The sequence below is a fragment of the Protomyctophum parallelum genome (genome assembly GCF_964188405.1).
Source record: "Protomyctophum parallelum genome assembly, chromosome: 15".
NCBI classification, from domain to species: Eukaryota; Metazoa; Chordata; class Actinopteri; order Myctophiformes; family Myctophidae; genus Protomyctophum; species Protomyctophum parallelum.
Window position 1 is genome coordinate 45,811,749 of NC_139710.1, and position 123,873 is coordinate 45,935,621.

Consider the following 123,873-nt stretch of genomic DNA (forward strand, 5'->3'; position numbering starts at 1 on the left):
AAGTGTGGAGAAAGTTTTACCTCGAAATAACATTCTGAATTCTGAAAGCATAAGTTTTCTCTTTTAATGTAACATTTTTGTCGTTTGTCGCTAGAGGTCACACACCACCTGGTTTGTGCGTTTATTTTTCGTAGTAATTGGTGACCTATCAAATTCTGTTCCTCCAGGGGTCGCTTTTTTCAATATGGTAAAATTCGTACAGTAATGCGTTTTACATTTGTCCCTCGGTTCATTTTGGAAGAAATAATGTATCTAAGGCAGTGGCAGTCATATATATTGTAATCAAAGGGGAATTAAAATTCCTGTTAAAACCTGAAACACGTCAGTGTCAAGTCACAATGTTATATTTCCAAAAAGCGAACTGGACACCAATCTGAGTGTAACGCAACAAGTTGTGAAGCGCGTGCTCGTGAAGTACACATGCACACCACAGCACGGTCGCGAGTAGGAGGACTCACTGACTGGACTACTCCTGAGCAACTTGCAGGAGGACAGCAGTAGCAGTTTCTGAAGTTTAGTTTAGATAAATCCCGGACATTGAAACCGGCCAAATAGATAACGAAAACATATTTGCACAACTTCAAAAAGGCGAACCATGGACGATTTAGGTAAGTTGGCTCCGAAATCCTTTTACGTGTTATTCCACAGTTCCACTGTATTAGCGGAAAGCTGGCTAGGTGGAGAAGTAACTGGGCTTGCTACGAGGCTAATGGATAAAACAATAATTTGATTTCAATCAGTTACTTTTCTCTGGAATGGATAGCCATAATACTTATTACAGACTACCGTGGCTGGCTGCGTATAATTGTCAGATAAATGTAATGTTACTTCCATCTTTTTTTTCCTTCTATTTAAAAAAATATTTTTTTCACTATGTAACGTTACTCGCCTTTACTTTACTACCCCCTTTAAAGGTGACAACTGATTCTGAATTTCTGTCTAGATTCTAGAATGTGTTTTTCGATTTTATCATACACGCGTGGTGTCGTACCAGCTCCAGAGTCCACTCCAAACCGTACCTGTTCTATCTAGACTGAAGACATTTTGCTGACATTTTGTCCTCAAGTTTTCCTTTCCCAACTTTTTTGCCCTAAGGCGAAAATTCATTCCAACTTTGAAGTGCGAGATTCACGGGCCTATAACTATTAGAGCAGAGTGCTTCTCAGACATTTCCATGTCAAGGGCCCCGTATTGATAATGTATTTAGCCGGGGGGCCGTGGGGTCGCATGTGAAAGATTTGTGCCAGGGGCAGGGACCCCATTCCTCAGATAAGCATACGTCTAAGTGTCCTCATTTGTCAACATTTTTAGAAAATACCAGATCTAAAAAGGTGTATTTTCAGTTTATCTACAAGCTACGTGAACTTTAGCTGAAAAATAAAAGAACCCCTGATTAGAGCACAGTGTGGGCCTAACCCTGGCTTTAGTTTCCATTCTCCTATGTCCTGTCATATGTTCAGCCAGATGCAGTCTGAGACTCTGAGCCCACGCAGCCAATGCCATTGGTTCTGCTAACCTTAGCCTCAAATTAAATGGTACGCTTTGACTCTGAGGGGGATGTTGATTAGGGAAGCTTGACAAAATAAACACTGTAAAAATCCTTTAACCGAGTGTACAAAATCTACAAATGTCACATTTACTCTTTAGAGTTACAAATGGATAAATTAACACTAGGAACCTTTTTTTTGACAGTGCAGGCAACTAGTGTAAGATATGACATAACTCATTTCAAGAAATGAGTTGTGTGTCCAAATAAGCAGAGGTTTGAGGAAATACCATAACGTTTACCTGGCTGGTCTTGATGTGAAATAAGCCTGTAGTTCTTTCTTGGTTACCTGTTGTGTGTTGTGTGACCGGCTTCAAGCCATGTTTCAAGCCATATGCTTCAAGCCATGTTCTAGTAAGAATACTTCAATACAGTCCTGCAGCTGTGACTGTCTTCACACAAAAGGCAGATTTTTCCATTCCATATGATACATGTCAAATATTTCTTTGATTGGTTGACCACATGGAGGACGGGATATGAACCCCTTTTTGCTATCACATGTGAATGGCTTTTGATTGATTGATTGATTTATTAACAGAACTACAGTACATTTCAAGTACAACTCAATACAAAAACTGTTAACTGTGAGTGGACGACACCATAAAGCATTACACCTGTTTACAATAGGGCCCACCATTTTCAATTCATCAAAAAGATACTATTCAAAGATACCTCAAGGAGTGATTATTTTCTTGACATGATGAAATTGAAGTCGGTTGAAATATCCTAGTCATAATAGACAAATTGAATTGTTACAAACACTTGGCAACCAACATCCATTCAATAGCTCTGAGACTATTTGTTTGTGGTGATAGGCTGAATAACTGAACCATGTTTTCCAGTGGTAAAATGTAACATCCCATTAAATTAAGAAAACAAAGGTATCATCTTGATATCCTATGGCAATATTGCTATAGCATCAGCAGGAGCTCTGTTCTGTTGTTCGCTGTATCCGTTTAGCCCTCAGTCTATTTTTTGAGCACCGTTGACCAGTGAGTCTTCAATCCACTAACCTTTGGCCTTTTGGCACTGAACTCTGAATTCCTGCTTTTATTACCATTTTCATCAGGTGGCCTAATCTGTCTGCTACTCCTGTATAACCCAAGGCTGCTTGTGAACAAATTCATTAAATAAATTAATTTGCTTCTCTATCCACAGGAATACTGTTATTACAGAAGTCTGAGAATAGAAAGGCAGTGAAATTAGTTTCTCAATTGTTTAAGTGGAGAGACGAGGAGCCACATTTTGAGCATGGCCCCGTGCTGAGAATACCTCCAGCCTCCAGGGCACATTAGATGCTAAAGCTGCCGTGGGCCAGTGAAAGGGCTGATTGTTAGTGGAGAGGGAGCCTGCAGTCTTAAGCAGGGGGAACAGTAGGCTGAGCGAGGGTGCAAGGCTGCTATGGAATGTCTAACATCACTGTTTGTCAGGGTCCAAGGCCAAATACTAACCGAGGTCATGACTTACCTCCTACTACAACGCATGGCTCCATGCAGCCGTGCCCCTGTAGAGATGACTGTTGGGTTACCCTCACATCTGACTCAGATAGGAGTTGCAAACTGAGCTTCTGTTGTACCTTGTCTTGAGTGCAAGAGTGTTGGGTGTTGTTTTACTGCATTGGCTCAGCGGAAACGAAGCTCAACATGCTAATAAGAACAAAATGATGTAATTGGGACTGTGGAGCAAACAAACAAAAACACACTTTGGCTTGCCAATGTTCATTTGGCAGTTTTTTAATTATCAAAACATCACCGCGGCGCAGATGCACCAATGCGAACATCTTGTGTGATTGATTGGTCATTGGTCAGAAACTCAATACGCTCAGGATTTATATTGTTTGATTTCCGCAACCTGCCAGTAAAATAAAAATAGTTAGAATACCATGGACAGTTTTGAAGATGGCTGAGGAGTTTAGGAAAAAAACAAAAGTATCAAATACAATGTAGAAACTGTTACTCCGTTTTACTCTGTGAAAGTCAGGATATCTCCGGAATTCTACATTTACTTGTATATGAATATAGGGCTGAAGTGAAATGTGTGTTTTGTAATAACGATCATAATCTAAAAAAAATAATATTCCAAATATTGTAGTGAAGTAAAAGTATAATATTTGCCGAGATGTAGTGGAGTAGAAGTAAAAGTACAGAAACTTGGAAATACTCCAGTAAAGTACAGTACTTGAGTAAATGAACTTGCTTACTTTACACCCCTGTCCCAGAGGGACTACAAACGAAACCAGATGGCAATTAATGAATGGAGATAGCACACTACTTGTGCACCTGTTTCTGTAGCTACTAGCTAGATCATAGATGTAAAAAAAGTGAGAATATCCAGGTGTCAGAATCACAATTCCAGCCTTGTGTACATACAGTGGGCACTGGGCAGGGTCTTAACATTCAGAAGTCTGCATGGAGTAACAAATGACAAGCCCAAAAAAGGTATTGCACTTGGTGTAAGAAAGAACCTATAGTCAAACTCTACTCATCTGGCCCACACACGTACCCTAAAAGAAGAGCCATGAAAAGCATTATTTTAGTACAGTTAGCCCAGGTCTGCTTTCTTTTAATTAAGCTCCTATAACAGCCCCCGTTCATTGGCCCTACCCTGATCACGGCGTCTACTCAATGCTGTTTAGAAACCTGATCAGACCAGCCTCCCATGACTGATAGTAGCCTCTCCTCTTCGGCTCTGTGTATATTGATCCTCAGAAAGAGCACTTCCCAAAGGGCACTATATAAACTAGTAGATTAGACGGTGCATTCTGGGAGTCATTTCTTTCCTTTGCGGTTCTGTCTGATCAGTCTCTCACAGTTGGGACCAGGTGGCGTCCAGCAGGCCTGGCTTCCAGTGGTGTAAAGCAGAGGTTCCCAACCACTGGTACAAGTACCACTGGTGGTGCTTGAGCCCCCCTCTGGTGGTACACACAATGATAGAGGAGTCGCCTATAAAAGGAGAAAAAAGACGAAAGTGGAATGAAATATAAATATTACTACAGATGGTTCTTCTGACCAAGCAATTGGTTGAAATGGGCTATCCAGCTGTGCTGAAATGAGCATGACGGCACACCTAGCCGTTAATACTAGAAGATTTGAGAACGGATTAATCACATTAGAAATATCATCAGTTGTGCTGATTAGTGATTAGACAGAGTTTTGTCAGAGCAGCAGCATTATTGGCTTGGAACAGAAAGGGCAGGTACACGCTCCTGTATTTTAACCATCAATTATGGTGGTGCTATTTTCTGAGGTGGTACTTCAGTATAAAAAGGTTGGGAACCAATGGTGTAAAGTAGACAAGTACATTTACTAAGTACTGTACTTGAGTACAAATTTGAAGTATTTGTACTTTACTTGAGTATTTCCAGTTTCCAATACTTTTACTTCTACTCCATTACTATACATCTCAGATCCAAATGTTGTCGTGGAGTAACTCCACTACATTTATTTGCAAACTTTAGTTACTAGTTTCTTTGTAGATTTTGATTATTATTACAAAACATACCGGTACACTTTTGTTTGTACTTTAAGTACATTTAGATGCCAATACCTTTTTACTTTTACTCAAGTACATTTTGAATTCTGGGCTTTTACTTGTAACAGATACGTACAAAAATGTAGTACCTTTTCTACCACTGCTGGCTTCAGCATTGTTTGTGATGTGGCGCTTGGCCCGGGGGGCTGTTTCTGTGTCTTTCTCCCCCAGATGTGGTTCATATAACCACATGATGTGTGACATAGTGTCAGGCCTGTGCTGGCAGCTTGTTTGATGTTCGTTAGGGTGCGAAGCCGCTGCTCTCCGCTCAGTGTAAATTCCTCAGCATCCTGTGAGGTTTCGACTGACTCACTGGTGGCTGATTGACCCCAGTGGGCAGTGCAGAGTCTGGTCCATGTCTGCAGAGTTATGCGGAAGAAGATGGATGATAGACATGCATAGGGCTTTGACATGGAGTTGACAAGGGAGAAAAACATACCAACAGGGTATACATGTACTTAGTTAGTAAGTTACCATTCCAAACCATAATTCCTTCCCAGATCCAACGTCTGGCTTTTGTGTGAGACGTCATGTGGCAGCCAAGTTATTCCTGCCTCCCTGTAAAGTCATGTGGCAGCCAAGTCTATTTACTTTTTATGTTTGTTTTATTCATGCCCCCTGTAACATGTGGCAGCCAAGTCTATGGACTTTGCATGCCCCAAAAGGCACCGTCACTTGAGGCACCCTCCTATATACGGCTTTTTGTCCTTAACTCGTGTCACATTTGCCATTGACAATGAATGGAGAATTTACGCCATATATGGACGAGCCAATCGGCTTTTCTAAACACAGTGCAACTGTTAATTCTATATCACATAAATTCAGTTGTCATCTTACATGATCATGGTGAAAAGATGAGTTTTTTAAACATTGTATCATAATGGTTAAAAGATAATAACATAAGTTGACAAATTAATTAATGAAGAAGTATATTCATTTTTTTATTGGATGATGTACGATGACAAGAGCGCCCCTCACTTCACACAGATTTTTTAATAATCAGTTACCACCAGAACATTTATGATTACTGAATCATTTACTATTGTCTTTGCTATAGAGAGAAAATGGTCACATTTTCTAGTTCAAGTTGTATCGTCCTCTCTGGACGATGTGTGTGGGTGAGGGTGGGTACTGGGATAGTTACTGTATGTGGGCTGCTCATTGAAAGAACTGAAAGGGAAAGCACCGTTGGTTGCCAGATGTTTCACACACTCAGAGATTTGATTGCATTAGTTGATTACCTTGCAGTTCTATTCCCCAGGCAGGATGAGGTCCTGGAATTGGCTGAGGTATACTGTAGAAGTGGGGTGGTCTCAAATGTTTACAGCGTTTGCACAGCATACCAAAAGATCTTAGAAGGTCTTTAGTGACTTCTGTGTTTCAGTATGTCGGGCAGTGCAGAGTTAGTGTTACCACCAGACTAGCTATCATCACCCCTCAAGAGTAACAGGGTTAGCCCCTTAACCCAGCGCTGTCAGATTGGGCTTGCCTGTTAGGCTGAAGGGAGGTCCTGGCTGTAAATCAGCCTTGTTCCTGGGCTCCACAGTCCACACCCATCCGGTTCTGGGGTCTGGGGAAGGGAGCTGCATGGCTGACCTCATCGCTTAGGCAACAGACCCTGCCCCCCCATATCCTGAGGAAACAGAGGGGAAAACAATGGGCTGAACCAGGTTTGGAGGCCAGTGAACATGGGGGTGGGGTGGAGGGCCGGGGAGGGGGGGGGGGTGTTAGGATGGTGTTTTCTCTCCTAAAACCAGTGTCACACAATTCAATTCAATTCAAAGGGCTTTATTGGCATGAGAAAACATACGTTTACATTGCCAAAGCAGAAAGAACAGTACAACAATACAGCAATACAATCAAAACAAAAACAAAAATTATGTACTTTGTCAGATTCTTCAATAGATCAACTTCTATGTTCAAGATCACTCGATGCAGGTATAGTGCAGGCATATACACAATGATTAGTCTTTACGGTGGTTGTGTTCCATTTGATATCCTTCTCCTATCACAGCAACTCACAAATCTTGCTGCTGTGTTTGCACATTGTTGTACTTCGCCCAGCAGATATGGGAGTTTTTTGTCATTGGTCATGTTTTCAAAATCTCCGTGTGTGGTTGTAATCTGTGGGAAGTATGTGTCTCTGATGTCTTGGTACACACAGTTGCTTCACTGGCAGCAGTGTCTCTTCAGTCTCTTCCTCTTTCCATGCTGTGTCCTCTCCTTCCTTGATCTCTGGCCTTGTTGCACAGAGCACAGAGAATAGTGCTGTTATTTTCCCTGACGGGTCAGAGTAAGGGAACAAGAATTTCTGAGTCTGTGCTGGATTCTTCCCATATTACTCAATCTGGGACTCCCCAGGGCTTGTTCAAAGAGCTCAGTGTTGATGCCAGTTAGCTCTCTACAGGGCAGGAAACATAACTCTGTTTAGCCTCAGTTGTTGAGTGACCTCTGGAATTTTTCAGCTACTTAATGTTTTACCAGCTATCTGATTATTACTGTCCATATAATTGCCTTTTACCTGTCACTGTGGCTGGAAGACAACACATTAAAATGGAATATGTTTAAATCCTAACCCTTTCCATGATTGGTGGATGTTATGAAAATTCTGGACGGTTTTCAAGTTTGCAACTTTGTTTGCGCCACACCACAGAACACACCCCATCCAATTACACTCACTTGTGTCACAATAGGCTGCTGCTCACTGACATGACCTCTTAACAAAGTTAACACATATGATATGCATGAGTGTGTCCTCAGTGACTGTGTGTCTGAATCTTTAGACTTTCCCCTGTCATCTGATGACTGGTCTGTGGGGAAGTGCTTTTATTTTGGTCCAGAGTTCTCTCCAGGGGAGTGTCGTCTTTCGGATATGGGGCTGTTCTGAAGGGTATTTATAGGTATGTTTATTTTGAAGTCATTGCCCCTTAGATACGCCAGTCTCTTGATACTATGCTACCAACCCATTAAGTCTCAATCTGCATGTGCAGTGCAGGTCTGTCTTTTTTGCAGCAGTATAGATGGCATATGGCTTACAACAATCTCATTGACACACACACACTCACTCACTCACTCACTCACTCACTCACTCACTCACTCACTCACTCACTCACTCACTCACTCACTCACTCACTCTGTCTCTCTCACTCTGTCTCTCTCTCACTCACTTGGGTCTTCACCCAACCTGTTGGTTTCACTGGCATCTCTCTCTCCACCCCTTCACCCCCCCCCCCCCCCCCCCCTGCTGCTGGCCCCTGTCTCTCTTGTTTGATATAAATATCATGCCATGGTTGGCTAGATGGGGTAGGGTTTCGGCGTGGGTCTGTGGCCAGCTCTGCACTATGCTCTCTGGCTATAAACAGGTGAGCTGTGGACCATCTCTAGTCACCACATGTTAATAGAAAAGATTAGCTGTCCCTGCTCGTATATGTCTGCCTAGACTGACTACACTGCGGCTGCGCCACCTTGCCTTCTCTGTGGGAAACAAGGCAATAAAAACATTGACATCTCCCTTATCCTGGAATTCAAAGCACGTTGTAGTTTGTGGAATCGGTCCTGTAATTGTCCGCACATTATTTTCATTTTCTGAACTGACAGCTGGCGGTTTGTGTTGAAGCACATTCCTCCCTGCCCCTCTACCTAGAAGCCTGTGGAGTATGTTGTGCTTGAGTAAAATTTTATTTCAAATCATCATTAAGATTAAGAATGTTCTTTGTTGGTTTGCCAGGTTCATGTCTGGTTTGATTGTTAATGATGAATTGCACTCTGTGCAGCTCAGCCATATGCTGCCCTACAAAGGCAATCATTCCCTTTTTTCTTTTTTGCTACATAGCTCCACTGGTTGAGTAATGTTTAGATTTAATTTCAACAGAAAATATATCTTTTCTAATGGGTGATAAGCTATCTACGGTCTTTATCCATATTTGGTATAGTAGGAGTTAGAATGTTATGTTACTGCTGATTGGCGTTATAGGACGGGTTACACCACCCACCTTCTGTGTTGTCCCTGGCTTGGTTTGCTTTCTTTCTGAGTTGGACAGAGGAATGTCAGGAATTCACCATGTTACCTTCCCGCCCATCAGATAAAGCCTGCAGGACTACAGCATAGCCCAGAGGCGGAGGTGGGGGGGGACTAGTGGTGGTGGGTGGGGGCTACGCCAACAAGAATGTACATGTACCCACTGCCCAAAGAATGTGTACAGTATTCACTCACAACTTTCATTGTTGTTTATTGAATAACACAAATGTTAAATATGCTACTGCTTTCACTCAAAGCGTGGGCCTACCACTGAATCAGATAACAACAAACTGTTTAGCTGTAAACGGGAGTGGCTGAAGTCCTGATGAATTTTGCATGAGCGTATACACTGTATACTATACAGTATACAGTATAGGCTCAGTCACATCCCATTTGACAGGACAGTCAATATTCCTCAATATATCGCGGAATCTGGGTTCAGGATGTCCAGAGCATAGACTGTAAAAAATATGGTCAAAGCGTTCCCCGGGTCTAACATGAACGTAAAATGAAGCCTGTAATAATATGCTAATTCCTGATTCCTGATTCGCCATCTTTGGTACCAGCTGGCCATTGGCTGGCTCCGTTTTGTATACCAGCTGGTCATTGGCTGCCCAGACAACGAGGCGGGACTTCCCCCCTTCTTCTCCGTTGGTTTTTATTTTGACTCGAGTGGGAGGGGAATCCCGATCATAGACTGTAATGGTAGCCACGCCCCTCAGAACATACGCGATGTTTTTTTTTCTTTATGGTCATTTTTTTAATTAATGGGACCATAATTTTCCCAAAAGAATATTATGACATTAGAAATGAGACTTTAAACTAGTGACTGGAAGAAGAAAGTATTCATGACCATGTTTATTAAGGTAATACAGTCTAGGTGAAGTTGGGCCAAAATACATGGGCCTCTATGGAGCTATGGGGCTTTTTGGGTCCGGTCCAGCGCCACAACAGGCCATTATATGAACTACCGATTTCAAATGAGGCTTCACGAAATATCTGGCTGACTGCCCCCCTGGTCCAGAGCTGGACTGACTGTTGTAGGACACCCCCCCCCCCCCCCCCCCCATCACTGGAATGGAAAAGATTAGTCTCATTCTTGGCCTACAGGGCATGTTTGCATTCTAATGCTTTTCATTCCCCATGGACCAAACTTGTCTCGCAGACCACGGCCCCTTGTCCACTCATAAGAGACGCAGCACTGCCCTCCTCAGGCAAACAAACTGGGCAGGAAAAAGTTGAGTTGCTTCCTCGACTATGAAAGTGATATTCAAAATTTTCAGACAGAAAAACAAAACACGCTCTATAGTCATGTGATCAAGACGGATCTGTCGGATTATTTTTATCACAGTGATAAAGCTTGACTTCTGTCACGGCAGAAGAGAAAACGAATGACGCTCATGCGCGTGTACGTGGCTTTATACCCGGGGAACCCGGGGCACGTACTACGTCATGACGCACAAGACCCATTTCTCCTGTCAAAGTCGAAATGTGAGTGTATGAAATATACTTCTGTTCAGCGTCCAAGATTGAATGCCTCCCAATATGCGAATTGCGAAGCGCAATATACGCAAGGGAGATCAAGAAGTGTGATGTGTGATCCAATTCCAAATGGCTAATTTTGCAGACCCTGGGTAGGCAACCCAACCAAAATTAGGCCAGATACTGATTTTAGCTTGTGTGACACTGTTGTCATTGTTTCAGCATGCCTTAATTTCAATATGAAGGAGTGAATATAGCCTTATTGCATTACCAATTACAGGTTTGATTGAAATACTTAATCTGATATTGATGGAAATCCCCTTCAGTCATCTTATCCTGTGACATGAGTCACAGATGTAGTATAAGCAGGGGGTGTAATGGAGTGGAGAGATCTCATTCTGAGAAATCTGGCTCTGTCTATGAGACTTCTGGAAGGCCTCAAGCGATATGGCTGGCACTGTTGGTAGTGAGGCCAAGAACTGCTTTCCAGGAATACATCATAATTTATTTGATTGCATTGTGATGACTAATTCTTAAGGCCAAAAAAGTTCAATAGTTCAGTATATGATATGATTCAAATCCCACAGCAAATTATGGTGTTTTTCTTTCCTGGGGCTTTGTTTTATGAGCGAACAAGTCAACTTTAGTAAGGCCTTGTTTAGCATGCCGACACCAGGTGCAGATTATTTTGAGCCGGTAGTGATATTTCAGCACATTTGCGCAGACTTGGGCTACTTGCTGAGCTTACAGCTTAAAATAGGCTTCTGCTCCCATGCGGTTTATGCCGAACTCGCATTGGCTTAAACATTTAGCTGCTGGACTGGGTCTCCCTGTGGTGTGAAAGAATATCTTTTAGATCACTGGTTCCCAAACAGTGGGTCGGGAAACGGTTTGTTGGCTGCGGACACATTTTTATGGGTCCCTTTATTAATTTTTTCCTACATTTTGTTTTTAGTTATTTCAATTAATTCATATTAAAAATTAAAAAGAAAAAAAAAAAAAATCAATGATTTTCATTTCTTCAGTAATTTCATGAAGATGAAAAAATAAATCCATAAATTAGAAAACAAATGTTTAAGAAGTAGTGAAAATAGCCGATCTACAAGCTCACAACGTGTCGCATTTGAGCTTTTGGTCGCAGGCTAATTGGTTTGAGAACCACTGCTTTACATAGAACATGAACTGTGAAACATGTGGCACTAAGCAACATTTTGGTCTGTAAAGATCTAAGACAGAACACATGCAACCTTGTCTGTTTGAGTTGTACTTTCTTGATCTTCAATCACTTGTACATTAAACATTTTGTCAGTATTGCCAATTCAGCCATCCACGAGTCATTAACAATTAGCATTATTAGATTATGAATGTCAAGGGAGTCAAGGGACTGAGGGTGAATTCTAGTACCCTCAAATAATCTATGACACTATATTGACTGAGGTATTACTATTATTATTAAAATTAGTATGAGAAATTATGGTATTTAAAAAGGTTGTTATGCTGTAAATCATGTCTTGCTCTGTAACCACACCTCCCAGCAGACTGGCAGCATGTTATCCCTCCATGTCCCTCAGACTAGACCTTGTTCATCCTACTGTATGCTTTACTCTCACTCACATCTACAGGGTTACTAGTAACTGCTACAACAGCTGGAATAATGTGAGTAAGATGATGTGTAGTCACTGTAGTGATTGTTTTGAGTGCTGAACATGTTCGATGGCTGGTTTAGTAGCAAGTGTTAAAACGACAACTTGTGTACACTGTATGTTAAAGCAGTTGCTGTTACTGTTAGGCCTTCACACAGGCACAGACGTAGAAGTAAGCTGTCGTGGTCTAAAATAAATGTTGACCTGTCTTTGTGTGTGTCTTTAGGTTTTTAAGATAATTGAAGGGTTTATTTAAGCATCGCCTATCATTCTCAGTAAGGAATAAGCTGGTGAAGCGTAGTCTAGTCTATGCTACCAAGACAACTTTTAAAGGTCCTAGTTCTCAAGGAAGTGTTGACTACAAATATGTTGGCTGTAATCACAATTGCATGTTTATCTTTGACTTTGTTAATCTGATTTTCTATTACAAGTGATGTACTGTAACTTGTAGCATTGTTTGAACAAAGTAACAGTTGATAATTGGAAGGAGTAGAGAGCAGTTCAGTCAGCCAGATAATTGTGAAAGCTATTATGTCATACTAAACGTTCTACTGTTGTTTACAATGACAGTTCTCGCTATGGCTACAGTGTTTATAAGAAGCACTGTCCATCTGTATTATGGTCATTTATTTAAAGCATCTATTCACAGTTTTCACAGTTGCCAGGATGATCCTACTAATTAATGGTTGCTGGTGGATTCCAACTTTTAAGAGCCATTTGTAGTGTCTCACCAGACAAATATCTTTTTAGGCTTCAAAAGGCACCGGCAGGTTGCCCAGCAAAGCAACTGAGAAACAGAGTAGCTAACCTTACCAGCCAAACCAAATTATAGCAGCTCTTGGCAGGTGGCTGGTGTTAATTAAGCACCCTCCTCCAGGGTTTAGAAGTAAAGTGATGTAGTTCCCTGAAAAAGCCTGTGACAGTTCTTCTGCTTCTGCTACACTATAACAGTATGCAGCCAATCTATCCAGTCTATTCTTGACTGGCTGTGGATGGACGGACGGATGGATGGATTGTGTGATGTAAGAGCCTATTTTGTTCTGACGTTCCAGTGGCCACTCAGCTGGGTAACACTGTACCCCCCCCCCCCATTCCTGGACGGAGGTCAGACATGCTCTCTCTGCCTCTTTGTACTTGTCGGTCTGACCCGTTATGTTCAAACACAGGGACCATAGGCAAAACAAAGAATACTTTTCTGAGTTGTATGACAGCTAGAATGACAGATGGGGCTCCGATAGACAGGTAACCACTTACTGACAGCAGTGCTTGTATTTATAGAGCACGATTGCTGTCAAAGGAAAGTCAGGGGGGATTTCAGAGAGATATAAACCAGAGACCTAATGGCTTTGGCTATGATGACATCTAGGCTTTAGTATGCCATGCTGGGCCATTCCCCGCCATACAACAACGCCATACTGTGATGATGACAGAGGCTAACCTTGGCTACTGGTGTAGAACTGTTGCTGTGTGGAAGTGGTGGTGGTGAAGGGGCAGGCCATTTTTGGTGTCGGGAAGAGTGACGGCTTGGAATGAGAGGCTGACTCACACACGGCCATTGTCAGTTTTACACACACTGACCCCTGTTCCGTAGTCACTACAGAGTACCCAATAACCCTGGCAAAGTATTAATAGGTCCAGCAGACTAAATGTGTTTGCTGGTCGCCATTAAAAGCCTGTTGCAAAAATGCAGTGAAGGCATTTCTGTGTGACTTATCTGTTCAGTTGTTAAATTTAAGCAAAGTGATAAAATGAAACATGCAACGTAGGGAATCTGACAGATACTGATGGTTTTATATTATATCTTTTATAAAAAATTGTGTGACTTATGAACACTCATGAAATGTAAGCGACCAATTCGAGACCTAGTCATACTGATCTGATTGGCTCTCTGGCCAATGGGACACCAAGCAACGGCAAAGCTGCCCTCTGACTAATGGGAAGGGGAGAGGCAAATATCCCTGGCAACCACACAGGGCATAGGCACACTGTCGCGCGTGGACGCGTCAGAAGAACCTGAAGCCCTTCTTCTTCGTGGGGTTTTTAGACAGCTGGTGGATGGAAAAGAAGCTCCACCTCCGCGCCCGACTGACACGGAGGAGAGCGCGTCCGGGAAGCTGTCCGTCGCGTCAGTCGGGCGTGGAGGTGGAGCTTCTTTTCCATCCACCAGCTGTCTAAAAACTGTGCGCAGCCGAAAACGTGCGAACCACGCCTCCAATGACAGGCTGCAGAAAGAGAGCAACGCAGCAGAGAAGCATGCTCACACTCACAGGGTGACGGGGGAGGGACTATGAGCTCACCCCAACACGGGGTGAATGAAACTAAATGAAATGGGGAGAGAGATGGTGGGAATACATGCGGCAAAGGCCGTCGGGATCGGGAGTCGAACCCGCAGCACGCCATCAGGCTGGCTCAGCAGCCTAGGTGCCCGAGATTTTTGAGTGGTACAACCACTCCAAGGAACAGCAATGTCCGTGTGTCTGTGTTCACCCACCTATGTGACGTTAATGAGGGGGGGGGGGGGGGGGGGGGGGATTATATATTATATTTTATATATTTTGGATTATATGTAAGTTTGTAACCAATAATCACACATCTTTTTTCCCCTAGATGCGTTACTAGCCGACCTGGAATCAACGACTTCTCACATCTCAAAGCGTCCGGTTTTCCTCCCTGACGAGACGCCCTACTCCATTCCTACAGGAGGAAACTCCTACCAGGATGTGTCGGTTCCGCCCCCAGTCCCTCCCCCTCCGTCAGCTGAGGCTCTGAATGGTTCTCTGATCGACACCCCAGACTCCCACCACTCGTCACTGCAAGTAAGTGGCTCACACTGGGTCCCTGTGGAGCCAAAGCAAAGTCAATACTTTATTGTTGCAAATTGAATATAAAAGGTACATAGAAGACATGCAACCCTGTAAGGGCGCTTTCACACCGGGACTGTTTGGTTCGTTTAAAACTTAGAACTCTGGTGCGGATCAAAGAAACTAACCATGGTTAAAAAATGCTGAACTCGGTTCGCTTCCAAACGAGTGCGGTTCGTTACTGGTGTGAACGCATTCAGACTTTATAGAGGACCAGAGAAAGAGCCAATGGTGACAACTTAAGACAGTTGAGATTCAGGAATATATAAGAGAGACAACGAATGTCAAGAGTGGCCTACATGCAAGCCATTTAAAATGTTAAATAAGCTACACAGGTGGTCCCAAATGATTAATTGATTACATCACGCAACAGACGTGAAACTGGGTCAACTCAATTAGCTGCAGCGGATCTGTTCTGACTTGAAGCTCAATACTAACTGACCAGCACGGCTACAAGTTTAAACCATAATATGACATATGTAATTGCCTGCCGATTTGATGCGCAGAAATAACACATCAGATTCTAATCGGGTTAAGGTGCACACATGGAAGAAATGTCCTTTTTATCGGTGATACCTTGTAGGTAGGCTACGTCTCCGGTGAATTACATGCAGCAATAAGCACATTATTGTTCAAACACCTGCTCCTCTGTTCATCTGTTGCTCTTATTTGGAATTGAGAATTAATTGCTGTCGTTCCATGTTGCTGTTCTCTTCTCTCTCTGTGTGTGACTGAAGGTGTGATTTCCCCTCATGTTCTTTTTCCCTCGTAAAATGTCATTTTATTTAATTCTTCACCATTTGATTCGCTTAACATGTCCACGTGTCATTTGTTTACATATTTGCTTTACAAAGTCCTGTGTGAACACTAAACGGACCAAAATCAAAATGCAACAATCTGACCTTCCCTGACCTTCTAAGCGAACTTTGGGTATGAAAGCGCCCTAAGTGTAAGGTATTGAAGAATGTTAAGTGTATACTCACCTTTTTCAGGCAGACTTACTGCAGCCTGGGCTGAGTTCAGAGGATTGAAACAAGAGAAAGCCATTTCATAAGATTAATATGATATGATGGCAAACTTGAAACTTGATGAACATCTGTTTTCTGCAGTCCTTAGGTTCAGGCCAGAAGAGCTCATGGTCCAGGGATAGCAGTAGCCCTCCATCGTCTCACATCGAAGAGGACCACGTATATAGGTAAGCTGCCAGGAATCTGGGATACTGCTGGCCACTGTGGGAATGTAACACTTTTATCACCTGGAAAATATTGATTATGGGTTTGGCTGAAATATCGGTATACTCGTCTTCAGCAGCAACCACTTTTACTAGAGACTGCGCCGTCATCTTGTGAATAATATGTTTAATAAATCATACGTGGTTGTTATTTGCTGTGTATATTTATAGTATACAGAACTGTTCACCATCTGTCATTGTTTGTTTTTCCTATAATGGCTATTGACCTCTGTCTCTCTCTCTCTCCCCTCACACCCTCTTTTCCAATTCCCTCCCCCATCTCCTCGCTCTATTTCAGTTTTCCAAATAAACAGAAGTCGTCGGACTCGTCTGCGTTGGCCATGACCTCTGCCCTCGGCAGTAACCTGTCAGAGCTGGACCGGCTGTTGCTAGAACTCAACGCCGTGCAACAGAACTCGCCCTCCTACGCCACCACAGGTAAACGCATGATAGCTCATTGTCCTGCCATGAATCTTTAGTGCTTTAGTCCATGTTATGTTTCATTACTGTAGTGTTTGACTCAAACGTATACACTCCATTAGTGTCTAAATCTTACGGATGGATGCCTGGTAATTTGGTAAATGGAGGAATAGATGGATTGATAGACAGGCAGACATGTACTGTACATAGTTTGTTTCATTCATCCATTCTCAAAGGGAAATGTGTTGTTCACATGTATGCCTGTATTAATTCTACTGTGTACATAGATGACCAGACAATAGTCCAACTCCATATAAAGATGCCCTATGTCATCACATGCCTATTGTCTCTCTTCATTACATTAATTAGCTATTGACATTTTTATTAGAGTGCCTTTATTGTCCCATAGAGGAAACGGCCCCACCCTTACCATCTTGCAGCATCACCCACTACGAGAATGGTAGTGGCCCTGAAATCATGGTGAGCCCTCCCCCTCAGGAGAAGCCCAAGAGGAATGGAACACGAATGGACGAGGGCCGACCCACAGTGGAAAGTCTACTGGATGAACTGGAAGGCTCAGTACCTTCACCCAAGTAAGGTTCATTTGGTTCATTCAACCCCACCACCAGCAGCTGAGCTTTCATAGACTAAGCATTTATGATTAGTAGAAATATGACCATTTGTTCCAAGCGGATGAACACTATGCCACTGTTCTTATGTTGGGAACCGACAGAAGTATCAACTCATAGGTTTTAGGCTTATGGAACCTATGGTTTAATTGTGATATATAATACAGTATATTGTAAATTTGACAGCCCCAGCCCCTGCGCTCTCAACAGTGAGTTGGACACACCTTCTCAGCAACAAGCAAGGATTTCAGCGTCCTGTGCCACACGAGAGCTTGATGAGCTCATGGCCTCCCTGTCCGACTTCAAGGTATTAAATCTGAATATCATATCTCTAACTCTTATTCTCTAATTCTGTCTCCATCTCCTTTTCAAAATTCTGTCATATTCTGTTTTGGCTGGTCTCTCTTACTGTCATCTTTTTCTGCTGTCCTCTAGCCCAGTAATGTGGCTATGCTAGATCAGGAGAGAATGTCTTCCAGCTCTCCTCATCCTCCAGTCTCTCCTTCTCTACCTCCTGTGGCCTCACCTTTCCTTCGCTTGTCCCAGCCGTCTGCCAGGGACTCCTCTCTCTTCTCTAGTCCTGCTGGTCTGGAGCTGCACATAGATGAGGATGGAGGGGACAATGGTGCATCCATGCCCCTCCCTTCCCAAAGCCCCATCTCCTCCCTCTCAGCAGCCAGTGACCAGGACTTGGATTTGATCATAGATGTTAATGCAAACATGCTGTCGTCCGATCTCAAGTCTCTGCTGGTCCTCACTCACGCTGCCAGCAATAACTCTACCGTGCCTAGAAATAGCCCAAGTCCACCCTACACCACCACCCCCTCACTGACCTCAGTTAACACTGTCCTGGACCACAAATCCTCCAAGTCTCCTAGTCCCCAGACACTTTCATCCTCTTCTACTGCCTATCATTTCTCCACTCCACCTTCTTTCAGAAACTTCGCCCCTGCTTCATCTGCCCCCAAGACTCCTTCACCTCTCCCTGCTGCTCTCTCTGTGCCTTCCTCTCCCACTCTCACTACCTCTAAAACATCCTCACCATCTCCAGTCTCTTCGGTGAGGGTGTCCTCTCCGCCAGCTCTCCCTGTCCCCAAAATACCCAGCATGGAGCTACCAGGGATATCCCAGGCACACCAGAATGCTACCCCCCTGATCAGTCACCATTCGCCTATGATGCAACGGTCTCTAGATGAGGAGCTAGACAAGCTTCTCGCTATGAGTTTTGCACAGAATCACACGACGGCACCTCAGCTGAAAATGGATGGCCTGTGTCTGAGTAGAGAGGCACAGGAAGTTCACGAGGAGCTTATCCTGCCTATGGACAGATGTGGCATGCAACCTGACACTTTCACCTCGAGCACCACCACCGCCGAAGGCTCTGTGGACGGGGGCATGGACGGCCACGGGGACCTGCTCGACTGGGCCGATGAGGAGCTGACCATGTCCTTCAATGACATGGATGGCACCATGACACCTTACACCGAGAGACCTTACACAGACGGCAGCATGACCCCGTTGACTGAGGCCAGCTGGATGGACGAGTCCATGACCCCGTCTACATGCCCTGGGACCCCCGATGTTGCCCTAGACCTTCCCCTTCTGCAGCCTGCCACAATGGACAGAGTGTCGGCATCCGGACATGTATGCATCCTCCTCTCCCCTTGGCCTGCTTAAAATGGAACGCTGTTTTGACAGCATTTTGCCTTTGCACGCTAAATCTGGCTATTTATCAAGAGTGGGTTCTGATTTGCTAGTGCTTTCATGCACCTCAGTTTGGAAATAGCCATGTTTGATTGGCAGTATTCCTTTAGCATATTACTGCAGTAACAAATGGCTTGTTGATTGGTTCTATAAGCAATCTGCATGGCTTGTTGTTGAAATGTGATTCCATACCTCACTATTCCACCCCCACCACCCTACAACTTGCTATCTCCTGTTGCACTACGCTTGTATGATGCCTGTAAAGCATCTTGAGAGTGATCCATGTCTGTGTTGTGGATGTGGTTGACTGTTGCGTTTGGGTTGATGGAGTTTGACGGCATCTGAACTGAGCATGTGAGACGTGCATGGAGTGTGACGCTGAGCCCAACTGACTTTCCACAGGACATGCCATAGCCTTTCACGACATCTGGCTGTGAATGAAAGGGAATGACAGTTCACTTGCTTGGACCCCTGCCCTCAGAGTCAGAACTCAGCTGCTGCTTGTGCTTGGATTGGCTCACAGATAAGAATGTTCCTATGATTGAGTGCTTACCCTCCCTTTAGCTAAAGTCGGTGATCAGGCGCACTAAGGAGACTCCCAACGTGCACCCCATGTTGCGCGATGGTCACCCACGCAGGAAAGTGGGCCCCATCATCGTGAACAAGAGCAGTTCCCAGGACCGCCTCATAGAGGAGCTGCAGGGCAAGCTGGGGATCGGACGTGCGGAGCGTCTGCGCAAGCAGCCCGACGACTGGCTCACCGAAGGGGTCATCGTCATGTCCACACCGCAGCGCCTCCGTCCCGAGAGGTTCGAAGTGCACAAGGTTGGATTGAGAGTGCATACAAGAACAGAATCATCCCAAATAACATAGCTATTTATTTCAGCTAAAATAATCATTCTCCGTTAACTTGCCTACAGTGCTTGCTATACATTTTCCTTTTCTTTTTCCTCTACTTCTTTCTCTTGGTTCATTTTTCTTCAGATCATAATTCCCCCTGAGTCACCGGTTCCTCAGAGGAAAGTCCTTCCCCCTCCCTCTCCACCCCCTCCTCGCCGGCCCCCCATAGTAGAAGAACCCAGGAGGCCATCGTTTATGAAGCATTCCCCTGTTCACATACCAATACCCCCACCTCCTCCCCCTCCTCTACCGCCTCCCTCTCCCCCTCCCCCCCCCTCCCCCCCCTCGTATGCCGGAGCCCATTCATGCCCCCCCGCAATACTGTGTAAGAGTACCTCCTCCACCAGCCCCAGTGCAACCACCACCTCCACCTGTCCATAAACCAGAGCCCCCTCCCCCTATCCTCAAAGCTCCAAGTCATCCACCCCCACCTGCGGAGCCCACGCCACCACCAGTCCCCCCCAAAGTCCTGGTGTCAGTTGGTTGTCAAACAGAATATGATCCCATCTTCCCACCAATGCAGGCATGGACCTTTTGTCTTTATACTTATTTTTCTGAACTGTTGTCTTCTTTCTCTGTTAACATCAGAGTTGGATAGTCTTAAATGTCTACTGTATAGTTATTTTATAGTTGATTTCCAAATACCTTTGTTGGAAGATAATGCACCTTCATCTCTTTACCTTTCAACATTTTACAGATTATGGCCCAGGGGAAAGGTGGAGTTCCTGGAGGTGGCCCAACACAGGTCAACAAGCTGGATAACATGTTAGGCAGCCTGCAGTCTGACCTCAACAAACTGGGTGTACAGACTGTAGCCAAAGGAGTGTGTGGTGCTTGCTGTAAGCCAATTGTGGGGCAGGTGAGGGATAAGACCCATTTATTACCCCGTTGTTTTCAAACGGGCAAAAATATGGAGACACTAGTGGCCTAATGGTTATCATATCATATCATATCATATCATATATCATATCATCATACTATAATTAACTCAATGTCTGTCTGTCTGAATGAGTGTGTCAGAAACACTTTCGTAGCTATTTCACTTTCCCTGGATTCCTTGGGTCATGCAGCATCTCCCCATATAGGCCACGGCCATTTGCGTCAGGATAGATTTTCCGCCATTTTGACTTTTCTTCAAAACACACTTTTTGCTCTTCCACCTACAGCTTAGAATTTTCATAGTCCGGATCGTTCAGCTGTAATCGGCGTCCAAAGTTAGTGGGAGGGGCCTGTTTCATACAAAATGACACAAATCACGAACGGAATGTCCAATCCACCCCAAATTTCATTCACATGGTTTAATCAATGGCAACGTTTATTGCAAAAACATGCTTTTTGGGGGATAAATCTGCTATGTTTTTCGAGAGCGTAGCCTACGTGTGCTATAGCGAGACCGGACAATTCCTCCCAATCAGTAATGTGATCTAATACATCGCATCACCCACGTGTGTGTGTGTGTGTGTGTGTGTGTGTGTGTGTGTGTGTGTGATATCTTGGTATGCATCTGGAGAAGGCTGTGGTCATACCATAGCCGCATAGCGTTATATATAAACTAGAGGGTGGACTTCCCCGTCCCCAGCTATTCATTTCAATGGAAGTTGCTGTACTGGCGTTTGAAGCATCCTTCTCTCATGCAGTTTGTATGAAAAAGAAGTAGAATGTGTTCTTAAGCCACCTTTTGTTTAAAATATAAAATCTCATGCAGATAATTTGCCTGATAGATTAAATGTGTATAATACCCTCTTCCTGTAGGTGGTGACTGCCATGGGACGCACGTGGCATCCTGAGCATTTTGTGTGCACACACTGTCAAGAAGAGATAGGCTCCAGGAACTTCTTTGAGCGTGATGGACAGCCCTACTGTGAGAGAGACTACCATAACCTGTTCTCCCCACGATGCTACTACTGCAACGGGCCTATACTGGATGTTAGTGATGCTTTCATGTGCTTTCTTTTGTACAATACAATCATTTATTGCTTGCCTTGCACCCAGTTGATGCTACCTTTTCCTTATATCTCCTGTACAGAAAGTTGTGACGGCATTGGATCGGACATGGCATCCGGAACACTTTTTCTGCGCTCAGTGTGGATCCTTCTTTGGCCCTGAGGGTGTGTGTTCTCTAATTTTGAATTATTATAATAGATTGTATACCAGGGTTGTCCCTTTTTATGGTTTTATTATGTTTGGCATCCCGGTGACATAGAGGTTAAAAACTCATCTAGGTTTGCTAGCCTGACATGACCATACTAATATCACAGGATTTAGAAGGCGCTTTTTAAATCAGCCTCAGTCCAAAATGGGTGCCTGACAACTTAGGGGGGCAACAAAATCGCAACTGTACAGGGGCCAGGCAGCTCGGTCCCAAAAACACAATTGGCCGCTGCACTAGTGACACCTACTGTTTGGTCAGGGTGCTGCACTAGTGACACCTACTGTTTGGTCAGGATGCCTGTTCAGCAGGGAGGAGAAGTGAGCCTGAGGGCTGTATTTTGCGTGTCTTAAGTACCAGGTCTTATTACTTAACTTGAGTAAACTAAAGACCTGGAGACGTGATCAATGCCATTTGGCTATTCTGAGTGGCCAAAGAGCATTGATCACGCCTCCAGGTCTTTATATTAGTTTACTCAAGTTAAAGGTTTTATGACATTCATTTTCATTTATTTTTCTTTTTTCTTTTAGGTTTCATGACCTCAATTACACCCAAAAAACCTGAACTTTGAACATTCAGTGGATTTTCTGTGGTCTGAAGTTTTCTTTGGGGTTTGGAAGCCTTTTGAGCTACAATGAAAACAGGCAAACAGTGACATCTGTTGGCAAATCCCATTGACATATATTGGATTTGCAGGATCTTACATCACAAACTGCCGGCAAATCAGAGCACCTGTTTGAGCCAGAAAACCCCAGATCACAGAAAATCTACTGAATGTTAAAAGTTCATGTTTTTTGGGTGCAATTGAGATTAGAAAACCTAAAAAAACAATTCCAAAACCTTTTTTTTTATGTCACAATCCCTTTAAGTAATACGACCTGGTACTTAAGACACGCAAAATACAGCCCTGAGCCTCTGTGTGCAGAAGCTCACACTATGGTGACTCTGACTCATAGACTGTAAAAAATATGGACAAAGCGTTCCCCGGGTCTAACATGAACGTAAAATGAAGCCTGTCAGTCCTTGAATTGTACATCGCCATCTTTCTAGATCCATTTGGGCCCTAGCCTGGTTAATAAACCAGACTAATATCGCACGGATCCGCGGGATATTAGTCTGGGGAGGCTCAGCTTGGATTTCATTTTCAGGGAAACATTTTCTCTTTGACGCAATTGGTCAGAGCTACTGTCAGTCAAAGGTCTCAAGCATTGAACGTCACTGTACCAAAGCCCGCCCATATTGCATACCGTGTCCCTATTGGAGGCCACATTCTCTGGAGTAGGAAATGGGCGTAAAATTGAGCCTCTCCAGACCGAGATCCGCCGGTAGGCAATTTTTTTTTGCCAACGGCTGATTCGGTCTGGTTTATTAACCAGGCTATTTGGGCCCAGCTGGCCCATTGGCTGGCCCAGACAACGAGGCGGGACTTCCCCCCTTCTTCTTAGTTGGTTTTTATTTTGACTCGAGTGGGTGGGGAATCCCGATCATAGACTGTAACGGTAGCCACGCCCCTCAGAACATACGCGACTTTATGGTCATTTTTTTAATAAATGGGACCATAATTTTCCAAAAAGAATATTATGACATTAGAAATGAGACTTTAAACTAGTGACTGGAAGCAGAAAGTATTCATGACCATGTTTATTAAGGTAATACAGTCTAGGTGAAGTTGGGCCCAAATACATGGACTTCTATGGGGCTATGGGTATTTATGACAGCGCCACAACAGGCCATTATATGAACTTTCAGGAAACCCCGATTTCCTTGTGGCTTCACAAAATATCTGTCTGACTGCCCCCCTGCTCTGACTACATTTGTATCAGAGGAGGGCAACCAGAAGAGGTTGTTGTCTACTGTCTACCCATGGCAAGGGGTTGGTAGCAACATGGACCACAGTCCACATAGGGGAGAATTGTCAATGTATAAATTAGGGAGAAATTAAAAACGACAATGTGAAGAAAAAATAAAAAAGACAAGACAAAGAAGGAACTAAAAAGTTTGTAATATGTTTATTAGCAATTATTATTAATATTAAATTATCTTCCAATCAGTTATCATCAAGTGTGCTATCTTGTCTCTTGAAGGTTTCCATGAGAAGGACGGGAAGGCGTATTGCAGGAAGGATTACTTTGACATGTTTGCACCTAAATGTGGTGGCTGTGCTCGAGCCATTCTGGAGAACTACATATCTGCGCTGAACTGCCTCTGGCACCCCGAGTGTTTTGTCTGCAGGGTACGTGCATTTTGTTTTTACAGTATTCTCCTGCCACTGAATCCTCAAAACCCTGTGATGCCTAATTTAGTGCAAGTGTCGCGTCCTGAAAATAGTAGATCTACAAGCTCACAACAATGCATTGTGAGCTTGTAGATCTGCTATTTTCGGGACGCTGCACTGGTGTACAACTATGTATGAATCAGGCTTCAGACTCTGTAAATGTAGACATAACTGCATCCTAGAGTAGTTCCCATCCAGCCTTAAAGAATTACATGACAATTTGCTTTAATAAAGAATTAATGTCTACGCATCTCTCTCTCTCTCTCTCTGTACTGTCTTTTGCATCTACAGGAGTGCTTCACCCCGTTTGTGAATGGAAGCTTTTTCGAACATGACGGACAGCCCTACTGTGAAGTGCACTACCACGAGCGTCGTGGTTCCCTCTGCTCGGGCTGTCAGAAACCAATCACTGGCCGTTGCATCACCGCCATGGCCAAGAAATTCCACCCGGAGCACTTTGTCTGTGCCTTCTGCCTCAAGCAGCTCAACAAAGGTACCTTCAAGGAGCAGAACGACAAGCCCTACTGCCAGGGCTGCTTCGTGAAGCTGTTCAGTTAGGAAGTTCACATGGAGCAGGGCTTGGAGAAAGAGGTAGTGTGAATTAGGAGGATTATTGTGACTGTTGGAAGCGTGTATGGTGTAAGTATGTGCATGTAGTTGAGGCAGTATACTGCTGCTGTCAGGTTAATACCTTGTAACTTCAAATAATGTTATGTGGGTCTTAGGGGAAATTAAACTCGCAGAGGAGAGAGTTACCTACGTATCCACTTCGTGCCTTGTGGCACATAATGCAGAGGAGCGAGTAAACCTTCAATTCAAGTAAGAACAGGAAGATTATTTGAGAAATTAGAATTCCAAGGTTTCTCCCCCCTTCCCTTGTCAGCAGAGATATGCAGGAGATAACATCATTCTCCTAATCCCTTGGCATGTACTGGACATTTTTACAGGCCTGGGCCTGTCTTAACATTTCTGTGATTCTCGGAATTGTGTGTTTTTAAAAATGTATTATATCTCTACTTTATAGACGGGGTAAAAGCTTTCGGAACACTGTAGGAACACATGGAATACTATGCGTGTTTGAGGTTGTTGCTCACTGGTTGAGTGTCTTTTGGAAATATTTTAGCAGGGAGCAGTTGACCTGTTGTGTGTGTGTGTGTTTTTTTTTTAAATCATATGACATGGTCTTTCTCCAACCGGTGAAAGGGAAGGGCTTGTGATAACCTTTTTCCCCCAGACAGTGTTTGTAAATGAGAACAAAGCAGATGGATAAACTCATGATGTCATTGTAGCATTGACTGGAAGCGAGCTGAGTCATCATTCAGATTTATTTTTGTACTGAAGTTCATGGTAGCGTCTTCAGACATTTACAGACTTAGTCCCAATTGCTGCCTTGACACCTTCCAAATAAGGATTGAGTACTTAAACATTAAGGCTGACACGTCAGAAGGAAAATAAAGTTGCTTCTATTAATAAGCAGAACAGATGGCAGGAATTTGCCAACTTAACACAGTCAGTCAGACTATGATCTCTGAGAGAAAAGTATTCCACTGGAGTGTTTTTTTTTGTAACCATCACCAAATATAGTGATATTATTTATGGTCAGAAGCCTAACCTCAATGATTGACGTAGCCATCTTAGAAGTCCCCCTGCGCGCATCTGTGATTCACTAGAACTCCAGCAGTTGTCTACCTATTAGTACCTTCAGCACAGAGTTATCTCTCCGAAATGTTAAACAAATATCTCATATTGCGAATGATTTCGCTGCCAGAGCATTCCTCACATCTTTGAATTCCTTCTGGGTGTGGAACAACAGTGTAGCAGTGATCCACTGCTCATAAACGGTGCATATTCTATAGTGAGACTTCTTGGATGCATCTGTAAAAGATCATTAAAAACCTAACGATAAAAAACACTAGCTCTGTTTCAAAGATGACCGACAACATCCTGAACCCTTTTTATGTAAATATTTCATGTAACTACATTGTACCAACATTGTACGCAAAACGTGCTGGTCAGTTCACGTCCATGCCTCACATCTACATCTGTTGAATAACCACTCATTTAGAAGGGGAGCGGTCCTCTGTCAAGGTGTCTGTCTGTATCATACTTTGGTATTCAATCTGTGTGATTACTGTATTGAGAAGCTGATGAATTTTCACTACTTAAAAACAGGAAGACATCAAGACAATGCACACAGCAAAATCATCATAATCTATTGTATGTGATATCCTAATAGTACTATGCAATCATACATTTTTGAAAGTTGTCATCTTCTATTTTCCAAGTAACCACTGTATCAATGCAATGGGTTTTTTTTAACACTGGCAAAACCAGCAAGATACTGATATCCAATTGCTTGTCCAGGATTGTGTCTTCAGATTTTTACTTTAATACTTGGCTGAAAACTGTAGGCTGTTTAAATAAAAGCCTTGTAGCCTCTGAGTTTAAATACAAGGACTAAAGGTGACTCATTTCCCTCAGCATCTGAGTTGTATCTACTGTATGACTGCTGGCGTTAGGGCTGAAGGCTTATTACATTGTTAATCATGTAATGCAATAAATATTGTGCCTTCGTCTTGTTCAGGGAATTCCAGAGCCTTAAAACGTTTCTTGTGCTATTTAAGAAATCATGTAACTCTTGTCTGTTCAAATCATTGTTTCAATCATTTAAGTAGATTTTGATGTAACCAAAGCCATACTTTCTTGAAATTGTCCTTGTGATGTCTCTTTCTCTCTTTAGTTAGGAGTGAGCTTACTCACTTCCAGCCTGATTTACTCAAATAAATTCAGTTTTGCTACCTGTGTCATGGGTGGACTTTATTTGTGACGTGTCATTACTTTCCATTTCTTTATGGGTGTTTAGATATTGGTTGCTCTGTGAATTAGGCAAAAGACCAGTCTGTTCTGGTTTGGTTATTTTGTGTTCCTTTTATAGCCAAAATGTAATATGGAAAATGCATAAAGAGTGTTATAACTTTAATGTCAATATCAGAAGTACCTATGGGCTGTGGGTCGGGGCCCACACTTGGGGCCACAATACTTATTTCAAACCTTATGCATCAGATTCAGATCTTTTTTTTATTATCATGAACCCAAGGCTCAGGTCGTTTGGGACTAGTCTACTATTAAACTCTTCCAACTTCCTTCGGCCTGGTGGAGACAACAGGAAATCATCATAAAGGAGGTAAAGAAAAGGGGGAAAAAACATATAGGCCTACAGTGAGGGGAAAAGGGGTGGGTGGGGGATTCAGATTTTACGGGGGCCAGTTGGTGCCTATGGTATCTTGGTGGTGTATTGAACTTGTGGACCAGACCCATTGCAAGATGCTGTACTCTGTCGTCAACCCTAAGCCATTCCAGCCTGTCAAAGTGGGCAGGGGTGAGGGTGGGTTCGGGGGGTGAGGCCCAATAGTAGCCTGACCAGTTTGTTTTGGGAAGTCTGGAGCCTTGTTGCAAACGCAATGAGCACTAACTGCGATCCTGAGTGGTAAACTAATGCCTGGCCGCATACACCATCATCTGTCTTGTTGAAACGTGACCAAATGTTTGGAGAACTATTTCTGCAACCAGGGCAGGCATATTTGTTATATGACCTTCAGCTGTAGGTTTAACTGAGTGAGGAACTAATTGTTTTTAGAAGATGTACAAGTAGCTTCTTAATGTACAAATAGGGGTCCAAATTTACCTCATTGTTAACATTGGTCTCCTATTAACTTCTCAGGGTGAGTAGTGATTAATTACCGTAGGTATAAATAGGGTCCAAGTGTCACTAAGGTGTGTCATCAGGTGTGTTTGGTTTGGTTCAGGTGGGGTGGAACTCGGCTCTACACACTGCAGCAGGTAACTAAACATTAACCTTGAACATTTAACTTTGTTTAAAATAATTCAGTTTGGGGATCTGGTCTCTGAATTAAGGACACTGAAATGTGTAATTGTGTTTCATAACTGAGTAAAGGAACACCATGCAAAAGCTGTTGTTCGCCAAATGCAATATTTCTTTTCACATTTATGCAGTATTCTTTGTACGTACGGTAGACATGCTGTTCAGAAACTGTACTGTTTAGAAACTTGGAACAGATAGTGATTTAATGATACCACTATCTGTTAAGATTGACATCTTAACAGATATCATGAAAGATACAAGTAAGACGCGCAAACGCGGGAAGCGAACGCAGCTCGTGTGTGTGTGTGTGTGTGTGTGTGTGTGTGTGTGTGCTACAGCTGCGCCCTGTGTGTGTGTGTGTGTGTGTGTGTGTGTGTGTGTGTGTGTGTGTGTGTGTGCTACAGCTGCGCCCTCTGGTGGTGGGCGGGTGGTGTAACAGCGGGACAGACACACACACACACACACACACACACATACACACACACACACGGCTCCGTCTTTTGAGCTAATTTAGAACTTCCTGTCTGAGAGCTAGCTAATTTAAGACATCCGGTTGCCTTCAGAATAAAATAAGGTTATTTAATTAATAATTATTACATTACATTATTAGTATTATTATTACATTACAGTTATTGTAAAGACACACATTATGTTTCTGTGTAAAAATAAGTAATTAAATAACATCAAAAAGTTATCTAAATGGATAAATGCTATTCACTGGAGTGAATATTCTATTATATTCTAAAAACGACTTATAAATCCTAAAGCCTTGTTTATACTTCACTGTGCAACGGTCCTATGCTGGACAATAGCAGATATGCAAACTCACAGCACATCTCATTCAAGACACTGAACTTGCAGATCTGCCATTTTTGAACACACTATAAAGTTAACCATTTATCATGCTGCTCTACGTGGCACTGCATTCTGTGACATTAAACCAAATGGCATTTTCCACTCTATGACACTACTGTTCTACATTTTTGTCTAATAAAATAGGCTATTAATTTAATCAATCAAACTGCATTAACTAACAGAGATACTACTAACCAAGCTATCCATGTCAACATGCTCTATAGGAGTCTCAATAACAGGTATAAGTAACGTTTAATGTTTAGTAATGTTTAATGTAGCAGAAGAGGCCATTCATTGAACAATTTTAACATCCCAGATCGATTGAAATATGAATCTACTGTGCTGTGCTACACCATGATATATTAAGAGTACAATAACATTCCATTGTGAATAAAAACCTATTAACCACAGTGTAATGCTAAAGGTTTCATCACAGGGCTGTCTGCTTCATGTAATATCATTAAAAGTGTTGTTGGTGACAGTTATATGAGTTGGAAGCATTAAGACCCATTTTAACCCTCAATGGCTTCCTTTCTGACAAATAACGTTATTGTAAAAAAAAAGAAAGATTCACGCGTTCATATGTAGCTATTTTGCATTAGAAGCGGATGGGACCAAGGGACCCGGATGTAACGTAAGAGGACTACAATAGATTCGCGGTTAAATCTCGCGGGCGTGGCCTCACACCGGAAGGAAGTGCCGCCGCCCTCAAATACGGAAGAGACGCGTGGAGGTAGGTTTGGTCAGTGTTTGTTTGGAACGTGCCACGTCACCATCGCGGGTCCGTCTTCGGAGCAAGTAAGTGATTAAATGTTATTTAATACTTAACGCTGTTGTTGTTTGTGTGTTCAAACATCTATCACTTGAAGTGTAAAACAGTGTTTCAGTAGCCAAATGGTTAGTGTCGAAGGTTTATAAACAACTATGCCCGGCCTCAATGTTTACTAACCGTCGACAGTACCCACTCGACTACCGAAACACGGCTTTAAAGAGTAGTATTTACATATCTAAACACAACAAGTAACTTCAAAAGTGATAACATGTTTGAGCCACGGACCACCATTTCACATTAATAGACTCTCACAATGGTGGTCAGTGGCTCAAATGGGTCTGAGAGACAAGATGGCCTCAAATGGTGGTCCGTGGCTCAAACGCTGAATAAATAATCGACTAGAGGTGAAAATAGTATTGTTTGGTAGGTAAAAGGACAAACGTTCTGTGAAAATTGGCACGAAGCAACAAACATTCTTTGAAATTGGTGGGAAACGATCCCGGGCACTCATGTTAACAAAGCTCAGTCACTAACCACTATGCTACAATCAGCATTATATAATCAAAGGATCAAAAGTAGCAATCTTCTACATTCTCTAATTGTGTAGTTTTTTTGGAAATTAAGCAGATGCTTAACAACAATTGAACTATTGAGAGTGTAAAGATCTACTATTGGGGTCAATTTGGTTACCTAAATTAAATTGCTCTGTATTGTGACAGTAATCATTGCTATAGTGTGTGTTCAGTAACAGTGTTAAATAGCTCTATAGTGTGACAGTAATCATTGCTATAGTGTGTGTTCAGTAACAGTGTTAAATAGCTCTATATTGTGACAGTAATCATTGCTATAGTGTGTGTTCAGTAACAGTGTTAAATAGCTCTATATTGTGACAGTAATCATTGCTATAGTGTGTGTGTTCAGTAACAGTGTTAAATAGCTCTATATTGTGACAGTAATCATTGCTATAGTGTGTGTTCAGTAACAGTGTTAAATAGCTCTATAGTGTGACAGTAATCATTGCTATAGTGTGTGTTCAGTAACTTGCAACACAGCAGCCAAGTATATGCAGAACACATATACACGCATTTGACATAACACAAACAACAAGACAATTTACATACATAGACATGAAGAAAAGAGCAATATCCACCGCTTAGATTATCCTGTGGCTACTACAACTCCTGATTAAACCCTTTTCTATTTATTAAAGAGCTGGAGAGACAGGAATATTCCTGTTACTGAACACACACTATAGCAATTATTACTGTCACAATAACTTTGTACTTTTGCTACTGATGTTTGTGTGCAACATTTGAGCTGGTGTCAAGTCACCTTAATTCAAGTGATAGATTATATACAGGGGCATGCCATATGGTCTACCTGCACAGCCTTTGTGATTACTGGTAGATCACGATGTACCTTTTGGGCACCCCTGCAATACAGGATTCCTGTCCAGAATTGTTTTTTATTAAATATAGAGGGTTTAAGTGTAGGGTTTGTCATGTTGGTGTTCTCTATAACTTTTCGTCCTGGGCATGACGTTAAACTGTCCAGTGTAACTCCAAGTTACATGGGGTGGGTATGGTTTGAGAGTTTGTGATGCTCAGTTCTTTTTTTGCGTCTCGGTTCCTCAGGTGGAAGCTGCATAGTTGGGTTTTTGATGGGTTGGGTTTCAAGTGGCTGGTCGTTTGTTTAGATATTGAAAAGGAGGGGGGCGAGCGCGCTACCTTGTGGGAGGCCGTTCTTTTCGGCTTTCCATTTACTCCTCTGGTCATTTAACTGAACATAGAAGCGCCTGTTGTTGAGGAGGCTTTTCCTGACCATTGTGCGGTGTTGGACAGTGTCGTAGGCAGCAGAGAGATCTATGAATGCTGCTCCAGTTATTTGTTTCCCCTCAAACCCATCCTCAATGTGTTGGGTGAGGTTGAGCTCTGTCCAGCACAGGAGCGGCTGGGACGGAAACCAGCTTGGTCTTTAGTCAGCTTGGTATCTATGAGTGGCAACAAGGCGTTGGAGTAGCAGCTTCTCATATAGCCTTGTAGGTGATGCAGAGGGAAATGGGTCGGTAGCTCTTTGTGGATAATGGGTCTATGCCAGGTTTAGGGATTGCAACCACGTTGGCCTTTTCCCAGACAGAAGGGATGGTTTTCTGTGCTATGCATGTGTTCAGCATCCCCACAAGCCAGGTCTTTGCGTTGGGTCCCAGGTGCTGTAACATTTCTGCCAGTAGGTCATCAATCCCTGCTGCTTTTCCGGGTTTCAACTTTCCCATTGCAGTTTCAAGTTCTTCTAGGTCGAAGGGTTTGGTTTGAGGGCTGGCTGATTGTGGTTGGTCTGATACCACTGTGCGATGGTATTCTCCTGTGGGTCGGTGGCGGTCTTGGTCACAACTGGTGGCCAACAGTTGTAACCAACACCGCCACCGACCCACATAGAATACCATCGCACAGTGGTATCAGACCAACCACAATCAGCCAGCCCTCAAACCAAACCCTTCGACTTAGAAGAACGTGAAACTGCAATGGGAAAGTTGAAACCCGGAAAAGCAGCAGGGATTGATGGCATACTGGCAGAAATGATACAGCACCTGGGACCTATCGCAAGGACCTGGCTTGTGGGGATGCTGAACACATGCATAGCACAGAAAACCATCCCTTCTGTTTGGAAAAAGGCTGGAGTAGTTGCAATCCCTAAACCTGGCAAAGACCCATTATCCCCGAAGAGCTACCGACCCATTTCCCTCCTCTGCATCACCTACAAGCTCTATGAGAGGCACTACAATTTCTGAACAGACTATATTTACATCAATATGTCTGGGTCCCCACCTACTCACTCAGGGTTGACGTGTCACACCTGCAGTGATGGGAGGGGCACCAAAATGTGGTATTTTGATTGTTTAATGGGGGCACTCCCTTAGTATAAAAGTGTATGTTTTGTGTACACATGACCTGATGAAGATCAAATGGATCGAAACGCTGTCAGTATTTCAACAAAGAACGTCTTTCTTATACCTGTGGTGTGCGGGCTCCATCCAATACCTACACCAGTTGTGATGCAACAGAGTTTGCTGTGACCGTTGTGAATTATGGGTGGTGTGGTTTTTGCCAAGACGGTGGATTGTGGCCCATGCCTTCCTGCTGTTATTTGACATGTTGGTGTTCTCTATATCTTTTCGTCCTGGGCATGACGTTAAACTGTTCCTTTCGAGAGGACCAGCGACCCTCGAATGTAAACGGCCACGAAAGGAAATTATGTGTGTGTGTGAGGTGTTCTCTATAGGTTGGGTTTCAGGTGGTTGTATTGTAGTAGCTTGACATTTCTTGGAGGGCACTTTCAAGGACAGACTCAATCTTCTGGAAGTCTGCTTGTTGGGTCGTAATGCAGAGGTTGTCGGCGTAGATGAAACGCTGGCATTAGGCATTGGGTAGTGGCTGGTCGTTTGTGTAGATATTGAAAAGGAGGGGGGCGAGCACGCTACCTTGTTGGAGGCCATTCTTTTGGGCTTTCCATTTACTCCTCTGGTCATTTAACTGGACATAGAAGCGCCTGTTGTTGAGGAGGCTTTTCCTGACCATTGTGCGGTGTTGGACAGTGTCGTAGGCAGCAGAGAGATCTCTGAATGCTGCTCCAGTTATTTGTTTCCCCTCAAACCCATCCTCAATGTGTTGGGTGAGGTTGAGCTCTGTCCAGCACAGGAGCGGCTGGGACGGAAACCAGCTTGGTCTTTAGTCAGCTTGGTATCTATGAGTGGCAACAAGGCGTTGGAGTAGCAGCTTCTCATATAGCCTTGTAGGTGATGCAGAGGGAAATGGGTCGGTAGCTCTTTGTGGATAATGGGTCTTTGCCAGGTTTAGGGATTGCAACCACTTTGGCCTTTTCCCAGACAGAAGGGATGGTTTTCTGTGCTATGCATGTGTTCAGCATCCCCACAAGCCAGGTCTTTGCGTTGGGTCCCAGGTGCTGTAACATTTCTGCCAGTAGGTCATCAATCCCTGCTGCTTTTCCGGGTTTCAACTTTCCCATTGCAGTTTCAAGTTCTTCTAGGTCGAAGGGTTTGGTTTGAGGGCTGGCTGATTGTGGTTGGTCTGATACCACTGTGCGATGGTATTCTCCTGTGGGTCGGTGGCGGTCTTGGTCACAACTGGTGGCCAACAGTTGTAACCAACACCGCCACCGACCCACATAGAATACCATCGCACAGTGGTATCAGACCAACCACAATCAGCCAGCCCTCAAACCAAACCCTTCGACTTAGAAGAACGTGAAACTGCAATGGGAAAGTTGAAACCCGGAAAAGCAGCAGGGATTGATGGCATACTGGCAGAAATGATACAGCACCTGGGACCTATCGCAAGGACCTGGCTTGTGGGGATGCTGAACACATGCATAGCACAGAAAACCATCCCTTCTGTTTGGAAAAAGGCTGGAGTAGTTGCAATCCCTAAACCTGGCAAAGACCCATTATCCCCGAAGAGCTACCGACCCATTTCCCTCCTCTGCATCACCTACAAGCTCTATGAGAGGCACTACAATTTCTGAACAGACTATATTTACATCAATATGTCTGGGTCCCCACCTACTCACTCAGGGTTGACGTGTCACACCTGCAGTGATGGGAGGGGCACCAAAATGTGGTATTTTGATTGTTTAATGGGGGCACTCCCTTAGTATAAAAGTGTATGTTTTGTGTACACATGACCTGATGAAGATCAAATGGATCGAAACGCTGTCAGTATTTCAACAAAGAACGTCTTTCTTATACCTGTGGTGTGCGGGCTCCATCCAATACCTACACCAGTTGTGATGCAACAGAGTTTGCTGTGACCGTTGTGAATTATGGGTGGTGTGGTTTTTGCCAAGACGGTGGATTGTGGCCCATGCCTTCCTGCTGTTATTTGACATGTTGGTGTTCTCTACATCTTTTCGTCCTGGGCATGACGTTAAACTGTTCCGTTCAAGAGGACCAGCGACCCTCGAATGTAAACGGCCACGAAAGGAAATTATGTGTGTGTGTGAGGTGTTCTCTATAGGTTGGGTTTCAGGTGGTTGTATTGTAGTAGCTTGACATTTCTTGGAGGGCACTTTCAAGGACAGACTCAATCTTCTGGAAGTCTGCTTGTTGGGTCGTAATGCAGAGGTTGTCGGCGTAGATGAAACGCTGGCATTAGGCATTGGGTAGTGGCTGGTCGTTTGTGTAGATATTGAAAAGGAGGGGGGCGAGCACGCTACCTTGTTGGAGGCCGTTCTTTTGGGCTTTCCATTTACTCCTCTGGTCATTTAACTGGACATAGAAGCGCCTGTTGTTGAGGAGGCTTTTCCTGACCATTGTGCGGTGTTGGACAGTGTCGTAGGCAGCAGAGAGATCTCTGAATGCTGCTCCAGTTATTTGTTTCCCCTCAAACCCATCCTCAATGTGTTGGGTGAGGTTGAGCTCTGTCCAGCACAGGAGCGGCTGGGACGGAAACTAGCTTGGTCTTTAGTCAGCTTGGTATCTATGAGTGGCAACAAGGCGTTGGAGTAGCAGCTTCTCATATAGCCTTGTAGGTGATGCAGAGGGAAATGGGTCGGTAGCTCTTTGTGGATAATGGGTCTTTGCCAGGTTTAGGGATTGCAACCACTTTGGCCTTTTCCCAGACAGAAGGGATGGTTTTCTGTGCTATGCATGTGTTCAGCATCCCCACAAGCCAGGTCTTTGCGTTGGGTCCCAGGTGCTGTAACATTTCTGCCAGTAGGTCATCAATCCCTGCTGCTTTTCCGGGTTTCAACTTTCCCATTGCAGTTTCAAGTTCTTCTAGGTCGAAGGGTTTGGTTTGAGGGCTGGCTGATTGTGGTTGGTCTGATACCACTGTGCGATGGTATTCTCCTGTGGGTCGGTGGCGGTCTTGGTCACAACTGGTGGCCAACAGTTGTAACCAACACCGCCACCGACCCACATAGAATACCATCGCACAGTGGTATCAGACCAACCACAATCAGCCAGCCCTCAAACCAAACCCTTCGACTTAGAAGAACGTGAAACTGCAATGGGAAAGTTGAAACCCGGAAAAGCAGCAGGGATTGATGGCATACTGGCAGAAATGATACAGCACCTGGGACCTATCGCAAGGACCTGGCTTGTGGGGATGCTGAACACATGCATAGCACAGAAAACCATCCCTTCTGTTTGGAAAAAGGCTGGAGTAGTTGCAATCCCTAAACCTGGCAAAGACCCATTATCCCCGAAGAGCTACCGACCCATTTCCCTCCTCTGCATCACCTACAAGCTCTATGAGAGGCACTACAATTTCTGAACAGACTATATTTACATCAATATGTCTGGGTCCCCACCTACTCACTCAGGGTTGACGTGTCACACCTGCAGTGATGGGAGGGGCACCAAAATGTGGTATTTTGATTGTTTAATGGGGGCACTCCCTTAGTATAAAAGTGTATGTTTTGTGTACACATGACCTGATGAAGATCAAATGGATCGAAACGCTGTCAGTATTTCAACAAAGAACGTCTTTCTTATACCTGTGGTGTGCGGGCTCCATCCAATACCTACACCAGTTGTGATGCAACAGAGTTTGCTGTGACCGTTGTGAATTATGGGTGGTGTGGTTTTTGCCAAGACGGTGGATTGTGGCCCATGCCTTCCTGCTGTTATTTGACATGTTGGTGTTCTCTATATCTTTTCGTCCTGGGCATGACGTTAAACTGTTCCGTTCGAGAGGACCAGCGACCCTCGAATGTAAACGGCCACGAAAGGAAATTATGTGTGTGTGAGGTGTTCTCTATAGGTTGGGTTTCAGGTGGTTGTATTGTAGTAGCTTGACATTTCTTGGAGGGCACTTTCAAGGACAGACTCAATCTTCTGGAAGTCTGCTTGTTGGGTCGTAATGCAGAGGTTGTCGGCGTAGATGAAACGCTGGCATTAGGCATTGGGTAGTGGCTGGTCGTTTGTGTAGATATTGAAAAGGAGGGGGGCGAGCACGCTACCTTGTTGGAGGCCGTTCTTTTGGGCTTTCCATTTACTCCTCTGGTCATTTAACTGGACATAGAAGCGCCTGTTGTTGAGGAGGCTTTTCCTGACCATTGTGCGGTGTTGGACAGTGTCGTAGGCAGCAGAGAGATCTCTGAATGCTGCTCCAGTTATTTGTTTCCCCTCAAACCCATCCTCAATGTGTTGGGTGAGGTTGAGCTCTGTCCAGCACAGGAGCGGCTGGGACGGAAACCAGCTTGGTCTTTAGTCAGCTTGGTATCTATGAGTGGCAACAAGGCGTTGGAGTAGCAGCTTCTCATATAGCCTTGTAGGTGATGCAGAGGGAAATGGGCCGGTAGCTCTTTGTGGATAATGGGTCTTTGCCAGGTTTAGGGATTGCAACCACTTTGGCCTTTTCCCAGACAGAAGGGATGGTTTTCTGTGCTATGCATGTGTTCAGCATGCCCACAAGCCAGGTCTTTGCGTTGGGTCCCAGGTGCTGTAACATTTCTGCCAGTAGGTCATCAATCCCTGCTGCTTTTCCGGGTTTCAACTTTCCCATTGCAGTTTCAAGTTCTTCTAGGTCGAAGGGTTTGGTTTGAGGGCTGGCTGATTGTGGTTGGTCTGATACCACTGTGCGATGGTATTCTCCTGTGGGTCGGTGGCGGTCTTGGTCACAACTGGTGGCCAACAGTTGTAACCAACACCGCCACCGACCCACATAGAATACCATCGCACAGTGGTATCAGACCAACCACAATCAGCCAGCCCTCAAACCAAACCCTTCAACTTAGAAGAACGTGAAACTGCAATGGGAAAGTTGAAACCCGGAAAAGCAGCAGGGATTGATGGCATACTTGCAGAAATGATACAGCACCTGGGACCTATCGCAAGGACCTGGCTTGTGGGGATGCTGAACACATGCATAGCACAGAAAACCATCCCTTCTGTTTGGAAAAAGGCTGGAGTAGTTGCAATCCCTAAACCTGGCAAAGACCCATTATCCCCGAAGAGCTACCGACCCATTTCCCTCCTCTGCATCACGTCTTTCTTATACCTGTGGTGTGCGGGCTCCATCCAATACCTACACCAGTTGTGATGCAACAGAGTTTGCTGTGACCGTTGTGAATTATGGGTGGTGTGGTCTTTGCCAAGACGGTGGATTGTGGCCCATGCCTTCCTGCTGTTATTTGTCATTATGGTGTTCTCTATATCTTTTCGTCCTGGGCATGACGTTAAACTGTTCCGTTCGAGAGGACCGGCGACCCTCGAATGTAAACGGCCACGAAAGGAAACTGTGTGTGTGAGGTGTTCTCTATCATTTCATTCCAGACTTCACTGTCTATCTCCTGTGTTTTCCATTCATCTTGAGCGTTACACAGTCGTCTGATGTGCGGGGGGAGGTGCCGGCTAGCGCATAAAGGCACGGACGGGACAGGTGTTGTCTTGACCCATCCCGTGATGATGCGACAGGTGTCATTTAGGGCTGTGTCGACCAATTTGGTGTGACGTGATCGGCTCCAGCTTGAGCAGGCATACTCTGCTGTAGAGAAAGACAGGGCCATGGCAGTTGCACGGATTGTTTGTGGGTCTGCGCCCCACTTGGGAGTTCACTAGTTTTCACAGGATGTTATTGTGGGTGTTGACCGTGGCTTTTGTGTTCTCCAGGTGTTTTTTTGAAGAAGAGTGTCCTGTCCAGTGTAACTCCAAGATACATGGGGTGGGTATGGTTGGAGAGTTTGTGACCATCCCAAGTGACGCTCAGTTCTTTTCTCGCGTCTCGGTTCCTCAGGTGGAAGCTGCATAGTTGGGTTTGTGTGTGTTTCTTTTTCTGTCTTTCTTTCTTAGGACGGAGATCAAGGTAGACGCCATAGGAAGGCTCAACACTAGCCGATGCCCCTAGAGATCCATCCCAAAGCTTCCCTCAGGGAGCACAGCAAGCCAGCTAGCCAGCAAGCCTGCCCAGTCAGCCAACGCAGCCAGTCAGCTCCGCCAGTCAGCCAGTGTAGAAAGTCAGGCTGCCAAGCCAGAGCATATCAGCCCTTGCAGTCAGCCATTGCAGCCATACCAGCCTTGCTCAGTCAGCTCAGCCAGGCCTCTCTTGAGGCCTGGCTCTCTGTCTGCCTGGCCCGGTCTGCCCTGCCCTGCCTTGCAGCAACAGAACCAGCCTTTCTGGAAAGCCAGCCAGCTCAGAATGCGAGCTGAGCAAGCCAGTGCAGCAGCAAGTCCAGACTAGGTTACCGCAGCCTTACTGTGCAGCCACAGCCACTCAGTCTAGACCAGCAGGAGCTGGCCAGGCTCCAACCCTTGCAGCGCAGCCTTAGGCCGGACAGTCCCCCTGCCTGCACTTTGTTGCCTTCCTGGCCTGTCTGCCTGCCTAGGCGCCTCGGTCTTCCTGTCTGTCTGCCTTGGCCTGCCAGTCTGAAACTGGTTTAGACTAACTGCGTGCTTGCCAGCTGCGCTGGCTTGCTGAGCTCGTATTCTGAGCTGGCTGGCTTGCCAGCAAGGCTGGTTCTGTTGCTGCAAGGCAGGGCGGGGCAGACCGGGCCAGGCAGACAGAGAGCCAGGCCTCGAGAGAGGCCTGGCTGAGCTGACTGAGCAAGGCTGGTATGGCTACAATGGTTGACTGCAAGGGCTGATGTGCGCTGGCTTGGCAGCCTGACTTTCTACACTGGCTGACTGGCGGAGCTGGCTGGCTGCGTTGGCTGACTGGGCGGGCTTGCTGGCTAGCTGGCTTGCTGGACTCCCTGAGGGAAGCTTTGGGATGGATCTCTAGGGGCATCGGCTTGTGTTGAGCCTTCCAACGGCGTCTACCTTGATCTTCGTCCTAAGAAAGAAAGACAGAAAAAGAAACACACACACAAACTCAACTATGCAGCTTCCACATGAGGAAGGCAGGCAGGCACGCAGGCAGGCACAAGCTGCCTGCGTGCTTGCTTCGCCCTCCAGTTGCTGCTCCAGTTATTTGTTTTCCCTCAAACCCATCCTCAATGTGTTGGGTGAGGTTGAGCTCTGTCCAGCACAGGACGGGACGGAAACCAGCTTGGTCTTTAGTCAGCTTGGTGTCTATGAGTGGTATGAGGCGTTGGAGTAGCAGCCTCTCTTGTAGGTGATGCAGAGGAGGGAAATGGGTCGGTAGCTCTTTGAGGATGATGGGTCTTTGCCAGGTTTGGGGATTGCAACCACTTTGGCTTTTCTCCAGACAGAAGGGATGGTTTTCTGTGCCATGCATGTGTTCAGCATCCCCACGAGCCAGGTCTTTGCGTTAGGTTCCAGGTGCTGTATAATTTCTGCCAGTATGTCATCAATCCCTGCTGCTTTTCCGGGTTTCAACTTTCCCATTGCAGTTTTGAGTTCTTCTAGGTCGAAGGGTTTGGTTTGAGGGCTGGCTGATTGTGGTTGGTCTGATACCACTGTGCGATGGTATTCTCCTGTGGGTCGTGGCGGTGTTGGTTACGACTGTTGGCCACCAGTTGTGATGCAACAGAGTTCGCTGTGACCGTTGTGAATTATGGGTGGCTCCCTGAGGTCCTTGATCGCCATTGGGTCCAACAGTGGTCATTGAAGCGTGCACACACATGCACACATGCACCTACACACACAGGGGCACATGCGTATGCACACCTGGACCTTTAAATGAACAACAACACAAAAACTAAGGCACTGGTGTCGGACTTCTGGTTTACCGGAACGGGGTTCAACTCCCTGCAGTGCCCTGCTCAATGTGTTGTATTTCATTCATTGGTCCATGGTCTCAGGTCATTGAGCGGCGCGCTATAGTGTGCGATTCTTCATCATTGCCCTTAGAAGGGCAAAAACTAATAAATGCGGTGAAAATCAAGGAAAAGCAAAAGGCTATAGTCCATGGTCACGGACCGCATACTGGTCAAGGTCATTTATACTGGTGAAGATCATTTACTAGTCTTCTAAAGGTCATTTATACTGGTGAAGATCATTTACTAGTCTTCTAAAGGTCATTTATACTGGTCAAGGTCAATTACTAGTCTCATGAAGGTAATTTATACTGGTCACAGTCATATACTGGTCACGGTCATTTCTACTGGTGAAGGTCATTTATACTGGTCAAGGTCATTTGTACTTGTCAAGGTCATTTATACTGGTCAAGGTCATTTACTAGTCTTATTGAAGGTAATTTATACTGCTCAAGGTCATTGATATTGGTCAAGGTCATTAAGTGGCACGCTATAGTGCGCGATTCTTCATCATTGTTGAGGATTTGAAAAAAGGTTAAATTGCAGAAAAGCGAAAGGCTAAAGTCCATGGTCACGGAGGGCATACTATAGTATGTTGTTTTTCTTTTTTTTGGTGGTGTGCGGGCTCCATCCAATAACTACACCAGTTGTGATGCAATAGAGTTTGCTGTGACCGTTGTGATGGGTGGTGTGGTCTTTGCCAAGACGGTGGATTGTGGCCCATGCCTTCCTGCTGTTATTTGTCATGTTGGTGTTCTCTATATCTTTTCGTCCTGGGCATGACGTTAAACTGTTCCGTTCGAGAGGACCGGCGACCCTCGAATGTAAACAGGTGTTGGGACAGGGTCAGGTGTTGTCTTGATGCATCCTATGATGATGCCACAGGTGTCATTTAGGGCTGTGTCGACCAATTTGGTGTGACGGGATAGGCTTGTAGGTGATGCAGAGGAGGGAAATGGGTCGGTAGCTCTTTGGGGATAATGGGTCTTTGCCAGGTTTAGGGATTGCAACCACTTTGGCCTTTTTCCAGACAGAAGGGATGGTTTTCTGTGCTATGCATGTGTTCAGCATCCCCACAAGCCAGGTCTTTCCGTTAGGTCCCAGGTGCTGTATCATTTCTGCTAGTAGGTCATCAATCCCTGCTGCTTTTCCGGGTTTCAACTTTCCCATTGCAGTTTCACGTTCTTCTAGGTCGAAGGGTTTGGTTTGAAGGCTGGCTGATTGTGGTTGGTCTGATACCACTGTGCGATGGTATTCTCCTGTGGGTTGGTGGCGGTCTTGGTCACAACTGGTGGCCAACAGTTGTAACCAACACCGCCACCGACCCACATAGAATACCATCGCACAGTGGTATCAGACCAACCATAATCAGCCATCACTCAAACCAAACCCTTCGACCTAGAAGAACTTGAAACTGCAATGGGAAAGTTGAAACCCGGAAAAGCAGCAGGGATTGATGACCTACTGGCAGAAATGATACAGCACCTGGGACCTAACTCAAGGCCCTGGCTTGTGGGGATGCTGAACACATGCACAGCACAGAAAACCACCCCTTCTGTCTGGAAAAAGGCCAAAGTGGTTGCAATCCCTAAACCTGGCAAAGACCCATTATCCCCGAAGAGCTACCGACCCATTTCCCTCCTCTGCATCACGTCTTTCTTATACCTGTGGTGTGCGGGCTCCATCCAATACCTACACTAGTTGTGATGCAACAGAATTTGCTGTGACCGTTGTGAATTATGGGTGGTGTGGTCTTTGCCAAGACGGTGGATTGTGGCCCATGCCTTCCTGCTGTTATTTGTCATTTGTCATTATGGTGTTCTCTATATCTTTTCGTCCTGGGCATGACGTTAAACTGTTCCGTTTGAGAGGACCGGCGACCCTCGAATGTAAACAGCCACGAAAGGAAACTGTGTGTGTGAGGTGTTCTCTATCATTTCATTCCAGACTTCACTGTCTATCTCCTGTGTTTTCCATTCATCTTGAGCGTTACACAGTCGTCTGATGTGCGGGGGGAGGTGCCGGCTAGCGCATAAAGGCACGGACGGGACAGGTGTTTTCTTGACCCATCCCGTGATGATGCGACAGGTGTCATTTAGGGCTGTGTCGACCGATTTGGTGTGACGTGATCGGCTCCAGCTTGAGCAGGAATACTCTGCTGTAGAGAAAGACAGGGCCATGGCAGTTGCACAGATTGTTTGTGGGTCTGCGCCCCACTTGGGAGTTCACTAGTTTTCACAGGATGTTATTGTGGGTGTTGACCGTGGCTTTTGTGTTCTCCAGGTGTTTTTTTGAAGAAGAGTGTCCTGTCCAGTGTAACTCCAAGATACATGGGGTGGGTATGGTTGGAGAGTTTGTGACCATCCCAAGTGACGCTCAGTTCTTTTCTCGCGTCTCGGTTCCTCAGGTGGAAGCTGCATAGTTGGGTTTGTGTGTCTTTCTTTTTCTGTCTTTCTTTCTTAGGACGGAGATCAAGGTAGACGCCATAGGAAGGCTCAACACTAGCCGATGCCCCTAGAGATCCATCCCAAAGCTTCCCTCAGGGAGCACAGCAAGCCAGCTAGCCAGCAAGCCTGCCCAGTCAGCCAACGCAGCCAGTCAGCTCCGCCAGTCAGCCAGTGTAGAAAGTCAGGCTGCCAAGCCAGAGCATATCAGCCCTTGCAGTCAGCCATTGCAGCCATACCAGCCTTGCTCAGTCAGCTCAGCCAGGCCTCTCTTGAGGCCTGGCTCTCTGTCTGCCTGGCCCGGTCTGCCCTGCCCTGCCTTGCAGCAACAGAACCAGCCTTTCTGGAAAGCCAGCCAGCTCAGAATGCGAGCTGAGCAAGCCAGTGCAGCAGCAAGCCCAGACTAGGTTACCGCAGCCTTACTGTGCAGCCACAGCCACTCAGTCTAGACCAGCAGGAGCTGGCCAGGCTCCAACCCTTGCAGCGCAGCCTTAGGCCGGACAGTCCCCCTGCCTGCACTTTGTTGCCTTCCTGGCCTGTCTGCCTGCCTAGGCGCCTCGGTCTTCCTGTCTGTCTGCCTTGGCCTGCCAGTCTGAAACTGGTTTAGACTAACTGCGTGCTTGCCAGCTGCGCTGGCTTGCTGAGCTCGTATTCTGAGCTGGCTGGCTTGCCAGCAAGGCTGGTTCTGTTGCTGCAAGGCAGGGCGGGGCAGACCGGGCCAGGCAGACAGAGAGCCAGGCCTCGAGAGAGGCCTGGCTGAGCTGACTGAGCAAGGCTGGTATGGCTACAATGGTTGACTGCAAGGGCTGATGTGCGCTGGCTTGGCAGCCTGACTTTCTACACTGGCTGACTGGCGGAGCTGGCTGGCTGCGTTGGCTGACTGGGCGGGCTTGCTGGCTAGCTGGCTTGCTGGACTCCCTGAGGGAAGCTTTGGGATGGATCTCTAGGGGCATCGGCTTGTGTTGAGCCTTCCAACGGCGTCTACCTTGATCTTCGTCCTAAGAAAGAAAGACAGAAAAAGAAACACACACACAAACTCAACTATGCAGCTTCCACATGAGGAAGGCAGGCAGGCACGCAGGCAGGCACAAGCTGCCTGCGTGCTTGCTTCGCCCTCCAGTTGCTGCTCCAGTTATTTGTTTTCCCTCAAACCCATCCTCAATGTGTTGGGTGAGGTTGAGCTCTGTCCAGCACAGGACGGGACGGAAACCAGCTTGGTCTTTAGTCAGCTTGGTGTCTATGAGTGGTATGAGGCGTTGGAGTAGCAGCCTCTCTTGTAGGTGATGCAGAGGAGGGAAATGGGTCGGTAGTTCTTTGGGGATGATGGGTCTTTGCCAGGTTTGGGGATTGCAACCACTTTGGCCTTTCTCCAGACAGAAGGGATGGTTTTCTGTGCCATGCATGTATTCAGCATCCCCACGAGCCAGGTCTTTGCGTTAGGTTTCAGGTGCTGTATAATTTCTGCCAGTATGTCATCAATCCCTGCTGCTTTTCCGGGTTTCAACTTTCCCATTGCAGTTTCGAGTTCTTCTAGGTCGAAGGGTTTGGTTTGAGGGCTGGCTGATTGTGGTTGGTCTGATACCACTGTGCGATGGTATTCTCCTGTGGGTCGGCGGCGGTGTTGGTTACGACTGTTGGCCACCAGTTGTGATGCAACAGAGTTCGCTGTGACCGTTGTGAATTATGGGTGGCTCCCAGAGGTCCTTGATCCCCATGGGGTCCAACAGTGGTCATTGAAGCGTGCACACACACATGCACCTACACACGCACAGGCGCACATGCGTATGCACACCTGGACCTGTAAATGAACAACAACACAAAAACTAAGGCACTGGTGTCGGACTTCTGGTTTACCGGAACGGGGTTCAACTCCCTGCAGTGCCCTGCTCAATGTGTTGTATTTACATGGTTCATTGGTCCATTACTTAGGCCATTAGTTTAATAAGGTGACGATATGATATATATGATATGGTACTTTATTGTCAGTTCACACTGAAATTTATCTTGCAACACAGCAGCCAAGTATGCAGAACACATATACACGCATTTGACATAACACAAACAACAAGACAATTGACATACATAAAGACATGAAGACAAGAGCAATATCCACCGCTTAGATTATCCTGTGGCTACTACAACTCCTGATTAAACCCTTTTCTATTTATTAAAGAGCTGGAGAGACAGGAACATTCCTGTTACTGAACACTTAACACTTTTACTGAACACACACTATAGCAATTATTACTGTCACAATAACTTTGTAATGCTACTGATGTTATGTTAGACTATATTTACATCAATATGTCTGGGTCCCCACCTACTCACTCAGGGTTGACGTGTCACACCTGCAGTGATGGGAGGGGCACCAAAATGTGGTGTTTTGATTGGTTAATGGGGGCACTCCCTTAGTATAAAAGTGTATGGTTTGTGTACACATGACCTGATGGAGATCAAATAGATCGAAATATTGTCAGTATTTCAATACAGAACGTCTTTCTTATACCTGTGGTGTGCGGGCTCCATCCAATGCCTACACCAGTTGTGATGCAACAGAGTTTGCTTTGACCGTTGTGAATTATGGGTGGTGTGGTCTTTGCCAAGACGGTGGATTGTGGCCCATGCCTTCCTGCTGTTATTTGTCATGTTGGTGTTCTCTATATCTTTTCGTCCTGGGCATGACGTTAAACTGTTCCGTTCGAGAGGACTGGCGACCCTCGAATGTCGAATGTATAGTTGGGTTTTTGATGGGTTGGGTTTCAGGTGGTTGTATTGTAGTAGCTTGACATTTCTTTGAGGGCACTTTCAAGGACAGACTCAATCTTCTGGAAGTCTGCTTGTTGGAATGCAGAGGTCGTCGGCGTAGATGAAATGCTGGCATTAGGCATTGGGTAGTGGCTGGTCGTTTGTGTAGATATTGAAAAGGAGGGTGGCGAGCACGCTACCTTGTGGGAGGCCGTTCTTTTCGGCTTTCCATTTACTCCTCTGGTCATTTAACTGGACATAGAAGCGCCTGTTTTTGAGGAGGCTTTTCCTGACCATTGTGCGGTGTTGGACAGTGTCGTAGGCAGCAGAGAGATCTCTGAATGCTGCTCCAGTTATTTGTTTTCCCTCAAACCCATCCTCAATGTGTTGGGTGAGGTTGAGCTATGTCCAGCACAGGAGCGGCCGGGACGGAAACCAGCTTGGTCTTTAGTCAGCTTGGCATCTGAGTGGCAACGAAGCGTTGGAGTAGCAGCCTCTCATAGAGCTTGTGATGCAGAGGAGGGAAATGGGTCGGTAGCTCTTTGGGGATAATGGGTCTTTGCCAGGTTTAGGGATTGCAACCACTTTGGCCTTTTTCCAGACAGAAGGGATGGTTGTCTATGCTATGCATGTGTTCAGCATCCCCACAAGCCAGGTCTTTCCGTTAGGTCCCAGGTGCTGTATACTTTCTGCCAGTATGTCATCAATCCCTGCTGCTTTCCCGGGTTTCAACTTCCCCATTGCAGTTTCAAGTTCTTCTAGGTCGAAGGGTTTGGTTTGAGGGCTGGCTGATTGTGGTTGGTCTGATACCACTGTGCGATGGTATTCTCCTGTGGGTTGGTGGCGGTGTTGGTCACAACTGGTGGCCAACAGTCGTAACCAACACCGCCACCGACCCACATAGAATACCATCGCACAGTGGTATCAGACCAACCACAATCAGCCAGCCCTCAAAACTGAAGAAGAACTCAAAACTGCAATGGGAAAGTTGAAACCCGGAAAAGCAGCAGGGATTGATGACATACTGGCAGAAATTATACAGCACCTGGGACCTAACGCAAAGACCTGGCTTGTGGGGATGCTGAACACATGCATAGCACAGAAAACCATCCCTTCTGTCTGTAAAAAGGCCAAAGTGGTTGCAATCCCTAAACCTGGCAAAGACCCATTATCCCTGAAGAGCTACCGACCCATTTCCCTCCTCTGCGTCACCTACAAGCTCTATGAGAGGCACTAACATTTCTGAACAGACTATATTTACATCAATACGTCTGGGTCCCCACCTACTCACTCAGGGTTGACGTGTCACACCTGCAGTGATGGGAGGGGCACCAAAATGTGGTGTTTTGATTGGTTAATGGGGGCACTCCCTTAGTATAAAAGTGTATGTTTTGTGTACACATGACCTGATGAAGATCAGAACGTCTTTCTTATACCTGTTGTGGTCTCAGGTCATTGAGTGGCGCGCTATAGTGCGCGATTCTTCATCATTGTTGAGGATTTTAAAAAAAGGTGAAAATCAAGGAAAAGTGAAAGGCTATAGTCCATGGTCACGGACCGCATACTGGTCAAGGTCATTTATACTGGTGAAGATCATTTACTAGTCTTATGAAGGTCATTTATACTGGTCAAGGTCATTTACTAGTCTCATGAAGGTAATTTATACTGGTCACAGTCATATACTGGTCACTGTCTTTTATACTGGTGAAGGTCATTTATACTGGTCAAGGTCATTTTGTACTTGTCAAGGTCATTTATACTGGTCAAGGTCATTTACTAGTCTTATTGAAGTTCATTTATACTGCTCAAGGTCATTGATATTGGTCAAGGTCATTAAGTGGCATGCTATAGTGCGCGATTCTTCGCACCGGGTTAATGGTGCCGGAGATTAGCTGTTAACAAACTGACGGACACACACACACAGACACACACACACACACACACACTCAGAGTGCAAAACATACTCTCTCCCCATGGCTTTGGCCTGGTGCCATACCGTTATTAATTATTGCCTACAGTGTAAATTGTGAAATTACTTTACCGTTGAAATGCAAAATTTACATTTCAACGAATGGACCTGTACAACAAAACAAAAACCAAGGCACTGGTTGTGGTACTTCTGGTTTACCGGAATGGGGTTCAACTCCCTGCAGTGCTCTGCTCAATGTGTTGTATTTACATGGTTCATTTGATTCATGGTTCATTAATGTGCTCAGTGGCGTAAAGTACATTAAAGTACACTTTTGAGGGAAATTGGACTTTTATACTGGAGGGTTTGCAATAGTTTTCACTACGTACATCTCAGAGACAAATATAGTACCTTTACTCCACGACAATTATTTGACAAATTTAGTTAGTTTACTTTGCAGATTTTTATTATTATTATTACAAAACATACATTGACCACTTCAGCCCTTCAGTAAAATATACATTTTGGCCTTTTTAAAATTGCGGACCTACAAACTCACAATGTGTCACAATGCAATGCATTGTGAGCTTGTAGATCTGCTATTTTCAAAAGATTTGTACACATTGAATACATTTGAAAACTTGTAAAATGGGACTTTCTAATCTACACAATGAGTATACTTTCTATACTTTTGGCTCCACAGATGAACTTTGTTTTCATAGTCCGTAGACATGAATTATAATACAAACACTAGCATCTCTATATACCAGGGGGGTGAACATTCAACCAATTATCCCATTCTGACCTGAGATCAGATTCATACGAGGTTTCCACTGGACACACTGGTCTGATTAACCCATTCTGACCTGAGATCCGATTCTAAAAATGTCAGTCGCTCTTCGATTTAAAAAAAATAGCAGACCTACAAGCTTGTAGTGCGCCACTCGGTGGCGCGCTATGAGCTTGTAGATCTGCTATGCAAATAGCTAAAGCATAACGTAATGCTAACACCAAAAGGGGTTCCCGCCTTGAATGGCCCTCCTTTAAAGGCCTCAGCGAGGGGTTTGTTGGGCTTCCTCCTCACGGAGGACACAGGCTGGGGCGCTGACCCATATACTGCTCCCCGGTGCCGTTTATACATTCCGGCTGTCACTGGTCTCTCCGGTGAGATAGGGTTAGTAATGGGGCCTGTCGGAACCAACGGGGTGTCAGAATAGTGGGTTGTCGGAACAATGACATGCATGGCACCCTACCTACCTGCCTGCCCCCCTCATTGCAGTCATTGATCGCTGTTTTCTCTTTCCACTGAGCGTATATAATGTGGCTTCTATATGTTTTTGTGTGACTTACATCTTATGCAATACAAACACTGCAAAATGCTGCAAAACAAATTCCCTTTCTTGTTTTTGCGGGGGCTTTGTATAGACCTTGTTGTGACCTTTGTAGATCTGATATTTATGCGGTCACACAAAAACATAGGAGCCACATTATACGCACAGTGGAAAGAGACAAGGAGTGATGACTGCAGTGAGGGGGCAGGTGTTTGTTCAGGTTCTGTTTGTTGCTCAGTGAGAGTGAGCTCTGTGCGTCAGGCGCTGATAATAGTTTGGGATGTTTGAGCTCAGTGGCCTTATGGTTAGAGTGTCCGCCCTGAGACTGGGAGGTCGGGGTTCGATCCCCGGCCGGGTCATACCAAAGACTCTAAAAATGGTGCAACCACTCCAAAGAACAGCAATGTCCGTATTGTTCACCTATGTGTCCGCCTATGTATGTGACGTTAATGAGTATGACTATTAGAACCAGTAGGGGCGCTGTTGTGCCAGAAACAGAGAGAGAGAGACATAGTGCTGCACTGTTGCCTGCTAATGAGAGAGAGAGAGAGAGAGAGAGAGAGAGAGGAGGAGTCTGGCAGTGTGCCGCGGGTTCAACTCCCGATCCCAATGATGGACCACTGCATGTCTTATTCCCCCCCAATGGGAGCGCCCCCATTCCCTGTCAGCCTACTGTACTGTCTGTCCCTCTAGAAAAATACAAAATAAAAGGTGAAAGCCACAACAAAGGTTTTGATATCATATTTCTTTTGATATTCAGTTAGTTTGAATTAGTTAGTTTTAGTTTCAGTTTTTTTTTCATACTTCAAAAAGTTCAGAGTAAGTATATAGGCCTATTGTGTAATACAAATTCAACAAAAGATACTATTTAAAATAAAGTGCCAATCGGCACAGGTCTCCACCAGGGCAGGTCAGGTTGTGGCCTCCTGGTGGCGCTATAACAGGCCGTTCTGGAAAGTTTGGGGCAGAGGTTCATCGTTGGCATCCAGGGAGTGTGTGTGCAAAATGTGGCATCGACCGGTTGTGTGTGTGTGTGTGTGTGCGAGTGCATGACGCGACTTGGCTTGTTGTAGCGCCACCATCAGGCTGTTGAAAACTGTCAAGTGGCATTTCTTCCTCAGCCTAGTGGGAATATGCGTGCACAGTTTCATCGCAATCGGACGCTGCGTTGAGGAGTTGTGGCGATTTGTACAAAGCGGGCTACTCCTGAAAAGTGTAGGAGCCAATCGTGGCCAATCAGGATGGAATATGAGAAATAAAAAAAACCTGTCTTGATCACATGACTATGGAGATCATGTGTACCGATTTGCGTGAAATTTGGATAAAATCTGAAGGAGTAATAATAGAAAATGTGTTTTACATATGTCGGCCTCCTGGTGGCGCTATAAAGAGCAGATGTGAAAAATTCCAGGCAAAGGTTTTTCCTTGGCCTCTAGGGAGTTGGCATACAAAGTTATCCACAGATCCGTGCAGTTAGAGGTAAAAACACTTTTCGGCCAGTTATAGCGCCACCTTGAGGCTGAGTTGAAATTGTTCATGTGGCATTTCGTCCTCGGCCTAGTGGGAATGTGGGTGCACAATTTCACGGAAATCACGCGATGTGTTCATGATTTGCAGCATTTTGTTTGAAACTGAGCACTCCTGTGAACTTTGGAAGGCAATGTTAACCAATCAGGATGGAGTGTGAGAAATCTGAAAGACCGGTTTCGTTGAATGGCTCTAGAGAGACTGTGTACCAATTTGCGTGATGTTTGGACAAAATCTGTAGGTGTACTGTGCAAAAACTTGTTTTGCACAAAGCGGCCTCCTGTTGGCGCTATAACAGGCCATTCTGGAAAGTTTGGGGCAGAGGTTCATCGTTGGCATCCAGGGAGTGTGTGTGCAAAATTTGGCATCGACCGGGTTAACGGTGGCCGAGATTAGCTGCTCACGGACACACGGACGGACGGACACACACACGGACGGACGGACACACGGACGGACGGAGTGCAAAACATACTCTCCCCACATGCCTTCGGCCTGGTGGAGACAATCATCATAGGAGGTAAAAAAGGAAAAAACATGCAGTGAGGGGGAAAAGTGGTGGGTGGGGGATTCGGATTTTACGGGGGCCAGTTTCGAATTGCAGCATTCCGTAGGTGCCCTTTGGCTTTGAGAGCGATTTTGAAGGAGTCAAGGCTTCTTGGTTAGTGGGTGACAATATTATCGCACAAAAAGATGAAATTACCTACCTAGTTCCATCTAGCTCTGGTCCATAGCCCTAATGCTGATTCTACCCTGCAGGGTAGAATTAGCATTAGAGCTATCATGGACTAGAGCTAGGCAAATCTTTCTGGTGATAAAATGGCCACCAACGTAATCAAAAAAGTCAACCAAAGAACAAGATTCCTATACAGGATCTCCTCATTGGTCAACAAAAACACCTTGAAGACACTAACAGGAGCCCTCGTACAAGGTTTCTTCGACTATGCATGCACCTCTTGGTACCACAGCACCTCAAAGGCCCTTAAGACAAGTAAGACGCGCAAACGCGGGAAGCGAACGCAGCTCGTAAATTGCAATAACAACAATTAGAATAAATTACGTACTTTCTTTTTCTTTTTAGTTAGTCATTTTTTTTAAGTTTTCTACTGTGTGTGTGTGTGTGTGCTACAGCTGCGCCCTCTGGTGGCGGGCGGGTGGTGTCACAGCGGGACAGACACACAGTCAGACAGACACACACACACACAGACATGATCTGCAGGGTCTCATAGTTAGTGCTCATTGCGTTTGCAACAAGGCTCCAGACTTCCCAAAACAAACTGGTCAGGCTACTATTGGGCCTCACCCCCCGAACCCACCCTCACCCCTGCCCACTTTGACAGGCTGGAATGGCTTAGTGTTGACGACAGAGTACAGCATCTTGCAATGGGTCTGGTCCACAAGTTCAATACACCACCAAGATACCATAGGCACCAACTGGCCCCCGTAAAATCTGAATCCCCCACCCACCCCTTTTCCCCTCACTGTAGGCCTATATGTTTTTCCCCCTTTTTTTACCTCCTTTATGATGATTTCCTGTTGTTGTCTCCACCAGGCCAAAGGCATGGGGGGAGAGTATGTTTTGCACTCCGTCCGTCCGGCCGTGTGTGTGTGTGTCCGTCCGTCCGTGTGTCCGTGAGCAGCTAATCTCGGCCACCGTTAACCCGGTCGATGCCAAATTTTGCACACACACTCCCTGGATGCCAACGATGAACCTCTGCCCCAAACTTTCCAGAACGGCCTGTTATAGCGCCACCAGGAGGCCGCTTTGTGCAAAACAAGTTTTTGCACAGTACACCTACAGATTTTGTCCAAACATCGCGCAAATTGGTACACAGTCTCTCTAGAGCCATTCAACGAAACGGGTCTTTCAGATTTCTCACACTCCATCCTGATTGGTTAAGATTGGCTTCCAAAGTTCACAGGAGTGCTCAGTTTCAAACAAAATGCTGCAAATCATGAACACATCGCGTGATTTCCGTGAAATTGTGCACGCACATTCCCACTAGGCCGAGGAAGAAATGCCACATGAACAATTTCAACTCAGCCTTAAGGTGGCGCTATAACTGGCCGAAAAGTGTTTTACCTCTAACTGCACGGATCTGTGGATAACTTTTATGCCAACTCCCTAGTTTACTTTTGTTGCCCTTTCATCCAACCACCAGATGAAGGCAAGCTGCAATGTCCTACATTCCTATCCTGGTGGAGACCTGTGCCCAGAAGGGCACTTTTTCTAGTTGGCTATATATTAGTATTATTTGTACCTCTAAATGTTATGATGAATTGAAAACAGTGGACCCTCTTGTAAACAAGTGTAATGCTTTAAATAGTATCGTCCACTCACAGTTAACAGTTTTTGTATCAAATAGTAATCTCAGCAAGGTTAGAGTTAGAGTAGGTGACAATATTATCACACGAAAAGATCAAATTACCTACCTAGGTTCCATCCTGGAGGCCAATCTTTCCGGTGATAAAATGGCCACCAACGTAATAAAAACACTCAATCAAAGAACAAGATTCCTTTACAGGATCTCCTCACTGGTCAACAAAAACACCTTGAAGACCTTAACAGGAGCCCTCGTACAAGGTTTCTTTGACTATGCATCCACCTCTTGGTACCACAGCACCTCAAAGGCCCTTAAAACAAGGCTCCAGACCTCCCAAAACAAACTGGTCAGGCTCCTACTTGGCCGAACCCCCCGAACCCACCTCACCCCTGCCCACTTTGACAGGCTGGGATGGCTTAGGGTCGACGACAGAGTACAGCATCTTGCAATGGGTCTGGTCCACAAGATTCGATACACCACCAAGATACCCATGTACCTGTCTAAATACTTCCTTAATGTAAACGAAGTCCACACCCACAACACCAGAGGGAGTGCAACAAACCATGTACAACCCAGATTCGGCACAAACAAGGGACTAAATTATTTTCGCTCCTATGCCACTAAAATGTGGAACGCCCTACCAACAGTCATTAAGACATGTGAATCCCTTGACTCCTTCAAAACCACTCTCAAAGGGCACCTACGGATGGCTGCAATTCGAAACTGGCCTTTGTAAAATCTGAATCCCCCAAACCGCCCCCCCCCCCCCCCCCCCATTTCCCCTCACTGTATATGTATCTTTTCCATTTTTGCTTCCTATATGATGAATTCCTGTTCTGTTCTTTAGCTACATAGAAGTGTCTATTTGTATGTCTCTAAATGTTTTGATGAATTGAACAATGTGGACCCTGTTGTAAACAAGTGTAATGACTAATTACACGACTAGATAAGACATTTAAATGCAGGAAGTTCATAAAGGTCTTTTGTATTATCAATCATTATTACTTTAGTTTTAGTGAAGATTTTAGCGTCAACCTAGCTCCTACACGCGTGTTCAAGTTACTGAACTGACACACGCACGCAAGCACAGAACCCACGTGGTGGCTGCGCTGCTGCAGATGACCCGGAGGGTAACGGTACAAGTCCTTCCTGCACCACCAGACCCGGCAAGATGGCAGCGGACACGCAGGTTTGTGCTTCTGGTGTTTTAAATTAGTGCGCTATCCGTGTACAGATTGTCAACCGGGCACCGTAAACAAAGTAGTCCATGTCGTCCCGAGCGATGTCCGGTGATTAACGTTGCTGTGCTTTCGCGTTCAACGGAGCTTTAGCTGCATTCCCACAAGAGCTAGGTTGCTAGCAGGCTCGCTAGAAACCATGATAGGGCTAACAAAGTGCTACGTAGCCACACATCTCTCCCAGTCTCCCAGCATGATGATCAGCAGCAGCAGCATTATCCTCATAAGACAAGAACACTGATCAGTTATCATTCACTTGCCATAGCCAACTAGCTACAACTTCATGCCAACTCACAGCTCACTGGATTTTATGTTGCTGATGATGACACGATAATATGATGTGCAGATCATGCGAACTTGCCCTAACATAGTAACATATGAAGTTACCTGGTGACAAGCCAAACCGGACCCTTACACAAATATAGCAAGTGCACACACACACACACACACACACACACACACCTTTTGAAAGACTTTTAGAGGCTGTAGAGTCTTAATAGCCTTGGATCAAGAGCAAAACTATCATATGTATTGTGAAAGTTAAAGTCAGAATCAACTAAATACATCTATGATATAGTCTTGATCCAAGGAATTTACTTGCATTATTGCATACTTACACATATGTTTGTCTCAGCAATTATTTTTGCTATATTTTCAATACTTACATATTAGTAATTAGTTAATGTGTATTAGTAATTTTTGTTTTCCATTAAATGTTAGGCTAATTATTGTTTTCCCGGTGCAGCAGGATCATGCAGTTCACTAGAATAATTAAATCTCGGCTCACCTGGTTTTATATTCTAACTATGATTGTTATACCAGGTTTCAGACGCACTGAAGAAATTTGCTGTGAAAGTGACTTCATCCAGTGTAAATGAACGCAAAGAGATTCTTGGAGAACTGAAGAAATGCTTAAATGGCAAAGGTGAGAAATATAAATATAAACTATCTGTATTTAATTTCTACATTTACGGTACTGTCAGTTTAGAACCAATGTTGTTACCACTGCTGATTGTTTATAAACAAAATCTCATCATATAGAACTCCCAGAGCCTGCCATCAAGGGACTGTGCAAGCTCTTCTGTCTCACCCCACACAGATATAGGTAGGTGGATGGAGTTCTGGTCATACATAAAAATAAATTTACCGTATACTAGGTCAGGCACCTGACCTACTGTAGGCTGCCAAACCAGCCTGACAGTGTCACAGTTTCGACACCTGATCTTGACAATTCGATGACCTTTGCTGCGTGTCACTTCCATTTTCACTACATTTTCCAGCTCAATTGAACGGTCCAGGATTTTTGTAGGTGCAAGGAGGAAATCTTCCTGCTTCCCTCGACAAAAGTGTATAGGAGTTTTGCATTGAGCTTTTAATTATTGCAGAAAAATAAGCTCTTTAGCAAATAAAAGTTCATGCCACATGCACATTTTGTTCAGCAAGATGATCCTCATGTTTCCCCCCCCAGGGATGCTGCATCTCGAAGAGAGATTCTGTCTGTGATTGCTCTGCTGGCTGAGAGTCAACCTGACATCCTGGCCTCCAGCCTCCTCCACTGCCTTGTAAACAGTGGGATCATCAGCAAAAATGGAGAACCCAAGTATGGCCTAGGAGGTTTCAGCTTTTTCACTTCCAAAGTCCTAAGCCTGATTTAGTGGTATAGTCACAGTGTTCTGAAAACTGCAGATTGTATTATCACAAGAACGAATGGGCTCTGTCTGTCTGTCTGTCTGTCTGTCTGTCTGTCTCCAAAATAGTTTGTAGAATGGATGGTGTATTGACTTTGATCACATATTGTTTTGTTTGCAGTAAGAGCACCGCCTCGGCAGCGTTTACTGGCATGGCTTGGACCTGCCTACTGGGCCGCACCACGTTTTCTTCTCCAGAGAAAAGAGAAGGACCGCTGTGGAAGAAAATGGTGAATAAAGAAGCATCTGTGTTCTAATTATGATAGTGTTTCTCTCTTCCATATCTTTTCAGTAGTCTTGCGTTATGTATTTTGGGGGACAGTTTGCTTAGTCTACTTCTGTAAAAGTGTCCCAGAGCATGACCTTTTACCCCCAACAGCTGCATTGTCATCAGAGCCATTTGGGCAGCTGGGAGAAGCAGTAAAAGTAATTTCTTAAGTGTAGATGTTAGAATCTAGGTTTCGGTTAGACACTTAAGCCCAGGATTAACAATTTACCACTTTTTGGAATGATATTGCATTCAGTTTGGCTGTGTGACTGCTCATTACCTGCGCAAGCATGACACAGAGGGGGGGGGGGGGCAATATGTACACCTCCTGCCTACCTGAACTATTGCTATACGCTGGATTGTTTTCAATTATTTAGCTGACTCATTGGCTGATTGATTCCAAACTTCAACTGTAGTATTTCAATGGTCGAATTACAGTAATAGAATTGCCTAATTGTGGTGCAATTGTTTCATAACTACTTTTCTTTTTATATAATTCAAATGTTTATTTATTTTCCAAAATTGTACAACTCCTCCCAAAGTTTTGGCAGCACGCACTTGAGCCATATCAGATCCAATGCTGGCTTTGACTTTTTGAATGGCAATCGAAAAATGTGAGATATGACCACAATGTCACGAAATGTCTCATTTTAAAGCTGCAAGTCTATAGTTTACACCGAAAAAAGAATTATGATTCTAGCACGTTCCTTCGTTTACTTATAAGCATTTTAGTACACCTTGGTTTCAGTGAAAAGTGAAACCGGTGCCTGTGTGTTGGTTCCCACACCACTAGTTTACTGGTCTCTGCTGAATAAACAATGAATGAAAATATCTTGTGGTCTTCTCTCGCAGGTGGAGGTCCAGAGTCTTCTTCTGGCTGAGGTGGTGGGAGGAGCTCAGGGCACGGCCCTAAAGTCAACCATCAAGAACCTCTATCACCTCTGGAAAGAAGTGAGCGACACAGCACTTTCACAATGACACTGACATATTTTCTTCTCAAAAGATTTAAGGGGGGAAATAATTCTTGCCATGAATGTCTCAGACTCTGAAATAGTCCCACATTTTTGATTAACTATTATATTGTAATTGTAATTGCATTGCACCAAAAAGTATTTTTGCGTCTAGTTGTGAATGCACATTCAGAAGCAACACCTGGGGACCAACTCCAGGCAGCACCAGTGCCATGCTCAAGGGCAGAGTATGTCCCTAACCAGGAGACCGGGAAACACATTTAAACATTTGACCTTTTGGGCCCAAACCAACAATTCATAACCACCATGGTAAATGGAGAAAAGGAAAACTATCTTTGTTCTGTTTTCACCAGAGCCCTGGACTGGTTGATCTGTACATCAGCACCTTGCTGAGCCTGGAGCAGAGCCCCACCTCTCTGGTTATGCTAGGGGTGTGTCTGGACTTCTGCACATCGCAGAGAGACATGGACACCATTGCGAAGCATAAGGTAAGTCTTTCTATAGTAGGTATCTGTTACCTCCAAACCTTTTCTTTTGGTCTCATCTTCAATCATCACTTTTGTAAGCTCTACTGCCAAATGTGTTTACTTCCCTGTAAACGGATGCTTTTCTCTGTGTGGCTACTTTACATGTCAAGTTGCACATGATTCATATTGCTAGGTAGCATGACTATTATTTTGCCAGCATTATGCTACTAAAATGGCTGTAATGTCTAGGGCGGCTGTGGCTCAGGAGGTAGAGCAGGTCGTCCAATGATCCGTGGGTCGGCAGTTCGAATCCCGGCTCCTCCTGTCCACATGTCGAAGTGTCCTTGGGCAAGACACTGAACCCTACATTGCCTCCAATGAGTCGGTTGGTGTGAGCTTGCCACCATTGGTGTGTGAATGTGGGAAGTGAGGACGCTGGCGTCGACTGTTCGCCGCTTCACCTCCCAATGTATGAATGAATGAACCATTGTAATTTGTAAAGCGCTTTGAGCAGTTGGAAAAGCACTATAAAAATGCAATTCATTATTATTATTATTATTATTGTGGTCTAACCTTTTGCCGTTTTCAGAATGCCCTGCTGGATCTGTATGTGAAGACAGTCGTCATGAGCAAGACAAGGCCACAGCAGCACATCCTGGACAACAGTGGCTCTTTACTGCGCCACGTGTCCCACTCTGAATTTAAGGAGCTATTGCTGCCTGCTCTGCAGAAGACCTTGCTCCGCAGCCCTGAGAACGCCATCCAGAGTGAGAGGCTTTCACCCCCCTAAAATCTTTCAGCATGCGTAACCCCATGAACCCTGGCTGGCATCACTGATTTGAGCATGTCATTATAAGTGAAAAGTCTCAAATATACCCTAGGGGCCTACGGTTATGCTTCATTGACATAAGCCAGTGTTGTGTGGCCAAAATAGGATATCTGCAAGCTCACAAAACGTTCCATTGCAACTGAATTTATAGATCGTCTATTTTCATTCTATGATGAAAATAGCCCATCTGTCCAGTCAATAGTGAGCATTAAATGCTGGTACATTAATCTAGCTTTAATTCCGAGATAAGCAGCATTGCAGACGACTAATCATATCGTTGGTGTAAATCTTGTCTTTTCTCAGCCATCTCCAGCTTGGTCGCCTCAGTGACTCTTGACCTCAGTCAATATGCCATGGATGTTGGAAAGGCTATCGCAAGTAAGACCAATATAGAAGTGTGTGTGTGCTTAATTTTTTTTATCTCCTGATTTGTTTTACCATAGTCGGTAGTCGGATGTCAATTTAGTATACTTTCCTCTTATTGGGAAATTAGTCGATGAAAAGAACCTCCACCCATTTTAATACCTGCAGATTAAAACACAATGGACGGTAATCCACCTGGACCTAGCCTGAGCTAACGTGTTAGGTTTCTGGTCTAGAGGGGGCGGGTCGCGGCTCAGATTTGCCCACGCCCTGATTGGATCTCATCGATCTGTCCGTCACCCCCGGCCCCTCCTCTCCCCCCTAGTGCAGCGCTACGTCACATAATTTGGAGCGACGCCCACCCGGAAGGGTTGACTCCCACTTTTAGACCAGAGCGGCCAATGCGTTCCTCCAGGCTTTCAATTCTTGCACCCACAAAAATGAAAGCCTGGTACCGAGGCTAACATGGACCTAACTAGTGTAGTTATTTCTGTATGTTAGTTCCATAATGGAAGTTCAATCAATGTATAGATTATTATTTTGACAGTAATTGTTTAGACCAGTGGTTCTCAGCTTCTGCTAAATGTCTAAATTGTTTGTTTGCATAGCAGGCGTGTAGTGAGTGTGTTTAATATTTTAGGCCAGCTGAAGGCTAATAACCCCCAGTTGATGGAGGTGGCAGTCCAGGCCATGAAGAACCTCAGCCAGCAGTGCAGCGACCCCTCCGCTGTTCAGGACATCGTCTCACACCTCTTTAAAGTCCTCGGAGGTGAATAGGAAATAATTCATATTATATATATTTTTTATATATATTTTTTTTATCCCACGATTTTGTAACCCATTTTCACCCCTGTGTCATTCATATTATTCTTAATTATTTCAGTCCGGGTGTGTGCTTAGGTCCCAGTATGGGATCACTTCACAATATTCGTGATATATACTTTTCTGCACGCTGGTGTCATGTGGCAAACGCGCCATGTTTATCGTTGCAGGGTCGGAGGGGAAGCTCACCATTGTTGCCCAGAAAATGAGCGTTTTGTCAGGTAATATAATTTAAAAGTGCCTTCTTCTTCAATGTCCATAATCTTTCACAAACATATCGTTAGCCTCATAGGATAAATGCATAAGTCATTTTTTATGATTTTCGGATAATAAGGAAAAACACATTTTCTCGCAAGTATGTAAGAGTTTTTAATGCAGATTTTTACAATGGTTTCCTGAGGGGTTAACAAAATGTTTTTTACAAAAAGATAAACATGAGAGTCATTCCATAACAAAAAAAAGTGACTTAGGCCATTTTCAAGAAAATAATCTGTGACTTAGGCATTTTTTAATACATGTCTACTAAACACCTGGGGGTCTATTAGAGTGATGTTAACTCCATACTAAACACCTGGGGGTCTATTAGAGTAATGTTAACTCCATACTAAACACCTGGGGGTCTATTAGAGTGATGTTAACTCCATACTAAACACCTGGGGGTCTATTAGAGTGATGTTAACTCCATACTAAACACCTGGGGGTCTATTAGAGTGATGTTACCATACTAAACACCTGGGGGTCTATTAGAGTAATGTTAACTCAATACTAAACACCTGGGGGTCTATTAGAGTAATGTTAACTCCATACTAAACACCTGGGGGTCTATTAGAGTGATGTTAACTCCATACTAAACACCTGGGGGTCTATTAGAGTGATGTTAACTCCATACTAAACACCTGGGGGTCTATTAGAGTGATGTTAACTCCATACTAAACACCTGGGGGTCTATTAGAGTGATGTTAACTCCATACTAAACACCTGGGGGTCTATTAGAGTGATGTTAACTCCATACTAAACACCTGGGGGTCTATTAGAGTGATGTTAACTCCATACTAAACACCTGGGGGTCTAGTAGAGTGATGTTAACTCCATACTAAACACCTGGGGGTCTATTAGAGTAATGTTAACTCCATACTAAACACCTGGGGGTCTGTTAGAGTAATGTTAACTCCATACAGAACACCTGGGGGTCTATTAGAGTGATGTTAACTCCATACTAAACACCTGGGGGTCTATTAGAGTAATGTTAACTCCATACTAAACACCTGGGGGTCTGTTAGAGTAATGTTAACTCCATACAGAACACCTGGGGGTCTATTAGAGTGATGTTAACTCCATACTAAACACCTGGGGGTCTATTAGAGTAATGTTAACTCCATACTAAACACCTGGGGGTCTATTAGAGTAATGTTAACTCCATACTAAACACCTGGGGGTCTGTTAGAGTAATGTTAACTCCATACAGAACACCTGGGGGTCTATTAGAGTGATGTTAACTCCATACTAAACACCTGGGGGTCTGTTAGAGTAATGTTAACTCCATACAGAACACCTGGGGGTATATTAGAGTGATGTTAACTCCATACTAAACACCTGGGGGTCTGTTAGAGTAATGTTAACTCCATACAGAACACCTGGGGGTCTATTAGAGTAATGTTAACTCCATACAGAACACCTGGGGGTCTATTAGAGTGATGTTAACTCCATACTAAACACCTGGGGGTCTATTAGAGTAATGTTAACTCCATACTAAACACCTGGGGGTCTGTTAGAGTAATGTTAACTCCATACAGAACACCTGGGGGTCTATTAGAGTGATGTTAACTCCATACTAAACACCTGGGGGTCTATTAGAGTAATGTTAACTCCATACTAAACACCTTGGGGTCTGTTAGAGTAATGTTAACTCCATACAGAACACCTGGGGGTCTATTAGAGTGATGTTAACTCCATACTAAACACCTGGGGGTCTGTTAGAGTAATGTTAACTCCATACTAAACACCTGGGGGTCTGTTAGAGTAATGTTAACTCCATACAGAACACCTGGGGGTCTATTAGAGTGATGTTAACTCCATACTAAACACCTGGGGGTCTATTAGAGTGATGTTAACTCCATACTAAACACCTGGGGGTCTGTTAGAGTAATGTTAACTCCATACAGAACACCTGGGGGTCTATTAGAGTAATGTTAACTCCATACTAAACACCTGGGGGTCTGTTAGAGTAATGTTAACTCCATACTAAACACCTGGGGGTCTGTTAGAGTAATGTTAACTCCATACAGAACACCTGGGGGTCTATTAGAGTGATGTTAACTCCATACTAAACACCTGGGGGTCTATTAGAGTGATGTTAACTCCATACTAAACACCTGGGGGTCTATTAGAGTAATGTTAACTCCATACTAAACACCTGGGGGTCTATTAGAGTAATGTTAACTCCATACTAAACACCTGGGGGTCTATTAGAGTGATGTTAACTCCATACTAAACACCTGGGGGTCTGTTAGAGTAATGTTAACTCCATACTAAACACCTGGGGGTCTGTTAGAGTAATGTTAACTACATACTAAACACCTGGGGGTCTATTAGAGTGATGTTAACTCCATACTAAACACCTGGGGTCTATTAGAGTAATGTTAACTCCATACAGAACACCTGGGGGTCTATTAGAATAATGTTAACTCCATACTAAACACCTGGGGGTCTATTAGAGTAATGTTAACTCCATACTAAACACCTGGGGGTCTGTTAGAGTAATGTTAACTCCATACTAAACACCTGGGGGTCTATTAGAGTAACTGTTGTTTGCTGTGTATGCAATGTAAAAATGCCCAAGTCACACAAAGTGAGTTAGGCGGCAACGTAAAAATGCTCAAATCACACAAGTGACTTAGGCAGATCATCATTTTTGAAGATTGTGAGCTTTGTGATTGGCTGAGGACATAGGCGATGATCCAGAACGATGCAGCAGCCCCAGGAGATCACCTGTATGCAGAAATCTCAATTTCGCCAAAAAATGACTTAGGCATTTATCCTATGAGGCTAACGATATTAAGAACTATATATTAAGTTGTGCTTGTATGATTTGCAGGGATTGCCAGCTGCAGCCATCACGCTGTGTCAGGAACGTCCAGTCAAACTCTTAGCGCTGATGTTGCTGTGATGTCCATCCCTTATCTGCAACAAGAAGGTATCATTGCTTGTCACACATGCTTAGCCCCTCCCCACCCTTTATGTTGCATTAGCTGCTTAACGTGAGGTGGGCAGAATATACGCTATAACAACAGGTGTTGCCTCAGATCCTGTAAATATTTAAAGTGACTTTATTACAATATACCAGTATCGAAGGGTGGCAGTGGCCGTCTGAGAATCAGAAAGGACCCTTTGCTCGCCCATCTACGTGTCAAAATGTCCTTGAGCAAGACACTTAATAATAACCTATAGTGTACTGAATTCCCAAGGGCCCTATACTTAGTTGACCAATTTCCCAAGGTCTCTATACTAAATGCTGAAAGCCAATCTACAAGCTGTGAACTTGTACATCGGCTATTTTCAGCGAATGTTCCACCCAGAATGGGGATGCTATGGTTCAAGTGGATAACGGTTTCCCACCGAGCGCTCATCTGCAGGGTGAATGATGCAGAAAAGGGATGATACAACGTACGCTCCTTTCTTTTCAGTCCATGAGGGGACCCTGGTGCATGCTGTGGAGGTTCTTTCCAAGTGGACTAATCGTCTGACTGTGGTAGTCCCCACCGCCCTGGTGGACTGGATGAAGAAGGCCTTCACCCTCAAGACTTCCACCTCCCTTGTCCGACACGCCTACCTACAGGCCATGCTGGGGGCCTTTAAAGGTAGATAGCCCCCCTTCCCTTTTCTCATGGAAATTACAAAACTGATAGAGCATGCACAAAAAACTAATTTCACCCACTGTTCCACACCTGTAAACCTGTAATGTGACTTGATTCTAATTCTCAAATTCTCGCGGCCCTGTTTTGGTCACTTTGAACATTTCAAAACTTTTTTGATTTGAATTGTGTGCGCATGTGTGAGAGTGTGAAGCAGAGTGTTGCTGAAAAAGAGCACTCCTACTCAGCCAAGCCTGGGTAAATACAGGTAAAAGGTGATGGCCTCAATACTTTCCCCCCTGGTCTCTAGGTGACACGCTTGGACAGGCATCTGACCTGATTCCCCTGCTCCTTCAAACGGTGGAGAAAGCTGCTGCCCAGAACTCCCAGCAAGCTCTGCTCTCAGAGGGTGTAGCTGCTTCTGTTCTCCTGAGTCGACTGGCTCTGCTGGACACACAGCCAGGTTTGATTGGGGGGGGTGTTGTGAACATACTGCAATTCTCTGGATACTTATGGAGACTTCCAGTCACTGGGCTTGCATTGACATGGGATCATGTTGAACTTGTATCCCTTTGCTTGTGTTGCAGAGAGTAAATTTGCTGGCTTTTGGAACTTGGTCTTGGATGAGAAGAAGCCGCTGCTCACCACAGAGAAATTCCTCTCCCAGGCCAATGAGGACAGTAAGTCAAAATTGAATCTTATGCCAACATCAGCACAAATATATCTATTAAGGGCGCCTATTAGTTCATTTTTATCAGTGCCAATCGTTCAGCTAGGGGAGTGTGGGCAATCTGACACAAGCAATTGACAGGCGTCCGTGCTCGTCTCTTGCACACACTTGGTGTGCAAGGATTGAATTGAGGTTTTTTTCTATGCGTTGTGTAGAGAATGCATCTATTGACGTGAGTGTACTGCGACCCAATCCAAGAGGGTGAATGGCGTAGTGCTGCTCCTCTTGAGTCAGTTGGGGAAAGGTTGAATGAAATGCACAGCAAGATCCTGAGTGATAGTTTAAACACTCAGATTTTAAACTCAAATATCAATTAAAATATGAATGTGTTTAAATTATGTGTTTAATCTGTGTTTATATGTTTTTAAATATGAATTTAAACAGTGTCCTGTACACACTAACACACTTAATGTCTGTGTGTTGTTTAAAAAAATATTGAACCAATGGAAAGTAGTAAAAAGTGCTTTGGACAAAACCACTTAACTCCATCGACCGACTCAGCCAACAAGGTCTCGGCACATTGTATTTGTGTTAATGAAAGCTCGTGTCAGTTCCAAGACTCCCAAGATCTGTGAGCTGAAACATGGCTGTGGATGTGGCGTTCCTGTTATGGTTGTGTCACCAACCAATGTGCAAGTTTGATTTATGGCAGCCATTTATAACAGGAAAAATAACATTACGTCCCAAACCTTGTATGTTCAAAACTGGTGTTCCAATGGATCCAGTGTAGTTCGTATTTTGTCATGAGCTCTTGTTAGTACTTCTTTGCTCACTGTTTAAATGTGTATAAAACCTACAGACAGACACTGGTTAACCTGGTGCCCCTATTATGGGCATGCTGTTATAGGTGATGCTGCTAGCCCTGTGTCTTCTGATGCACATTTTTAATAAGGGATTAAGCATTAAACCAAACACCACTGCATCCACGGGACACATACAACTGTATCCTGCTATGTTCTGAACAAATTATGTACTTATAATGCAGGACTTTTCCTACACAATGTTCCATTACTACCTTGCGCTAATAAGTCTGATCTCTCTTTAGAAGCGTTAATATTCCAATCGAGATGCAGGAGTCAGAAAATAGGTTCTGATCAAAACCACGGACAGCGCTGTAGATTCAGAGTAAATAAGGAAGATTGTTGAGGGTCTGGGGGATCAAACCGGGAACTCCACAACCACCGGACATTGATTGCTCTGCCAATAAACGTCAACATAACACAATATTTGTATGTCTCTAAATGGTTGTATGTCTTTAAATGTTTTGATGAATTGAACAATGTGGACCCTGTTGTAAACAAGTGTAATGCTTAATTGGGTCGTCCACTCACAGTTGACAGTCTTTGTATTGAGTTTGTGCTTAAAATGTACTGTAAATTCTACAAACTGTTAATAAATATTTCAATCAATCAATCAAAAACATCACGCCCTCAAAGTGCCAGATCATCAGTTGTCCTTTAAAAAGTGTTCTTATTTTAATGAGTGAACTGAAATATATCATGCTACTGTATAGGGTAATATGTTATTTGTGTGTCTCCTACCTCCAGCTCTGTGCACGTTGCTGCTGCTGTGCGAGAGACTCTTCCTAGACCATACACACCTGCTCAACACTAGCAAATCGCAGTGAGTCCATCCATATACTGTACCTGCATTAAGTGCTTTGGGATTTGTCTCAGGCAGATCTCAGCACTATATAAACTACATTTATGATTGATTTATTATTACCCTGTAAACCCTTATCTCTAAAGAGTCAATCCTAACGCAAAAAAGGTCTTCCGTCCATGCAAACACTATGCACCCAATTGTTACATTTCAACTCAACGCAACAAAAGTTTAACAGTAGTTATCACATTTCCTGTTTACTGGCAAATGAATGGACGAGTTTCAGCATGGATTGTCTTTCACTGCTGGGGTGATTTTAATGTTACAGTATTATCCTTTTGTCCCATTGCCACCTATCTGCTTGTAGACGGGGTATAATTAAAAATATATATTTGAAAATGACTGATCTGCAACCTCACAGTCAATGTGTATGAGCTCATGTTGCATTGAGCTTGTAGATCTAATATCTTAATAATTTTCAAATTGTTGGATATTTTTGGTGTTTAATAAATGACCTCATGTCCACCATGGTCGTTTTACCAGGATGTATCATCGTGCCACCGTGGGCGTGTTGCTGTCTCGTATATGGAGCGTGAGGAAGCGAGCTCAGCAGACCGTTAGAAAGCTGCTCTCATCGCTGGGGGGATCCAGCCTAGCCCATGGCCTCCTGGGAGAACTCCGCGTAGTCATCAACAAACACAAAGTAAGATATCCTGGTATAAGTAATCGATTTTCATTTTGGTCACTTTTACACATCCCTATTAGAAATGTGCAGATACCCTCTGTCTATACACTTGTATTGTATGTTTGTTTGTGTGAGAAAACAATGTTGCACATTAAGCAAATCATCTGTGGATCCCTCAAAAATTTGACTGGGTGTTTGGGGACTCCCAGTTCGGGTCCACTGCCCTATTTTATACTTTTGTCGCATGTCAGTGGTGCTCAAAAAAAGTAGCACAAAAAGCAGATCTGCAAGCTCACAACATGTGTGCATGCAGATGTTTTTTTATTCTTTAAAAATATATAATCTTTACCTGTAATGACATGCCCAAAATAGGGACACCAGTTTGGAAAGTGTCTTTTGTGTGTTTTATAAATATTTGACCAATAAAAAGTACTAACAACTAACAAGAGCTTGTGACTAAATAATATTGACATCGGATCCATTGGACTACAGGTTATTTTTTCAGCCAGACGGCGACAATACAGTCTGAGATCCACCAGCAGCTGTGGGCATTGAATGAATACATGTACTTTTGTACCATTGTTGACCTTCATCAGGTGTTGACCCAGGAGGCCCTGGTGTCAGAGTCAGGGGAACTGACAGAGGCGAGTCGTAGCTACACTCCCCCTCGAGTGCTCCTGGAGGCCCTCTATGTTCTCTGCTCGGCCACCAAACAGTGGGGCGACCCAGCAGAAGCTGAGAACATGGCCATGGAGATCCTCATTGTCACTCATCACCCCTCCATAGGTACCAAGGAGTCTTTCGTCTAAGTGATATGATATTGTCCTCTTTTTGTACTGTACTTTTATACTGTATGTCCATCTATCTTTCCTCTAGTACCTCGATATGTTGTGCTGTCGAAACCCAGACGACTCGCCCCTTCGAAAAGTGTTTATGTAGTTAACAGTTAATGTAGTATTTCCCTCCCTCCCTGAAATCTGAAATTATCGTGTATACAGATTTATTTGATTGTATAGTCTATAGTAGATCTCTAATTCTCTACTCTGTAAAATCAAGGAAGAATAACATGAGACAGAGACCGTGACTGCTTAATTAAGTTAATTTAGGACCTTTTAGCAGTTAATTTCGTTTTATTAAACATTTCTTCCATATGTAGCCCAGTGTTTGTAATGGCATCATGATGCTATTATGCCCATGGATATACAGAGTGAATTTATGTTTATTTACAGCTAGGTAGAGTAGTGGGGTGAGATGGAAAAGGGGCGACCGTACCTGTTACCGTGCTGTCTTTCAATAATTATATAGTCTGTCTCTATAAGGAGCGTTTTGAAAGTTATCTCATTTTCAATAAGTGCATTTTGAATTTCTGATCTCCCACATCACTTCACAACCCATTCCTCCCAACTTCCAAAACTGATCTCCATATACTGTAGTATCCATATCTCTGTAGTTTAATATCTCATGGGATTATTTAGTCTTTAACTAATGGTGTGGTATCAGAATGTTCCGGCCATTTCATGTGTGATCTGGCCTTATTTAGATATCTTATTTAGATATGACATCTTCCAGCAGCGTTCAAAGACATTAGGACCCTGCAACTTAGCCTACTGTTCCTGATGCAAGATATTGCATCTTGCACCGAATGTCTCTCTTACTGTACATGTTTTCTCTCTGTGTGTTTGCAGTTGCAGCTCGACTAGGCCTCTGGCCCCTTCTTTTGTCCTCCATGAATATCAAGGCAGAGGAATTCATAGAGAGAAACTTGGAGACTATTGTACCTCGTCTTCTGGAGGCCAATGCTGACAATCAGGTCCCAGAATAAAATCTTAAAGTATCTTCATGCACACCTTTTGAGGTTTAACCACTTAAGCCCCAGTTAACTTTTTGTTTTCAAAAACACTATGTACTATGTACAAGCAGCTATTAAAAAAAATCTCCTGTACTGTCATGCCCAAAATAGGGATGGCAGGGTTAAAGTGGTTAAAGTTTTTTACGCCACCTAAAACCACAGTAGTTGCTTTACAACTTGCTTGCAGTGTACTTGAAAGGAGGATAAAAATCCTCAAATTGCGGATTTCTATCCTGAATCCTATCTTATTGTGAAGAGAAAATCTGGCATTATACTTCACAGTTCATTCTGTGTCTTGAGAGCTCACTATCCAAGCTTCGGGTGCATTTTATGTAGTTTTTCCAGTGAAACGAACTCTCAAGACACAACCAATTGGGAAATTATATATCAGATTTTCACAACCCCCTCACAATTTAATGATTGAATGATGCAGGTAAACAATGGTTAAAAGTACTTTTTAACAACCGTTTGAAAACACTCTTGGAACATTTGTCCCCCCCACTAATTCTCTCATCTGAAATCATTAAATTGAGATATACTATATATACATCAAATTAGATTCCTTCAGAGAGCTTTAAACTGCTTTGTATTGACTGTGTGTGTCCGTCCGTCTAGGCTGTGAAGAATACAGTGGGTTCCCTGTCTTGTTTGTCGCCCAACAAGTTGTTGCCACTGGTGATGGAGCATGTGGTTACATTGATGTCCAGTCCAGCTCTGTGTCAGGTCACCAGGGAGGAGTTTGCCATCATGCTGAGCCCTGAGGGAGTGCTCTACGACAAGAGCATCATCCAGAGGTACAGTAGCACACTGCGTGCACGTTCTCTGAGCTAAAACACATACATGTTACTGAATGACCATGCATTCAGTAACAAGTCTTCTTTTGTCCTTTGTATCTGCTGTAGCGCCCAGCAGGAAAGCACCAAGAAAGGAGGAAACATGAAGAGAGAAAACAAGGCCTACTCCTACAAGGAACAAATCATCGAGCTGGAGCTGCAAGAGGTGAACTCACCCTAGGTCTATCACTTGGCTTTTTTCTCCTTCCAACGGTAACCCAGAACCTTCCATGAAACCCTATAAATTCTGTGATTTGAAGATGTAAACATTTTTTTTGTTTCATCTTCATTATAATCAGAACCTCCTCTTACAGGGGATTTATGTCATAAAAACTATACAGGAGTTTTTAAGAGTTAAAAAAAAAGATCCTTCCCAAACCGTTCTGGTGGAGTATGCAGCTACCGTAATATGATACACGGCGCTGCACGGTTCACATTAGTTCTTGTAGTTGAAAAGAGCCGACTGTATTTCTATCTAAGCTGTTGTGTGTGTCTGTGTGTCGGGGCAAAACATGTTGACTGTGTTGTGTTGCGTCTGTGTCTTGTCAGGAGCTCAAGAAGAAGAAAGGTATAAAGGATGAGGTGCAGCTGACCAGCAAACAGAAGGAGATGATGCAAGCCCAACTTGATAAAGAGTCCTCCATCCGCAAACGAGTTCAAGGGGTACGTCCGATGAATCGCCTCCCATGAGCGGCTTTTTCAAAACCCGGCAGCCCTATTTTGGGCGTGTTATTACAGGCAATCATTTTCAAAAAGATTTAAAAGGTTTCAATAATGTTCTACACTTGCCAGCAGATGTACAAGCTCGCATCATTGTATTTTCTTGTACGATGAAGTATAGAGCTTAACCCATTTAGGCCTGAGATCAGATTCTAAAAATGTCTTCTACATCCTGACAGTTTTCTGAAAAAGCTATGTTTCTATGTCAGTCGTTCTTTTCATTTTTCAAAAAGAATCTGCTATTTTTCAATAGCTAAAGCATAACACAATGCTAACACCAAAAGGGGTTCCCGCCCAAAATGGGTTAAGTGGTTGAATCTGGAGGACGGAAACGTAACTTTCTGACGGGCTCCGTATGCTTTTCCGACCAGTTATTGGTCCGACATGCGGAAAACGACCAGATTAAGGTTGGCGAACATACATTAAGGTTGGCCAACATGCGCTGCTCCGTGCTTGCGGTTATGGTTAGGGTTTGCAATCATTTGTTTATATTACAATCCAGACTGAGAGATCTCAAATAGTGCTTTACATACAGTGCGATTAAAAACAAAATGTGGTATTAAAGCAGACAAAGCCTGTACAAGTAGGCATTTTGGCATGGTGTTAGGTAAAAAACATCGTAAACGAGTTGGGTTCGCCTCCCTAGTGGTCTGTTTGCAATGAATCCAATATTAAATAAGTCTGTATATGGTTGAAACTTGAAACCCAAAATAATTGATAGAGATTTTTTATTGTATTCGAGTATTTCTATTATTATTATATAATCTAAGCATTATTTTCAAGATGGCATCCGTGGTGGCTTAAAATGGGAGCTGGGAGCCATCTTGGAAATTATGCCTTTCCAGAAGTTACATTTCCATATTTTTTAGTATGTTATTTTAACTTATTTAGCATTTACCAATAGTAACAGAATCCATTGAAATTGGTATTCTTTCAATTATTTGGGGTTTATACTGACTTATCTAATATTGGACCCTGCAATGGTTTTTGAAAACCTTACCTAACACCATGCCAAAAATCAAGAACACACCAAGTGCACAATCTATATGATTTTGGCCGAATTCCCTCCCAGCTAGTAATAACTGCTAACGATGCGTCATCCGATGCATCATTGTTGACCTTTTTGTGGATCCCTTGCTGGCTCCAGCTGGACATGGAGCTTCAGTGTGCGGTGGGCCTGTTGGAGGCCACTCTGCAGGAGAGACCACCACAGCTCTCCTGGCATCTCCCCGGTGTTCTCCATGTCCTGATACCCCTCCTTCAATCCCCTCTGGCTGCTCCGCGCCTCCGACAAGTGTTTTTGGACATCGGAGTGTGCCTTATGCCCAAACACCTGCGCAATCTAGGTACGTTGGGCTGTGAATAACTTCTCTCTTCACTGTTGTATTATATACCAGTTTCTTTTCACATTCATAAAATGCCCCACCTTTTTAAATAAAGCTCTACTCTGACCCCTGTAGCTATGCTTGTGGGTCAAGTGACCCTGCGGCTGCTGAAACCAGAGTGTGATCTGGATGAGCAGTGGGCACAGGAGGACCTAGAAACAGCCACCCAGCGCACAGTGGCAATGCTGCACTGCTACACTGTCCCTACCAGAGAGGGCAATACTGGTTAGCACACACACATACACGCACGCACGCGAACACACACACACAACACACACAACAAACACAACAAACACACAAACACACGCACGCATGCGCAAACAGGCACACATCAAGCACTTAATTTATAATTTGGGGATCTCATGGTCAACAGTTACTGTAAGCTTGAAGATGAAGCTGATTAATGCTTGGTGTTTGGGACTGACTGACTGATTGCTCTCCTGTCATCACCACACATTCAGACGTGTCTCCGCTGTCGGCCCCGGCCTTCTCCTTCTGCTTCCCCCTGCTGAACGCCACGCTCAGGGAGTCTTCAGGCAGCAACGAGGAGGACGAGGCCAGGATGATCAGAGCCCTGCAGATCGTCAACGTACACGCCCAGCTCAGGGCCGAGGTGGAGAGCACCGACACGCACATAGATGAGGTACGAGATGTGGCGTGTTGTTTTTTTCTTTTTTAATATATCAAGGATCCTCAGTTTGATGTACATGAATTAAGCCACATACCTCAATCTAGAAGACTGCAAACTCCTCTGTTAATTTTACTCTTTGAGAGTGTACAAATGGAACCAATTAGAGCTACAAACTGGGTCCATTTGGTTATACAATTGTTTTTATGTGAAGCGAAAATGCACAGATTAAAAATGGAATGAAACAAACGTATGCTGTGAGATGTTTGTAGTAAAAAAACAACAAGATGTTGGTATTCATAACTATAAAGTTGGCGGGGGGATTTTGCTTTAACATTTACGACCTGATGTTTTGGATGGATAGATGTATTATACTTTATTAAAAACACTGCTCCAACGCACCTACCCTTTTTCACACCGCCCCCAGGCAGGCATCTGAAACAATTCCCCACACTGAACATAATTTGCTGTTCATATATTCAGAACGGGTAAGGACTAGTCAATATAATGCAGCAACTCTATAAATTATATAAGTTAAAAATCTAAAAAAAAATCTACTAATTTACTATTACTCAGCTCCCTCTTTCGCATTGGATGGATGACATGTCTCATAGTTAACACTGTGTCCCCTTTTCCACCAAAAGGAAAAAAATATATTTTAGAACTGGTTCAGTTCTATATTCTTGGAACCTTGGTGCTTTCATGGAACCGGCGGCCATTGTTTGGTTCCAGTTCCGAACCAACTTTTAAGGGGTCTGAACCAATTCATTTTCAGTGGAAACACTCTGAACTGGTTCAATATTCGGCGGGGAAAAAAATAACTGACTCGGTTCAACCCCGGTGGAAAAAGGGCCTGTGTGTATGCAGACCGAGAGTTGAATGTCACATTGTTTCATGGCGTTTCTTCTTCTCCGTCTCAGAATGGACCAGAGCTGCTACCTCGTGTCAGCATGCTATTACTGCTGACTAGGATCATCTCCACGTCGACCCCCAGACTCCAGGTACATACAAACACTTTGTTTGGGGATGGTATGTCATGGTGCAAATTTGTGAGTGAATGGATTTCCTCATTTATTTTCTGCGGAAGCAGGCAGAATTTCTGCACAAAGGATTTGGAGATTGGTGGTGGAGCGAAGTGAATTACGCTGGGCGAGGTCTAATCAGCTACGTTTAGTCAAGAAGTGACACATGATGTCAGACCATGACACTATTTGAAATTGACAGAAACAGACTTCAATATACCACTATGAAAACTTTGATCAAGATGAATGTAGCAACTAGCAAGTCCTATTTCTCACTTAGAATGATATCAAAAACAGTTTTTTGTTGATCTAATAGTGAAATGGAAAGCATTTACAGACCAGCCTCTATGTAGAGGATTGGATTGGCAAACATTTGGTGGTGAAGGTGATTGGCTCTCCGTATGTGTGTATGTATGTGTTAGGATTTCCACATATTCAGATTTGTATGACTTGACTATGACTGTTTCTAGGTTTATATTGCTTTATATTGTGCTGCCAATCAATCACATCCCTTGACACTCTATTTTTCTAAAGCACAGGTCAGTTAAAGGGGTGTGTGTGTGTGTGTGTGTGTAGGTGTTTGCGTCGCAGTGCCTGACAGCGCTGTGTTCCAGTGCGGGAGGTGAGAAAGGCTGTGCTGTGGCTGAGCAGCCAGAGATAGACGTTCTCCTGGACGCTCTGCTGTCACCCTGCTTCTCTGTTCGAGACGCTGCTCTCAGGGTGAGCATCCACACCAACTCACAATTACTGCGGTTTCTCCTGTGTTTGTGTGACATGCAACAGCGCACCAGATCTCCAGCACAGAATATGGGGTCAATTTTAAAATGCTGCCCTTATCCCAAGCGCTTTACAGTGTGCATTACATTCACACCGATGGTGGAGGAAACCATGCACGGCATGCACCAACCTGCTCATCGGGAGCAGTTGTCTTGCTCAAGGACACTTTGACACTAACCCAGCGGTAGCCGGGGATCGAACCGGGAACCTTTCATTTGCCAAGCAGCTGCTCTACCTCCTGAGCCACCGCCGCCCTAAAAGATGTATGCCGTCCCGGACGGTTAGCTCAACCGTCTGGCCACCTAGGCTACTGAGCCAGCCTGACGGCGTGCCGCCGTTTCGACTCCCGATCCTGACAGCCTTTGCCTCTTCCCCCCCCATCTCTCTCCCCATTTCCTGTCAACCTATCAATAAAGGCAGAAAAAGCCCAAGAAATATATCATAAAAAAAAAAGATGTATGCCATGAGTGTCAAACCTGTTCTGTATTTATAATCATGGGGTCATGTGTCTGTGTCCAGGGCCTTTTGGACATGGAGTTTGCCTTGCCCACAGATACTTCTGATTCCAGTGGGCTAAGTTTGCTTCGAAGACTGTGGGTTGGGAGGTTTGATGTTGAGGAGGAGGCCAGAGCCCTGGCTTTGAAGTATGTATAACTTTTTTTTTTTCTCTTTCCATTCACTCACTGCTTTAGTTAAATCTGCAATCCATTACCGGTACTTTGTTTGTTTGTTAAAACTTTATTTTAGCCAAAAACGTTATTTAACTCATCTGTTGTGGTATATTAATACAATGAAACTGTGGTGGTTGGAAGTGATCTCCTGCTCTTCTAACGGTGCAAAAAACAAAAAAACGGCTTTGCTGTTCTGGCTCAGCAGTTGAGGTTTTTGCATACATTATTATTGGTCATACAGTATATTTTACGGATTGCAGCTTTAAGCCTGATGTACTGTGTACTCTGGTTTCTGTTCCCCATGCAGGCTGTGGGAGTCTCTGTGTCTGGAGCTGGTCCCTGAGATCTGCCCCCTTCTCATCGGTGACGTCACGCACCACGAGGAGGCGGTCCGCTCCGCTGCGGCCGAGGCTCTGTCCACTGCCGTGTCCGACTACCGAGACCAGGAGGCCGCCGTCCTCGGCCAGCTCATTGAACTCTACCACGAGAAGCTCTATGTGAGTGCTTTTCAACCTTATTCATCATGTCAGCAGTTGAGTCAAGGACCACTGATTGGATGAGATTTAGCCTCTTGGACTCAAAGCGTAGTATGTTGTCGTTGGATAAGATTTTGTCTACAATTCCATGCTGTATTGATGTATTACCAGAGGGGAGATAACAGGCTAACATTTATCAAAATAATTCTTCTACATTCTCTAATTGTGTAGACTTTATGTAATGCAGATGTTTAACAATAATTTAACTCTTGAGAGCAAATGGACCCTTACAGGTCCTTACGGGGCCATTTGGTTTCATTTTATGCTCTCAAGAGTTAAAGATCTGTAAGGGTCCATTTGGTTACCAGCTTTCCATCATTTAGCTTGGGACCACCTGGAACCCCCTCAAGGACCACTGGTTGTCCCCGGACCACTGGTTGAAAACCACTACTATGTGAGCACCTGGGCACTGCTCTCTGCAGTTTCTGAAACCTGTCCTGTCTGTCACGATTATGACATTTTACATTTCTCAACATTTAAATTAAAGGATTATGATGATTCCCTCAAATAATTGCGATTATGTAATAATTCTGACAGGCCTACCTATGGTTCAAACAAATTGATCCATTGGGCTTTGTCAAATGGTTGCCATCGTGTGTTTTTTCCAGAGACCGCCTCCAATCCTGGATGCCCTGGGCAGAGTCATCTCTGAATCTCCACCAGACCAGTGGGAGGCCAGGTAGGAGAATATGCCAGTGTTCTCAACAAGAGAACTATAAGCAATGCATTAATTGACAATAACATTTTTGATAATCATCTTTGGCTTGCTTTCCAAAATAAGTACAACAGAAATTAGGATTTCATTAGCCTTTTCCTTTTCTTTTCCTTTCCTTTTCTTTTTACAAAACATCTATCTATAAATGCACCACGTGTAGTCGGTCAGATACACTGTTGTCCAGAACCACCACAAAAGGCTCTGGTCAGGCTCTGCCAGTGGACCTAATGAGTCTGAGTCCCCTCACCTGTAGATTCCAGGGCGTCACATTGAGATTAGTCAACATACTTCCATATCACAACATACTTCATATCACACATGGAATAAAGGGACGCGGAGAGACGGATACAGAAATCTCCATATATGGGCATAAAAGGGACACAGACAGATGGGTGGAACGGGTACTCTAACACGGGTACAACGGGTATTGCCTAGCCGGGTGAGGCATGGATCTCCAACTTCCATCCTTACCGACTCGGTGCTCTACAGCCAGGCACCGGTCTAGTTATCTATAATGACAAAATAAAACCTCACACATCTCCAATGATGACTTCTGTCTAAGTTGTTTAAAATAATATAATAAACTAGTGCAGAACCTGTTATTGGAGTACTACTGTATGGTGTCAGTCATATTTGACGTGCCTACTTGGGAGAGTTCTATCTCCATATACTGTATCGGGGCAAGTGTAAACCAATCTGCAAAGCCAATTGAGGGACACACTATAGACAAAAGAAAGTTTGTCGTTGAATAAGAAAATGCTACTGATTGAGTGTTTTGACTTGTGTATGTGGGACTCTCCTTCAGGTGTGGTATTGCCCTGGCTCTGAACAAGCTGTCCCAGTACCTGGATGAGCCTCAAGTTACTCCACTCTTCCTCTTCTTTGTTCCTGATGCTCTGAACGATCGCCACCCGGAGGTGCGGCGCTGTATGGTAGACGCTGCCCTGTCAGCTCTCAACACGCATGGAAAGGTAAGGTTTTCCCTCTTTTTTTTTTTCTGTGAATGATAATAATGTAGTGTGGCACAAAATACCATAGTTTATTTCTGCATGAAATTGGCACTGAAAATGTTGATGTCAAATCCGTTCATTTGTGGCAATCATTCCCCGGCTTCCTCGTTTACGTCACTGCGTTTTTCAGTCGGGGACTTTGTCCATCCCTGCTATCCTTGCATCATTTCTCCATCCATATGTATGTACACTGAAGCTGTACAAGTTGTCAGCAAGTCTCTGCAGGAATGTCAAGAAGACAAATTAACATATTTGTAGTATTAATTACACAGATTCAAGTCGTTTGTATTCTGATCGACTGTAAAATGTTTTTGTTGTCGGTTTTCCAGGACAATGTCAGCTGCCTGCTGCCTGTGTTTGAGGAGTTTCTGAAGAATGCCCCCCAGGATGCGAGCTACGACTCTGTTCGCCAGAGTGTGGTCATCCTTATGGGCTCCCTGGCCAAACATCTGGACAAGAGTGATCCCAAGGTTAAGCCCATTGTGGCCAAGCTGATCACAGCCCTCTCCACTCCATCACAACAGGTACTGGACTGAGTGGACTCGCTCCTCCCTACTCATCCTGTGTTGTTGTAAATGATTCTTTGATGCTGTGTACAGCAGTGGTTTTCAACAGGCCAGATTACTGCTAAATTATTGATGGTAAGAACCATATGGTCCCTTAGGCTCTGTAACTCGGTGTACAAATTTGGTTCCATTTATATACACTGAGAGTTTAATTTTACACAGTGTAGATTGGGGTCCCAGAAATAAACATTTTCATCAAATGAGGGCACGGTGGCACAGTTGGTAGTGCTGTCGCCTCAGTTAGAAGGTCCTGGGTTTGATTCCCGCTCGAGGCGCTGTGGGTGCTGGCGCTGTGGGTGTTTCTTAACTCCATCAGTGCCCATACCCGAGGCAGGGTTGGCCAAAGGGCCTTTCTGTGTGGAGTTTGCATGTTCTTCCCGTGTCCCCTAGGGTAGGTACCCTCACAAAAAACATGCAGTAATCCTGGTCTCTAAACTTCCTCCCCGCCTGATGGAGGGGAAAGGAACTGGTTGGAATAACGTGTTCCTTCCACGCGCTACGTCCAACCAGGGAAACTCCCCCTGTCAGGTGTAAAGGAGCAACTTGGACACTCGAGCATGAAGGAAGCATGAGTTCAAGTCCGTTGCTCTCCCCATGTCCCCCATGTATGGGGACTAGGTTGGTGGAGGGTGTGTAGAGCCCAGGATCACATTAGATAATTGACACAGGGGTGAAAAATGGGTTACAAAATCGTGGGATAAAATGAAAACAGAAAGAAAATGAGGTTATCTGGCTTAAATGCATAACAAACTGGGGGTCCTTAAAATAAATAAATCTTGAGACTCACTGTCCTGTAACAGCATCCAAACAAGAAATTAATCGAGATCATAAATGGCGCAAAACATCTGAGCCATGAAGGCACACCTCAACGTGCTCTCTCTCGGTTCATTCGTCCATCAGGTTCAGGAGTCTGTGGCCGGTTGCTTGCCACCACTGGTCCCTGCCATTAAGGAGGATGCCGCGGGGATCGTGCGAAACTTGCTGCAGCTGCTGTTGGAGAGTGATAAGTATGCTGAGAGGAAGGGTGCGGCCTACGGGCTGGCTGGCCTGGTCAAAGGCCTAGGCATCCTGGCTCTGAAACAGCAGGAAATCATGGCCACACTGACTGACGCTATCCAGGACAAGAAAAACTTCAGACGCAGGGAAGGTGAGTGTGGTCAAGCCAGGTGTGGAAGCATCGTGAACTACTGTACTGTTAGTAAAGCCTAATGTTTTGCTGGGAGAAAAGAAGCGCATCAGAGTTCAACTTGACTCTGTCCAGTTTCAAGACACAGCATAATGGCTGACTGGTTTTTCTAAGCATTTTCCAGCTGTAGCATACTAACATTTGTTAGCTATTCTTGCTAGCTAGAACTCTGGAATTGTGAACCCATTGTTTTCCATCAGTTTAATCTCTCAGTCACTTATGTTTGCCTCTGTAGGTTCCCTGTTTGCCTTCGAGATGCTGTGTAACATGTTGGGGAAGTTGTTTGAGCCGTACGTCGTTCATGTGCTTCCCCACCTCCTGCTCTGCTTCGGGGATGGAAACCAATATGTTAGAGAGGTAGGTGGTAGTCTTCAAAAAGACTTAACAAGAGAAAGCAACAGCAGAGATGGTTATAGACATAACAGAAATATTATCTACACCCTGCTCAAATCACTCCTTCTCTGCTATGTGTTTGTCCTTCATGTCCTGTCCAGGCTGCTGATGACTGTGCCAAGGCTGTGATGAGGAACCTAAGTGCCCATGGTGTGAAGTTGGTGCTGCCCTCTCTCCTGGTGGCCCTGGAGGAGGAGTCCTGGAGAACTAAAGCAGGTTAGGCACATCTGCATGCGGTTAAAAAGTAGATGTAGTAAGTTAGTTTGTTAATAAGTTCAAGTTTTTGTGGGAGGGAGATTTCCAGTTCTAGAATTGACCTATCTATTAACATGAAACCAGATGTCCTCCTTTTTTGTCATTTTCCCCTGATTATGTTCCTGGTGATAGTTGTGACGTTTTCTCCTCCCGACTGCGTCCTTCAGGTTCTGTGGAGCTCCTGGGTGCCATGGCGTTCTGTGCTCCCAAGCAGTTGTCGTCCTGCCTCCCCAGCATTGTGCCTAAGCTGACGGAGGTGCTGACAGACTCCCATGTAAAGGTGCAGAACGCCGGCCAGCAGGCCCTCCGACAGATCGGCTCCGTCATCCGCAACCCTGAGATCCTTGGTAAGAAGCCATCTACGTTTCAGAGAGGCTGGATCAACTTCAACAAGTTTACAGATGTAAACTAGTGGGTGTAATTGTTTTCTGTACAAGCTCACACAGTCATAACAATAGAGAATAGATAGCAGGACAATATTATCAATTATACATGCATGCACCTTAAAAAAAAGCAGAATATCACAGTCTCGTGAAAGTAGGAGACATCATTGGGCATCGCCTGTCTCATGAGGATTCCAAGATCCTCATCAATTTTTTTTTATCAGGAATGTGGATAGTCCACAATTTGTTTTGAGACAGAATGAAGGCTAGATGGCTCTACAGGAGAGAACATGCTACCCAGGATTCAGTATTAAACCATAATGCGGTGCATGTGGTTCCAGAGGAACAGCACACCATTTCAGGACACAAGGGAGTAAAAGTACAGATGGTTACTTGCTCAAAATAAAGTTACACACTTATTGATTTGGATATAAACATTTTTATGGTTCATTTCTCAGCCATAACTCCCATCCTGTTGGATGCCCTCACTGACCCATCACGTAAGACCCACAACTGCCTGCAGACGCTGCTAGACACCAAGTTTGTCCACTTCATCGATGCTCCTTCCCTGGCCCTTATCATGCCCATCGTCCAGAGGGCCTTTCAGGACCGCTCCACCGACACACGCAAGATGGCTGCCCAGATCATTGGCAACATGTACTCCCTCACCGACCAGAAGGTACACAATACTGTGGAAATCATGTTTTAGTATTGTTATTGTTGTTGTTTTTGCGTGTTACTTTTTAAATACAATTCTTTATTTAAAGGTCAGATGAGTTAATTTCACAAATACAAACAAATAGCCCATGGCAATTACAGAGAGCATTACTTACAGTAGTTCAGTCAGACAACTCTTAGAATTAATTTAGAATATATATTTATTGAACATAATTGAGCATAGATATATGAAGCTTAGTTTGGTGTCAGGGCTCTGTGCCTATTCATTCCCTGTAACATTTTAGTTAGGTAACATTAACAGTAACATTTTAGTTAAGTTATAAGCCAAATAGAAATACAGGGAATTAATTAAGACCACATGGGGATCTAGAAACAGACTACAGGTGGATGCTGGTGGGATTTGCAAAACGTCATGAGCAGCAGGTTAGCAGCAAGCGAGGCAGGGAGCCAGCAGCAGCCATAGATATTAATTATTTTATTGCTGGCTAGCAGTTAGCATTTATGAAGTTCCCAATGCCACCAGTTTGCCACCCCCCCCCCCCCCCCCCCCCCCCCCACACACACACACACACACACACACACACTGTTTACCTTTCGTCAGAAGCTTTTACATGGCGGGAGCGGCGCGGTACAGAGGCACAAATTAAATCAGAAATTTGTATGGCAAAAGATCCACCAAGGACAGCTGTCCTGGATTCCGTCTTATGGACGTTTGAAAATCCTCCTTTCAACTTCTTTAAACGGTGATTATATTTTCAATGCCATAGCTGGAGCGGTGGGGCGTTGCCATAGCAACCGGACCGATGTGCGGCCGCTGTGCGGCTCAACCATTAGACACACGAGTATACGAGTATTCTGTATTTAAGTCCGACGTCATTTTGTAGTGCTACGTTACGTCCGGGTCCAAGTGGCACCAGCTCCCGTCCGTATCTCATTGTAAATAGAATATCTAAACGCGTGAATCTTTACAATGACGTTATTTTTCAGAAAGGAAGCCATTGAGGGTTAAAATGGGTCTTAATGCTTCAAACTCAAGTAGAATTATTAGTGTCCATGACAAAGAAAATATATGATGTGGAGACAATAATTATCATTATTATTATTTTTGAAGGTTAGAACAGTCCATTTGCCCAGTACAATATTTCGGGGGCATATTTAGAATGTGTGCAGGCTTGAGTATGTTGAATCTAGTTTGCAATTTATGAGGATTTAGTTGACACAATGAAATAAAATGGCGATAGTATCCAGTGTGGGGCAGACGGCCTGTCACAGCCAGCTTTGCAGATGCAGGTTTTCATAGTAAACTGCGACCTACGGTCTAGATCAAATAAATATATAACACAGTCAACTCAAAATACATGTTCACGTTTATTACACGTGCTGCGTGGGAAAGATATGGTGTGGCTCTGAAAGAGCTATCCATCTATAAAAATGAGATTGTAAGCAGAATCCCTTTGTTTAAGTGTGTGGTTACATTTACTTACAGGATTTGTCTCCATACCTGCCCAGCGTCATTCCTGGACTGAAGACCTCTTTGCTGGACCCAGTACCAGAGGTACGTAAGGTAGTACACGCAATTGAAAATGCCCTGTAAATGTGGAACCAATGCTAAGTTATGTTTATTACCTCCTCTCCAGGTGCGTACTGTCTCGGCTAAGGCGCTAGGGGCCATGGTGAAGGGGATGGGAGAGACAGCCTTTGATGACCTGCTGCCTTGGCTCATGGAAACCTTGGCCTCAGAGCAGAGCTCTGTAGACCGATCTGGAGCTGCCCAAGGTGAACACTCACTTATAGCAAACCATGCACCCCAAGCGCCTATCCCGACCCTAACTAACCTTGCGTCACCAGGCTTTCCACCTCGGAGGAACTGGTCTGGAGCGGATGGTGATTTACATCTACGTTGTAGTCTTGTTTTGTAGTCATCAGGCAGGAAACCACAAGGCGGAATTAAAAAGTACCCATTCATAGTACTGATTCCGCCTTGTGGTTTCCTGCCAGATGACTACAAATCATTGACTACAACATGACAAAAGTTACCATCCGCTCCCGACTGGATCATAAACCCGAAATGTAATGCTGCCCAGGCTAGAGGAGGATTATGGAAAGTGTCAGATGTGTCAACTTCAGCCCTGTTCTTTATGACAGTGGTTTTCAACCTTTTTTCATATCGAGGTCCATTATATATTCAGGCAATTGAGCCCCAGACCACTGGCACCATTATGAGATTTTGTCTCTCAATCCCAAAACCTACAATATTTTGTTATTGTTTGATTGTGTCCACAATTCCATGCTGTACGGATGTTGGTACCATGAAAAGAGATAACAGGCAAACGACAACGTTGATCAAGATAACAATTCTTCTACATTCTCTAATTGTGTAGACTTATTGTAAATTAAGTAGGGATGTTGGTACCATTAGGAGAGATAACAGGCAAACGTTGATCAAGATAACAATTCTTCTACATTCTCTAATTGCTAATTGTGTAGACTTCTTGTAAATTTAGTAATGCAGATGTTTAACATTAATTTAACTCCTGAGAGCGTAAAATGTAACCATTTTACACTTGAGAGTTAAATTTCTACAGTATAAGGCCAGAGTTCATTTGGTTACCAACTCCATCTAGCTGGGGACCACCTGGAACCCCCTCAAGGACCACTGGTGGTCCCTGGACCACTGGTTGAGAACCACTGCTATATGAGGATACACACAGGTACATTTGTGAGCGCAGTTTCACACATATAAAGTAAGATTGAGCACTACCTTCCTCCGTCTCCAAAGGTCTGGCTGAGGTGATGGCTGGCCTGGGAGTGGAGAAGTTGGATAAGCTGATGCCAGATGTGGTGCAGACAGCCAGCAAGGTGGACATCGCGTCTCATGTCAGAGATGGTTATATCATGATGTTCATCTACCTGCCCCTAACCTTTGGAGACAGGTTCACCCCCTACGTTGGACCCATCATCCCATGCATTCTCAAGGTAAGGACACAGGACAGTTAATTTAGCGCATTCAGATCATATTCTATTCAAGATCAAGAGTGACTTAAAATGAATGCAACCGTAGAATAATTCCTTTCATTTTGTAAACGTTGTTGAAAATAGTTATTTGACTAAATACATTCTACAACAACTACAGCTGTCTCCTGGATGTTTATACATTTATATAACAAGGTGACCTACTTTGAATGCATGTCGTTTGATGAACTTGTGCAGAAATGTCTTACCTCATGTCATGCAGAGAGTGAATCGAAGAACCCCTATCCTTGATGGTGCTCATGCCCTGCACTAACCATCAGGCCATATACAGGATCGCACTAACTTGTGTCCTCTGTTCCTATGCACCAGGCTCTGGCCGATGAGAACGAGTATGTGAGGGACACAGCCCTGCGCGCCGGCCAACGCATCATCAGCATGTATGCTGAGACAGCCATCGCCCTGCTGCTGCCCGAGCTGGAGCAGGGCCTGTTTGATGATCTGTGGAGAATCAGGTCAGACATAACTATGCTAGCTCATACACAATTAATGACCGTAATGTAGCTGTAATATTTATAGGATCAATAGTTGCTATTCATATGGCAGTTCGCTGAGCAATAGTGTAGGAATTGCTTACCAATTAACATTGGTTTATATTATGGTTTATTATGGTTCTTATTCTTTTGTATTTTGGAATGGAATGGTAAAAAAATCTCAATTCACTAATGTTGCATATAAACAAAACAGTGCACATGCTCAAGGAATTTGTGATTGAAAAATCAATCGATGTCATTTCCTAAAACCGTTCCTGGAAGGGGGACAATGACTCTTTTCATTGAAATGACTTCTATGTAAACCAAGATGTATTAGACCCCGCTCTAAATAGCCACTCAATAAAAAGGTTAACTCACGTTGCCATTTTGAGTGCGACCCATCACTTTTTTTAAGTGATATTGTGTTGGGATATCGCACCAGAGGATTCAGAGCGGGGTGCAACGGGAACAAAACATTTCTGTCTACTACTACTCTTTCCCAGAACAACAGTAGGGATTGGCAGAGGGGAAGGGGAATTGGTCAGTGGTCAACAATAACTAATATTGGGGTGAAAAATAAATACATTCATAATATTATGCTGGCCTGACTTATTTTATTAACTGAGCCTCCATGTCACTTTTGGGACACAGGTTCAGCTCCGTACAGCTGCTGGGTGATCTGTTGTTCCATATCTCTGGAGTGACAGGAAAAATGACAACTGAGACCGCCTCTGAGGATGACAACTTTGGCACTGCTCAATCCAACAAGGTGTGCATTCTGCTGTAATGTTTTGATTCATAAAGTTCATTCGACGACATTATTTATACATTTTTTAATAATTAACTTGTTTGTTTATGTAGGAGCTGGGCCTGCCGTTTAAAATAGTGATACAAATGATTATAACATCAGATTGATGGATTAATAGGTCGATAAAACTACCGAATCCAACCTCCGGCTTATCTCACATGTCTGTCCTCTTTCCGCCCCTTGGTTTCCTCTCTCTCTATGCTAACCTATCTGAAATACAGCATGAAAAATGTCAACACATAAATAGATAAATCATATTAACATTTCTGTAAAGAGATGTTGTCATTAATGACCCCCCACAGGCCATCATTGGTGCTCTTGGTCCCGAGCGGCGTAACCGTGTCCTGTCAGGGCTGTACATGGGACGCTCAGACACACAGCTGGTTGTGAGGCAGGCTTCACTCCACGTGTGGAAGATCGTGGTGACCAACACCCCACGGACCCTCCGAGAGATCCTCCCCACCCTCTTCACCCTGCTGCTGGGTTTCCTGGCCTCCACCTGCCCGGACAAGAGAACGGTACAGTACTATTGCCACTGACATCTTTGTCAAGTGGCAATAGTGTTTTTTTATGGTTTTATTTATTTGCAGGAAAAGGAGGGGAGGGCGGGTTTCAGCAGGAAACCTTGCAGTTTGTGCTGAAACATGTTGGGTTACAAAAAGGTGCCAAGGGTGGTGCTAGAGAAAAGGCCATGGGTCACCCAGAGATCAGTAGAGTTCATCTCGGGAGAATGTGGCAAATGTTATGGCCATCAAGCCTGTAGTTTTCGAGATACTGTTGTTGTGGATGAAAGTAGTGAAGGTGCAGACCAACACAGCCATCCAGAGAGCCCAGGCGCTAGTGGGGATAAAAGTGTAATAAAATGAATCAGCATTATTGATATTATTACAGCGTGACGCTGCAAGAAGCGAGCCGTCTATGAGAAGGTCTGTGTGTCTGTCTCTCTGCATAGACACTCTGCTAATCTCACAAACTGATGGGCCGATGAGCACCAAACTTTGCATGCACACTGCCAGTAGGTCAGAGAAGACGTACCTCAACAATGTCCACATTGGAGCACACCGGTCCCATGTGGATCTTGAGATCCACCTGATTCAATTTTTTCTTCTTCGTCATTTCAGATTGCTGCACGGACACTGGGTGACCTGGTGCGGAAACTGGGAGAAAAGATTCTCCCAGAGATCATTCCCATTCTGGAGGAGGGGCTCCGCTCCGACAAGAGTGACGAGAGACAGGGGGTCTGCATTGGCCTCAGTGAGATCATGAAGTCTACTAGCAGGGATGCGGTAAGTCTCTTGTCTTTTATTTCTCACAAACTCACAACGTGTCTGTAGATCAGCTATTTTCAGCGTTGACATTTAGAGGGAAAATGGGGGTGAACCAAGAAAAAGCTGTTCGAGATTCTGGTCAACAAACTATGGTATATAAGGGTTAAGGGTATAATTAAGTGGATATTGACAATATTAATATCCAATATTGCAGGATTTGTATAATGGAGGATAGGCTTGCTTGTTATACACTACTGGAATATTAATGCTGTCTATAGATATTCCACAGTAAACAAAATATCTAATCTTCTAGACTGAAAGTAATTTCTGCTTCAGATAATCATGAAGGTCAGGTTATTTTTTCCTTTAAAGGGACACTTCACCCTTTTTGCAAAAAAATATATGTTAATGACGTTTAGAAGCTTTAGAACACTTTCCTGGGGGTCTTTATGTGTGTAATATGTGGTTTTAGATATTTTAGATTGTAGCAGTGAGCCTGTTGTCTCTGATGTCATGGACACTGGGCTCACTTCCTTCCTGGACTACATGTTGTCTCAGTAAGACAGCTCTCCCCCTATCCGCAAGGAGGAGCAGTGCACCAAAGAATTATGGGAATTGTAGTCCAGGAAGGTAGTGAGACCAGTGTCCATGACATCAGAGACAACAGGCTCACTGCTACAATCTAAAATAACTAAAACCACATATTACACACATAAATACCCCCAAGAAAGTGATCTAAAGCTTCTAAACGTCGTTAACATATATTTTTTTGCAAAAAGGGTGAAGTGTCCTTAAACCTTCAGATAAAATGGCATCATGGCTAAGAATGGGCTGAAGATTAATGGCTCAAGAACAGTGTTAATTTTGTTGACTAAGACTAAATGACTAAGGTTTTTGATATTTAGTCGACTAGACTTAAGACTAAAGAATTTCAGATGACTAAATAGGACTAAAACTAAATCAGAATTTGCTGTCAAAATTAACACTGCTTTTGAGAATTTGGAATGGAATGGAATGGAATTTTCAGTGCCATTTGCGGAATAATATATAAATCTTGAGCTTGCTATGGAAGAGTATTAGCCCAACGTGTTGTGTCATTGATGTCCAGGTGCTGGTGTTCTCAGAGTCCCTGCTCCCCACCGTGAGGAAGGCACTGTGCGACCCCCTGGAGGAGGTACGGGAGGCTGCAGCCAAAACCTTCGAGCAGCTCCACGCTACCATCGGCCACCAGGCTCTGGATGACATCCTGCCCGCCCTGCTCCGGCAGCTGGTGAGTTGGAACAGATGGCAAACTGCACTTTAGAATGAGTTTGAAGCCCATTGAAAAGGATAGACCTAATTGACCCAATTTTCCCAGTAAAGTTTATAAAGATCATGAATGATCAAGATCAACCAATTAGTCTTAAAGCTGTTAACCGAAACTTATTTTTAATGAATAAAACTGTATTTTGACCAAGTAACAAGTAAACCTGAAGCTCATAAGACTATATCTCTCCTGGATAAGCAGGGACCTGGGTTCGAAACCTGTTGCCATATTTTATTTATTACGATAAGCCTTCTGTTTCAAACTCTTATGTTGTATTTAATTATTTCTTCTAGCAGTTGAGTTTATTACAATAGAAGAAAATGTCAAACCCAAACTTTTGGGTTGTTGTGAGCTGCTTCTCATATATTTATCACTGAATTGAATTGTGTGTTAAACAGTAGAGTTCAGAGACCCATGAATTTCTGATTAACTTATTTGGTGCTTACTACAGTACAACAGAACACATGAAATGTGTGAAATTATGTACAGTATTATACATAATGATTTAATAAATGACATTTTTATTGAAAGGATGACGAGAAGACGGCTGAGTTTGCCTTGGATGGACTGAAACAAGTGATGGCAGTGAAGAGTCGGTCTGTGCTGCCTTACTTGGTTCCAAAGGTAAGCCATGCTACCTTGTACACTGCAGGGTTTCCTGCACAATGTTGTTGGCATGGCGCTGCGCCATGCTTGAAATAAATCGCGCCATGCCAAGCTGCAAAAATATATATATATTTTTTCTTTTTTTTAGGGGGCTAGTGAATCATGGTGTGTGATATGAAATGTCCAGTACCTCCCCAGTGCCTCCCCAAGTGCCACCCCAGTGTCTGCCCTGCAGTGTCTGCCCAGTGCCTCCCCAGTGTCCGCCAAGTGCCTCCCCAGTGTCTGCCCAGTGGCTCCCCAGTGTCTGCCCAGTGGCTCCCCAGTACCTCCCCAGTGTCCCCCGAGTACCTCCCCAGTGTCCCCCTGAGTGCCTCCCCAGTGCCTCCCCAATGTCTCCCCAGTGGCTGCAGTTTCTCCCCAGTGCCTCCCCAGTGTCTCCCCAGTGTCTCCCCAGTGCCTCCCAGTGTCCCCCTGAGTGCCTCCCCAGTGTCTCACCAGTGCCTCCCCAGTGCCTCCCCAATGTCTCCCCAGTGGCTGCAGTTTCTCCCCAGTGCCTCCCCAGTGTCCGCCAAGTGCCTCCCCAGTGTCTGCCCAGTGGCTCCCCAGTACCTCCCCAGTGTCCCCTGAGTGCCTCCCCAGTGTCCCCCTGAGTGCCTCCCCAGTGTCCCCCTGAGTGCCTCCCCAATGTCTCCCCAGTGGCTGCAGTTTCTCCCCAGTGTCTCCCCAGTGTCTCCCCAGTGCCCCCCTGAGTGCCTCCCCAGTGTATCCCCAGTGCCTCCCAGTGTCCCCCTGAGTGCCTCCCCAGTGCCTCCCCAGTGTCTCCCCAGTGCCTCCCCAATGTCTCCACAGTGGCTGCAGTTTCTCCCCAGTGCCTCCCCAGTGTCTCCCCAGTGCCTCCCAGTGTCCCCCTGAGTGCCTCCCAGTGTCCCCCTGAGTGTCTCCCCAGTGCCTTCCAGTGTCCCCCTGAGTGCCTCCCCAGTGTCTCCCCAGTGCCTCCCCAGTGCCTCCCAGTGTCCCCTTGAGTGCCTCCCCAGTGTCTCCCCAGTGCCTCCCAGTGTCCCCCTGAGTGCCTCCCCAGTGCCTCCCCAGTGCCTCCCCAGTGTCTCCCCAGTGTCTCCCCAGTGCCTCCCCAGTGCCTCCCCAGTGCCTCTCCAGTGCCTCCCCAGTGCCTCCCAGTGTCCCCCTGAGTGCCTCCCCAGTGTCTCCCCAGCGTCCCCTCAGTGCCTCCCCAGTGTCCCCCTGAGTGCCTCCCCAGTGTGCCCCCGAGTGCCTCCCCAGTGTCTCCCCAGTGTCTCCAATAGCAATACAATACAAGAGCAATAAATTAATCTTAATTTATTAATCTAATTAATTAATCTAATTAATTAATTAATCAAAACTGCACTGTACAGTATAATTAAGTATAAAGGCTTAATTGGTTTAAAAAAACAAAAACTTACTATTCTGTCTACTGAGCTTCCAAATTGAACACTTACCACCACTCAAATTACAATAAATTAAGCAGGTAGTCTTATCAGGATCCTATATTAATTCATGTAATGACGATTTATTTGGTAAATTTGTAAGAAATAAGGACCTTTTGGATTTTGTTTTAACATAATTGTGGAGGATTTCACGGAAGTCACATCTTTATGTCAACACAATTTGCATGTGTCTGTTTTAAGATTTATACTCTGTTAGATGGGCAGGAGAGGTGTACTTGACCACGCAACCGCTAATCAAAGTGGCTGAGTGTTCTGGTAGGTTAACAGGACTATAGCCATATGCAGTCTACAGGGTCTGCATATGGACATGGAAACAGGAGGGGGAACATTTTTTAATAGAGCACCGAAGTCCTGACATCACTGTCAGTAGAGGGCGCCAGTCCACAGGTTCGTGTACTTTTTATTTGATCGCCATAGGGGGATTTTAGATCTCTTCATATAAGAACGGAGTTGAAAAATAAATATCATCCCGGCCTTTTCACTCATGGATATGAAGCATCGACTGAAGGTGGAAATGTACAAATATACCCAAAGAGTGACACAATAAGCGTTAGAAACGAGTCAAACAACCCAGAGACTACATTTCCGGGTAGTATTTTTTTTAATTGATATTTAATGTTTCGTGGTTAGTACGAGTCGAGTCACTTACGTCAACGAGGAATCTCAGGAACGCAATTTGTTGACAGCTGGGCGTGACGTATATTAGCAGCGACATTGCTTTCATATGTAGTTTCAAGGCTTTTGCGGCTTCTCCCTAAAGTTCCCATAAAGTTCACTTGAAAGTTACGTTTGAGAAACGTATAATTATACATTTACGGTATGACAACAGCGAACGTTATTATGAAACATGAAGGACCTGGCTACTCTGCTTCTCTCTTGTGTCGTCTCACTCGTCTGCCGTTACTTCTCGACATGCAGTGGACTGAGTGGAGTTGAGCTGTATGTAGCTCCGCCCTGGCGATTTGTAAGCCCATCACTGCCGCTTTTGCAACACAGTGTGGGCTTGTAGGTCAGCTTAAAAAAAACTGCAAAAAGCAGGCTGGAACGTGCAGAGGTATTGCAGTGTTTTTTGAGTGGTGCAACCACTCCAAGGAACAGCAATGTCCGTGTCCGCCTATGTGTCCGCCTATGTGTTAATGAGCACGAGTATGACTATTAGTACCAGTAGGGGCGCTGTTTGCCAGAAACGGAGAGAGAGATAGTGCTGTACTGTTGCCTGCTAATGAGAGAGAGAGAGAGAGAGAGAGATAGGGGGGGGGGAGTTGCACCACTTAGTTCACACGGGTGTGATTATTTTATACAGTACGTGCCAGGATAGTAGGTGATGTCCCCATGTAAACAAAGCCATACATTAGCATTTCTATGGCCGAGGGTCGTTAGACTGGTGGGGATGGGCAACAACAACCGCAGGCAGCCCAGTATATATTGCTTTCGGGGGAACATTTTTTAATAGAGCACCGAAGTCCTGACATCACTGTCAGTAGAGGGCGCCAGTCCACAGGTTTGTGTACTTTTTATTTGATCGCCATAGGGGGATTTTAGATCTCTTCATATAAGAACGGAGTTGAAAAATAAATATCATCCCGGCCTTTTCACTCATGGATATGAAGCATCGACCGAAGGTGGAAATGTACAAATATACCCAAAGAGTGACACAATAAGCGTTAGAAACGAGTCAAACAACCCAGAGACTACATTTCCGGGTAGTCTTTTTTTTTATTGATATTTAATGTTTCGTGGTTAGTACGAGTCGAGTCACTTATGTCAACGAGGAATCTCAGGAACGCAATTTGTTGACAGCTGGGCGTGACGTATATTAGCAGCGACATTGCTTTCATATGTAGTTTCAAGGCTTTTGCGGCCAAAGTAATTAATTTTTTTCCAGAAACTGGCTGTATCAAATATGAATGACCATCATTAACGACGTACAGCCACCCCCCTGACAGAAAGGCCGGGATGATCGGTTTATCTTTCAAACACAGTTCTTATATGAAGCGACCTAAAATCGCCATATGGTGTTTTCAATGCAAATAAAAAAATACATTAACCTGTGTGTGTACTGGAGCCCTCTACTGAAAGTGACGTCAGACTTCGGTGCTCTATAGCATTGTTTCCCAACCTTTTTTCTGCCAGGGCACACTTTTCATAGCCAAAAAATCAGAGGGCACACCTAGATATACGGGGGGTACATGTGTGTGTGTGTATATATATATATATATATATGTATATATATATATATATATATATATAATATATATATACACACACACACACCACCACACAGCTGCTACAATGTATTTGAAACCAGAACAACATACCTTATTTGTTCTCATATACACAAGATGGCAAGTTTTATATATTTAACAAAAAATATTTTTTATATTTATATAATTTATTTCCTGACCTACCAATGCGAATACAATTGCTAATTGCTTTCATCACGTCACGCATGATCAACAAAGTTTGAGTACATGCAGTGCACATTGCACACACAGAAAGTCACTTTCTGACTTTGTCTGTGTTGTGTATGTGCCCGTGTCGGTCGCAATCTGGACACACTGAATCACACATGTTTGTAAACGTCAGTCAGGCAAGAAATACTTCTCCCTAAAGTTCCCATAAAGTTCACTTGAAAGTTACGTTTGAGAAACGTATAATTATACATTTACGGTATGACAACAGCGAACGTTATTATGAAACATGAAGGACCTGGCTACTCTGCTTCTCTCTTGTGTCGTCTCACTCGTCTGCCGTTACTTCTCGACATGCAGTGGACTGAGTGGAGTTGAGCTGTATGTAGCTCCGCCCTGGCGATTTGTAAGCCCATCACTGCCGCTTTTGCAACACAGTGTGGGCTTGTAGGTCAGCTTAAAAAAAACGGCAAAAAGCAGGCTGGAACGTGCAGAGGTATTGCAGTGTTTTTTGAGTAGTGCAACCACTCCAAGGAACAGCAATGTCCGTGTCCGCCTATGTGTCCGCCTATGTGTTAATGAGCACGAGTATGACTATTAGTACCAGTAGGGGCGCTGTTTGCCAGAAACGGAGAGAGAGATAGTGCTGTACTGTTGCCTGCTAATGAGAGAGAGAGAGAGAGAGAGAGAGAGATAAGGGGGGGGGGGGGGGGGGGGGGGGGGAGTTGCACCACTTAGTTCACACGGGTGTGATTATTTTATACAGTACGTGCCAGGATAGTAGGTGATGTCCCCATGTAAACAAAGCCATACATTAGCATTTCTATGGCCGAGGGTCGTTAGACTGGTGGGGATGGGCAACAACAACCGCAGGCAGCCCAGTATATATTGCTTTCGGGGGAGGGTCGGCCGTCGGGGTTACTTTTCTTCCTGGAATTAAAAACGTCTGGGTTTCCGAGGCTACTTTTGTTCAAATCAAACGGCACACCTGGCCATTTCAAATGACACACGGGTTGGGAATCACTGCTCTATAGTATTATGTGCATTTTAGCTGTAAAAAACAAAACTGTGTTAGTGACCCATTGTGACTAAAAAGTAACGTGACCGTTCTCTCCTCTGCCATCAGCTGACCGCTCCTCCGGTCAACACGCGCGTGCTGGCCTTTCTGTCTGCCGTGGCTGGAGACGCCTTGACACGCCACCTTGGGGTCATTCTGCCCGCTCTACTCTCCTCTCTCAAAAGCAAACTGGACACTGAGGAAGGAGCACAGGTAACTGGCATTATCCAGCTATATGTTAAAGGAGAATTCCATAATAGAAGGCTTTCTTACCTTTATTTGTAGTTGTTACCTCCCCACCAAAGAGGTCCAGGTGTTATTTTGTGCAAAAGCGCAATATTGGCTATTTCCCCACCATAAGCCCTCAATGAATTGCATTGAATTGAATTGAATCGGGATATGGGGTGTTGTGCTAATTTGCTTATTTCCATCGCTCGACAATCATTTTGTTTTGTATATATCCTCTTTTCATAATGTAAATAGTATCCCAAGCTGCACACTTTACTACTTATTTCAATGGAAATAAGCAAATTAGCACAAAAACGCCAATAATGCACTTTTGCACAAAATAACACCTGGACCTCTTTGTTGGGGACGTATCAACTACAAATAAAAGTAAGAAATCCAATTCCAATGATTTTTTTTCTTTTTCCATGAAGAATTTACCTTTTATTCATTGAATACATTGCAGAACCTTTTAATTTTTCCCCCTTTTTTTAAAGTACATTTTTACCCCTCATGTTGACATTGTAAGTTACATTTAGAATGCAATGCTACCTACTGTAGAAGTAATTCTAGAGATGCGTTCAATAAGCTAGTTCCAAATGACGATTTGATGGTACAGTATATCACAGACATACGGGAAGATCAGATTGTTTTTCCTTCGAGAATATTAAGGGGAGTTTAACTAATTTACTATCAGAACTAAGATGTCACAAAAATCTCCAGTAGACTCTGCACCCTACTGTGGATTTAGAGATGTTCCTGGTGAAGTGTGCTCACGGAGCTCTGGAGCACAATTAACGAGGGAGGAGATATTTACAAACCAGTTTGCTGTGTCTCTTTTTCATAGATCTGCATCTCTGTTCTCTGTTAAACTGTTGCTCTATATTAGTAGTTAACGTATGGATATTATGAGGATTGTAATATTAAAGATTACAGTGCATAATGGAGCATGATGCTCTGATATTGTCACAGCACAAGCACAGACACAGATCTTTAAAAGGGAGCCGTAGTCACTAAATCAATTGTTTTAATGTTTCACCTTTGCCATCTGAGTAAAGCCCATAATATTCCCAAATACAAGACGTTACGTTTGCCTTTGACGTTAAAGCCAGTCGTCCATGCTGGCATTGATTTCACTGCGAGCTCCGTGTTGTGACGTAACTCCCCTATAAAACACACCGGAGGCTTATTTACTCCAATAATGCTCTTCTATTTCATTCTCAACGTATCAACTCCAAGTTAAGTCTCAAATAAATTTGTCTTTGAACTCCATCTCAAAACACATGCAATCCCTTGCACATAAATTGTGAATGGTAAATCATTACCGTATAATATGACCACCCCTCCTCTTAACACTGTCCCCTGGCGATCTGACGGTGTGTCATTGCTCAAGCCTCAAGTTCACCGGTCTCTTTCCACTGTTCTTCAGGAGCTGTGCAATTGCCAAACTGTGATCCTCTCCGTGGAGGACGAGGTGGGCCAACGCATCATCATAGATTACCTGTTAGAGGCCACACGAGGCGCCGACCCCGGCCTCAGGCAGGCTGCCGTCACCATGCTCAACGCCTACTTCGCCCGCACCCGTCTGGACTACAGCATCCACTTACGCACGCTGCTGTCAGGCCTCATCCACCTGCTCAATGACCCCAACACGGAGGTCCTGGTACAGAGCTGGGACACCATCAACTCTATCACCAAGGTGAGCTCATACTAATATTGGCGTTCCTTCCACTACCAATTGTGATTGGTAGTGTGTGTACAGTACACACTGTGTGTACTAATATCTTTTATCGGAAGCAACAAAGTCTACATTATAATTGTGTGCCCAGAAGCACTTGAAATAGTACATACAGATGCAAAATGGTAGAAGGATGTCAGATCCACACTATCCTTTAGTGTTTTGTATAATATAGCGAGTATGCTTTTATGTCTGTATCAGATTGCAGTTATATTCTGTCTTGTATCTTTGTACCATGTAGAAACTGGATGCTAGCAGCCAACTGGCTCTGATCGATGACCTGCATAAAGACATCAGATCAGTCACCGCAGATGTTAAAGGCCAACACCTGCCTGGTTTCTGTCTGCCCAAGAAGGTAAGAAAGCCAAACCATTTTATTGCATAATGTGTCATTTTGTCATGTGAAACACATGATGTAGGGCACAAAGAGCATCGCAATCGGTTGCTTTGAATTTTGTTTTTGTATGTATTTTCTTGAAAGTGAAAAGTGAACGTGCACAATGCCTTAAAATGCTAAATTATTCCATTTCCAACGCGACGTGTTGTGAGCTTGTACATTGGCTATTTTCGCTATCCGTCATGTGACAAATGATATAGGGCTTAAATGGTTAAGTTAGCTAATTTCCTCCTGTTTATCCTCGTCACTGCACAGGGTGTGACCTGCATTCTGCCCGTCCTGAGAGAAGGTGTATTGACGGGTAGTCCCGAGCAGAAGGAGGAGGCTGCTAAAGCACTGGGTGCAATCATCAAACTGACCTCCCCTGAGGCCCTGCGGCCATCGGTGGTCCACATCACTGGACCGCTCATTCGTATCCTAGGAGACCGCTTTGCTTCGACAGTGAAGACCGCACTGTTGGAGACACTCACCCTGCTGCTGGCTAAGGTCTGTGTCTTATCACTCAATGCTTAAAAGTATTCACTTCGGGTCATTCTAGTCAGGTCATGCCTCTAGGACAAGAGAAATGAGGGGACAAGAGACCCCAGGTTCTGTGAAGTACTGACAAAATTAGATCTGATAGGTTTAGGTGGGAGCTATGTTTTTACTCTGCTCTTTCCTCTAGGTGGGCATTGCCTTGAAGCCTTTCCTACCCCAGCTCCAGACCACCTTTCTGAAGGCCCTGCAGGACACAAGTCGTGCCGTGAGGCTCAGGGCAGCTGAGGCCCTGGGTCAGCTGGTGTCCATCCACACCAAGGTGGACCCACTTTTCACAGAGCAGCTGTCTGCTATCCGTAACGCAGAGGATTCAGGAGTCAGGTATACAGACTTTGGTATATACAGAAGACTGTTAAATTCCAGGGAGGTTAATGGGAGGTCAGGAAGGACAAAGTGGCATTTATTATAATGTGGTTCTCCTGTTGTAATTATATTATCATTTTTTCTTCTTTGTATAGTTTTGTATTCCTCTTAACATCTCTATAGCTATAGAAAACGACATGCTCTGCTCTGCAACCCTCTTCTAGGGAGACCATGCTCCAAGCCTTAAGATTCGTCATCCAGGGAGCTGGGTCAAAGGTGGACCCAACCATCCGCAAGAACATCACCACTACTTTACTCGGCATGCTGGGACATGATGAGGTATGACATAACGAGTATAGATGCCTTGCAGCATCACAAAGAGCTATGTTAGCTTGTTCCACTAAGCTTATCCCCACTTTCATTACTGAAAATAGACATACCGGTATACAGTAGTTAATTTTTAGCAATGTATTTAAACAAAAACAACTCAATGAAAAATAAGTGAGCTAAAAGCTATTAATGGTGTCTCATACAGAGAGACACACTATGATATTTTACAGGCTGTTGAATTGTGGTATAGATTTTTAGATGACAATTGAAACCCAGTCTAGGTAGATAGGATGTGGTTTTGGGCTTCCCCTTCACTCAGTCACTTGTGTGTGTGTGTGTGTAGGATGCAACTCGTATGTCCTCAGCTGGCTGTGTTGGTGAGCTGTGTGCCTTCCTGTCAGAAGAGGAGCTTAAGAGTGTGTTACTTCAGCACATACTGGGTTAGTATTCACAGTTCACACTTTGTAAGGTGTCTCACCAAAGTCTCGCTCTCTTTGTCTTCAACCTCAGGTTTATTCTTACATCATATTCACATCTTACAGGTGTTGCAGGTGCAAAAGATTGGGTGAAAGATTTGCAGTTGCAAAATGTATATTGTAAGATAATAGGTAATATAGAAAGAAACAAAGGAGACGTTCTGTTAAACGTATAACAATATTAACACCCCGAAAACCCAGGGTTATCTAATCCATTAAATCATAGCGCCCGGCGATTTATATCCCGGATGTGGCTGTAGCAGCTAGATGTAGCCAAAACACTCTAGAGGCGATCGACAACAACGGGAGGTATGACTAAATCTACTGCGACTAGCGACGGGACAACGGTGGGCCGTCTGGCCTCACACACCGTCTGCGAACGCCGCGCGTCAAAACAGCCGCCTCTGTTATTTTCAATTAACCTATCGCACACCAGCGGCGTCCGACGAGCGTTCACGCCTCTCCTGACGCTCCGATATGCCACCGTTCTATTTTTTTAATGACATCCCACTGTTGCGCAACAGGCGCTCCCGGGCTGTGGAGCGATGCCATCGGTTTTGATATCAATAACCTCCGTCTTTTTGATCAATCTTCGTCCTGGGAGCTGGGCGTTACTAATTGAAAGAACGTGAACTTCGTCCTGGGCGATCGGGTTGTTAATCTTAAAAGCCAAATTAAGCCTGCTTAACAATGACAAGGAGGGCCATGGGCAGGTAATGAATGATTTCCTGTCCTGGTGCAGTGATGCCTTCCTTGAACTTATCTCAAAAACGAAAGATCAACTTTAGACGTACCCCCTGTTCTACCCTGAACAGTGTCATCCAAGGCCAGCCAGTAGAAATCGTACCCAAGTATCTTGGCACGATCATCGATAACAAATTGAAATTTGAGGCAAACACTGACATGCTGTGCTAGAAGGGCCAGCAACGCCTTTACTGCCTAAGAAAAGTTTAATGTGGACAAAAGCCTGATGGAAACTGTTCTATAGTGCCTATATACATTCCGTTATTTCATTCTCCTGTCTGTTGGTACGGTAACCTCGTTATCAAAGATAGAATTCCCCTGGGAGAATTATGAAAACTGCTTCAAAAAGCCCTGTCCATCCGCTCAGTTCGGAGTATAGGCTGATGCCATCTGGCCTTCACTTGTATGTCCCTAGGACAATACAAAACGGGTACAAATTCTCCTTTGTCCCTGCCTCGATCCGAGCAGTTAATGCTGACGAAATAGATTATAATAATGGGAATTAACACTTAAATATTTGAATAATTTTACTGTTCTATGTAAAAGTGTGGAAAACGAGCAAATTGTAATGCATTACTCCCCTCCCCTTTTTACTAGCTGACATTTCGGGTGTGGACTGGATGGTGCGACATGGTCGAAGCATGGCCCTTGCTATCGCTGTCAAATCTGCTCCTGAGCAGCTGTGTATGGAGGATTACAGTGATACTGTGAACGACGCCATCCTGGCCAGTGCTACTGCTGACAGAGTAAGGAAATTAAAGGGTTACATTCTAAAACGTATTGTCCTCTTTAAGTAGAAAGAAAACAAATTATGAATTATCTAAACTCCAAATGATCCAATCTGTAAAATTGGAATCACCAAGGATTTTAAATACTTACTAATACTTACTTAACACTCACTTAATTAGTAAATATAAATTTGTAACATGGTGGACATCTCATGTCATGTGGGACGTCTGGGATGTCCACAGAACACACCAGGCACGCAAGGATCACTTACATTTTTTATGACATGCAGTGTTTGTAATGTGTCAATGTTACTTTCCCTTGTCTATGACACATTGTGTTGATACAGGCTTTGGGATGTGAATGCTGATAATGACATACTTTCACATCAGCTACTTGATGTGGGAGAAAATGTGCTCTGAAATTGCTGCTGGTGAGAATAGTCACGTGCAATAAAGCACATGTGCAGACGGGCATCTGGTGGCTTCTGGGCGCAATATTGTATAGTTTGCCACTGCCCTCTCTTGTCAGTAAGTGCAGTTCCATTAAGCCTTTGCGACAAAAAAAAGCGTATGTTCATTAAGTCGAAAAAAGAAAAGCGAATTGTCTGTGTTTCCATTAAACTGATAAAAATGCGCATATGAAATAAGTTTATGAAATATGCAGTAGGTGGCACTGTTTTCCCAGTAAAGTGAGGCTCATGTAAAGTAGTCCTGAACACCATTGATTTGATGTGCTTTGTGCGTGCTCTCAGTTTAACGGACGGGACCCCATATACTGCGCTGTAATCTGATCCCTGGTCAGCGGCTGACCGACTGTCAGCCAGTCTACAGCAGCTCGCCAATGGGCATCTGCTGCTTTCAGAGTATTGACGACACCTACAGTCAAAGAACGTACAAAGAACGATTTGTTGTGTAATGCTTGTCTTAATATATTCGGGGCACATGTAGCCTATATGTCGCGGGACTCGATTGGAGCATACTGGTCGTTTATACTGTAAATTGATTGATTGCAGCTAGTTGTGAATAACTTGTTTCATCGGCTATAGCCTAGCCTACACGTTTAGGTTGCTTATCGTGTGTTTGTGTGTGTTGCATCCATACAGTAGCGATCCAGATATAAAAATTATCGGAGCGCCCCAATCAACTCGGGAGGATTCAGACTTCATATGGGATCTTTGAACACACTACACAGTTATTAATCGGACAGGTCGGGTAGTACTAGGCTAAATTGGGACCTTATATGTATCCACAACGTTCTCCCTCTCTAGCCACCCATGCACTGTTCACTCCACTGCCTCTCCTTCGTTTTTTATTTTTATTTTCCAACTGATAGTCTGTTATCTCACATGTTGTAGTGATTCAAGTTATTCATCCTTTTATCCCTTGTCAGTATGTACATTTAATGCACTTAACTCATCTGAAGTGATTTTGACTCACTAATGTGTCTGTGTCCCCTGTCCCTCATCCAGATCCCCATTGCCACCAGTGGGATCAGAGCCATGGGCTATCTGATGAGGCATCAGCTCAAGACGGAAGGAAGCAGTGGTGTTTCACAGCGGGTCATTTCTCAATTTGTCAAGGTGAGGCAGGAGGAATGTAGCTGATAGACCATCTGATTCTATGAAAATGTGCTTTTTGCTGTTTTGTTGTATTCATATATATATATATATATATATATATATATTAGGGATGCCAAACGACTCATATTTGGCCAATCGACGAATCGAGGCCAAAAATCGACGTGTCGAACGACTTTTTTCCTTTTTTTCTTCATTATTTTTATATTTTTGTTGTTGCTGCGCAGCAGTTGAGGAGAACGCAACTATGCATTCCTTTAAGCAACACAACTTCTGCAGCTGCATCCATATGTTTAGAATTTTCATCAATGATCAAATCCCAATAATACAAAATAAACTTTATTTTGTAAACAACGAAACTGAAGGAGCAGCGGCGCTATCGGCTAGCCGCTAGTCCCAACTCTCAAGTGTCTGCAGCCTGTCACGATCGGTAATGAACTGATACGGGACGCATGTTGTTCCGTATTTTAATGTCGGGTCGGATAATAAATACAGTATAAATGACGGCGGGATTTATTTGACAACTCTGTCCTGCTTTCTTCACGAGAAGAGAAGAGCGCTCACCGCTCAGAACAGAGCAGACCTGTGGCTGAGGCTGTCAGCTCACTTTACGGCATGTGTAGATGAGCTGGGTCTGGGAAGCTCAGAGCTGCAGCCATTGGCTCATGATACGAGCACACGACCAATGGGACTGATCATTCAGTGTTGCTAAGATACCACACACACACTCACACACCCTTGGACGATGGGGTCCACAGCGCTCTGCTCAAAGTCAACTTGCATGCGACGAGCGGCACTGACTGACTGAAAAAATAATAATACAAATAAAAACGATTTTTCGACTCATACGTTTTGAGTCGCGGGAGGCATGAGTCGATAATCAAGTCGATTTTCAACTTTTTTCAACATCCCTAATATATATATATCTGTCCTATCCGCACGGCATAAATCTTCGCCGTGCAGTGTGTACTCACCAATAAATATTTCTTGCGACTTGGAGTCAGATTGTCCTCTAGTTTCATATCCATTTGAAAGTTCTTTCAGAAAACGTGTGTTTAGTAAAAATGGAAACACTTTTCCATGAGCTGCATGCAGATAACATTTTTTGGCGAGGGGCCAGAAATGAATATATCAAATCTTCCTTTGGGAAGCACAAAAGTATGGGGCACACAATTGGCAGGTGGTGTGATTAATTACCCACCAATCGCAACACACCTGTCAATTGTATGCTCCATACATCTGTGGTTCCCAAACAGACCGTTCCCAAAGGAAGTTTTCATATGTTAGTCATCAGTCATTAATGGTCCGGTGGCCGACCTCTCCCCCAGAGAGTCCTTGTGCAGCTCTTGTATTTGATATTTATTAGGGATCCAAGTAGAAAATCAGCTGGAACCCTATTTGAATTTGTGCATTTCTTGCACAACAAATATGATCCCAGTCGGCCTGATGGGGGAGCTATAATTAAATGTATATTACATTTAATTACATATACATTACATTAGGGAAGTCATGTAATAACTCTACTAGGCTTTAGTTCCGACATATTATTGGTCCGACTTGTCTTTAGACCGACATCCTACCCAAAAGCCAAAACCCTAACCGCACGCACGTCGAACCAACGCATGTCGGGAGCGAAGGGTGATTTCCGCATGTCGGACCTTTGATGTGTCGGATCTTCGTGTGCAGATTGACATGCAGCTTGTTTTGGAGATGAAATGATTTGACAATTATTCCCTTTTTGGCATTTCTTCATCTTTACCTTCATCATTTTCAACTCAGTTATATTCTTCTGTGCTTGGACCGTGCTGCTATCTTGGTTTGCCTCTACTGCGTTTTACTCTCACTGATGTTGCTGAATTGCCCTCTGGGGATCAATAAAGGTTCATCTTCTCTTATTTTACAAGAATCCAATGAGCTAAAAATAGTGTATTTGAATCAATACTAAAATACAGCTTCACATGAATTTGCTATTACCTGAATTTCCCTCCAGGGAACAATAAAGGTTCAATCTTATTTTGTGCAAGCATTTCTTTTCCTATATGAAGCTACATGAATTGCAGCTGCCCCAAAATAGAATTTAGCATGTAGTTCAAGGTTCAAGGTTCTTAATTATTTGTCTCCCGAGGAAGAAATTTGACTTAGACAAAGGGCCCGCATGCAAGCGTAGCCCTTATGCCAATGTCGCCGCAGTGCAGCGCCAAATACATCTTTCTTGCATCAAAGATGCGACCGTCCTCTTCAAGAGGCAAGCAAAGACTAAAGTGCACTAATGTTAGATTTTCTGTCATATGTGCACTTTAAAGTGGTTTCATTTTGACTGACTGTTCATTGTGGTCAAACACTAACATTTCATCAATAACTCAGACTTCCTCTTTAGTTGTCAGAAATGGCTTGTGTGAATAAGCCCTCCTTGAAAGTTGATCCATTCATAGCATCACATAATATGCATTCCAGTTTGATACAGTTATATTATAACTTTGAATTATAATCTTTTTCCATCTTCAATTATCCCAACAAAAATGTTATTGGTAAAAGCTTGAAAACATTTTAGTGAGAGAGTGTCTCTGACCACTCTGTATCACCCCACAGTGTCTTCAGAACCAGTCCAGTGACATCAGGCTGGTGTCGGAACGGGTGCTCTGGTGGGTATTCAAAGACCCGACCACACCCTCCCTGGATGCCAACCTTGTCAAGCCCCTGTTGAAGAGTCTGCTGGACAACACCAAGGACAAGAACACTACTGTCCGAGCTCAGAGTGAACAGACCATCGTCAGCATGCTTCGACTGCGCCAGGGAGAGGAGACCATGCAGGTAAGACTTGCATAATGTAGACGAAGCCACAGACGGGTGCCCTGGGCGTGGCCATTACTTACTTTGCTTCCAAACTCCAACACCTGCAAGAAACACCTGCACAGAATTTTTTGACAGAAATTAGCTCATAACATGTCTATGGTGGATTTTTATGAAACAAAAGCTTGGCAGATTGAAAGAGGATAATTCAAGCTTGACCTAGAGCTGCAATGTTGGTGAGTTTAACGTTGTTTAAAACAAGCAGATCGCAAAAGCAAATTGGATGAATGGAGGGTATTGCAACTCTAGATTCATCCCACTATAAAACAATCTAGAGTTGCAAATTGCGGCTAGCCATTACTGAGGTGTACCATTAACTGATTAGCTACACCTGGCCTACAGGGCACTTATTTCCTGTAGGCGGAGACGACATATCTACGGTGTAAACTCGCCGGTCTTCTACTACATTGAATGGTAGAGTGACTGATGTCTTTGAGTGACTCAAACTCAAACGTTACTCTTTTACCTGTTTTTTACTAACACTTACAAAGATGTAAAGTTGTATGAACACAAGGCTGCTGTACTTTATACCTCATACTTTAAATGCTTAGTATGAGGTATAAAGTACAGCAGCCTTGTGTTCATACAACAGAAAGATTGGTGTATTGGGTAAGTCTGGTCTCAGCCACCGCGGTGTATTTTTTGACATTCCGTTTTTCTCCAAAGTTGAATGTGGCCACTACTGTTGGAGCAGCCATAAACTACACAGGTTTATCCAAATGTTCTGGGCATCTTTGTAAAGTTAGTGTTAGTAAAAAGCAGGTAAAAGAGTAACGTTTGAACAGACTAACATCAGTCACTCTACCATTTAATGTAGTAGAAGACCTGCGAGTTTACACCGCAGATGTCGTCTCCGCCTACAGGAAATATGTTTGCTGCGACCATGAGACCCGTTTCTGAATTTGTCTATACTGTACTAGTCCACTGATTACCACACGGTGGGTTGGGAGTTGGGACCCATTTGTGGGGCGCAGATCCATTTTCGTGAGTCGCAAGTGAATATCCCTTTTTTGTTTCCTAAATTTTGACATGTTTTTCTAAAGAATTTCACAAACATTCCACAAATCATGAGTTGTAAACAAATTCCAAAATAATCTCATGAATAAAATGTAATTAAAGAAGTTCCCTAAATTAGCAAACAATTGTTTAAGAAGTAGTGAAAATAGCACATCTGCAAGCTCACAACACGGTGTGAACTGACTCGTTGTGCGCTCTTAGATAGATCTGCTATTTTCACTAGTTTGGATCCCAGGCTAGCCCCTTTCGGAACCCTCGGTTAGGCTTTTATGAAGTTCGGACGTCGCTTACCCCAGGGTCCCTGAGTGGTTATTCCACTCCAGTTGGGATACAGATGTACATGCCCTCCGTTCATGCCGAGCGGCGCACCGTTTGAGTGTTGGTGAGATGTATCAAAGATGCATAAAGCGGCTATAGGAGACAACGGAAACGTGGGAGAAATCGCATTAACCGCCGATACCGTTAAGTATTTTTTGAAGTTTTCGCTTCTCTGAAATTCTCACTTCCTTGTTGACTTCCCATTGTACCGCCTCCTGAGCGGCAACTGGCTAGCTGCACATCCTAGTTACTGCCTCTGATTGGCCGACCGCGTACATGCAGGATGTTTATAATGCTGTTGTCGTGGGAGGCAAGACATGGGGAAGAGAGAATTTCAGAGAAGCCAAAACTTGCATCGGCGGTTAATGCGATTTCTCCAACGTTTCCGTTGTCTCCTATAGCCGCTTTATGCATCTTTGAAACATCTCACTAACACTCAAGGGCCGCGTGAACAGAGGGTATCCCAACGAGAGTGGAATTACCACTCAGGAACCCTGGGGTAAGCGACGTCCGAACTTCAGAGAAGCTTAAAAGAGGGTGCCGAAAGGGGCTAGATCCCAGGCATACATCTGATATCTCTTTTGGGTTTTGAGCTAAAATGTTTGGGAACCACTGAATTATAAATCAATCTGTTTCAATACAGTGCAACTTGAGTGACAGAAGGCCACTCACGATCGCACACAATGTGTTCAGAAATATGCATTTCTCTATTAATCTCACTAATGGGATATCTCTGGTATATCCAACTGTATTTCTCAGGGTGTCGCTGCCATCCTTGACTCTGCCAGCAACGACCTCCTGTCAGAATGTCACCGCCGATCCCTAAAGAAGATAGCCAGCCTCCCAGATTCCAATGAAGAAATAGATGACACCATCTTAACGTGATGGGGCAGGACTGATCATTGGTTATAATACTTAGGAAAAGAACTCCACAGCAAACAACCGAAGCTTGACTGATATGCCATACTGATGTAACACACACCATTGTATGAGAACACCCCAGACACACACTTAACATAACACACGCCCACATTTTGTCATTTCCTGGACCAAGGAAGATTTGGATAGTGTATGTGGACTGTCTTTCCTTCTTGTTCCTTCCCCAAATGTATCTCTTTCATATTGTTTTAGTGGCCTGTGAACCCACATTCTCACATTTATGTTTATTTTATTCTACAGTGTGCAGGTTCTTGTTGAACTTTCTACACAGAAGAACACAGTAAACAAACAAAAAACAACAACGAATCGGGCCAATTCCGCATTGACATTTAACTGTACTTCAAGTGTCTCTTATTTTAGTTAAAATTATTTGGACAGTCACTGACCACATGGTAATGGGTGAAAATGTTAAATTACAACCATCCAATTTACTTTAGGTTTTAGTTGGCCATTGTGTGTTAGGGTTATTTGGTGGAAAACAACCTTATGGAATCGGTTGACATTCTTATTGATTATACGGTTGTGTAAAGGCAATACAAATAAAAGAAACATGATTTGATCAAGTCTCATTTTACATTTCGGAACCCTTTGCTCTGATTTTACAAATCTGTGCAACTGAGACATGGTTTTACATATAATTTAAAGTCTGGTGCCTTAATAATGCTGAAACAATTATTAATAAAAAAAGATGATTGTCAGGGGGTCAGATGTGTCCTATCCTATCAGTTCCAGTGTATCAGACTACCATAGTTGTATTAAACATTAGTAGGATTAAATCAATTGAATGGAACGGGTCTTCTGTCCTGTGGTGTCATGCGACTGCGCACTGAGCCTGGGTCGCAGCAGAGTTGGGTGCAGTCGCTAACCAGAGAAGGAAGCGGAGTTTCCGGCTATTTGCAGCGGACGGAGAGGATTGCTGACGCCGCGAAACCCCGAGAAAAAAGCCGGCGGCTCGGTGGGGTTCTTTCTGCATGCGAGCATCGGCAGTGTGTCAGTTTCATTCATATTTAGGCTCCGACTCGGTTAACAACGAGCCGAGGGTTCGGGGAGAAGTCAAGACGAGGAGTGAAGCAGAGAGAGAGCGGCTTCAAAAGGCGGGGGGGTACGCCACCAACCACCGGCATGGCCAGGGACTACGACTACCTCTTCAAGCTGCTCATCATCGGTGACAGTGGTAAGCGAATGCCGGGGATGCGTGACGGGAAACGGGCCTCGTAGCGAGAGAGGCGGAAACGTTGCTCGTGTTCACTCAGTGCGCATCCACCGCACACCCCCGACTTGTTAACCTTTGTTTGATTGTACTATTTATCCGTGGAGGTGGTGTATATTATAATATACCCCCCCTGGTAAGGATTGTACTGTTATGTCCGTGTGTGTATGCATCAATGTGTGGTGACGGGGCGGAGGTTGTGCCTGCCAGGGCCGTGCATGTCAGCGGATCGGGGCCGGATGTCGCCTGCACATCAACACTTAATTTATACTTGATAGTATAGGAGGCTTTCGACAAGTGTTAGTCGACTAAAATGTAATTTAGGGTTTTCTTTTTCCATTTAACAATACACTTTTGTGGAGCACGACTTTCTAGTATAATTCTGTGGTGAGTTGGTGACATAGCTTGAGCTGCTTGACCCTCCTTGTTATCTTTGTTACAGGCTAATGACTACAGAAACTGTTAAAGAGACTCTATTTCTGACTTTGCTTACAAATTACGTGAGGTGTTTTATAGCTGTTATTGGCAAGTTAACCAAACCAAACGATTCACCATAAACTTGGCGTCTTGATGGCGTGTAGCTTCCATTAGCTAGCCAACATACTTAGAAGTTGGGCTACATAACATTTGAATGTTTAGCCAAGTAGCTAACGTTGGCCTACCAAGAAGCTGGACTCGCTGAAGTTATGGGGTGTGTACATGAAGTAAAGTTCTGTTTCATTACGTTGCCTTTCCCTAAATGAGCTGTTGTAGGTTTAGTAAATTTAAAGCTCATGATATTGTATTACCCTTACGTTTAGTTTAATACCGAAAGTTGCTTCTATTGACTTGAGGAATGCTGCACTGCAGTTCTTCGTTTGCAGGTTTAGATGGCAAAGAGGGCTATAGTTTAGTCATAATTTATCAAGTTTATTAAACAGTGCATCACTGCATCACATGATTTTGCAGCATTCATGGTCATAAATGACCGCGCTCAAGTCATAAGTAAAAGTGCACAAGTGTGTTAACTTTGGTCACACGTCTCTAAATGTTCTGATGAATTGAAAATGGTGGACCCTGTTGTAAACAAGTGTAGTGCTTTATCATGATGTCGTCCACATGACCGTTTTTGTATTGACCTGTGCTTTCGTTTGAAATGTACCCATTCTGCATACTGCTGCGTTACTTACTGTTAATAAATGTCCAATCAATCAAACACGTTCAGTTGTAGTGTTCGTTATAAAGGCTACAGCTTTAGAGAAGACTTGGATCAAGACGGTGTATTTTTGAGGTGCGCTCCTATATTCAGCTATTGTGTAGATTTTTTTATTTAAATGTCATTGACAATGAATGGAGAATTTACGTCATGTGTCTGAGCAAATCGGTGTTTTTGTCAAATTCCCATTGACAATGATTGGAGAATTTACGTCATATGTGTCTGAGCAAATCGACATGTTATGTCCTACGATGATAAGAGCGCCCCTCACTTCACAGGGGTGTGATTAAAAAAAATGTTTATGACATTTACATAATGGATACGAAAGTAAAAGTTGATCCATGATAGTGTTGATCCAAGCCAAGGCTAACCCTAAATCAGAAAATTGTATCAAATTAAAACTGAAAACCTAAATTTAACTAAATTATCATTGACCTGTATTGCATTGAAGACCAATAACTGGTCTTCAATGTAATACTGAGTACAGCACATTATTTGATTTATCTTCTAAATCATTTCTTTTTAAATATATAAAATACTTGCATTTCTTGCACATATTTTAAGTATGGTCTGCCATTACTTTTCACAACACTGAAAATACATTTAGGGACTGAAGACTGATGAACTGATTTAGGTGTAAATTCTTCCTGCAAACAAGTCTTAACATTACCGGGTCTTTGTTGTCGCATTTCGTTTGAACACGCACCACACATTCTCTATTGGGGACAGGACGGGACTGCTGGCAGGCCAGTACCTGCACCCCCTTCTGCAGCCCTGCCCCTGCCTTTTATTGTAATGTGTTCAGAATGTTCCTTTGCGTTGGCTTGTTGAAACTGTTTTTGCAAATTGATTATGCTTGGGCACCCCTGGAACAGATGCCATCTGAAGGCAGCATATGATGCTGTAAAACATCCATTTACATTTTGGCATCACAGAAGTGTAAGTTAACTTTGCCAAGGGCACACTGAGTCTGACACAACCCCATACCATGACACACCTTGGCTTTTGGTCTTGTTGCTAGTAACTGTCTCAATGGTTTCCCTTTTGGTTTGTCTGACAGTATGTTTTCACTGTGTGATTGTCCAGCAGCACAGAACAGCTTCTTGACACAATTAACATTGGGCTTCTTTTTTACACAAAGTTCTTAACTGGCATTTGTGGATATAACCGTGTATAGTAGTGCTTGACAAAGGTTTGCCAAAATAGTGGCCAAATGTGGTTTATAGATGAATGACAAGCATACCAAATCATGATTACCATCCTCTGTTGAGATCAGCTGTTTTGATCTATTTTCAAATTAAATTAGGTTCACCAGACACAACATGCAATATCTTGTTAGAAATCACTGCTTTCTTTATTTGTTTGCATTTTCCAAATACCGTTGCAATCTTGTCGGGTCTAATACCATAACTGGCAATTTGCAGCCAGTACAATGGTGCATAATAGAAAATGGAAATGTGATGAGGGCTAAAATGATTGGTCTTTCTTTACAGGTGAATCTATGACTTTTAAATGGGACTACACCTGCAATAGATACTCATTCTGATGGACCGCTTTGTCAGGAAAGATCCTTGTTTGTTTTATTTGTCTTGTTCTGACCTTGATTGGGGGGGGGGGGGGTATTTACATGTCGGATACATCAAAATGTACACATATTTTTATTCATTGCTGCATCAATAAAAATAAAAATAAAGTGATCCTTGTATTCATTGACCCTCCCGGTCCTGGCAGTACCCCATCAGCTGTCCAGTCACAATAGTGGGCAAGGCAGCACAGCAAGCCCTTTACTACCACTCACACAGGGGCCAGTGTCCCCTCAGCTGCACCATGCAATTGCAAGCACTAGTATTTTCTGTGGTACATTGAAATAATTCAGCCAAGATGTTCAAAGCACGAGTCTTCTCATCCCTGTGCTACAAATAAGGGAAACTCCCATAAGATGGGTAATGTTAGAATAAAATAACCTTTAGCAGTCCTTGGTGGGGAATTGAGTTTGCATGTCTCCTCTGGATTGCTTCACTTGCCTTTGACAAGGACATGTCTTGTTGTGCAGTAGAATGATGACACTGGTTAATTTATTTTAGGTTATAAGCTAAACAATGCTGGTTTAGGTTAAGCTAAACAATGCTGGTTTGTACTTTGTATTTTATGCAATTAGTCTAACATCTGCATTTTTCTAGAATGATGTGATGACCTGAATGTGGGTGGGCCACGCAGGTCACAAGCGGTTCTTGAGTGGGCAAGATATTAATTCTGATTATCTGGACATACACGAAGGAGGGTAGTTGAGATGGCTAAAATCAGGTCCTGTATTAGGAATTCCTGGGTTTGTTTGCTAGTATTGTGCAGCCTTAATCACAGCTTCAGGAAAAAAATTGCAGCGATTTTTATGTCACCAAATACAAATGGGCTAAGTGAAAACCACAATGGTGGGTATAGTTCACCCTTCTGCTTTGAAGTTTTTGAGTTATTGTCTGTAAAAAAACGCAATAGGTTGAGGACCGCTGAAATGGGAGAGCTTCCATGTTAGGCCCTAAGAGTTTGGTTACAAAACGCAAACGAAGACTATACTCAGGACTGCAGACTTACTTGTAAACTGAAAAATTATATCCATAAATAATTAATGTCCCCCACTTGCGTTTATTTTCCTCTCCCTAAATCACATCCTTTCTCTTCATTGTCTCCACCAGGCCGAAGGCATGGGGAGAGTGTATGTTTTGCACTCCGTCCGTGTGTGCGTCCATCCGTCCGTCTGTTACCAGCTAATCTCCGCCACCGTTAACCCAGTCGCCCCACATTTTCCAGAACGGCCTGTTATAGCGCCACCAGGAGGTTGACTTTTGTAAAACACATTTCTTTATATTACTCCTCCAGATTCTGTCCAGAAATCCCGCAAATTGTTAGAGTATCTCTATAATCATGTGTTCAAGACAGATCTGTCCGATATTTCATATTACATCCTAATTGGCTAACATTAAGCTTTCAAAGTTTGCAGGATTGCCTCAAATCATGTAGTGCAATTTACGTGAAATCTTTCACAGACTTTCCTACTAGGCTGAGGAATATATCCCACTCTTTTCACATTGGCCTGTTATACTGCCAACAACAGGTGGATTTTTGGAACAAAATGCCTCAAACAATGGCCATCCAAGGCGTAGGAGACCTGGGGCACTTTATCTAGTTTTTATTGTTCCCCTTTAAGTCATGGGCCTGCCCAGTGCCTATCCTCTTATTTGTGGTCTATCATTGTATTACCATGACATTGTCTGACCTCATCTACCCAAACCCTGAGGAAAATTACTATAAGAAACATATATTTCTGTGTGTATCTGCCTTGTAATTTGTAAGGAAATTCCATCAGTTATGTCATCTCAATATTTTGACACCGGACCTAGATAAACCAGACCTAGATAAACAAAGTTCAGCTGGCACAGAAAATCTGGTTCATTCTTGGTCTGGCCTCGACAGGCACTCGTTTCAGCCTTATTCTTATTCGAACTTAGTGATATTATACTGCATGTGTTTTAACTTTGGACTCCCAACAGGTATATGTTTATACTCTTGAATTAAATTAACGCTCAGGACTTAACTGTGTAGCAACATTTTTGTTATGTAGCTACCAACACAATTATTATTGTCCAGAGTCCATATCATTACTTAAAGATGGAGTGCCGTGATTTTTTTCCACACTTAAACATGATCATCAGGTGTATTTAGGTGTATATGAGGTATAATATTTTCAAAAAAGTGTACAGTATTTGTTAAAATGATGGTTTTATGTGGACACACCCACCAGTTCATTAGGTATGCGTGAGTTTAACCATAGCACCACCCACCTAATCCAGTCCCTCCGCCTCCTCCTTTAAGACCACCCACTTGTCCTAGTCCCTCCCCCTCCTTATAAAAGGACAGCCCATGGCTCTGCCCTTTTGTTTACAAAATGGCAAATTGGTGTCTGTAATGTAACAAAAACTCATGTTTTTGTGAATGTTAGAAGTGAACACTTCCAATATTTCTGAGATATCGTATAGGCACCATTATGCACTTATACTGCCACCATCCATGTATAGGCATATAATCCATGCATCCATACCATATCAGATCTGTTTTTTCTGATTTTTTATAATCATTTATTTATTTCCTCCAATTATATTGACCCTATTGTCGCAATCAGCTCAGCTCATCATCCAATTCGATCATAGTTTAACAGCAGAAACAATTAGTTTGATAGATCATTTAGCCTACAATATATTGTAGGCTATTGATTTCCTCCAGCTAAGCACCCTGGCATTAAAACTGTCCTTTATCTGACTGCGTTGAGTTTCAGCAAAAGTCGCCAGATTTAAAGAAACAAGCGGCCAGGTCCACAAAAATAAGTCACAGAAGTTGCCGTGAATATTTATGAAAACGTTTCAACAACACCAATCCTTTTAACAACATATTAATCTGAGGGTCCTTCACATGAATCATTGGTCAAGTCAACCACATCTCCCCTGAAAGTTACTTATATGAAAACAAGCCCAAGTCGCTTGTAATAGCCAGACATGGCAACATGACATCCAGCGCGACACAACATACTTCTAATTCTTGACTTCACAGCCTCGTATAAGTATTAGGACCTACATACATATTGACTACAACAGCCAACAAGAATGCACACTGTGACACTACACTCTGTATCAAAGCCCGACCACTGTGATTATAAAAGAAACAACCTACTCCTTGAGAACAACAAGAGCAACTATACAGCAGAGCAGGTAGGCTATAAGACTGGTTTGTTGTGGTTTCCTTCCTGAGGACCCGACGTGAACATTTACTTGCTTCCAATCTAACGAAAAACAGTCTGCTCTGCTGTGAACTGGTAATGTGTGAAATGACTGTTTGAAAATCTGCCACACAGTTAGACACACACAGAGCAGCAAAAGCAAACTGGCTGCGCTGTTCAGTTCACACGTGTGTATGTGGCAGGCAGCTCCGCCCACAGAGGTTGTCGTATTTAAAAAATATGTATAGAGGGGGAGGTGCGTGTGTGCGTGCAATATTTTTACGTCACACTATCCGTGTTTACTTCATTGGCCCGTTTGACCGTCAAGGGTTCAGCCTCCAGGAAGAAACCCTAAATACAAAGTTATTACACCATTGGACATAAAAACGACTCCAGGGTGTCTAATGAAGTACTGTCACCCCATAGACACATGAAAAGCTGGAAAAATACAAAAATTGTGGCACTCCATCTTTAAGCTTTGTGCTCACATGTTTATGGTGTCAGTTAAGCATGTAAACAAAAACTCACTGGAAATCTGTTAGCTTTTCTGGTGCATAATCTGTTTAAACATCACAACCCAAAGCAAAACAACATTGGTTTTCTTAACATGTTTGTCATGAGACACACAGGATTTTGTATGAAAGCTGCATTTTTAAACTGAAACCGTACTTGTCTTTGATTCCCAGGAGTGGGGAAGAGCAGTCTCCTACTGCGGTTTGCAGACAACACATTTTCAGGTAAGTGGTTTTACACTGTAGTACACTGTAAGCTTTTGACACTTTTGTGGCAAAATTAGCTGGGGTTCAGATCCAGATCTTTTCCCCCCTATATATTAAAGCTTGCCGTGTCTCTCTGTGTGTTTGTATGTAATTGCTTTGCAGGTAGTTATATCACCACCATCGGAGTGGATTTCAAGATCCGGACAGTGGAGATCAACGGGGAGAAGGTGAAGCTACAGATCTGGGATACAGCAGGACAGGAACGCTTCCGAACCATCACCTCCACGTGAGTGTAGACCCCTTATCCAAACCAGAATGCTCAGGCAGGCCGGCACTACATGAACCCCACCACTCATAATATAAAATGCAATGGGAAAAGTGGTCACTGCACTGCATGTCAAAATTCATCACATCGAACTTTCAGATGCTGTTTTTCTCCCAGTATGAAGGAAGAATGCTTAGGATTTATACTGTGATCTCTCGCTCTTTAAATATATAATCCTTGGTTTCTGTTGTGTGTGTGTGTAAACGATAATAGCATATTCAAAGCAGTTGTACTCAAAGGGGATCACTCTGTCATCACAGCAGTGGCATATCCAGGAATGACATTTTAGGGAGGCAAAATGTGTCGTGTACATGATGTCCTGCACAAATTAGTGACTCATTTCAAATAGTGTTCAAGCATGTAGTGATGTCTCAAAACATGAGATGACCCCAAGGGGGATCCGCACGTAATTCCGATGGAGCATTAGTCCGACATGCGGGAACCACTGGAACATACGCTGCTCCCGTGCTTGCGGTTATCGTTATGGTTTGAGGTAGGTTGTTGTTTGTCAGACCAATGACTAGTCTGAACTAAGTACTGCACCCAACCCAAGGTGGTTCCAAAATGAAGCAAGCTCCTGTTATTTAACTGTTGCACCAAAAACCTGCCAGGTGAGTGAAGGTGATGGCCCAGACCCCCACCCATAAAGACAAAGGCATACATTTGCATCTGCAAGGGTCGCTCTACTGAATGAGACCGGCCGTGCTGCACTCACGCACACTAACTCATACACTCACGTAAAAACAAGCTCAAACACATGCACATATGCCTTCAGAGCACTATAACATTTTGCGGAAGCACCTATATGTTAATTAATCGATCAAATATGAAGACAGCAAAGGTGCTTAGTGGTTATGAGACTGGATATTGGTGTAGGAAGCTTTTCATAGACAACTTGACGCTCTTTTCCAACTGGGTGGAATTCCCCACATATCCTAATTACAGATGTCAGTGGGAGGCTCTTGGTCACATACTGTTAGGGGTGTGTCTGTAAGCCTTCTATTAGTCTTATGTACTATCCAATATTGTATTGAATGTCAGTGGATTGATATAACGCATGAACCTGACAAATATTTCTAGTATTGTTTACTAACATTACTGGCCAACACGATTGCAATATGAATTAAGAAAAACAAATCCACACATTTTATCCAGCAAGCATCCTGAATTTTGGGGTAGGAATTTTGTATATCGCTTTCTTCACGGTTAACACCTCCTGTCATTTGAAAAATGCCAGTGATCACTATTGCAATTTTGTTGTTTTTGAATGATTGTGCAATTGTAGTCCTGTTTATAGAATGATACTTGCAGGCTTTGTAGTGACATAATGGTACACGTTGCAATGGCATGCCTGTCCTTTATATACAGTACTGATGGAATACGTCCATTGATGTTTACCATATTTAAAATATCCTAATATTTTTAAACCCAACATGAGGCCCAGGGAGCCATATCACTTATGCAGTCGGGTTTTTTTAATGCACCAACCCATCACTTGCAATTTGCAAATACTAAGGGCCGATTCTTACTCTTATTTTAGAGCCGAATAAAAGTCGGTTCGGCTCTGTAGTGCCTACAATGTGACGTCATTTGAGGTTCGGGGGGCGGGTACCGTCCTAAAGTCGGCTCTTCGGTGCTAAATAGGAGTATGAATCGGCCCTGACTCGTCCCTCTCCAAGCCAGGTCAAACGGCATGCAGCCACGATAGTCTGCTTGTTCAAGGTTGTACTTTATTGTTACATCTTGTGTACAGGTACTGTACATAAGAGTAAAACTTATTTTTGTTTGCCTTCCTTCAGACAATGCCGCTTGTGAATGACACCACTGCAGTACAGTACCAGTACCGTATAAGTACAGTCTGTACAGTACAGATTACAGTTTTTGCATTCTGCTAGCCACTCCAAGGAACAAGCAATGTGGGTCCCTATGTATGTCTCCATGTCCGCACAGTGACCTAAGGTGTCACTGTTGAGGCGTCTAGACTCGCCTAACACACACACACACACACTCACACACACACACACACACACACACACACACACACACACACACACACACACACACACACACAGCACCACTCAGTTCAGAGGGTGCATCTTTCGTATTATTATTATTTGTCCAATGTTTGACCAGTTTCTATAGTATAGTTTGTTAATGACCTTTATTGATTGATGTACAGTAGACTGACAGGAAATGGGGGAGAGACATGGGGGAGTGACACGCAGAAAAGGTCATCAGGATTCGAACCCACAACACGCAGTGAGGCTGGATTAACGGCCTAGGTGCCGAGACGGCTACGCCAGCCTAGGAGCCGTTGATAACTTCTGTGTGTGAGGGAAAGCAGCTTCCTGGTGTGACTGGTGTTTTACCCTTTATCCCGAGATTTGATAAATTAGCCTTAATCCAGAGTTAAACAAATATATGCTTTACCTTATTTTAGCCTTGTCTCTAGCCACCACTAGCGTCCATGTAAGAAACAGCCAAAATCCCTGCGTGCACGCCAACTTTAGTGACATTATGGCTCATAATGAGATGAAGTACCATGATCGGAGCCTAATGAAACATTAATTTGAGCTCCCGCTAAACAAAACAATGATTGCATTGCTAGTAGGCCTCTGTGGGCCTTACATTTCAAACAGAACAATAAGAGCCACTCTTATTTGCTCATGTTGCATATTTAGCTGGCACTCGGGCTACTGCCCCCTATGGGAACAGTCGTCCAAGGAGTTAAAACCCCCTCTTTGATATCTGACAGAGGATGGGCTGAGGCAGCACTTAAAACCATTAAGCTGTCACGGGCCAGCTTTTTGAGTTTGGTGCAGACTGAAAGATGCCGTTATTATGGCCATAGGCAATCGCAGCTACAGTGTATATTGATGACAATGGTTGTAAGAATAGCAAAGACCTCAAAGCTGAAATCCTCTCTGAAGCTTAATTTCAGGGCTGTCCATGACTTTATATAACAATTGTTAGTGTTGATTTTTGGGCAGCAAATGTAACCACTTTTAAACATTGGGCACTGTAAATGAAATTTAATGCTTCGATTTTGCTGACTTTCCATGACTGTGAATATTGTGATACATACTTATGAGATAAATATGCAGATCTCCTGACTAGACGACCATTCTTTTTTTTCCTTAAAAAAAAAAAAGTTGCAAGCAAATGGTACATATAGAAAATTAGTACCGGTAATAGTAAATTCCTGTTATTCAATTAATAATTTCAACCTTAAATTCCTGGTTGTTGTGTAAGGATCCGTCCAGAGTAAAGCCGGACTGTACAGGCTGATTGTTAATTGTGCTGAAGTAGAGTGGCATGGTGCTTCATTAGGTCTAAGTGAATTTCAGCATAGATATGGCTCACAGAGTGAGAGAGAGAGAGCCCTGCATACTTCGCTTGGAAACCCCTCCGCCTCCGGTCAGACCAGCTGGGGTTAGTTATAGCTTTATGTCTGCGACGTCCCTCTGTCCATGTCCAATAGTTGCCATATGTTTCTAGGGTGGACACTGGCCTGCAGTGATGCCGGGCGGCGAGGGTGTTCATGCTCTTCTACTGTTTTCGCCTACTACTACTCTTGTGTAAAGGCTTTGCCATTAATATTGCTGCTTCTGTTGACATTTCATTGCTGTACATAATATGTAATAAAATATGCATAACTTGTAGTAAATAACATGTTCCTTTGTAATTAAAGGAATGGTTATTGAAAGACTTGCAAGTCTTAAGAGGCCTTTATATCACATTAGTAATTGACTGGGCTTTTTACTCAAAAGCATAATTCATGAACGTTTTATTGCCCTGTTTTATAAGGTTTTTATTGCAGATAGGGGAGGGTGTGTGTCTGGAAGTTGGAGACTGTTCCCCCATTACCGAAGCCTGGCCCCTGTTACCCGCTGTGTGTTTGTGGTTCTCCATTCATCTGTGCAGATCTCCCATCCACCCCTGTTGCCGGTTAGCCTATTCCTACTGGACACAGGGTGACAGACCCGGACAACACAGTATCCCCACGTCATACCAGGCAGAAACACTGAGTGACATAGACACGCACGCACACAATAGGCCTGACAAAGCGTTCTTTGTGTGTGTTTGGCTCTGTGCAGCTAGGTTGGGGATGCTCCCTTTCAGGGGCCAGCCTGGTAATTTTTTTCAAATTTGGCTCCAGGTTTGCAGGAGTGTCATCCTGCTGGCACTTTTTCCCTGTGTGACTATTCCTCCTTCATTTTGGGCTTTCTTCCTTGGTCCTAGACACACTGACCACTGTGATTGGTTACTCTCTTGCAAGAAACCCATCCCTTCTCTGAGACCACGCCCGCTCCAGTTAGATGTTCTTTTAAGCTACGGTATCACTAGTGAAATCATGCCATTCAAATAACTACATTCACATGTATGTATGGTAACTGAATTTTAGGCTTATCCTTTTATGCCCTTTACAGTGTAAACATAAAGCCCAGAAAGTGATAATTGCTAAGTTGTTGTCAATGGCCACGGTTTGATGGACTATTATGGAGTCACCAGTGCCACTTAATAACCTAATCCAAGTAAACCTCTTGTAAATTTGTCTCCCCCTGCTGGGCACCAGTTATGTAATGCAGAGGGAAAAGGCTGACCTGTCTTTTCTCTGTCTCCATTACACAGATACTACAGGGGAACGCATGGGGTTATAGTGGTTTACGATGTCACGAGTGCTGAATCATTCGTCAATGTAAAACGATGGCTACATGAAATCAACCAGAACTGTGATGACGTGTGCCGAATACTAGGTGAGTGCACCTCCTTTACTGCTGATGCATGAAATTAACGACAGTGCACTATTTATTGTCACATTACATTTTTTACACCTAAGGTATTTAGCTGACACCCTTATTTGGAGGGAATTATACTAGTGAATGCAGCAGTATGAGCTTGAATTCCTACATCACCAACAAGTAAAGAGTGCAAGGGCCTGAGCTGCAGAGAATATCTTTGTGACCGAATAAGGATCATGTGAGAGAGTTGTGCTAGGAAAATACATTTGGAGTGAGGGATTCTTTTCTGTTAAACATTCGTAACACATTTGTATGGAGATACTCTGGTCTGACAAATGGAAGTCATATCAATGTTATTCATTTGTGTTTCATTTGTAGTGGGTAACAAGAACGACGACCCCAACTCCAAGGTGGTGGAGACGACTGACGCGCAGAAGTTTGCCGAACAGATGGGTATCAACCTGTTTGAGACGAGTGCAAAAGAGAACATCAATGTTGAAGAGGTAGGCTCACTCATTGCTTTAATTAATCCTTAATTTGTGAGGATCTGTACTTAATAATTAATATACTTAATAATTCATAATTGCAGATCTACAAGCTCACAATTTGTCACATGTTGTGAGCTTGTAGATCTGCAATTATTTCCCATATTGTAGCTTGATGATTTCATTTGTAGTATATTGCAAATTACAGGATGACTATTTTCTTTATGCTCGAATTGAGTACATATTGTGACACAAGTGCTGTTTCCATGCCGTGCGTTATTGCCAGTATGATATTTCCTGAATTTTACAGTACTTTTAATGTGGGTATGATGGTCTCTCATTGGTGCTCCAGTTGACTTAACGTGCTTGCCGTTGTTGGTTTTCCACGTCTCCTCCAGATGTTCAACTGCATCACTGAGCTAGTGCTAAGAGCCAAGAAGGAGGTGCTCGCTAAGCAGCAGCAGCAGCAACAGAACGACGTGGTCAAACTCACCAAGAACAGTAAACGAAAGAAAAAGTGCTGCTAGCGAACTCACAAATGCACCCCACGACCACACCATTTAAAAACCAACAAAAAAAAGGCCAGCAGCGTCTTTTTCTTTTCTTTTTTCTTCAAGAGAACACACACACATGCGATGGGACTCCATGCATCTAAATTAAGAGCAGATAGAGATTGAACAAATCCACGACGTTAAAAAATAAATACAAATAAAATGAATGGGAAAAATGTCCCCTTTGGACAGACAAATCATGAAGACTTTAAGAAAAAAAAATATGTACAGATTTTATTAGAAGTCAGATCAAGTTTTATTTGGAATTCAGCAGATGGGCACTATCAATGAAAGCAAGATCCTCCCTTGCCAAAGGACAAGTGACATTAATGCTCAGATTTCTATACGTATATGAAATATTCTTACATCAGTATGTTGTTTCTCCTTCTCATTCCACTTCACAATGGGACATTATGAGTCAAGTGAAACTCTGCACCTGAAGAGAGGAGGAGTTATTGCCATTTCAGAGATGGTTGGAACATGCATCCAATTGAGAAGGGAGGGTTCACAACCTTTGTACATTTTTTCTTTTTGACTTCAGCCCTCCTGAAGTTACCGTGGGCTCATGCCAACAGATCACAAACGTTACTTACTTTTTTTTTAATTGATGGGGGGGGGGGGGGGATCGGAAGATGATGATGAGGATGTTGATTATTGGTAGGTAAACTTTAGCAACTAATCCAATGGACAGAACTGGTGACATCTACCGTTTCTTTGGTGTTTATTTTTTTGTCTTTTCTATATGTTGCCAAGCTTTCTCCCCCTCTAACCTCCAGTAACATTGAGCCAACAACCTGTTGTTGTTATTGTCTTTTAAGTGCTGAGCAGAGCAGTGAACCACTCATGAAGATGCTGGGACAACAGATTCTGCAACATCACTCTTCACTGCAGTCTTACCATGTTTCCAGTTTGCTTTTCAGGTTTTATTTTCCCCAATTTTTTTTAAATAATACTGCCAATATTTTTGAAAAAAATAAAATAAAAATAAATAAAAACAATTAGGAGCTCAAGTGGCACCCCTACCCTGCCCTGACCCCACTGTAGGACTGTTGCCATAGAAGCCCTGTTGAGTGGAGCATGGAGCTTGTGGAGTGTGAAGCAGGGTTCAAATACACTGCTAAAGTCCTCAGGGATAGTCCAGCCCCCCTCCCCTCTCTCCCCTCTCTCCCCCTCCCAACCTCATTCCTCTCTCTCTTCCACCCATCTGGCAAACTCATCTCGGCACCTCTATTAACTATGGAATTGAGTCCTTCACGTCACTCAAGTAGCATTAGCAAAATATGAAATTGGACTTCATTATCAATGCAGACAGCAGTGTAATTGTGGCTGGAGGACAAGCTTGGACCTTTTGAGGAATCAAAAGGTGACCTAGACCCATAGCAAAACTGTGGTAAGCCTCTTTTGTGTGTCAAGCATGTAACACTTTGCTTGAAGGGGTACCTACTGTATAAGGTAATAGCCTGACTTGTGTTTTTGTACTCTTAGAACTGTCAAGGACTTGTTTGTTGAGCTTGCAGAATAATCTTACCTGTTAACAAATGTTAATGTATGGTGTCAAGTTTATTTTTCTTCTCTATCACAATCTTTATTTTTACCCGTTCAACTGAAGTGTTACCGTACAGTGTTTTTGTCTTGACTTTGAGGTTGTAATGGAGAGTGGCTGGTCTGTTATGAAAGAGTGAGGGGGTTGTCGGCGGTGTAAAGCAGAACATGGGAGCATAGATTGGTGGTGTGACGCCCCCCTCTGCTGTGGGGTTCTGGATACCTTTCCCTCACCATGCACAGCCAAGTGCGTCTGCAAGAAGGTGAAATGATGTAGAATGTCGGAAAACAAAAGGGTGCCATTTATATACTGACATTTGTTTGGGAGAATATGCAATCGCAAGAGTTTCTACATGTTGGCAACATTTCTCGTTTGAGACATTCTGGAACTTTCACCCTCCGAGCACATGCCTAGGTGCTAGTTGATGATGCAATATGAGGTTGAGCAGGTGCCGTGTGTTCGAGTGACCTTGGAGAGGAGGGAGATACAGGGCGGACACATGTAGTGCAAGTCGTGCCACATACTGAGGGCTGAAGCAGTGGAGAGATGGCATCAAATCTCAGACTATATGAATTCTATTCATTATGTGTATGTATATATAAATATATTTGTGTGTTTATATTTCAATATAGAACATACACACATAATTAGCACACATTAAATGTGTTGACATGCCCTGTGTGCTATGATTGAAACACACTTATTCAGCTGTGGATTGCTGTACACTGGAGAAAAGAGATGTACTATTCATTTTTCCCTACATGAATTTAATCAATAAACGTTTTAAAAGAAGAAATATTTGACACAAGGACTGATGTCATTTGTCAATGATTCATACTATTCATAGCTTGGTTGCACATAATTTCGAACTGATGATAATGCATCCAATACCGATGAACCAATGGTCTACTCTTGTTTAAAAAAATAGGAAATCATTTTCTTATGACACAGAGCAGTCATTAAATCGTATTCTGTTGTATTATTTGTGTTCACATTCCCAGGTCAACAAATCCCTCATTCGCCACCTAGATTGAACACAGGCAGTAATCTGGACCGTCATTCAGAACGGGAGGTGAGAACTGAGAAGCACAGCCAGCTAGTGTTTAATTTGAAGAAAGTTGCAAGTTAAGAATGATGGTAGTCATGTCTTGTTTTTTTATCACTTTATTTAACTATACCAGATTACTTGTCGGCAAAGAAACTTTAACTTTTAAGCTCTCCACACCTTAACTAACAATAAGTAAGATCTGTCAAGGGCCAAACTGGGCAGAATAGATGGATTTCACATGACACTGGGTGGATCATGGAGCATTACATGAATTAATCACAGCCATTCCCTTGATGGATATAAAAATGTTAACTTATATTGCTTTATATTTTCCACATGAAACATTGTTTACTAAGAATATAAAATCACCATTCTTGAGAATGTTTGCTATACTTCCACCTCAGTACAAACAGATTTCCCCTCAAATTTGGCAAATATAGGCATTGTGGTTTAAATGTGTTCAAATTAATTTATGTTAATAAGCACTATTTGTTATGCTTAGATGGCTGAGGCCGGGGTATTATTGAAAGAGCCCATCTTTAATTGCTAACCTCATGCTGGGACATAATTGGTCTGAGTCTCTTTACTGATGGCCATTCTATTATGGCAGATGGCATAATGCACACACAAATACACTGGAGATTTATCCATTTAGTAGAACTCTTTTTTTAACAAGATGTTTGATTATTTTGTTATTGCATTGTCACATAATGAACTATTTTTTTCAAGTAACTTTCAGCAGAATGTTGCCAGAAGATTTGAGACGATATCCAGCTTTACTGATTCTGAATATCATACAAGGCCCTGGCTAGGAGATGGTTGTGAAGATTGTAATTTACTGTTCAAAGGCAGTATGCCAAAATTCCTACTAAATACACTAAATTCCCCAAATGGCTGAGAAAATAGTTTGACAAATATTTTGAATTGCTCTTGGCCTTCCCTAACCAAAACAGTTTTTAGTTCAGTGAATGGGAGCAGTCATAGGAGGAACAATGAACTCATCAGAACAGAAGCACCAACAATATTGGCATATGAACCGGTAGGGGCATGCAGTCGACTCACTCAATGGAATGCCTGCATTCATTCACCACAACACTAGTAACACAAACGACATAAAACCAGGACGTTCACCACCACAAGAAGACACAGGAGACAGTATTGCAAAAACAGGTTTTCATATGGAAAATGATACAGTACAGTCTACAGCAGTGTTTGGGCCATGAGTCTGAGAGACATACAGTATGCATTAACAGCACATAGTGGTTTGTTAAACACAGGAAGAGTAGAACACATATGGACAGGACTAGTTTGTGGGACATAAACACAGAAAACTGTCAACCCGGTAATGGCAAGAGTAGCTGGATCCATCCATGTATTTCCAAGCGGCGGCATCTTCATCAGACTGTTTTTCTTAATGTCAACTTATCAAACAGTCATGGTGTGATCACTAAATCCTGTCAAAAAGACAGGAAAGAAATGATTTGTTTATAGTGAATGCGATAGAATAAAACTTATATTGTCTTCACATTACAGTTACTGAATTTAATTGGACTCAAATTCTACCATTTCCCTGCTATTTTGTGTAGTTCGCACCTGTAAGACAGTACTTGCTTCAGGCGTTATTGGAGACTATAAAATAACTGTCAAAACACTGATCTGGGTGATGAATTCCAGCCAACTTGGATTCAATCGGTCTCAAGACAGGACTGAGATTCATGAGCCATCTGTGGGACTTACTCATAAATCATCCATTCCATTATTCGTGAATAATTTAAGTGAAATATTTAATCATCCATTCCACTATTCGTGAATAATTTAAGTGAAACATAGAATAACTGTCTCATGATTCATGAGACAGTACTACTACTACTGCCTGCCACACCAAGTCAAATGAACACCTCGGTAATGATAATGTCCTTCCCCTTTTCACCCATGACAATGACACACAATACACGGAAGAAAACAAAATAATGTAATACATCAACCTTTTTTTTCTACAAAAAAGTACATTTTCATTCAAAAAAGATATGTATTTCTTTTAATATAAATATATCGATTTCATCCAAACATAGTCAACTCTTTATTTAGAAAAAAACATTCTTTGGGTTGAAATCCTTGTGAGCAACCCACTGAAATGAAGAGAAGACGTCACAAGGTTCACTCACTGGTGCACATCATACGCACACACGCAAGCATTCAGGTACATCACATCTGTCGACATGTGTTAATGGAGTCACAGGTATATGTGAGCCTAAATGGAAGCCCCTATAGCAGTGAAATCAAAGTGCCCACTAAGGTCCAAAGCAATGAGATTGGGAGGTAGACCTTTTGCATTAGTCTTTCATCACATCACTCTTCTACCACTGCTAAAGCAGCTGCATTGGCAATATCTTAAAATAATGTAGTAATGTATTTGTATATATCAGCAATGCAATAACTAATCAATTCTTGGGACAAAGAGGAGGCCGTGACTCACCCATGTACCCAAGACTTGGTGCTATATAAGTTTGTCTCCCATTTTCTCAAGCTCATGTAAACAATTTAGAAGATTTGGTCGTTTAGGAAGATGATTGATTTTATGACAACAATGATTGTAACATGTTTAAAAAAAAAGAAAAGAAAACTGTCACATGTATGAAAAATTGTAGGAAATAAAATCCCACCTGATCAGAAGCTACCGCTAACCTCAGCTACCCA

General features: G+C 43.7%; 3 protein-coding genes across 7 annotated transcripts; all 3 read left to right on the top strand.

Annotated features, from left to right (window-relative positions):
• Positions 1 to 443: 443 nt before the first annotated feature.
• On the top strand, positions 444 to 27,187 carry pxnb (paxillin b). 5 transcript variants are annotated; one of them, XM_083784825.1, is made up of 11 exons: positions 444 to 608; positions 14,828 to 15,036; positions 16,191 to 16,276; positions 16,611 to 16,750; positions 17,121 to 17,325; positions 17,548 to 17,668; positions 20,663 to 20,824; positions 21,718 to 21,891; positions 21,992 to 22,073; positions 24,199 to 24,347; positions 24,681 to 27,187. In XM_083784825.1, exons 1-11 carry the CDS (start codon positions 596 to 598, stop codon positions 24,945 to 24,947), a joined length of 1,608 nt encoding a protein of 535 aa, XP_083640951.1. In that variant the 5' UTR covers positions 444 to 595; the 3' UTR covers positions 24,948 to 27,187. The 5 variants fall into 5 exon arrangements, with proteins under 5 accessions (XP_083640951.1, XP_083640952.1, XP_083640948.1 ...); XM_083784826.1 differs by having other exon boundaries at positions 17,142 to 17,325; XM_083784822.1 differs by lacking the exons at positions 20,663 to 20,824; positions 21,718 to 21,891; positions 21,992 to 22,073; positions 24,199 to 24,347; positions 24,681 to 27,187 and adding exons at positions 17,797 to 19,005; positions 19,630 to 19,890; positions 20,050 to 20,482.
• A 26,811-nt stretch (positions 27,188 to 53,998) lies between these two features.
• gcn1 (GCN1 activator of EIF2AK4) lies at positions 53,999 to 105,152 on the top strand. The gene is made up of 57 exons (XM_083784526.1): positions 53,999 to 54,039; positions 54,911 to 55,013; positions 55,130 to 55,193; positions 55,557 to 55,688; positions 55,898 to 56,006; positions 56,897 to 56,995; positions 57,369 to 57,503; positions 58,072 to 58,249; positions 58,615 to 58,689; positions 59,315 to 59,443; positions 59,667 to 59,717; positions 62,591 to 62,689; positions 63,180 to 63,353; positions 63,658 to 63,810; positions 63,935 to 64,027; positions 65,625 to 65,700; positions 66,223 to 66,382; positions 66,961 to 67,150; positions 68,050 to 68,174; positions 68,829 to 69,007; positions 69,116 to 69,212; positions 69,596 to 69,709; positions 70,914 to 71,112; positions 71,227 to 71,376; positions 71,613 to 71,794; positions 72,700 to 72,780; positions 73,378 to 73,521; positions 74,098 to 74,222; positions 74,557 to 74,746; positions 75,394 to 75,464; positions 76,306 to 76,471; positions 76,840 to 77,034; positions 77,977 to 78,223; positions 78,498 to 78,619; positions 78,757 to 78,871; positions 79,078 to 79,257; positions 79,752 to 79,972; positions 81,458 to 81,526; positions 81,609 to 81,747; positions 82,751 to 82,947; positions 83,314 to 83,456; positions 84,126 to 84,243; positions 84,585 to 84,800; positions 85,404 to 85,568; positions 86,659 to 86,820; positions 87,388 to 87,480; positions 92,484 to 92,627; positions 94,069 to 94,338; positions 94,619 to 94,732; positions 95,030 to 95,260; positions 95,439 to 95,632; positions 95,839 to 95,953; positions 96,288 to 96,384; positions 97,762 to 97,910; positions 99,362 to 99,472; positions 102,059 to 102,280; positions 104,414 to 105,152. Exons 1-57 carry the CDS (start codon positions 54,022 to 54,024, stop codon positions 104,537 to 104,539), a joined length of 8,016 nt encoding a protein of 2,671 aa, XP_083640652.1. The 5' UTR covers positions 53,999 to 54,021; the 3' UTR covers positions 104,540 to 105,152.
• Positions 105,153 to 105,439: 287 nt separating this feature from the next.
• rab35b (RAB35, member RAS oncogene family b) lies at positions 105,440 to 120,936 on the top strand. The gene is made up of 6 exons (XM_083784668.1): positions 105,440 to 105,767; positions 112,450 to 112,500; positions 112,645 to 112,768; positions 117,440 to 117,564; positions 117,928 to 118,052; positions 118,433 to 120,936. Exons 1-6 carry the CDS (start codon positions 105,716 to 105,718, stop codon positions 118,559 to 118,561), a joined length of 606 nt encoding a protein of 201 aa, XP_083640794.1. The 5' UTR covers positions 105,440 to 105,715; the 3' UTR covers positions 118,562 to 120,936.
• Positions 120,937 to 123,873: the final 2,937 nt, after the last annotated feature.

Excerpts from the sequence above, each read along its gene's own strand:
- pxnb (XM_083784822.1), top strand. Across the intron at positions 19,006-19,629 it reads GAGTGTCGGCATCCGGACAT|CTAAAGTCGGTGATCAGGCG; the intron begins GTATGCATCCTC and ends CCCTCCCTTTAG. Across the intron at positions 19,891-20,049 it reads AGAGGTTCGAAGTGCACAAG|ATCATAATTCCCCCTGAGTC; the intron begins GTTGGATTGAGA and ends ATTTTTCTTCAG.
- gcn1 (XM_083784526.1), top strand. Across the intron at positions 95,261-95,438 it reads TCACCCTGCTGCTGGCTAAG|GTGGGCATTGCCTTGAAGCC; the intron begins GTCTGTGTCTTA and ends TCTTTCCTCTAG. Across the intron at positions 102,281-104,413 it reads AGGGAGAGGAGACCATGCAG|GGTGTCGCTGCCATCCTTGA; the intron begins GTAAGACTTGCA and ends TGTATTTCTCAG.
- rab35b (XM_083784668.1), top strand. The coding sequence starts at position 105,716 with ATGGCCAGGGACTACGACTACCTCTTCAAGCTGCTCATCATCGGTGAC. Across the intron at positions 105,768-112,449 it reads GCTCATCATCGGTGACAGTG|GAGTGGGGAAGAGCAGTCTC; the intron begins GTAAGCGAATGC and ends TTTGATTCCCAG. Across the intron at positions 118,053-118,432 it reads AGAACATCAATGTTGAAGAG|ATGTTCAACTGCATCACTGA; the intron begins GTAGGCTCACTC and ends CGTCTCCTCCAG.